The sequence below is a fragment of the Malaclemys terrapin genome, chromosome 5 (assembly GCF_027887155.1).
Source record: "Malaclemys terrapin pileata isolate rMalTer1 chromosome 5, rMalTer1.hap1, whole genome shotgun sequence".
Lineage (NCBI taxonomy): Eukaryota > Metazoa > Chordata > Testudines > Emydidae > Malaclemys > Malaclemys terrapin.
The window spans coordinates 9522117-9666295 of record NC_071509.1 but is presented as its reverse complement, the minus strand read 5'-3'; positions in this window follow the sequence as shown (position 1 = coordinate 9666295).

Sequence of the window (144179 nt, the reverse complement as noted above, 5' to 3'; positions counted from 1 at the left end):
AGGGCTAATTTATTTCACACATGGCTTGTTCATAGATCCTTCCCCTAGTATGCTAATAGGACTGCATGGTAACCTTGAGTGCTACTTCTGTTATTAAATCATAAGGAAATATGAGTACAAGGAGGACCATTGTTGCTTATGGAGAGGTGTCCTTCTTTCCAGTAGAACATAAAAGGCCACAATAATCAGGACATATTTCAAAGGCAGGTTGTGACTGGCTGCTGTGTGGATAGGTGGTAACTTTCTTCACCTTTGGCCAAGAGTTTAGCAAATAGACATAGTTACAGACCCCTTGGTTTTCTCCTAGTGCCTTCCAGAGGCAGAGGAAGGAGGCTGGACCAGGCATGGCTTAATGGGTTTAGCGATGCATGTGCTCTTTGTATACCTGGTAGCCATGGGAGGTAGTGCATAATAAAGTTCCTAATAGAGCTGTGAGGTTCCACGCATCATCTGGGTATATCTCACTTAATCAATTCCCTGCCAGTGCAGGAGCGTAGGGCGTCGGTGTACTTTGGTCCCTCCTGTTTTCTGCCTGTGGCACACAATAGCTTAATATCCTGTGGGCTGTAATACTTTAGCCTAATTCTGGTTGTTGGTTTGGTGTGCGGGTGCTGGGTGGTGATGGTGACCTGTGCTCTTCACGGGTTCAGATTAGATCTGGTGGTCTCTCTGGCCTTAAACTCTATAAATCATACCGCTGCCAAGTCAGGGCCAGTGGAGAATGGTCACAGAATTAAGCCCATGATGGTACCAAAAGAGATCTTTCTAGATTCTGATCAGCAGTTGTTTCCCTACATAAAACCAAGTGACATCACTTGAAAATTCAGTGTCTTGGCCCAATTGTACTCAGAGATTTGCATCACAACACAAACAATCAGGCTGCTGTTACAATTGCTCACCCAGAGTTCGTTATTGTCTGTCACTGGAATATTTTCTTTAAATCCAATTGCATTTTGGCTTCCTCCATTTTGTCAGCTTCTGGTTGCGTGCAGCCCTCAAAGCTAAGTCAGAGGTAATTAAATGTAGTGTTTGTAATGTATTGGCTGCCTCCATGTCCCACCTCAAACTAGAGAGATTAGTGTTATTGGACAGCTGTTGTTTTCATATGTGTTTACCTAAGTGCAGAAGGAATAGTGATTTGTAATGTAGATTTTACAAAAAAAAAAGAGCTTCAGTTTTAAAACGAATGGCATGAATCCATTTACAAAATTAGATTACACCTAGCAGGCTGCAGAGAAGCAAACCGCATGCTGTTTCATGATGAGGTTTACATGCCTGGTGTAATACATCTTTTAGGTCACCATTCCAGTCATGTTAATTGCCATGAACAATTTTGGTTGTCAGATTGGATCAAATGTGTGATTCCATAGGAATTTCATTACAATGTTTCATTTATGAACGTCCTCAAGCATAAGGAAGCATTATTGTTCTTTATGAAATAAATATGATCAGTTGCTGCTAGGCTGTGTAAACTGGGAAGTGAGAAAGGGCAGCAGACATGCTTTTCCAGCATCATTGGAGGGCTAGACCTAAAGTTGAGGCAATCCATAGTAACACTTCCCCTTGGTTATTTTTACAGGTTCAGTTAAACCTTGTTGTTATAGGTTGGCTAGAACATCACCTGTCATTCAGGATGAACATGAAGAAGTGACTGAAATAACAGTAGCCTCCAAGTCCAAAACACGGTCACATGGCTCTGCCCAGACATTTGAATGACCTGGTGGAGGAATCCTCTGGGTATTTGACCAGAGGAGGGTGGGTGGAAAAGAGAAGCAGGAGACAGCACACTGAAAGAGACGGACACAGCCTAGAGTGGGACTTTGAGAGAAGTCTAGAGAGGGGGCGGTTGGGTCTGGTGCTGACTAAAGAGGCTGTAAGTGAAGACATCCCCTGTTGTTTGTGTAATGCCAACAGACCCCGGTGCTCAGGATCAAACCTGGGACCTCTGGTGCTTAATGCAGGAACCTCTACTTTATGAGCTAAAAGCACATCTCTCTTAGCCAAGGCTATAGCAGACCCATCAATCTCTAGCTGCCACTAGAGGGGGACAAAGTGTCACACCAAGCAGGCCTGGGTTACATTTGGTTCCTACGTTATACCTTCCTAGATTGATGGAATCAGCTATTTTCTTCATTGCAATTTATTTTCCTAAGTGGAACAACCCAACACCACCTTGAACTTGGCTACCCACTTGGGTTGAAAGGGGTAACGTTGTTTCTGTAGTGCTGGGCACTTGAGACAACAAATAGAAACATAGTCTCTATCACAAAGAGCTGGAAAAAGCCCCAATCATGAAGCTGGATCTGCAGGGGTGCACCCTTATGCCTGTGTGGAGTCCTGTGGAAACCAGTGGAGCTATGCATGGGAACAAGAGTCCACCTTTATGACTCCAAAGGCAGGACTGGGGCATAATTTTAGATGTGACTTTAAGTGAGGGTAACAAAACTGTACATGGGGACAGAGTGGGGGTCACATAAATAAGTGTCTCTGGCTTCATACTAATTAACGAATAAAAATGCACTAAATTGTAGCAGTGTGACTCTCTAGCTTAAACTAAATAGTTGATTAAGAAGCCACAATATTATCACAGTGTCTAGAGGCTCTAACTGAGATCAGGTCTACATTGTGCTATGCATTGTGTCTACACATAGTAAAAGACAGTCTCTGCCTCCAAGAGCCTAAAGTGTAAATCAAATTCCGTATTAGAAGAATTACCCAAACAGGTAAAAGGGGAGATTTGTGGAGACACTACTGGGAGTCAGGAATCCAGTGCCCTTGAACCTCCATGACCTCTAATCAGACCTGTAGTGTTATCAGATTGTTTATTGAAAACATGTGATCATTAATCAGGATGAATTGTTTCTTAGGATATATATAATGGTACTTATTTTCTGAGCACTTGGCAAACAACTTATTTCAAAGGCTGGTGAAGTATTGGGAACACTCCACTTTTCAGGGCATGAGCCTTTTCAGCTCACAGGGGGAAAGTAAAGCATGGAGATGTGATTTTTATGAACAATTGTATTTGTGCACGAGGTGTCAAAACAATGCCACACATTTTATTTCTGTAACTATCAAACCTGAGTAACAGACTCTAGTTACTCGATTGTTAAATTGTTGCCTTATGCGTGGCTGGGATAGTCTGTACATAGTGATGTTTCTCTATGTAATTTGTCTCATCAGTGCTCAGTCATGCTTCTTCTATTTGGTGAAATGGCTCCTTGCCTTATTAGGACTTGCAACCAAATGATTTTTTCCCCTTTCTCAGAAAAAAATACTTAGCTCTGCAGTGAGAATTTAGTCATAAATGAAATAAGCGCTGCATAATGTCTCACATAGTTCCGAACATCTCAAAGACCTTAAAAGATGACGTGTGGCTCTTGGTTGATACTTTAGACCAGGGGTCGGCAACGTTCGGCACGCGGCTCGCCAGGGTAAGCACCCTAGCGGGCCGGGCCAGTTTATTTACCTGCTGACATGGCAGGTTCAGCCGATCGTGGCCCCCACTGGCCACAGTTCGCTGTCCCGGTCCAATGGGGGCGGCGGGAAGCGGTGCGGACCGAGGGATCTGCTGGCCGCGGCTTCCCGCCGCCCCCATTGGCCCGGGACGGCAAACCGTGGCCAGTGGGGCGGCCGCGATCGGCCGAACCTGCCGCGTCAGCAGGTAAATAAACTGGCCCGGCCCGCCAGGGTGTTTACCCTGGCGAGCCGCGTGCCGAACGTTGCCGACCCCTGATTTAGACACCTGCACTCCATTCTCTGTATGGTTTTAGGCACTTTGGACCAGATTCTGCTCTTTATTATGAATTACGCCACATTTACACCATTATGTGTCTTCAATGGAGTTATTCCAAATCAACATGGAGGTAACTTAAAGCAGAATCTGGCTCTTGTATCCGAATCATAATTTGTTACATGTTTAGCATCATGACTCAGTTTTTCAGACAAACCTGTTGTGCCCTTTATGGGTGTAGAAATTCTTGTTGTTGTTACTCTTTAGAGCTAAGTGGTTAGCCAATATTTGGAACCTTGTGGGTTGTTTTCATTAGGAGGAAAAATCAGTGATGGGGTCAGGTATTTTGTAGATGCGACCTTGTTTATTTACAAAGAATATACACAAAGCCCTGTTTCCCTGACCAGAGTAAAAATCAAACAGGAGACCGTTTCCTTGCTCAATATTTCAAAGCCTAATTTCCAGCCAGCACTTCACCCCAAAAGCTTTCTTTGCTTTCTCTGTGGATCATAAGAACATAAGAATGGCTATACTGGCTCAGACCAAAGGTCCATCTAGCCCAGTATCCTGTCTACCGACAGTGGCCAATGCCAGGGTGCCCCTGAGAGAGTAAACCTAACAGGTAATGATCAATTGATCTCTCTCCTGCCATCCATCTCCACCCTCTGACAAACAGAGGATAGGGGCACCATTCCTTACCCATCCTGGCTAATAACCATTAATGGACTTAACCTCCATGAATTGATCTAGTTCTCTTTTAAATTCTGTTAAAGTCCTAGCCTTCACAACCTCCTGAGGCAAGGTGTTCCACAAGTTGACTGTGCGCTGTGTGAAGAAGAACTTCCTTTTATTTGTTTTAAACTTGCTGCCCATTAATTTCATTTGGTGGCCCCTAGTTCTTGTATTATGGGAAAAAGTAAATAACTTTTCCTTTTCTACTTTCTCCACATCACTCATGATTTTATATACCTCTATCATATCCCCCCTTAGTCTCCTCTTTTCCAAGCTGAAAAGTCCTAGCCTCTTTAATCTCTCCTCATATAGGACCTGTTCCAAACCTCTAATCATTTTAGTTGCCCGTCTCTGAACTTTTCTAGTGCCAGTATATCTTTTTTGAGATGAGGAGACCACATCTGTACGCAGTATTCATACTACATATGAGTACTACATGTGTTTCTTTGGCTGTCCTGTGCTGTGGCTGCATCTGCGCACACACGCATGCACACACAATACCCAGCCCTCTGTTTGCTTTCAGCCGCCAGAGACACTTGTCCACTCATACAGCTCAGCTACTCACTCACCGGCCTTGCATGTGGCCTGCGTTGGGGGATGGCTCCTATCGTTTCAGCTTTCTCCAAAGAAAGCTTAATTGCTTCTTTTATTTCATAGAATCATAGATTCATAGAATATCAGGGTTGGAAGGGACCTCAAGAGGTCATCTAGTCCAACCCCCTGCTCAAAGCAGGACCATCCCCAACTAAATCATCCCAGCCAGGGCTTTGTCAAGCCGGGCCTTAAAAACCTCCAAGGAAGGAGACTCCACCACCTCCCTAGGTAACACATTCCAGTGTTTCACCACCCTCCTAGTGAAATAGTTTTTCCTAATATCCAACCTGGACCTCCCCCACTGCAACTTGAGACCATTGCTCCTTGTTCTGTCATCTGCCACCACTGAGAACAGCCGAGCTCCATCCTCTTTGGAACCCCCCTTCAGGTAGTTGAAGGCTGCTATCAAATCCCCCCTCATTCTTCTCTTCTGGAGACTAAACAATCCCAGTTCCCTCAGCCTCTCCTCATAAGTCATGTGCTCCAGACCCCTAATCATTTTTGTTGCCCTCCGCTGGACTCTTTCCAATTTTTCCACATCCTTCTTGTAGTGTGGGGCCCAAAACTGGACACAGTATTCCAGATGAGGCCTCACCAATGTCGAATAAAGGGGAATGATCACGTCCCTCGATCTGCTGGCAATTATCCTGAATGATGACTGTCCATTATGCTCACCAGCTTCAATGAGGATTCATCCAACCCCCCCAACTCCCCAGCTTCATATTATATTTAAAAATGACACTGCGGTAAAAGAATATATGACTTTCCACCTTTATCTTACAATGTGGCTTACCAGGCATCGCAATGTATAACTCTTCGGTGAGAGGTGAGAAAGGGAAAAGAACGGAAAAACAGCCACTTTTTTAAAAACACTTTATCAAGTCTCTGAAAGCAGGAAATAAAACCACAGAGCAGCTGCATTCTTTAATGTACTCCTAGATGGATAAAGGCATTGGACTTTTATTCCCTGGGGAAATAGTGCATAATGGCCCTGATCCATTGCCTTCAGTGGGCTTTGGCAGTCTTTCTGACAACCTCAATGAGCTTTGAATCTGGCTCCGGGGAAGCCAGCACCAGTGCAAAGAGAAAAATCAAAGCATCCAAGATGCAAGCAATTCAATGGGGCCATGGTTTAAGTACTGGAAATCAGGCCATAAGTGTCACAGCTGGATGCTGAGAACTCTGGAAAATTTCCTGGTGTCTAAACAAGCTCTTTTGCAAATCTGGCTCCAGTTGTGGTCAGTGAGCACTTGTAAATCTAGTTTCATGTAAAATGGCACCTTCTTACAGAGAAAGCTGTCCCTGAGGTAGGGACAATCTACCCCAGTGGAGAACATCACTGGGGGACTGACAACTGCCTTTGCAACTTTTCATTTCTTAGAGAAGAGTGCACACATTTTTATTACCACGACTAATGCGTGCAATGGTGCGTCTCCTTCAGAGCTGTTTCTCAACAGCACAGTCTCCTTCAAGGCAAGTGCAGTCTCTGGTGAAGCTCCTTTTCTGTAGTGTACTGAGCTGAGCCCTGGAGTGATGGAGTGGTAAATCAAGACAGTGTTGTCACCAACATATATTCCCACACACAGAATACCGAGTTTCCTTGGAGTAATCATCACATTATGAAAATATCCTAATAATTCACCATCTTAATCCTTACTGAGATTGTAAGCTCTTCGGGGGCAGAGGCTGTCTGTGCAGCACCTAGGACAGTGGGGTGCTGGCTCCTAGGTTCTGTGGCAATGCAAATAGTAATAAATACCATCAAGCACATGAGACTCAGTAATACAGACACGTTCAGTGTGGAATTTGAATGGCAATGTCAAAATGGTGAATCAGGCCCATAGTGCTGTAGCAATCAGGGTCAGACACCCCACAGGGAGACCAGAAGCTTAAACCACAAAATGAGCCATTGAACCATACTGTATGATTGTACTATTAAAGCGTATGGAGTAAGGTCTTTTATGAAACCTTGTGACTGTCTGAACTCAGTCCTAAGATATGTATATAGAGTGTGGTTATGAATCTCTATATTTATGTATGTAGAAAACTGTGCTCATAGCCTGTACTATGATTTCAGCCACACCTAAGAGCAGGGAGGATCACTTCTCAAGACAGGTGTTCAAACAGAACCGTCTCAAAGTAACAACCCATGGCCCAATATTGTCTCTTCCTAACTGGGCAATTAGAGTTAATGGAAAGACACAAAGGCCTGGTCTACACTAGAATAATAGGTCAATTTAACTACATCAGTTAGAGGTTTGAAATATCCACACCCCTGAGTGATGCAGCCATGCTGATCTAAGTCCCCACATAAACAGTGCTAGGTGAATGTAAGAATTCTTCCATCAACCTAACATTGCCTCTTGGGGAGGTGCATTACCTATACTGCCAGGAGAAACTCTGTTGTCTGTCGGCATTGGTTGTGTCTACACTAAAGTGTTATAGTGGTGCAGCTGTGCCACTGTAGCATTTTAAGTGTAGACAAACCCCGAGATACCCTGACTCTCAAGTTAAGAGATTTGTACACAAGAAACAGGAGTCACCATGGATGGGGACAGGGAGGGAACAGAGGGAAAAGTCTTTTACAAGCAGGCTCATGTATGAGGTTTTTTTAATCCAGAAACTGAGGGACAGTCACTTGGCAGGTGCAATCCGTGAAACGCTGGTTCCCCCGGTGGCTAGGGGGTATGCTTGGAAACTGTTTGAAGGCAATAGGTAACTTGAATTAAAAAAGGGATTTTATCTAATGTGGAAGTTTAAAACCTGAACTTGCGTCTTTGTGCTTATTTTCTGTGTAACTAGTATATGTTGCCCTCCCTCACAGGTTCACCTTCCTATCTGTGGCTTTTTTAATTAAATGAACCTTTTATTTGTATTTACCCCAAGCTGTTTGCTGTTGTGGAGTATGGATGCCAAAGTAAGCTGGTGTCGGGGAGGGACTCGTTTCACCCCTTTGGGGTGATGAACCAGAGGGGAAAAGTAAGAGTGGGTGGTAAGTACGAACTCAGGAAGGATGAATTTAGGGAGACTCAGGCATAGAAGGGCTGTTGGTGTCACACTGCAGGCTGGTGGAAGCCAGGGTGAAACCTTGTGCTGGCCGGAAGACTACTGGGGTCAGGGGTCTCTGAACCAAAGCTGCACAGCACAAAGGAACCCAAGGTTGCAGGATAGAACTCCTTATTGATCCGGGTAATTCCCCCAAAATGGCACAAGTGGCTGAAACATTCAGCTATTTTTAAAAGTAAATACTTATGGGGGGCATTCAGACTTATTTCATGCAGTTTCACCAACTATTTTGTAAAGTAGTATTGCCAATCCCTAGCATCCAAATATGAGCCAGACACCCCCAAATCATCAAATGGGCTTTAAAAATTATGGGGGTTTTAGACATAAAAAAATGTGGATGCTTTTAATTGGCTTTCTAGTTTCTGAGCCTGCAGTGATCATGTTTCCCAGCTCTTCTGCAACCATGCAGGCTAGAATATATGTATTTAAAGAGAGCTCAGATTGCAATGTAAGAAAAGCGCCAAATATGGCTCTCACTTACTGTGAGAATTGGAAATGCTCATGAAGTAATATACATTGGTTGTAACTTAATATGTTGCTCTAGGTAATTCAGTCTCCTGTAGCATATACATTTTACAGGAGTGCCAAAAATCATGAGTCAGGTATCTAAATCATGAGATTGTCTTAAAAACATGAGATTTAAAAGCCAAACACACATTTTGGCTCTTTGTCTTTGCCTGGTTTCTGACTCTTTAGGTCAAATTTGGGTCACATTTTCAAGTTTTTGTCTACAACTATATGGGATAGAAATTTATTCGTTCTTTTTTAGTTTGTTTTTGGATGAAAGTTCACATTCTGGTCCATACAACAGTATAGTATGTGCAAATAACAGATTTTTTTTTTCTGGTGTGCTGGCAATCCCCCCCCCCCTTTTTTTTTAATTGGTTTGGGTTGGATTGAAAACAAAATCTTTCTAAATTTTCAGCAAATCAAAAATGTTAAAAAAAAAACTAATGTATTTTTGACCCGAAAGGATTTTTTTGATTTTCCAAAATAAACATTTTGGTTTGATTTTGACCCTTTTAAAACATTTTTTTTTAAAATAAGGGAAAATTTTAAACTGAAAAGTTGTGTTTAGAAAATACCAACACAATGTTTTGATTTGTCAATTTTATTTTAGCTTTAGGTTTTTTCCCCCCGATCCAAACAATTCAGCAAAACCAACATGAATTTGCAAAAAAGGTTTTGGGGTGGTCGAATCTGCGTTTTTTCCAAAAAGTTGCACAGGAAGAATTTTGCCCAGCAGTATACAGATTATGATCAGCTCTGCCCTGACTTGGTGTGGGACCAAAAAAAAGCCTAAATGTTATAATCTATTCTAGAAACTACTTGCATTTTGTTAACGTTGATAGGTAGTGGACACCGCGTTCAGTGTAAGTACAACATCTCTTTAAATTATAAATCTAGTAACTGCTGAGATGAAAATTCCACCCTTTATTGAACCAGATTCTTAAATAATTGTGAATATAAAAGAGAGGCTGAGACACGCAGTTGTCAGCCAACCAGATGTAATATGGAGTTGTTTGTGTGCTGTTTTCCTGATTCACTTAAGTTTAGTGTAACTCTACATTTAAATGCATAATTCTACCTCTAGAGGGCTCTCATGACTAAAAGACAGTTACTTTACTGTCAAGTATCAGGGGGTAGCCGTGTTAGTCTGTATCTACAAAAACAACAAAGAGTCTGGTGGCACCTTAAAGACTAACAGATTTATTTGGGCATAAGCTTTCGTGAGTAAAAACCTCACTTCTTCGGATGCATCCGAAGAAGTGAGGTTTTTACTCACGAAAGCTTATGCCCAAATAAATCTGTTAGTCTTTAAGGTGCCACCAGACTCTTTGTTGTTTTTGTAGTTACTTTACTGTTGCTTTACTAAGCAAAAGCGTTGAGGTTTCATAGGAGAGTTTTCCTGGCAAATCTATTAATCACTTTATCCGAAAAGTAACCATCTGGGTTGTGTGTGTGTGTGTTGACAAGACATGAGGTGTGAGATTCCCAAGAACAAATGGATATAAACTGGATATTAGGAAGTTTAGACTTGAAATTAGATGAAGGTTTCTAACCATTAGAGGAGTGAAGTTCTGGAACAGCCTTCCAAGGGGAGTAGTGTGGGCAAAAGACATATCTGGCTTCAAGACTAAACTTGATAAGTTTATGGAGGGGATGGTATGATGGAATAGCCTAATTTTGGCAATTAATTTATCATTGATTATTAGCTGGTAAATATGCCCAATGGTCTGTGATGGGATGTTAGATGGGGTGGGATCTGAGTTACTACAGAGAATTCTTTCCTGGGTGCTGACTGGTGAGTCTTGCCCACATGCTCAGGGTTTAACTGATCGCCATATTTGGGGTTGGGAAGGAATTTTCCTCCAGGGCAGATTGGCAGAGGCCCTGGGAGTTTTTCGCCTTTCTCTGCAGCGTGAGGCACGGGTCACTTGCTGGAGCATTCTCTGCACCTTAAGGTCTTTAAACCACGATTTGAGGACTTCAGTAGCTCAGACATAGGTCAGGGGTTTGTTACAGGAGTGGGTGGGTGAGATTCTGTGGCCTGCGTTGTGCAGGAGGTCAGACTAGATTATCCTAATGGTCCCTTCTGACCTTAAAGTCCAAGAGTTTCAAACAGAGCTTGACAAATCTTTGAGGGTTTGCTATGAAAAAAATCTTGGGCTGGGGGAGACTTTTATGAAACAACAAACATGGGTTTTGAATATATTTTGCAAATATGGTGATAATTTGATGAGTTGCATTAACTGATCACCTCTGATAATCTTAAAAATAACTACAAATTATAAAATATAGAGGCAATATTTTAGGACAATGTATTTTAGGACAAGGTAGTCTTGCCTTCATTCTGATACCCCTGATGCTACAATGGGCATATATACAAATATGAAATCTATTAAAATATCATTAAGGATGTAGAGGTTTTCAGAAATAAAATACTGTTAAGTACATGGAAAAACAAAACTCCAGATAAAGAACTAATAGTAAGATTTTTCAGTAGCAGCTAAGTCATTCAGACTTATGTTTCTAAGGGATTGTGTACACACACAAATTGTACCGCTTTAACTATGTTGTTATGGGCTGAGTGAAACACTCACCCATTTCCATGATGTAACAGTTGCCTTTCACTCAGGATAAATGTAAGAAACAATTTGGACCTCAAACTAAAGTACATGTCACTGTCCAACCAAGGCACATGAGTCTGCTCAAGAAATAGAACTAGGTGGGTGGAGGATTTTCATGGGGTATTGTTTGGTGGATGTGTGGGTGTGAGAGAAGAGGTGGAAACATCGGGAATCAGGAGGAAGACTGCAAGCAAACAGCAGACACCAGCTAAACAAGTACTGAGAATGTGATCCTGAGAAAAGCCTTGAGACAGTTTTTTGGCTGAGTACTGTCTGACAGTTTCTTTGCCCCCAGTTCCAAGCATAGCTTCTGTTGTTCGATTCCTCTTCCTATGTTCAGAGAAACAGGACTTCACACTCCATCAATTTCTCCTCCTAACAGAAACAACAGATAACCCTTTTGGTCAAAGTTTGGGGCTCTGACATTGGTATATGTAAAGCAATATGACCTCCTTAGTGTGGATGCAGTTATATCAGTATATACTGGTATAACTATTCCTGTATGGGAAGCAGAATACGTTGTACCACTATAAGGCACCGTTATACCACTATAGCTGCATCTACAGAAGTGTTGTACTCCTATAACAATACTAGTTAAAATTCAGATAAAAAATAGTTACAGTAGTACAAAAACTGTGTGAAACAGGCCTCCATCATGAAAGTGCATTTGAAAATTACCTCCTGGAGGAAGAGATCCAGAGTGAAAGAAACCTCAGAGTGTTTGATATGAGATAAATGGTGAAGGCCCAACTTGCACATAGTCATTAAGGGTACTTAGGAGAGTTTTTGAATACTCAGTATTTTTACAGATAAAAGAGGAGAACTTGCTCTGATTTTCTCTTTGGGGCCCTGCTAATTTTAGTGGCTTTTGGTGCATCAGTGTTATTTCAATAGAATATCATTTGCCTCTGGCCAATTTAAATGCCATATTTCCTTCTTTTTTTTTTAAATCCCCACTAACATCTTCCGAACTATATATGTGGATTTTGAAGCCTAAATTTCTGCTATTTTGTCCAAAGTTTTCAACCTGAATGCCCAAGGTTAGGCTCCCAAGTCTACATTTATATTATCTATATCATATCTCTAATATGATTTAATATGCTGTATTATATCTATATAGCTGCTGCATTGTATCTATAATTAAACCCTTGAACCTAGCAGTTCCCTGATTAGGGAAAATCTTGTGTAGAATTAAGAACACTTTAGATTAAAGGATTTTCAAGTGAGCAATTATATGCAAATAATTATAACGCTAGCGAAGACATAATGTTCTGCTCTCAGCAGCTGCCAAAAAGCAAAGCCCTGGCATCAACACAGAACTAGTTGTTGCTCTTTTCATATAATTAAAACTTCTGAAAAATAAAAGCCTGCAACAACACAGCGCTCCTTGCATCTTAATGGCAATTCTGTTTCTTTAAGGAAGAGGTGTTGAGAAAACGGTAGCAGCAAACCGCAAACTCCTCAATTTTGATTTCTAGAACAAGAAAGAAAACATCAAGTCCAGCCATGCAACTTTGAATTCAGGGGTGGCTCTAGCTTTTTTGCCGCCCCAAGCACGGCAGGCAGGCTGCCTTCGGCGGCATGCCTACGGGAGGTCCCCAGTCCCACGGATTCAGCGGCTTGCTTGCTGGGGGGTCTGCCGGTCCCACCGCTTCAGCATACCCGCCACCGAATTGCCGCCGAATCCGCGGACCTCCCGCAGGCATGCCGCCGAAGGCTGCCTGACTGCTGCCCTCGCAGGGACCAGCAGGGCGCCCCCCGTGGCTTGCTGCCCCAGGCATGCGCTTGGAGCGTTGGTACCTGGAGCCGCCGCTGCTTTGAATCAATTACAAGGCCTGGCCCGCTCAGAAACCTGGATGAGAATATGGTCAGAAACACCACAGAATGGCCAAAAGTTCATTTGGACTGGTGTCACAAAAACCCCAAACCTGTAAAATAAAAATAAACAATTGTATTCTATAGTTGAATTTGGGTTTTATGAAAGGAGAGCCTGGGAACAAACATCAGATTGCAGAGGAGTAAGACTATCCCCTTGGAACAAAGGCCCATCTTGTTTTTTAGACACTTGAGATAAAAATACTCAAAAGTGCCTTAACTTTTGAAAACTTTACCTTGAGTTATTAATGTAACAAGCACAGTGTATTATGTAACAGTAGTAAAGAATCACTTTCTTCTAGTACGGAACAAGGGACTTCAATTAAAATCAAGAAAACCATATTATCCCCAAAGGTACTCTCCTCTCTCTCTAAATCCTGTTACAGAATCTAGCCTTTCCTAGCCCACACCCTGCCTAGCTTCCCGCTGCAGTTTTAAAGAAAGAGCTTGCAGTATAAATATCTAGCACTTAAAAGAATGCGAAAGTTGGAAAGTCAGACACTCGGAAGGTAGGAAATGCCTCTGCACCCTTAATTCAGAATATGCATTCTGATACAGTCTTTAATCACATTTTTCCATAGGACATCGGCCTCATTCAGTGCACAAGGTGGATTTTTTTGGATGTAAAAACTAAAATTTTCATCCTGTGGAATGTCATGGACCACCCCCCCGTGGGTAATGAGCAGACTTGAAATCTTTAGATCCAGAGCACAGTTCTCTATCCATTGAGAGAACGGAGTAACTGCCAGCTGTCGCAGGCTGTTATCACCTATGTGGACCTGCCACTAGAGAGGGATAGACACATTTTGCCAGTGGGTTTCACAGCTATTTGCTAGAAAACAGAGCAATGGTGAGATTTGGGAATACGGTTAGCACCTCCAAGATGCTAAATATGTGATCACTGCCCTCTCTGGCCAGCCTGACCCCCCCCCCTCTTCCTCTGTCAGGTTCCCCTGACTCCAGGCCAGACTGATCTTCCTCTTCCCCTTCCCCTCTCCTTTACCCTGCCCCCAGCCCCACACACCAGCCTGACACACCTGGCCCATAAGCCTGACACCCACTCCCTCTGAAGATCCTCAGCTCCCAATGGAATCCTGCTACCCTATCATCCTCTCCCAAGAGCCCCCGCCCACTGCACCTCAGTCCTTGCTTCTTTACTCCTCCCTGCCGGTGAGCCTTGGATCCATCTGTCCCACTTCTCAGTCCCCAGTGATGAGAAGAGTGGGAGCCATGGTTTTTCGGCCTACAGAGCAGGACCCAACTGCCATCTGGCAGGGCTCCCAGAAGCCATGGGACCTGGGCATGGTACTTACGAGATTGCTGTATGGTCACACGTGTGCAACTCACAAGAGAGGGGGAAAAGGCACATTTTCACCAGCAACTGCCAAGGCCGTAGAAAAACCAGCCAGGCCAGTTAAAAGCTGGCCAAGGAACAACACTACTTGGGAATAATGGGTTCCGATCCAGGCTCCAGAAGGGAGTGTTCTCTAGTGGTTGCAGGCCCTCTACCACATCTCCCAGCCTCTCCATGTCCCATTCTGCTCCTGACCCTATCCCCACACTGCTGCTCCCCCCTGCCTCCTGCCCCTCGTGCCTATCCCCACCAGTCATCTGTCCCCCCAACCTGTCTCCTCCTCACATTCTGCTCTGGTCTTCCTGCTTTGAATCTCATTCTCCTCCCACATCTTCACCCCTCCGCATTTCCACCAGGCTGCAGCATCCTTGTGCGTCACACTGTCCGATTGCCACTCACTTCTGCTGCCTGGTACCATCCAGAGTGGCCACTGGCAGCCAGAGGGAGAAATTGCAGGGAACATCTTGCTCAGCTCCTGGAGCCCCAGCCTAGACCATGCTCCGTCACTATGTGGGGAGGCCATGTGTAGTCTGGTCCCACACAGGAGCTGTGTGGGGAATGGAGCTTGCATGGTGCAGATCAATTCTCCAAAGGATTCAACTCCCAAATACTAACAAGTCTCTGCTGAGCATGGGTGAACTGAGGATTTTTTTTGGAGGCTCATAACTTGTCCAAACAGGGGGTGGATTTTCCTGGTAACAGCAAGAGGCACACAAGATTACCCCCTGCCAAATTTCAACTCCCTGCTGCAGAGCATGGAGGTATAAGGGCTTCTCAATGAAACGGCTGTAAGATTTTCTTTTTTTAACATAGGCAAAACAGCATATTTTCTCCCAACTTCATTCTTGGAAACAGCTGAACCATTTTAGCTGAAATTTTCCACACACAATCAGCCAGAGGCAGACACCCAGCATTGGAAATCTCAGCGCAAACAGTTTAAGTTTGGCAAAGTTACAAGCAATTCAGAACAGGGTCTTATCATGGAATGCGTCAAGAAAGGTAACCAGTGCTGGTCTCACTTTCTGGTTTCAATCAGGTGGGTCTCCATTGGCTGCAGAGGAGCTGCTCCTGGTCTACACTAGTCTAATCCAGATTAGCCTGACTGTAAAGTGCCATGCTCATGTCTGGAGCTGTATGCATTAGTATTACTATGATAAAATGGATAGGACATGTCCAAACTATCTTCATTCCATACAACCTGCCTCAGAAAAATCCTCCATACCTTTTGGCCCAGAACCATCTCAAACCAAGATCTATTGACACAGTGCAGCCAAGAGGAGATGAGCACCAACATTGCTAGGAGGCGCTGGAGATGGATTGGCCATGTGCTTTGGATGAAAACTGATTCCATCACCAAAGAGTCAATAAGATGGACACCTGAAGGCAAATGAAAACGAGGCCACCCAAAAACAACATGGCAAAGAGCTGTGGAAGCCGAGCTGAAAAAAGCTGGGGTGCAGCTGGGGAACCATTGAAAGACTTGCCAGAAACAGACAGGAGTGGAGGAACTTCATCGCTGCCCTAAACGCCAGAGGCGTAATGGGAACATGATGATGATGAACAGATGAAATTCTTTTCCTCCTGCCTCCCCTACTTCAGAACATTTGGAGGACATTTCTGCACCAAGTGCTGGTAGAATCCACATTACCTGGGATTTAAGAAAATAATGGATCATTATTGGGCCCCTATGCTATCTCAGAGGATAAACGGCTTTAGATACAGAATCAGGAGGATTCTCTTTCTCACAAACAAGATAGAGCTGACAACCACATTCAGATAGAGCGAAGGGTTTTCTCCCTTGACACATATTGGTTGGGATGCTAGGAGTTCTCCTGTTAGCTTACTGAGCTGGGATCCTCCATAAAGATAAGGGCTCGCAGGTTTGGCCTGACAAGTAGAGAAGAGGAACAGACCCTGGTCTGGGTGGGGAGGGTAGCCCAGGGCTAGACTGGTGTGAAGGGTTACCAGAAAGAGCTCATGGCAAAGTCAAGCATAGAGTTAATTACAGCCAGCTGCGATGTTCAATGTGCAGAATATCTCTTTAAAGGTTGCAGAAACAGATCTCTCCCATGGGGCTCCCTGCAGCTGCCTCAGCTCCGTCAAAGCCCACGGCTGTCTTGACCCACATGGTCTGCAGGTCACAGAACAGTTAAGAGATCTTTTCTCATTCCAGAAGAAATAGTCACTGACAAGGGGCTACAGCTAGCCAGCCCTGAATCCCCAGCGTCTGGAATGTCAAGCCTCCTATTTTCAGCTTACAGGGGCATAGGTTCTAAGGAAAGGCAGAATAGGGAAGAGCAAGGGTCTTGTGGGTAAGGCACCAGAGTGGGAAGCAGGAGAGTGGGGTTCTTTGCTGTGCCACAGATTCCCTGCGTGACCACGGGCAAGTCATTTAATCTCTCTGTGACTCAGTTCCTCATCTGTAAAATAGGAATACTAATCCTTCCTTTGTCTGTTTACATTATAAGCCATATGGGGCAGGGACTCTTATTATGGGTATGTGTAGAACCTAGTACAATAGGACCTTGATCTTGGTTAAGATTCCTAGGCACTACTATCATACAAATAATGTTTGATAAGAAAATACTACAATGAAAAAAACCACATATTAATATCATCTTATATATTTCCCTTGGAACCATTTCCTCTCCTTTTATATGCACTTGCTCTTGCAAATTCCCTTTATAAAATGTTATAGGGAAGTTTGGGGAACTAATGAACACAAATCATATTGCAAACTAAAGTTCCCAATACAATAGCCCGGGTAGCTTTGTCAGGGAAATGAAACACACAGGTTAAATCAATCAGCTGTGAATTTCAGCCACTAGAATGAAAAATGAGTCCCTGGACCGCTTTCTGATGCCAGTCAACCTTCTGGTTTGGTCTGAAGCTCTCTCAAAGTGCATCCTTTAATTTAGTGTTATTACCCCTTAAAGAGCCAGTGTAAAGCATGATAGCTCCAGTGATTGCAGCATAATCTCTGTCAATCTACACCACCTGAGGATTTGGCCCAAGGACTGTGCTTTTGAAGAGCAAACCTCTCAGATTTCAAACCGCCAGTGGAAATTAATTTTAAACTGTTTTTACAATCCCTTGCAATGCACAGCCTTCCAGGTTTATATGGACTCTTTTTAAAAACTGTCCTTGCCTTTGGGACCTGCTTTTAATTAACATTGTTCTCTAGTCCCACATCAAAGAGCTGGAGGGAGACAATGAATAAATACCCCAGCTATCAGATCCATGAGTTTATTCATCCTGCCCAAGTGCAGTACAGTTCAGTCCTTTTTTCCTTTACCCCCTTAGATTGCTCCAGCCCTACTCAACCATCTGCTCTCTCCCTCCATTTTCTCTAGCACAATGCTGCCCTTCCTTCCTCCTGAATCCACAAGTACAAATCTCCAGTCAACTGCCCCTTTCTAGAGCAGACATTTCCCTCTCCAGATCTTGTTACTCTACTGCATCATGGCTTCCAGCCAGCTATCTCCTTGATCCCTACCTTGGATTAGAATTGTAGATATGAGCTCCTTCTCTAGCTGGGTCTTTGGATTTCTATTTTTACATTTCCAAATTCTTGACTCCAGGTTAATATAATTTAAACCTCTTCCCTCTGTCCCCTAGGTGCCTGACTTCCTGTTTGGTAACATATTTAATGTGGGAAACTAGCAACAAGAATTCCTGAGTTCTGTTCTAAACTCTGCCACTAACTTCCTCGGTGATCTTGAGCAAGTCACTGAAGTGCTGCGTGCCTCAGTTTACCCACAAGTAAAACTGGGACAATAATTATTGGAGGTGCTGGGGTTCAAGTGTAAAGGGAGGGGGGGACAGTCCCAGCAATATCCAGCCATCACACCCCCAGTTGCCATCCTCATCTCCCAAAACCTACCATATTCTTTAGAGATGAGGTTTAAGGATCTAAGGGGAAAAAAATTTACCCACTATTGCGCTGAAAAAAAATGAATGAATTCATGTTTAAAGAGTTTATGATATTTTTAGTAATTTTTTCCTCATTTGCAATTCTCCAAAAGCCAAATTCTGCACTGACTAATGCTCTCATGCATTCTGACCGCCTTTAGTGCGTGAGTCAATACAGAATGAGCTCTAAGAGGACTATTATAGCCAGCATGCCAGCAGTAATGTTGTCAACTCTCACAATTTTATTGTGAAAGTCTTGTGATTCTTGAGTTTTTACTCAGCGCTCCAGCAACCGCAAACTGTTGGGGAAATGAAACTCTCAGCTTTTATTTCAAAAATAAGGTTCTAGCTCTCAAGGGTGCAGAGAAAAGCTTGAAAAACTGAGTGCATCATAAAGGCTAAATAAAAAGCGACTAAAAGGAGCCTGTGGCAGGGCAATGACTCACTGGCACAGCACCTCCTGCTGGTCATCCTGGGAATTAGCTCTTCCAGCCCAGAGCACCCTCTGCAGGCCGGTGTCTCACTTGCCACTTGCCCCCCATGTCCCTCCCAGACCTGGTGCCCTTTGCCCAGGGGTTCTGCTCACCACAGTACCCCCTCACTCTGGGTCTCCCCTCCCAGGGTAACCCCCAACCCCCTAGCCCCACCTTGCCTCAGTGACTACTGACAGTCTCCATTTAGCCCCTGCTCACTGACTCATAGACTCATAGACTCATAGACATTAAGGTCAGAAGGGACCATTATGATCATCTGGTCTGACCCCCTGTATGCTGCAGGCCGCAAGACCCTTCCCTGGACTCTACCGTTGAAGTCCCCAATCCTGTGTTTTAGTGACTTCAATCGGCTGAGACCCTCCTGCTAGTGATCCCTGCCCCATGCTGCGGAGGAAGGCGAAAAACCTCCAGAGGCTCAGCCAATCTACCCTGGAGGAAAATTCCTTCCCGACCCCAAATATGGCGATCAGTAATACCCCGAGCATATAGGCAAGAGTCTCTAGCCTGACCCTTGTTGGCCATTATGCTGTTCATGTACCATTGCTTGGTTTTCCTTGGCTACTATGTTTTATCATTAAACCATTCCCTCCATAAACTTATCCAACTTAATCTTAAAACCAGACAGGTCCGTCGCCCCCACCGTTTCCCTCGGAAGGCCGTTCCAATATTTCACCCCTCTGATGGTCAGAAACCTTCGTCTAATTTCAAGCCTAAACTTCCCCCCGGCCAGTTTGTATCCATTCGTTCTCGTGTCCACATTAGTACTAAACTGGAATAATTCCTCTCCCTCCCTTGTATTAACCCCTCTGATATATTTAAAGATAGCAATCATATCCCCCCTCAGCCTTCGCTTTGTCAGACTAAACAACCCAAGCTCCTCTAATCTCTTTTCATACGACAGGTTTTCCATTCCTCTGATCATCTTAGTCGCCCTTCTCTGCACCCGTTCCAGTTTGAGTTCATCTTTTTTAAACATTGGAGACCAGAACTGCACACAGTACTCCAAATGAGGTCTCACCAGCGCCTTATACAACGGAAGCAGGACCTCCCTATCTCTACTAGATATACCTCGCCTAATACATCCCAAGACCGCATTGGCTTTTTTCACCGCCACGTCACATTGCCGACTCATAGTCATCCTGCGGTCCACAAGGACCCCTAGGTCCTTCTCCTCTTCCGTTACTTCTAACCAATGCGTCCCCATCTTGTAACTAAAATTGTTATTATTCTTCCCCAAGTGCATCACCTTACACTTTTTACTATTAAATTTCATCCTATTTCTGATACTCCAGTTCACAAGCTCATTCAAGTCTCCCTGCAGAGTATCCCTATCCTCCTCCGAGTTTGCAACTCCTCCCACCTTCGTATCATCCGCAAACTTTATCAGCCCACTCTTGCAATCGGTCCCGAGGTCAGTTATAAATAGATTAAATAAGATGGGTCCCAAAACCGAACCTTGAGGCACTCCACTAGTAACCTCCCTCCAACCCGACAATTCACCCTTTAATACGACCCGCTGCATTCTCCCCATTAACCAATTCCCTATCCACCTCTGGATTTTCATATCGATCCCCATGTTTTTCATTTTAACCAATAGTTCCTCATGGGGTACTGTATCAAATGCTTTACTGAAATCCAGGTATATTAGGTCCACCGCATTTCCCTTATCTAATAAGTCCGTTACTTTCTCAAAGAAGGAGATCAGATTCGTTTGGCACGATCTGCCCTTCGTAAAACCATGCTGTAATTTATCGCATTTGCCATTAACTTCAAGGTCCTCAACTAGTTTCTCTTTCAGAATCTTCTCCAGCACCTTGCACACTACTGATGTTAAACTAACAGGCCTATAGTTACCCGGGTCACTTTTTTTCCCTTTCTTGAAAATAGGAACCACATTGGCTATTCTCCAGTCTAACGGGACTACCCCCGAGTTTACAGATTCATTAAATATAGTCGCTAATGGGCCTGCTATTTCCCGCGCCAATTCCTTCAATATTCTCAGATGAAGATCGTCCGGTCCACCCAACTTAGTCCCATTAAGGCGTTCTAGTTTTGTTTCTACCTCGGATGCGGTAATCCCCCATCCCGTATGCCCCTCTGTAACGGTGCTAGTATCCCTAATACCTTCATTGGCCTCATTAAACACCGATGCAAAATATTCATTGAGATATTGCGCCATGCCTAGATTATCTTTAATCTCCTCTCCGGCTATAGTCTTCAGCGGTCCCACTTCTTCTTTCTTTGCTTTCTTCCTATTTATATGGCTGTAAAACCTCTTACTATTACTTTTAATTCCCCTCGCTAAGTCCAACTCTTCCCGGCCTTTGGCCTTTCTCACTCTATCTCTACATTCTCTGACTTCACTAAGGTAAGTTTCCTTACTGATCCCTCCCCTCTTCCACTCTTTGTACGCTTTCTGTTTTTTCCTAATCGCCCCTTTCAGCCGGTCGCTCATCCAGCTCGGTCTAAGTCTCTTGCTTAGTAATCTTTTTCCCTTTTTGGGGATACAGGCCTCTGACAGCTCTTGCATCTTTAACTTAAAGTAATCCCAGGCTTCTTCTGCCTTTAGGTCCCTTAATACGTTTGCCCAATCCACTTCCCTTACCAGTCCCCTTAATTTGTTAAAATTGGCCTTTTTAAAATTATAAACCCTAGTCTTTGACTTAATTCTGGTACTCTTTCCATTTAGTTTAAAGCGAATTAGCTCATGATCACTGGAGCCCAAGTTGTCCCCCACTACCACTTCCTCAACAAGGTCCTCACTACTTACCAGAATCAAATCTAAAATGGCCTCCCCCCTCGTCGGCTCAGCTACCACTTGATAAAGGAATTGATCCGCAAGCACATCTAGGAACATCTGAGCCCTATTATTGCTACTAGCGTTTGTTCCCCAATCTATATCCGGGAAGTTAAAGTCCCCCATAATTACACAGTTTCTATTAGTATTTACCTCCCTTAATACATTAAACAATTCCTTATCCATATCCTGGGTCGATCCCGGCGGTCTATAGCACACCCCAAGCACTATCCCCGGAGAGGCTCTAGTAGTACTTTTACCCAGCTTGAGTATCGCCCAGACGGACTCCGTGTTATCTATTCCATCCACTATTATTTCTTTACAGCTTATTTCACTATTGACATACAATGCCACCCCCCCACCTTTACCTTTATCCCGGTCTTTCCTAAACAGCGCATACCCCTCCATACCTGCGTTCCAGTCGTGACTGCCATTCCACCACGTTTCAGTTATTCCTACGATATCCGGTTTCAATTCTCGGACCAAGAGCTCCAATTCCTCCATTTTATTACCTAGGCTTCTCGCATTGGTGTACAAACAGCCTAATGTATGTCGTTTAGCCTGTCTCCCATTACTAGCACTGTATGTTGCGGTCCTCTTTGTGTTCGTCCCCCCTGTCCCTCCTATGTCCAATCTCATCTCCCCGGCTATGTCTCCTCTTATTACACTCAGCTTTTCAATACCGGAAACTGGCGTGGAGATTAACTGTGCATCTCCCAACCATCTCCCCAAACTTCCTAGTTTAAAGCTCTTTTGATAAGATGAGCCAGCCTCCCTCCCAGAAGTCTATTTCCTTCCCTACTCAGGTGAAGCCCATCCCGCAAGAACAGGTGTCTGTCCCCGAAAGCCTCCCAGTGGCCATACATCCCAAAGCCCTCCTTATAGCACCACTCCCTTAGCCAACTATTTATCCTCACGATCCTATCAGCCCTTTGCTGCCCTTCCCTCGGAACAGGCAGAATCCCACTAAAGATAACCTGAGCCTCTATCTCCTTGAGAGTCTTCCCCAGCCTGGCATAATCTCCCTTGATTCTCTCTAACGAGAACCTAGCCGTGTCATTCGTTCCTACATGAAGGATTATCAAGGGGTTCTTACCTGCTCCTTTTAGGATCCTTTTCAACCGCAGGTCCACATCGCGTATCTTTGCACCCGGTAGACAGCACACCCTTCTGTTCTCCGGGTCCGCCCTGGTCACTGGCCTGTCCAATCTCCTCAGTAAAGAGTCTCCAATTACATACACCTGCCGTCGCCTGGCAACAGTGCGATCTAGTAATCTAGTCTCCCATCCCTCTAGTCCTGACCTGTGTCTGCTCCTATCTTCCCTTATGCTCCCCCTTATGCCTTCCTGTATCCTCTGGTGGCCCATAATTGGTGCTGTCTCCATCAACTCCTCCCCCCTCTCTCTCGGACTGGGGCAGATGCAGTCTGTAAACCACTCATCATCCGCAAGGGGGGTTGGACCAGCTGCCTCCCTGTCTATATCTGGGCTGCCCCTCTGCAGCCCTAGTATCCTTTTGTGAGTCCTTAGCTTAGCCTGCAGCTTTGCTAGGTTAGAGCTCCCCAGCTCCCTCTGCCCTTCTCCAGCACTGCTCCACCCTAGGTACCCTTCTCAGTGTCCCAGGCAGCCGGGTCCTTCTCCCTCAGAAGCTAGAGAGAGAGTCTGTCCACTTCTGGCCCACAGCCCTCTTATAAGAGCCAGCTGGGTCCTGATTAAACTGGTTGCTTTCCCAATCAGCCTAGCTTTTCTCAGCCACAGCCCTCTCCAGCTAGTGTAAGTCTATTTTGCTCTGTTAGCTTGTAAATGTCCAGCGATCTACATTCATTTCTTCCAGCTCTTTGTCTTGCTTGGGTAACAGAGTAGCTCCTCCTGAGGGTTATCACTGCTGCCTAGAGGGGCTTGCTGAAGAGACATGCCATTTGCTGGAATAGCATGAAAGAAAACAGCCACCGCCTTGTGCTCTGTGCTGAAAGCAAGTGCCCTCTGTTCTGTCAAGGGCAGTGTCTCGACCTTTCCTCCTACCAGCATCAAAAAGTGGCTCTTAAGCCTGGGGAGAGGAGACGCATGCAAGCAGGCATAAATGCCAGATCTGCAATGTCTACACAGCCATTTTTGGTGTGCGAGTGTAACCCAGGCCTGCTTGGCATGGCACTTTGTCCCCCTCCCGAGGCAGCTAGACCAGTTAGAAATTGATTGAGCCTGCTACAGCATTGGCTAAAAGGGATGTGTCTTTTAGCTCATACAGTAGAGACTCCAGCGTTAAGTTCCAGAGGTCCCAGGTTTGATCCCAGCCACCACCGACTGGGGTCTGTAGGCGTTACGCTAGCACAAGCTCTGAAAGCACAAATCTGGACCTGGGCTGCAAGGCTTGCTCCTGAATGCAGAGTGGTCAATATCCTAAGACAACTGCATCTAAAAAAGGGTATATTATTCCATGTGCATAACAATGGAATGCCCTTGTCTGATGGCTGATATAATTAAGGAAACTAGCTGTTGCTCTTCATTCAAGTGGCCTCCGATGCTGAAGTGAAGGATGATTGTGACGGCTCTGGAAGTCTGAGGTGCTAGGCTGTGCCAGGGAGTATTCCCTATAGACTCAGAGCTTAAAACAGTGATTGGATTCTACCCAGAGCTAGTCATCTTAAGAAACATGTGGGACCCGGTGGTTGGGTCCACATACAACAGACTAGTGACAGTACAGAGGGAGTGACAGGTTTAATGGGGGAAAATACCTACCTGCTTCTCAAGGGTGTTATGGGCATAGGTGCTGGGGGTGCTGCAGCACCCACTGACTTGAAGTGGTTTCCATTACAGGGTTTGCACTTTGGTTCAATGGCTCTCAGCACCCCCACTATACAAATTGTTCCAGCCCCCCTGGTTATGGGACTTGACTCAATAGACCATTTTCAAGAGTGTCCTTTAATGGTAATTGCCTGTTTCATAGATTTTAAAACCAGAATATGATCCTCCAATCTGACTCTCTGAATACCCCAGGCCATAACATTTAACCAAGTGATTCCGGCATCAAGCCTATCTGTGGTAGACGAGCCAGAGTGTATTCTTTAAAAAGATATCCAGTCTTGATTTAAAGACTTCAGGTGACAGAGAATCCACCATATCCCTTGGTAAGTTGTTCCAATGATTAAGTATCGTTACTGTAAAAAAAAAAAAAAAAAAAACTCCTTATTTGTAGTCTGAATTTGTCTAGCTTCAGCTTCCAGACGTTGAATCTTGCTCTGCCTTTGTCTGCTAGATTAAAGAGCCCTCTGCTATCAGCTGGTGCTCAGTTTGAACTCCTTGAGCTTGAATTTCAGAGCTGTTGAGTACCGGCAACCCCGTCCGAGGTGAATGGATCTGCAGATGGAAAAAAATGACCCAGAGCGTGTCAGGTCCCAGAAGCGAGGCCTCCATAATTAGTGGACGCTTTTGCTGAAAAAGCTGAGAGATCCTCTAATGGAAGTGCAAAGTATTGTTTGCCTTATGTTTTTCAATGGCACGGCATGAATTATTCACTGGTTTGAAAAAAAGAAAATTCTCATTGATGCATTGCAGGAATCAGCATAGGGTTGCAAAATCCAATCTGAGGAAAACTTCTGGCATGAACAGCTGGTTGTTGAGTCTGGAGAAGGTTTGATCTTACCCATATTCATATACATTCCTAAAGGACAACACCTTTTAATAGTGTCGTAAGGTTGCTAAGTAACCATAGCGAATCACTTGCAAGACCCAAACACTTTAAAGGAAAGACGTGAAGTTAAGGCCATGATAAATCTTACACGTCCTGCAGCATAAACAAATACATTATTCTTAAGTGCAAAAAATAATGCATATTTAATTACAAAAACAACTTTAGCTCTAACCCATTTTATGACCTTGAATATAGTATATTAATATTATCACTTAAAGAATGCTGTTATTAATGGGCAATAGGGTATGCGGGTTGTGTGGCTTTTTTGAAATACATGTAATTGTTGTTGAGAATAATGTTAGACAGGTGAAGAGCTAGTTTTCTTTTAATATAGCAGGTTCACAGGTTGGTAAAGAGATGTCACTATCAGACATTTGAAGGTGTAGTAACAGGCCACTCATTCTGAGATACAAGTGTCCATAGGAGTACACCGGCTTAGCTAAACTGGTATGAATTATATTGGTATAGCTATGTCAGTAAATTTCCCTGTGTAGACAGGCCCTAACTATAGGATGCCTGAAGACAAGAGCTTTGCATCTTTACAAAGGATAATTAAATATGTCACCCTGACCACAAAAACCACTTGACAATTGTTGTCCAAACTTAGCAGAAATATTCCTCTTCGCCTTCAAAATAAATCTGGCAATTTTCCAGCCAAACCATTTTCCAAAACCAGTTGGAGCGGAGGCTGAAGCTGGACATTCTAATAGAAGCTGTTTACAACTTTAACTGTGGAGAGGCTAATGCAAGATTTTTCAGACCAAAAGATCACCACAGTCCCCAATTCAGGAAACCACTTCGGGATGTATTTAAGTCCATCCCTATTCCGGACAGTACTTAAACACATCCTGAGTAGAAATGCTTTCCTCAGTTCTGATTGTGGTACAAAATGTCTATATATGAATCTATTCACAGACACAGCTGGGGTGAAACATCAGGAAATGTGTAAAAAAGACACGTCGACATTGCATAGCATATCAGGAAGTGGACGGTACAATTTCCAAATGCAACTTCATGGGAAGCTTAGGCAGAATATAATTGGAGTTTAGCCAGGACGTTGTAGTTAAAACCTCTGTTCTTTGGAACATGTACTAACATCTTTAATGACCGCAGGTGCGGTATTCACCATCTGTTCATTCCATCTCATCCATAGGCAGAATCTTCTGCAGCCAGCTGCTCTCTAACACCAGGTTTGGATACTAGTTTAATAGTGACTCAGAAAGAGAAACACAACCAGCCATTCACCACCAACATTTCTGCTAGTTCTTGAATTTTCCCTGCAGGTCTCCCATCCAAGTGCCAACTTCAGTAGACAAGCAGACCCCACAAGCCGTTCCAAAACAAATTGGTGATGTTAAGTGGAATGTGCACATCCCCTCCAAGGAATTAAAGCCACATGGGTGAAGCAGACCCATGTATGGGAGAGAACTGTTCTGTTTCCATCAAGCTTTTTATCATTCCTCTAAACACAAGCACAGAAAGGGAAGAAGAGAAGCAGTAGGTCAAGTTATCCCAGCTCTCAATTCAAAGAAAGGATCTTTCATTTAATAGAAAGAAACCAGGAAATTTATTCTAACAAATATAGAGAATTTTGCAGGTTACACCAGTATACTGAAAGCACACATGCTCCCTCAGAGTCCCAATTAGCTGTGGGCTCTCTTGGCTTCTAGTTTAATCCCTTCAGAGACAATGTGGCAGGTAAGCAAGGAACACAGGCTTAGCAAAGGATTTTCTAAACCACCGTCACTTTACTCTTCAAAACCACTAGAGTTACATATCTTTGCAAAATAACAGAAGTCCTGAGATTTCTCAGCATTTTAGGCTAGGCTGAGTCCCTCCTTCCTCTCTAGACTCTCCTGATTACATGTGGTGATGGTCTGTCCTGCTCCTCAGAAAAGCACCCCTTCTTATATAAAATCTCTCTCTTTTTACTGTTTGCTCATGCTGAGAACTTGCAGTTCTATTAGCCATGCTGGTGCCCCTGTATAGAAAACCAGTTGTTCCATGGGGTTGGGCCAGCACCCGAGAGACAATCAAAGTTGATGGCCCTAGATTGCTCTAGTGTGGTTTCTCATGGATAGACCTTCAAGGAGGCATCAAGCACCTTTCCTGGGCATGGTCACTGTCTGGAATACATCACCCATAGACTTACATTTGACAAGGTTAGACATGTGTTCAGCACATAGCACAATATGGTAGTTGCAATAAAAAATGTAGTTCACAATTTGGTACAGACTTTTCCTACTCTGTCAACATACCAATGGAAAAGTGAGACAGTGTATTCAGGAAACTCTTAAGTTCTCACAGACCCATGAATAGAACCCAGAACTCCTAACTCCTACTCCTGTGTTTTATCCATAAGGCCATATTTGCAAAAACAGAGTTAAAATAATGTGAAAGCTGGACAAAAACTGATAGGTAAGGGCATTCTGAGTTTAGGATGTCACTCTGCCTACCTCCCCACTAGCTGTGCCTAAATTTTGCATGCATAACAAGCACTGTTCTGAGGTTATTGCAATAATACCTAAAAGCAGCAGAAGCTTAATTTGGAATGTCCTGGACTTGGATTTTCAGATGACATCTAGGTATAGCCTACTGCCATTTAAAAGGAAATCATATCTACATATAGTGGGAAATTAAATCGACTGATACTTTCTTTTTCATTGACCCCGTTCCCTCCCTATCCACAGATGGTTGTGTAACACATTGGTCAAGTGTGTGTTGTGTCCCCTTCATTCCCTGAGCTATAGAGGATGGAAGTTTGACTTCCCTGAGCTTGAAAGCCTGGCTCTTTAACTTGAGCTGTAGTAGCTCATGGTTGTAGTGCTGGAGGTCCCCCCAGTCAATCCCTTGTGTGTCAGCCAAGATGGTGGTTGTCACAGTTCACCAGCTTAGCAGTGTGTCAAAATCTAAGGAGACTGTGTCCCAGGAACTCAGCAAACGGTGATTCTCCTAAGTGTTTGCATTGGTCTAATAAATACTTGTATACCAGCCTTGTCTGTGTCACATGTCACCACAGGGACAAGGATAGCATAAGAACCTGAAGGGAATAGCAATGGCTGGGCTATTCAGCATGGTATAAGTATTAGATGAACATAGTGGAAGGACTTTTCGCTATTAATGTTGGCATAAAAATGTAAAGAGGAACACACTTCCTGAAATGACTGGGGTAATAGGTGCCTTTGTGAGATTTTAGATAAAATGAAGTTAATCCGTATAAAATACAAACAAAAGTAGCTGGCATGTCTTGGCCTGTTTCTTTTCTCTGTGTCTAGATAGCCGCTGCCCTGTGTGGACATAGATTTATGAGTGGTGATGATTACACGATCAGAGATATTAGAGAAGAACAAACTACTAGCTTCCTGTGCTCATCTGCCTTGGAAAGTAGGGTAGCTCCAATCTGAATATATATCATTTCTGAAGTGTTATTTGTAGTACCATAGCACCTAGGAGCCCCAGCCATAAACCAGGACCCCACTGCACTAGGGGCTGTAGAAGCACAGAACAAATAGATAGTCCTGCTTCAGAACAGCTTACAATTTAAGACCTGGTCTATACTTAACAGTCAGGTGAACATGGCTACCTCACTCAGGAATGTGAAAAGTCCACTCCCCTGACCAATATAGCTATGCCAACCTAATCCCCCCCCCACACACACACACACCCCTTTCAGTGTAGACGCAAGTAGGTATATGAAAGAGTGCTTCCATCAACTTAGCTACTTGTCCTCTGGGGAGGTGGTGTTCCCACAGTGATCGAAAAACCCCTTCCATTGGTATAGGCTGCATCTACCCTATGGGTTTATGCCGGTATAGCCTCTGCAGTGTAGACATAGTCAAACTGTAACACAAGAGACAACAGGTGGATCCAGACCGACTGAGGAGTACAGGGAAACAAAGAGAATAGAGTAGAGAGCGTCCTTTGGCAGAGTTTCACTGTAGCAAACTTCAGTATGACTCTCTGTGGACATAAAGGGATTCTGTCAAGTACTTTAAGACCTCAGATTTAGGTTCTGGTTTTGTAATGTGAATAGAAGTGTAAGTAAGATTTGAAGCTTCTGTCCCAAGGAAAGGCTTCTGGACAAGACTGTATTAACATGAACACACCTACTTTGCCTAGGTATTCAGCAGACAGAGCAGTGTTGCCCAAGTGATCAATTGTGGCTGGCATTGGTTACAAATCACTTTAGTATTGAATGCAGGGGTAATGCAATGTTGTTATCTTTATTGTATGAGCAGAACTGTATTGAGCCTGTCCTGATTGAGGGAGCCCCTCATTAAGCTGGAGCTTCAGATGCCAGATCCCAGTGGGGCGAGAGGGGGTGGGGACAGGTGTTCCTGCCTGGAGGTGTGGGATCTTCCTAAGAGTCCTAAGCACCATTTAACCTGCCTCTCTCCACTGTTTAAAAATAGAGCTAATTAGAGTCTTTTGTTTTGTTAAGTGATCACTAGAGCCGAAATCACTAATAATCCTGTCTCAGTGCTGCTTAGATCTGCTGTGGGACAGCGTTTCTGCAGAAGAGACAGCCCAGCGTGCAGTAGCAGTCAGGTTCCCCCACTGAGAGCTGAAATCGCTGAGAGCTGGGTGGAACCTCAAGAGACCGACTCGCAGAGGTCACAGTAGAGAGGCAGAGGGCAGCAGAAAGTCACGGCACAGGGCCATCAGTGACAGAACAGATGATGGCATGGTGGAGTGAATGGTGCCCCGATGAATAATAGTAGGGGAGTGAATGATGATGCCGTGGCAGCAGCAGGCAACAATGCAGAGCGAATGGCGGCAGTTGTGAACCAGTTGTGACAGCAACAGTGAAGGCATTGCTCCACGGGAATTCGTGTGAACACACCTCTGAACTCTGTGGTGTCTTTGCTGACACACGACTTGCAAAAAGGGAGGGAAGAAACCCAGCTGCAATTATTCCATCTACCCCGAGGGTAAACTACTATTGAGAGAATGGAGCAAACTATAACTGATTCCAGGAGTGCTGCACCAAATCACAGTAGATCCTTCACAAAATCAAGTAACACAACTAGTGCTACCAAAAGAGTAGCCTGGCCATGATGCACGATGACTTTGAACATTTAAGAATGGAGAGCACCTTGGAACTTATTCGTAGTCGATTCTGTTGACCCCAGATGATTGAGGATGTTTGCAGGAAATGTGAGACGTGGTCAGTTTTTTCAAAGGAAAACTCTGTCCACTAGAGCTGCGTATCTGAAGAATATCACCAGCAGCAAACCTTTGGAGCTGGTATGTCTTGACTTCTTGTCTTTAGAAGTGGACAGAGAGAATTTTGGGACCATTTTAGTAGTGACTGACCGCTTTACACGGTATGCGCAGGCATAGTCCATGTGTGACCAGAAGGTGACCACAATCGTTCGAGTGTTGTGGGAGAAATATTTTTCAGTGTATGGCTTCCCAGCTCAGATACACTCTGACCAGGGATGGAACTTTTAGAGTCCACATAGAACCTGCTGGGGCAAACTAAAAGGTATCCAGTACTCATTAACATAGGCCTGAGACTATATCAGTATGCACTAGGGAACTTTTAGTTCATGTCCGCAGGGCAACACAGGGCTATTAGAGTGTTCTGCAGTTCACACCCCTGTAGACTGGTCTGCGGCACTGAGTAGAAAACCCATAGTAATGTTAAGGCATATTGAGAGGGTGAAGACCCTGTTAACTACTGTATATTAGCCAGACTCATCCCCTCTTTGATCATGAGCAGCACCTTAGGCCCTGATCTTGCAAGTACTCATGTGACTATGGCCATGTTTACATTTACCGGGGATCCACGCTGCTGCGATTGATGCAGCGGGGATCGATTTAGCGGATCTGAAGAAGACCCGCTAAATCAACCGCAGAGCGCTCTCTGGTCAACTCGGCACTCTACCAGAACAAAAAGAGTAAGGTAAGTGGACGGGAGAGCATCCCCCGTCAATGCAGCACAATGTACACACCGTAGTAAGTCGACCTCAGCAACGTAGCATAACTTAGGTCAATCTACCCTGGAAGTGTACACAAGATATGGAGAACTTCTCTCACAGAAGTAGTCCCATTGAGTTTACTGGGGCTAATCCTGTATACGTGTTGGAAGGTGAGGACAAGCAGATGTGACAGTAGAGCTAACATGCCAATGAAAGGGTGTAATTATTGCAGGCACAGCTGGGGGAGGAGACATGATGAGAATACTCAACAAGGAATAGCTGCTATATATTGACTATTTAAAACTCCCTCTTTTTCCCCGTTCCAGAGACACAATTACCGAAGCCTGCATCAGAGTTTTGGCAGCGAGGACAGAGATGAAGGTGTGCATTTAAGAGATGTTGTAGGGGGACGATCTGCACTGGATTCAAACAGTACCTTCCACTGTAATGCAGGCAGGAATTCAGAGCAGTGCAAAGATTTGCTAATGATGGCTTTCATGATTTTATAACAAGCTGTTATCATATGTAAGTGCTTGGCTGACAGACTCCAATTTATCAGTCTAACAAAGCAAATGCTGCGTCATATGCTTGCCCAGAATTCTGAGGCTCGGTATGCAAATCAACAGTCCTCCAGACAAGAAACATTTGTCTTAAGTTGCAGCCAAATGCCTGATAATGGGTTTGCTGAGCGTTATAGCCATATAACTTGCTGCCTCCCATTTGTAATGTATTTCTCCTCAGTGGCAGATTTGCCTGGTAGTGCAGATATCTCCTTTGTTAATAAAAACAAATGCTCTTAAAAATGCTGCACCTTAGACTTGAACGTCAATAACCAGGAAAGAACTGAATATTATTATTTTATTTTACCATCAGTTAATGCTACAGTGCTTCAGATGAAAATCTTACCTTGGAATACACTGTTTTCTACCCAGATCTCACAGCCAGCTCCTCTGGTTGATATAATTCCAGAGTCTGAGTCTGAGTTACTTTGTTCTTATGGTTGGGGGTAGGGACAGAGAGGAGGTGGTGGCAAAGGTATCTTGAAACTTCCTTTGTGCTCCTCACATTCTAAGGTCATGCAGGGGGCTATCCAGTCCACCATGTAAACGACAGCAAGTTCTGGGGTGCTCTAACTTAAACGCTGGTCCTCAGGACTTCCTATCTTATGAGCTCGGGGAAGCAGAGAATACCTGTAGCATGGTGTATTCTGGCTTACATGGGGGCTGAGAGCAGAACCCCTATACCAAAACTACATGAGCTGGGGAGGCCCCTGCACACTGGTATTCTGAGGGGGTCATTTCTGAGCATTTAAGACCCCTTTCACTCCCAGAATAATGCAAAAGGGGTTTAGTTGAACTGAGAATGAGGCCCCCTGAACTTCAGGAAACATCCAACTCTCAGGCCAAAGTATTCACGAGCAGCCACTGCTTTAGGGCCCCCACTATTTCTGAACATCCACTTTTCCCATTGGCTTGAGTTGGGGTTGTGGGCACTCACCACCCTGACACCGAGAAGAGTCTTGCCATTGACTTCAGGGGCATGGGATTGGGTCCTAAATTATGACACAAGGTACAAGGCAGTGGGGAATCACATTCATGTTATTTGGCATGAACTGCGGTCTGTGCTCAGGAGAGGCTCTGGTATGACCTATGAAGGGTATTTCAAGTCTGGACTCAGATGCATTGGCAGGGTTTAAGGAAAGCTTGCCCTGTGTGGTCCTGTAGAACGCTGGATTTAGTCACTGCCCTATTGCTTGTCAGTTTTGGGTGACATGAAAATCGAATCCAAGTGTTTGAAACACACACATACACACCAAGATCCAAGCACTTTTCATTTAGACACAACACACTCTTTTGGGCACTAGCATGATCCATTAAGATAAAAGCATTGTCTTCCTCCAAAAAATAAAATAAAATATGGAAGTCACATGCAGTAAATCTCATACCAGTCTTCAGCTTGGAGAGCTGGTATCCACTCAGATAGTCATGTCCCACTAATCTAAATGTGATGAAGGAGAGTTTGCTGTAGGCAGCTTTTCTCCCACTCCAAGGGGGAACTGGCAAGAGCAGAAGAGTAGGAAGTGGGTGATGTGCTCTGTAGGACAGAAAATAAATCATGAAGAGTTACTAGATGGCTCTGCTCTATGAATCACCCTGGGAAATTAGAGACCGAGTGTCAGCAGTGTATGGGCAGGGACCTTCAGACCTGTACATCTCAAACTCCTAAGCACCAAAGATTGATTCCTCCTGCCAGTGCAGGCTGTGGCAGGATCTTCTGTGGGTGGGAGGAAGCTGCAACAATTCCAGGTGTCTGTGAACCCTCATTCATTAAGAAGTCTGCAAACCCAAAAGTGGGTAGAGCTGACCTAGGAGGGGATGTGGGAGGCTTTGTGGGTTCAATGCACTCCCCTAGGAATTCTCCACTGCAGAGCAGCTTGCTTCCACTCACGCCAGCAGTCGAGACTCCTGAAGTGGTGGCTTCCTTCGGTGCTTTTTCAGTTTTCCTGCCATCTGGCTGCTTCCTATAGCCTTTCCCACCCTCTTTGCTGCTCTTGTATCCCAAGAAGGAGGAGCCAACGTATCGTACTTCCAGGTTTGGCTGAGTGGAAAGTGCAGCTTGGGGTAAGAGCATTTACAAGTTCCCCACCCATAGCTAGGGAAGCCCCTGAATGGTGGAGCTCACATAAGCCAGAAGAGAAACATTAAGGTCTCTGATGTCAGGGAGATCATCCCACCACGCCCCCTGTGGTCAAGCATGGTACTGCAGGTGAGCGTCTGCTTCAGTTTCCCCTCACCCAGGGTATGAACAGGTCCATGATGGCCATTCTAGTATCACAAAGGGATCATTCTATATCTGACCTATCAGGCATCATCATCTTAACACTTTCCAAAGATGAGCCTGGGAGCTTAAATTCATCCCTTTGCTAGATACTAAAAATCAGGTCTTAATAAAGACACTGGCTTTATGGCTTATTACAATGATCTGTAACCCACTAATGAGCCCCCCCCCAGGTCTCTCCCCCCCTTCCTTTCCTCCCTATGACTGGAGGGGTGTTCATGGGCCATTTCATCTTGAATTGCCCCTTAGAACATGTGTTAGGCAGTAGCTATGTAGGCAAGAGAACATCTCTCACCAACATAGCGCAGTTCACACCAGCACTTCTGTCAGTGTCACTTATGTTGCTCAGGGGGGGTGTTTTTCACAACCGAGTAACATAAGTTATACCGACAAAAAGCCAAGTGTAGACATAGGCAAAGTTTTCCAGAGTGAAAACTGGTTTCTCTCAACAACAGATGTTGATCCAATAGAAGATATTACCTCCCCCACCTTGTCTCTTTAATATCCTAGGACGGACACAGCTACAACACCACCGCTTATCTCCTTAGCAGAGCCTGTCCCAGGTAGGCTGGGTGCCTGATCTCTCAGGGGCTAGCTCTAGGGAGTGACTACCCCCTCTAGATGGGGTGAAATATGTCAGCATTATCTATAGCAGCAAACCATAGAGCTGAGAATCCACACACTTTAAGGCCCCAGAATGAGCTACAGACCAGTAGCTGCTGCATTCTCTCTGTTGTGGATGGAGATCTTATTTGCTTGTTTAAGCAAAGCTGCCTTTGCTAAAGCTGTAATGGTCTCAGCTTGGAGCATGTTCTGGGAATCAGTGAGTAGATGGGAAGGCGTTGATGTTCAGTGTACAGCAAAGGGACCATCCCTGGTCATTAATACCTAAGAACTGCCCTGGGCCAAGACAATTATTGTTGTTAAAAGCTGAATAAAATGGGAGGCGGGGGCGTTAGCTGTCGACTCACCGCAGTGAAGACACTGTGGTGAGAAGATCTAAGTACGTCGACTTCAGCTATGTGAATAACGTAGCTGAAGTTGCGTAACTTAGATCGATCCCCCCGCCTCCTCCCCCAGTGTAGACCAGACCTGAGAGCTCTACATCTGCTCTATTTGCCTGTTCTTCTCCAACTGAGCAGGGCTCTTCCTTTTAAGTCCCTCTCTGCTCCAGGTGTCAATTTGGGCTATGTGAGCCCTCAGCTGGCCATCAATCCCTTCCAGCCTTGCATGGAGGCTTCTGTGTCCCCATTACACCTACTTATAAATTTATCAAGCTCCATCTTAAAACTAATTAGTTGTTTGCCCAAACAACTCCCATGGGGAGGCTGTTCCAGAACCTCATGCCTCTGATGGTTAGAAACCTTCTTCTAAGTCTTCCCCAACCATTGCCACAAAACTCTGCGTTGTCATGATGTTCAGTAAAATGACAACCGTGAAGTCTTATGCAGCCACAGAGTGGTTGCATTTCGCTCAGAAGTTATCGTTGCTAGTGGTTTTCAAATCAATCATAAGAACTGTGAATTTTTAAATCCAGTGTTAGATGTACTGCCACTGGCACAAACACTAAACTGAGCAAGATCTCTGGATAATGCCAAAATCCTTGAGTAATTATTCTGAAGCACTTTTTCCTTCTGTAATGCTATTTTGCTAACAGGTTACGTAGCTGAAGGATGTTGTAAATATTTGCAGAACTGTAAGAGAAAGTATTTTGCTGTAGGGTTCAGAGCTCCTTGACTCAGACCCCGAGTGGTTTGTTTCTCCTTGTTCTTTGCAAATGAAGAGTATTAATAAAGTATGCATGAAATGGGAACATGCTGGGACTGGGGGTGTTACGTGATGGCTGTTTTCTTTCCATCATTCATGGAAAAAACATTACTTACAACTGCCATTTCCACACAGTTCAAATACCCAATCAACGTTGTGTTGAAATGGCTACTCTGAAATGGCTACTCTGAGTCAAATACTGAGAGAACAAAAGTTCAAATGATATAACCTAACCTGCATAGTTCCTCTTAAGGTCTGTGGACTACCTAAGGTCTCAGTGCTGGTTCCCATCCTTCTCTTTCTTGTGGCCACCTATCACACATATTAATAACCACTATGTGTCCCCTATGTATGGAATGCATTTCCCATCCTGGTTTGCATGGTCATCGCTACAGCCTATTAAAACTCACCTTCCCAATGAGAGCCTCAATGAGAGTACCGTGTGTGTGTATTATAGATGGGGCCGGTAGCGCTGCCTATTAATAAGTTTGCCCAAGACAACCCTTTAAATGACCCATTAACATTGGGGCTGACACTTTACCTACAAGGATGAATGAGTGCTTGACTTTGCAATTTTAATAATGGTCCCACCGCTAGGATTCCAGCTCCTTGTTCCAGTCTCCCCCTACCTGGCTCTTTGTCCCATTCTCTTTGCCCAAACAGTCACTGTTCTCCTGACTTGCCAGCTCCTTATCAGATGTGTCTTTTCTCCCTTATTCCCTCCACACTGTTTTCTAGTCCCATCTCCTTATTCAGATAGGCCCAGTCTTCCCCATCCCCCCAGCTCTTTGTCCAACCTCAAGTTTCCTCCTACAGCCAAATGGCTCCCAGTCCAGTATCCCCACAAGCTCCCAGGCCCAATTTCTCCTTCTCCTCTAGTCCCAGTCTCTTTATCCCAGAAGTCTGCTCCTTTCCTTCCCCCACCCGGTCCATCTCTTGTCTTCGCTGCATTCAAGTCAAGCAGCAGTATGGAGGCACCAGCAGGGTTTTTTCGGGAGGCAGTGCGTAATTTGTAATGAAAGAAGTGCTAGGGCTCAAGCAAATTTTTAACTTTCATAACTGACGCAGCAAGCCCAGAGGTGACGGGGCTATGAACCGCCGAGCTTAGTGGTGCCAGGGCTCAGCCCTGACACAAATTAAGCATGGGGGATGGGGGTCATTGACACCACAAGAGAAACAGGCTCCAGGCTCTCAGTTCTGGTGCCCAGCCCAGAATAACTCAGAGATGCCATTACAGGGAAAGTCTAGCTTCACTCTTGTAGACCTGGATCCAGGAAGCAGGTTCAGTCACTCGGTGGGGATGACACCCACATGGTCCAGGCATACGCAGGAGCTGCAAGGGGACGAAGCATGCTTGGGAGGATGGAATCTTTACAGATTTTAACTGCTAAAAGGTACAACCTCCACTGCACTATTTCAAAGTCTTATAATTTGGCCAAATTTGAGCAGTTTTACATGCTGCATTCTTTAGGGGCTCTTGACCCTCACAGGGCTGAGGTTTCATGTAGGAGCAACCCAGCAGGGGACAGCCCAGGTTGGCAGCCATCTCTAGAGTCTCACCTGTCCCACTGCGCTTCCTGCTTTTTCTCCAGTCCGCAGAGTTACATGAGAACACGGGATTCCTTGTGCACTGCCCTTTGCCAACCTAACACAGCAGAACTGCAACCCTCACTGAATCTAACTGAGTATCTAACACGCTAACTGGATCTAAAACAACAAAGCTGGAAGGGGAAAGGTGGGTTAATATAGCACTCGTATTTGCTTCACATCTGGTCAGCACGGAGGTTGTCCTTTTAAGTCCTTCAGAGAGAGTTTATCCTTCTTTGTAGGTAAAACCACCTGTTGCTCCTCTGTGACGGATAGGACCCCTAATCCCTCCCCAGGGTATTCAAGAGTTCGTTGTAAGCAGTTGGTGGGTGGGGAGGCAGAAACGCAAACGTCAAGGCTGTGTGTTACAAAGCACAGAATCTCCAGCGTGTTTCTGGCAGTCACTGCTTTGTTTGTCACTCCATTAAGGCGGCGTCTTCTCCCGTTTCCCTTCCTTCCCCCCACCTGCTTAGGTGAGAGGTGATGGTGAGTAAGAGCTGACAAACCTGCCTGGATCTCTGTCATGCGGGGGGAGAGGGGGGGACACAAATCCCTAATGAGGATGCTTTGCACTTCACTCACGCATTGCTTTAAAATTGGATTATGGTTTAACAAAACATATGCCTATTACACTGCTGCACCAGGAGGATATAGGATCGCACAGAAAATTACCAGGGCCTGGTGAGTGACACCGCTGTAGCATCTGAACCACCTCAGAGCTAAACAGAGGGGGGAAAGGGTGGGAGGGAATTATGAATTGAGCTATAGCAAGAGACAGAGGAAAAGCTTTATTAAGGCAGCCAGTGATTCAGTGGAAAGAGCTCTGGCCTCAGAGACCTGGACTCTATTCCCGGCTCTGCCACTGACTCATTGTGTGACTTTGGAGCAATCCGAGCCACTCTCTGTAAAAAATGGGAAGAATGGGGCTTATCACTGTGAGACCTACGGATGAAAGAAGTGACCTTCTGAACGAACAATGGCTCCTAATTCCTATTGAAAGTCAACTCCCATTTGTGCCTTTGCCGTCTCCCCCCATGGCACTTTTGTTGAATAGACCTGCTCTGTCTGTCTCTCTCAACTGTCGCATCTGCCAATTTCATTGGCTATGGTTGGAATCATCCCAGTCCTGGTCCCACTTCTGGTAGACCTGGGTTAGGCTGTGTGAAAGGAAGGAGAGCGGCTTCTTTGTCAATGTCTTCCTTGAACAACTTGGTATGTATGGCGCCCTGTAGAGTCTGTGTCCACACACTCTGAAAGGCAGGCTGGGATGGAACGGAGAACCAACAGTTCTCTATGGCATCATCCTCTGGCCCAATGTACGCCTGATTAGAAATACAGTGGGGATTATGAATGCTGCTTTCCACAGCAGACGCACCCACGAAGTGCCCTCTGCAGCTGCTCATGTCTGGATGCTGCCAGACAAAGGAAGGTCCAAGGGGAGCAGTGGGGGCAAAAGACATATCTGGCTTCAAGATTAAGCTTGATAAGTTTATGGAGGGGATGGTATGATGGGATAGCCTAATTTTGGCAATTAGTTGATTTTTGACTATTAGCGGTAATATGCCCAATGGCCTGTGATGGGATGTTAGATGGGGTGGGATCTGAGTTACTACAGAGAATTCTTTCCTGGGTGCTGGCTGGTGAGTCTTGCCCACATGCTCAGGGTTTAGCTGATTGCCATATTTGGGGTCGGGAAGGAATTTTCCTCCAGGGCAGATTGGCAGAGGCCCTGGGTGTTTTTCGCCTTCCTCTGCAGCGTGGGGCACGGGTCACTTGCTGGAGGATTCTCTGCACCTTGAAGTCTTTAAACCACAATTTGAGGCCTTCAATAGCTCAGACATAGGCTAGGGGTTTAATACAGGAGTGGGTGGGTGAGATTCTGTGGCCTGCGTTGTGCAGGAGGTCAGACTAGACCAGCGTCGGCAACCTTTCAGAAGTGGTGTGCCGAGTCTTCATTTATTCACTCTAATTTAAGGTTTCGCGTCCCAGTAATACATTTTAATATTTTTAGAAGATCTCTTTCCATAAGTCTATAATATATAACTAAACTATTGTTGTATGTAAAGTAAATAAGGTTTTTTAAATGTTTAAGAAGTTTTATTTAAAATTAAATTAAAATGCAGAGCCCCTCGGACCGGTAGCCAGGACCCGGGCAGTGTGAGTGCCACTGAAAATCACAGAATCATAGAATATCAGGGTTGGAAGGGACCTCAAGAGGTCATCTAGTCCAATCCCCTGCTCAAAGCAGCTCACGTGCCGCCTTTGGCACGCGTGCCATAGGTTGCCTACCCCTGGACTAGAAGATCATAATTGTCCCTTCTGACCTTAAAGTCTATGATTCTATGTGTGAGGGGAACAGTGTAGCAAATATGGGTCATGCCTGCAAATTCCAGGGCTCTGGGGTGCACTCCTTTCTTATGAAGCCTCCCAAGCCCTATGGCTTTGAAAAATGGACTTGTAGGAAACGGCATGTTTAGCTTGCTAGTTAGATTGGTAGCTCTGAAGCCAGATTCTCCTCTTTCTTTACACTGATGTAAATCAGGAGAAACTCCATGTCCGACAATGAGACATGGCTGTAAAACTGGATTAAGTGAGCCCAGAATCAGACTCTTGATGGGTGAGGTTTGCAGGGTGCAGCATACTGCTTCTTCCAGAAGGTACACTGGGCACCTCCTAGTTTCCCAGACCCCTGCATGCATCTTATGAGATCACCTTGGGAGGGGATGATTTGGCTCACACGGACGGTTTTATTCCTTTTGGACCATGAAGCCATAACTCAGACTGATGCAACGTGGTTCTTCGTTCTATTCGAGTGGCTACACATTGCACAAAGTTTTGAGTTTGCAACCACCTGCAAGCCAAGGATGATAGTCTCTAGCTCAAGCAATAGCGTCTCGTGCTTTTAGATTCAGAGCTCATGGATTCAGTCCCTGCAGCAGTCCCAACCTGGGATGTTATAACACAGATGTGGGAGAGGGAGCTAGGCATGATTCTGCCTCAAGCACCATCAATCAAATTGTCAGCTAAATTCTACGTTGTAATAAACAAAATACAGCTTGTTTCCCAAGCAAAGTTCCCCCTGGCAGCTCCCTCTTGTGCTCAATTTCCTGTCTTCATACAAACCCAGCCTGCCCTGACAAGCTGGGCGTTATCTTCAGTTAGGCTTTATCCATCCGTGCCTCTGCTCCAGGGGTAGCCTATGCAGCTAATTGGTCCTTTTTAACCTACTCAGCCCATGTACGCGGTAGAAAACCCACCCCAGGGCCTTAGTTGGCATTTGCACTGAATAAGATAATAGTGCCTCCTCTCAACGGGTGCAAACCCCAGTTTGGCCTTGCCTATCCTTAGGGGTCAGCCTGGGACACATATACACAGATTGCAGGGGTCTGAGGTCCGAGTCAGGGGTATCGTAAATGTATACAAGGCTTTACCTGTGCCTTCTGGCTGGCCCCAGGATGAGGAAGCCACAAACATGGCCCAGAGGCACTCTTGCTATCTCTGCTCCACCCCCGTGCGTCCCACAGCTTGGCCAGAGCACAGTTACCTAGTTCAATGTTTGTTCTTAAAAGGAAGGCAAAATGTCATGGCATAGCTTGCTTCTTGCTCCACGGGGAGACCTGTAAACCAGCAGCCAACTAGGGAGTGCCTCAGCCTTATTACTACTGCACCTCTGCTAGCCATGGTACCTGCGCAGAGATATTTTGCTACTATTCAGGGCATGGGCACAGTGCAGTCACTCCTGAGTGAAATGCAGATATGACATGGGAGTGCTGGGCTTCAGGGAGAGTAATGAATATTAACCAGAAAGGCTGTTCAAACCTTGCTTCCCGAAACAGCGGGCTGTGAAGACTGAGATATGAAAGAAAGATTCAGAGATTTCAAGGGACCATTGTGATCTCCTGTGTAACATAGGCCATAGAACTTCTCCAAAATAACTCCTAGGACCTGATGCTGCCTAGTGAATGGTAAAAGTCAAGAGTGGCTGAGAATACAGCCATGTGGTGATGGGAGAGAAGCCTCAGGCTATGTCTACAATACTGCGGTAAGTCGACCTATGCTATGCAACTCCAGCTACATGAATAACGTAGCTGGAGTCAACGTACCTGAGGTCTAATTACCACGGGGTCTACACTGCGGGGGGTCAATGGGAGAAATTCTCTCGTCGACTTACCTTACTCTTCTCGTTGGGGGTAGAGTACAGGGGTCGACTGGAGAGAGATCTGCTGTTGATTTAGCAGGTCTTCACTAGACCCGCTAAATCAACCGCCAGTAGATCGATCTCAGAGCGTGGATCCCAGTTGCAGTGTAGACACAGCCTTAGTCAACAGGAAATAACTCACTTGTGGGGATTAGATGGGACTGGGTGGCATGAGAGATTTGGGTAATCTTTCAGTTTGCAGGCAAATGCGCATTAGAAGTTTTAAGGAGTTTTTCAACTTCAGCAAGAGACTTTGTGACTAAGAACCATCTTCCAGTGGGATTTTAAAACTGGGGTCATAGTGGCCCTTACATCACTGCCATTCGCTCCAGAGGCCCAATGACTTTGCTTGCTGTTTTTCTTTCTAATGGGAGGCAATTAAAGCTATAGAGAAACAGAAGATGTGGTTGAAACTTGCTTCCCAGTAGAGCTGTTTAATGGCTGTTGCTGAACTTCCTATGGCAGAAACTGAGTTATATATCTTACCACTCCCACCTGCCATCTCCTTCAAATACAGACCCATTCCACAAATGCCTGATGGCTCCCCTGCCGGCTCTTAATCCCCAGGCATCTACGGAGTAAAGGTTAAAGACAGCGTGATAGGCTCTCGCCCACTCACTGCAGAGTACAGCAAAGGCACTTCTAATCATCAAGAAAATCACTGTGCTTGTTCCTGGCCAGGTTATATTGATCTGTAGTTACTGTGCAATGCATTGTGGGGGTCTGATCCCAAGCCCATTGAAATCAATGGAAAAACTCCCATTGGCTTCAATAGGCTTTGGATCAGGCCCTATATCCGGTGGCAGTCCTTGTGTATCTGAATAGTTGCTGTGAATCTGAAAATCAGAGGGTACAGGGAAGGGTCAGTTTGTCTCGAAGGAACAGGTGCCCCCAGGAACTTCCTCTGCATTTTAAATATGTGACCAATGAGAATGGTTAAATTCATTTACATCTTCTGTGCCTTCCTTCTTCCCTCTTATAATTAGCCACTGACTTACCAAAAGGCCCTATAGAATGTAATAAACGTTGCCAACCATTGTATAGACATTTTAAACGACCCTATAGAAATGTATTGCATTTGTATGTATCATAATTCTAAAGATGATGCTAATAGTTCTTTCCTAGTTTTCATACTCTATCAAATCCCATAGGCTCACAGAGCAGTTTCTGTGGAACCTTATTTCATTTCCATAAGACCTTATTGGTTTATAGATTCACCGATTACATGACCAGACGGGACCACTGTGATCATCCAGTCTGACCTCCTGCATAACGCAGGTCATAGAACTTCCCTGAATTAATTCCTGTTTGACCCAGAGAATATCTTTTAGAATAAAATCCAATCTTGATTTAAAAGTTCCCAGTGACAAAAAATCCACCATGGCCTTGGTAAACTGTAACAATGGTTAATTACCCTCAAGGTTAAAAATGTGTGCCTCATTTTCAGTCTGAATTTGCCTAAGTTCAACTTCGACCCACTGGATCTTGATACACCTTTGTCTGTTGATCAAAGAGGCTATTACAAAATGTTTATTCCTCAGATAAGTACTTATGACCTTCCCTCAAGTCACGCCTTAACCTTCTCTTTGTTAGGTGAAATAGATTGGCCTCCTTGAGTCTCTATGAGGCACCTTTTCTAATGCTTTTATCATGCCCATGGCTCTTCTCTGAGCTCTCCAACTGATCCACATCTTTCTTGAATTGAAAACTGGACACAGTATTCCAATCAGCGGTCACACCAGTGCCAAATACAGAGGTAAAATTGGCAGCGTCCCGGTAGCGTCTGTTTTCCAAGACCAAGAAGCTGTCATTTTTGCATGACAAGGAATTCTGAGCGCATATGTTCAACTACTGCTGCACAATGGACTACATGGGTGGCTTTTATTTATTCATCATGTGTTTGATTTGCTCATGAGATTTTACAAACATGCCCTGATTGACTGTGCTCCACATCTTTCATTTTTCTAATATTTCCCCCCCACACATCACTAGGAAGTGCTGCATCCCTTTGTGCTTGGGCACTGCAATAAAATGAACACTCTCCTTGCCCCATTGTATGTATTCTCTGGTAATATCGGAGTGCCAGGACACACACGGTTAGATAGTCACGGTGATGAACACCAACTACCAGGCCAAAGAAATACAATTCAGGCACGTAAGCCTCTTGTCCCGCTCCTGTGTAAAGATTTACATGTGCAAGAGGTTTTCACAGGGGTGCAAATCTGCAGTGGCAGCAGTGGATAGGGCACTGGATCAGGGACTTTATTCCTGATTCTCCCACTGACTTGCTGGATGACCTTCCTGTGGGTTTGTTTCCCTCCAACCATTTATCTGTTTATATTGTAAGGTCTTTGGGGGAAAAACTCTCTCTCAGAAAGTGTTTGTGGAGTGGGGTCCTGAGCTCAATTGGCACCTCTAGTTATTGTAATATAAACAACAACAACAACTACAATTATAACTGCATGATCGAATCAGCGCCTTGGAAAAAATGGAAAGAGTAGAGTTTGCACTAAAACTGACGGTGGTGATGTTTCAGTGCTTCCCCACATTGTGGACCAGGAGCAAGGGGTACAACAGAGCTGCTACACGTCCCCAGTCCACGCTCTGCGATGGAGAATGGCTGGTGGAGGGACTTTTCCAATGCAAATGAAATAGTCGCAGAAACTTGGTGTGGGCAAGTGCCATTCCCTTGTAGCAATTCTTGACAGTTGAATCCCATGAATAAGAATTTAAATTGCCTCGAAACTAAGAGTACAGCTGGGATAGCTTTGATTTATACAACGGTAAAAGTGCAAATCTCCCTGGATATACGAGTTCTGGACGGTATTTAAAAACGCAAATTCTATAGCAAGTCAATGACAGCTCATGACCAATGGTGCCAAAAGCAAGGAAAAGATCTAAAAGCATCAGCATGAACACCTGATTGCCACATATCTCTGATTGCCAAGACATCTCTAGAGCAGTGGTTCTCAACCTATTTACCATTGTGGGCTGCATCCACACAATATACATACTACCTGTCTGGCCCTGAGGATGTCATGTGAGCTGCAGCTCTGTGCTGATTGGTCTGCAAGCGGCCCAATGGCCGCGGGTTGAGAACCACTGCTCTAGAGGTTTGAATTACTAGAAGAATTGTCCTTACAAGTCTTATGTAGGAAAAATACCCCATAGAAATACAATTAACCTTCTTTAATCTTGCAGAGGAATAAGCACACTTAAAATGTAGCAATCTACCACCACTCTGGATCTAAGGAACTGGGGGGTTCAAACACACACACTGTATGTATATGGGATGGCGGGAGAGGGAATCTTCTTATACAGAATGTCCCAGCAAGCATGGACAGCACGCAAAAAGAAGCAGTCAAAACTAGCTGTCCTTCTGATTTACAGCTGGTGGACATTATCCTTAGCTAGTTTGGGGGGGAGGGATAGCTCAGTGGTTTGAGCATTGGCCTGCTAAACTCAGGGTTGTGAGTTCAATCCTTGAGGGGACCACTTAGGGATCTGGGGCAAAATCAGTACTTGGTCCTGCTAGTGACGGCAGGGGGCTGGATTTGATGACTTTTCAAGGTCCCTTCCAGTTCTAGGAGATGGGATATCTCCATTAATTTATAATAAGCATCATGGGCAAAACCTTTGGCAAGTTTATATTGAGCTTCAAAGTCTGTGGGGACTTGGTATGATAAAAGCAATAGACTGAATGGCACTTATCAAACGTATTGTCAACAGGTGCATTGCCAGCTTCCTTCCCCAGCTCACTTAGCCAGTGCACCACAGATGATAATGCTCTGCACTCACATATCACTTTTTCATACCAATATTTCAATATGCTTAGGTTAGCGCCTGCCTGTAGTATAAATTGTAAGCACGTTGTAACCAACTCAGATGACACCCATATAACTGGGAGCCCTGATTGTTATATTCAAAGTGAAGATGGCAGAATTCAGTTCTTGGCATTCCAGCTTTCTAGGTGGCATGTCATTAGAGATATTGAAGGACTATACTTTGTATTCTCACTTTCATGTAGAGAATGACACATTTCTTCCAGAAGAGAAGAGTTGAGCCATCCCATCTTGCTTGCTTAGATCTTGGATCACTTCCTTAGATCACTGGCTTTATCTGCCAAGATCTTAAGAGGCACATATAAAAGTGCAGCACACATATGGTCTGCCACTGTTTCACTGTATTAGTGTCCAGAAACCCCAATGAAGATTGGAGTCCCATTGTACCGGGCACTACATAAGTATAAAATAAAGGCCAGTCCTTACGCCTAAGAGCTTCACATCTAAATCGACCCAAGTCATGATGGATATTGTGTGTAGAATATAATGAGAGGGATATTGAGGGGATAGACACAAGAGGACAGTAGTGGACACACACTATATGCAGGACCCCTCCCATTGGCACAGTAACAATTTATGCTAAAGACTGAAGACTTTGTGCATCCTTTGGGTTTTAATAATTGGGTTTTCTTTTAAAAAAGAACTGGCTATATTTCGTGATGGCCCTGTTTCTGAGATTACTAAACCTGACTTTGGCAGGGAAAAATGTCAATCAAATATTAAATAGGGTTTATTACAAGCTGAATATTTGTTTGTGTATGTATAGTCTTCTTGTAATTGCAAATTAATGATGTGGTTCAATATAAATTTCCTCTTGTATAACATTTACATGCAATTTAAAAAATCTCTTCAGGCAAGACTTGTGATTAGTGTTTGAAACATTAATAGCATTATAACCAGACATGTTTTCTCCCCAGTGTAGTAAACACATGGCATTAAGTAATATTTTAAATTGATTTAAGATGAGTAGAGCTTGGTTACTTTGGGATTTGAGTACAAAATGAAACCACGGACTCCCTGGGAAATGGAATTTGACTGAATGAGTGCAAGAAAAGACTGCCGACACATTTTGCACTGATTCATAGTTCATGTAATTCCAGACCTGTGGTAAGTAACTTTCCCTCCCATTTTTAAAATTACTGTGAAAGTCCCACATTAAGAACTAACTTTGCTGACTGATACTTTCTTATACAGATTGCTTGACATGTTTACCTCCAAACTACTTCCAGTAAAATTTCTAATGTACATGGCCCTCACTCTAATCTCATTTCACTAAATCAAGATCAGTTCCATTGAAGTCAATAGAATTAAACCAGTATAAGATAGGTGTGAGGGGATATTAGGAATGACAATATACAAAAACCTGTAGGAGAACACTTCAATCTCCCTGGACACACAATAGCAGATTTAAAGGTAGCCATCCTGCCGCAAAAAAACTTCAGGACCAGACTTCAAAGAGAAACTGCTGAGCTTCAGTTCATCTGCAAATTTGACACCATCAGCTCAGGATTAAACAAAGACTGTGAATGGCTAGCCAACTACAAAAGCAGTTTCTCCTCCCTTGGAGCTCACACTTCAACTTGTAGAAGAGGGTCTCATCCCCCCTGATTGAACTAACCTTGTTATCTCTAGCCTGACTCACTCTTGCTTGCATATTTATACCTACCTCAGGAAATTTCCGCTACATGCATCTGATGAAGTGGGTATTCACCCACGAAAGCTCATGCTCCAATACGTCTGTTAGTCTACAAAGTGTGTCAGGACTCTTTGCTGAAGTTATACTCAGTATACAGATACTGGCTCACTGATTTCCCCTGGGAAAGTAACCTGCAAAGCCCTAGAATTTCTGCTGTGCTAGAAGGCAATTTTGGTGTCAGAATGGAATGCTGGTGTGAGAAGTAGGATAGGGTTTCCAAGGTGAGAAATTGTGAGCTGGTATTCCTGTGAAACCAAAGTGAAACAAATAACTGGTGCTTGCAGAAATCAAAGCTTGCAGGAGGCACTAAGAGCTAGCTAGAAGGATTTGCTTTTTAGAATGACATATCCAGGAGCCAGAGCCAAAATAAAAACATTACTGCTTTCAAAGGCCATTAGCTTACTTTGAGAAGTGATGGCCTTCATTATTTGTTACTAGTGATATCCACTCATCAAATTAAGTAAAGATGGAAAAGAAAAAATCCATAGGAAAAGCTTTCTAATCTGTGGACCCAAAGAAGGGATATTAAGCAGAAATTTACAAGCTAGAAAGCCAATTTTTGAAGCTACCCCATGCACTCACCTGCTATGGAGTTAGTATTATTAATAATAAAATAAGTCTAACAATAATAATGACACCTTTATTTAATGCTCTTTATCCATGGCTCTCCAAGTGCTTTACAAAGGACAACAGTTTTATAGTAGAACAGACAATTGACTTTTTTGTTCGGAGGTCGAACTGAAAAATCCAAACGCATTTCTGAGTTGAACAAAACATTTTGGTTTGACCCAATATGATTTTTTTTTCCAATTTAAAAAAACAAATCTAGCTAAAGTTCAAAATGAAACATTGTTTCAAAACAAAAAGGCCAGCCTTTTGTTTAGAAAAAGTGTTGAAATTAACCATTTTGACTTTTTCAAAAAACAAAACTTTTTTTCAGCTGAAACTATTTGCCAAATTTGACCTGAAATTGTGAACACTTTTGGGCTACCTGAAAGTGCATTTTTCAGTGAATAAACTATTCATCTGAACATTTTCCTGCAGCTATAATCAGTATCATTAACCCCACTTCAGATTCTAAAAACTGCCCCCAAAGCAACTTTTATAAGCAGCCTTTTTGAGCCTGCTTTTTATTCCTGGTGCTTTTTCCTTTGTCCTATTACCAGTGCTTGTATTTCACTGAGGGCAGCCTTGCAAAATTCAATTGGCCCACAAAAAGAATGAGGAGTCCTTGTGGCACCTTAGAGACTAACAAATTTATTTGAGCATAAGCTTTCGTGGGCTACAGCCCACTTCTTCGGATGCAAATTGGCCCATAGTGAATAATATTTTTTAAATGCATGAAAATAATTTCTCTCTCTCTCTCTTTTAATCACGCACCATGGCAATGGATGGATGACCACTTGGTGTCTGGACTGGTAGAATTTCATGACAAGTTTAGAAGGCTCTTTTAGGGTCTTCCTTGTAATTTTGGTTACAGTGGGGCACGATACGGGCAGCCCTTGTGGCCTGCTGGGGTACTGCAGATGTGCCTCGCTTTAATTTCCCTTGGTAAAACAGCAGTTGACTTGATTTGTCCACCCAATGCAAGAAGAAGCAAACACATTTGTAAACAAAATATGTCCCTTTTAATCAGGTTTCCAGGACAGGAATCATTGTAACAAACAGTTCATCAGGACCCTGGTTCAGGGCTCCCAAACTTACAGTCCACACCCACATCTCTGAATCAGTGTAGGCTTGTCTCCTGGTGCCTGAGAGAGCAGCTGCCACCCATTAGAGCCTACCTGGCTTCTTCTTCTACTCTCTTTCTCGGCTTTCTGTTCCTGTTTATATGGCTCAGCCCCAGGGCAGGGCCTCCTTGATTATCTCCAGGTGCTAGGCTCCATCCCGTCCTTTAAAGTAGTAGTACACTTTGTTCCCATGCACTGCTTTACAATCTCCACATAAAGTTGGGTAGAAAGCACGTTGTTGTGGTATTAATGGACTAACCGGAAGAAGGAAATGCTGAGAGTCTTGAGCATCTCTTCACATGAGAATCCTGTATTCTAGCAGTTTCCGGAGACTAGAATAGTTCATGTTAATACCCAGCCTTGCAGGTATTTATGTGAACCAAAGCTCCACATTTTGAGCCCAATCCTGCAATATGCTGAGCCTTCTGGCCCCAAACTAGCAAAGCATGTGAGGTCATGGGAATACATGTGAAATACAGCCCAGTGAATAACTATTTTTTTTCAGGTCCATTAAAAAAGATTAGTTTAGGTCAAGCCAAATCTAAAATTTCAGAATTTATCGGTGAATCAAAGCAGCTCATTTGAGGTCCCTGCTAGAGTGGAAATCCGAACCTGTGTTTTCTATCTCCAAGGTGAGTGCTTTAACCACTGGGCTAAAGATCAGACTGAGTAGGAGGGCACATTGAAGCAACGCCCCTCCCGCTGCCTGTTTTGTGAAGGGCCAAAACTATTTGCCCAAAATCATAAACAGCTTTGGATCAACTGAAACTGTATTTTTCATCAATAAACTATTGGTCAATAGAAGTTTGCCCAGCTTTAATTCCACATGCATAGATGCAGGTTGTAGTTTGATTTCAATACGGTAACCATGCAAAGCAATAAGAGCGTTTATCTGTGTGAGAAACAATCCCAAATAATGCCGGGTTAGAGGCCTGCAAAAATAGTAGCATCCTAAACCTACAATTAAGGGCTAGATTATGGGCAGCAGGCACAGCATTCATTGGAGGTTGGAGTGAAGTAGCTAGGGAGTCATTCCCAGAGCATCACCCCTTAGAAGGCAGCAAACTTCACTCCACTCCTAGACAGCCAATCCTGCTGGCCAGTATGGGACAGGACACGGGACTACAATCTGGCCCTATATTAGCGCTTTGCAGTGCCAGCCAATGTCCTTGGTTCGCAAAAGTATGTTTGAAAATCTAGCTGCCTAAAGCAGTCGTAGCTTCCAGGAGACAAAAAAAGTCTTTGCTATTGAAGGTAAATAAAGTAGAAGTGGAAAATCATTGTGAGCCTGTTTTGAAAAATGACTGCCTTAATTATATTTGAGCTTAATCCTAAATTTATTTTGTTCTTCTATAAAGTAAGCTTTAATGCTCTGAAGTTAATGCACCATGACAAACTGTGCATTTAGTTTTGGACAGCATTACATTAGAGAGAGACAGTTAAGTGAGAAAGATATTCAATAGCCCGACTCTGTTCTCAGCTCTTTCATCCTTAATTACATGTCTTTGGGATGACAAAATACCACACTAATCACTCTAGTTATTTCAAATGGAATGGGAAAGTTAAACAGTTGAAAGAGAGGAAGTAATTTTTTAAGGCTGATCACAAAGAAAGGATCGTGGTCTTGTGGTTAAAGCTAAGGTCTGGGCTTCGCTACAGACCTATATCGGTATAATGACATCGCTCAGGTGTGTGCAAAATCCATACCCATGAGCAATGTAGTTATGCTTCCCTAATCTACCATGCAGACAGTGCTATGTCCGCGGGAGAGCTTCTCCCATCGACACAGCTATCTCCTCTCTCCTGTCGGCTCAGAGCATCTTCATTAAAGTGCAACTGCATGGGTGCAGTGTTGTAAGTGTAGATTTTCCCTAAGACTTATATTTTGGAGAAGTATCTAGTGTTAGCTGTGTTACAATTGCATTTAAAAGGTCCTGTCTGTGACCAGGGCCCCATTATGTTAGGTGCTGTACAGACACAGAGTAAGCGACAGTACCTGCCCATGAGAAGTTCTATTTTATTCTGTACTATATCGGTTTTTACTGCACTCATCACCATAGTATCTGAGCACCTTCTAGTAGTTCATAAAGCAACACGACTACACTTCTGTCACAAGAGATTTGTTCTCTCATCCTCTCCCTAGGGGCAGAAATGTGTCCAGTGGAGTGTTTTGTTTTTGTAGGGTGGTTTTAGTTTGGCTATACACGTGACTGTGTATTTATGTTAGAAAAGGCAAGGTTAAAAAAAATATGTCCTGTGCTTGGAGGGAAGGTGGTGAGGCTTTTGATACCTTTAGTTCCTAGAATAGTACATTCCACAGACTGAAGAAAGGTCTCTCTGCTGCACAGATGAACTTTAACCATATTGTAGAGAGTCCCATTGTGCCAGAGGAGTGGAGTTGTTGACCAGCTGGTGTCTGTGCCAGAGCTTTAGTTGATTTTTAGATATCCTGGGCCCAGGCTACGGGGCACTTTAAAGACAAGGACTGAGAACTTGAACTTCATTGAATAGGCTATGGGAAGTCAGCACAGAGCAGAGGACAGGTTTGATGTGCTTGTGGTAACCAGTGTTTTTATGGAGATGCACTGCAGCATTCTGTATTGGTTGGTGTTTCCAAATCTGGGAAGGCTTCAAGCCAAGATATATCACATTATAGCATCACAGAACCATAGGGTTAGAAGGAACCACCAAGGTCACCTGATCTACACCCCCCCCCCCAGCGGTGATGCAGGATTTGCTGGTTCTAAACCATCCATGACAGATGGCTGTCCAGCCTCTTTTAGAAAAACTCCCGTGAAGGAGATTCCACCCCTTCCCAAGGCAGTCTGTTCCATCGTCCTGCTGTTCTTACAGTTAGGAAGTTTTCCTACTGTGCTGTAATTTGAACTCATTGTCTCTTGTCCTGCCCTCTGTGGCAAAAGAGAACAACTTTTCTCCATCTTTTTTATGGCAGCCTTTTAAGTATTTGAAGACCGTTATCATGTCTACTCTCCATCTCCTCTTTTCCAAACTAAACATGCCCAGTTCCTTCAGCCTTTGCTCATATGGCTTGCATTCCATCCCTTTGATCATCTTTGTCACTCATCTCTGGATCCTTTCCAGTTTCTCTACATCCTTTCTATACATTGGTGACCAAAACTGGACACAGTACTCCAGCTAACCAGCACCAAGTAGAGAGGTACTATCACTTCCTGTGACTTGCATGCTATGCTTCTATCAATGCACCCCAAAATTGAATTTGCTTTTTTTGAAACAGCATCGCATTGCTGACTCACATTGAGGTTGTGATCCATCACAACTCCTGTATCTTTCTCAGCAGTGCTGCTGCCAAGGGTGATCCCCTAGGCTGTATTTGTGCATTTGGTTTTTCTTCCCTATGTGTTGCACCTCACATTTCAGAGTAGCAGCCGTGTTAGTCTGTATCCACAAGCTGAATTTCATTTTGTTGTCTATAGCCCAGTTTGCCAATTTATCAAGATCCCTCTGGATTTTAGCTCTATCCTCCAGAGTTTTTGTAACCCCCTGCAGCTTTGAGTCATCTGCAGATCTGATCAGTTTGCTCTCTATTCCTACAATGGGGTTATTAATAAAGATGTTAAATAACACCAGACCCAGAGAAGGGATTCCCATGGAACCCCACTTGAGACCTTCCTCCAATCTGACATCATTCCATTAAGTTACTCTTTGTTTTCAGTTGTGTAACCAATTATGTATCCACTTAATGGTAGTTCCACCGAGCCTGCGTTTCTGCAGCTTACTTATGAGAATGTCACGTGGGACTTGTCAAAAGCCTTGCTAAAGTCCAGGTATATTATATCCATTGCATTCTGCATATCCACAGACAAGTAACCTTTCTTCAGTAATACCATTCCTGGGGGCCAGTTTACTAGAAATTATGGTGCAAAATAGTCCATAACAAAAGTCCCCAAACCTAATCCCTTTACCACCCCCTGTACCTATACTCCTTAAAATACCACATCCTCTAGTTTACTGACATAACACAGACCATGCTCCAGCATCTTCCATCACACTGGGGCTCTTCTTCGCTCCTTTTACCAGGACAGTCACCCTAGTCCTTCCAAAGGAAGTGCAATCCACCTCTTCCCACTGCCTCTCTGCTGGGAATTCATTCTTCCCAGGGAGGCATGCTGTGCTCCCCTGGTCCTCAGATCAACAAATAAGGACCCTTCCCATTCTTCCCCTGGCTGTAGCTCCCCAGCACAGAGACATCAGTGAGTAAGCCTCCTTCACTGCTCCCCTGATTTCAGCCCTCTCCAGCCCTCAGCTCCGGCTCTCTGGCTTAGATTCATCAGACTCCTTCCTCTGCTGCTTTCTGGCCTTCAGCCTGCTACAGTCCTTCGGCCCTACCTTGGGGAGGTCAGCCAGCAAACCCCTCTGCTGCTCTCCTGCTTTCCCCCCTGAAAACACCTTCTGCTTCCTCCAGGGATGTCCTCCAGTCACTGGTCTCTAGCAGCTATCAATCTGTTGACACTTCTGCAGCCCTCTCCTGCCCCCTTTCCTCACTTCCAGGCAGTTCTGACTCCCTGGGTCTCTCTCCTTTCAGGACCAGGTGCCCTCTTATAAGGCTAATTGGGAGGTAGCTGATGAGTTCCAGGTGCATAGGACCCTGCTCTCTCTTAAAGGCCCAGTGCCACCCTGTGACACTCAGGTTCAGCTTCAACCAGCTGGTCTTCATCCATGACCTTATCATCTCCAAGTATGAGGCCATCGTGGTAGTAGTGGTGAGCCTGCTAAGAAGTGGGAGGTAATTAGCTGTGACTGATGTATCCCGGCTAGGTTCCTTCAGCATCAGCTGGACTCTTGTGTGTTCAAATGAGGGAGGGAAGTTTCTCTGAGTGAATTGTTGGCCATATCGGTCAGGAGTGGCACCAGTTGTTCATGAGTCTCTTTCATAAGCCAGGAAGGACATAAATGGTATTCATGTCTTGGGTTGAGATTCTTTTGGGGACGTCAAGAACTTCTTGATGAGTGAATGTACTGAACTCTGGGAAGGCAGGTGAGCTGTTCGTTGGTGGGTGGCGGTGAAGAGGATCCAAGTTGTTTGAGAAGGCTTCCCAAATGTGCACAATCTTTTCAGTGAAATAGGCTGAGAGCTCTTCACAGAGCTTGGTGATTGGCTCTGATGCAGATTGTAGGGATTTGGGATTGATGGAGCAATTTACCACCTTGGGTAGCTCTTTGGGGAGAGATTGAAGTAGAGGCTGATCGTAAAGTTCTCTGGGCCTGTAATTCAACCTCAGCATAGGCTCTGAGAAATGTGTTATATTTCATCCTGTCTGTATCAAACTTTGTTTTCCACTATCACCACTTGAGTTTCCACCCCTCTTTCTTCTTCCGGGGCAGGGTATCAGAAAACCAAGAAGATCTATGTCGGGCAGTGGGGATAGAGGGGCCATTGGGGCAATGGTCGAGGCTAGAGTAGAATGATAGTGATTCACCAGGTCCTTGATTCCTCATCCTGTGGATGGAGTGAGGCTGTCCTTTAGCAGGCGTTTGGGTCTGTTGGAGTCCATGAATCTTCATGGTCAAATCAGAAACATTGGTCTTTCTTGTTGCCTAGGAGCTGGACCGACCACTGCCTTAATGAGGTGATGGTCCATCCCAGGCAGTGACTGGATCATCAATCTTAATATGGAGACCAAAGATTGGATTCAGGGTGTGACTGGCTGCGTGGATTGGACCAGGGATGACCTGTGAAAGTCTTAGGTAGGCAAATGAAGGGATAAGTTTGGGGGCATTTGCTTTTGCAGCCTTATCGATACGTATGTTGTCATCCTGGGAGATTTCAAGTCCGGGGTATTTCATCACCACTGCCAAAAAGATAACAAGGAACTGTTTTATGAAACCTTTAATCTGTGGTGGTCTGTAAATGAGTATACAACCAATTAGAGAGACAGGGTGAGTGAGGTGATATCTTTTATTGGACCGACTTCAGTTGGTGAGAGAGACAAGCTTTCAAGCTTACATAGAAACCTGAAGAAGAGCTCTGTGTAAGCTTGAAAGCTTGTCCATCACCAATAGAAGTTGGTCCAATAAAAGATATTTCCTCACCCACCTTTTCTCTCTAATATCCTGGGACCTCACAACAACACTGAAAACATAACATCTATGTTAACTTTGCCTTTGCAGTAGGGTGACCAGATGTCCCGCTTTTAAAGGGACAGCCCTGTTTTGGGGGACTTTTTCTTATATAGGTGCCTATTACCTGCCACACCCTGTCCCATTTTTTCACAGTTGCTATCTGATCACCCTACTTTGGAGGCTAAATGTTCTAAATATATAAGAAACAAACAGTGGGAGGAAGCAATAGTTGTTATCCTTAATTGACCTATGGTTAAAGTGAAGGACAGAGAGATTAAGAGAATTTCCCAGGGTCACCCAGAGAGCCTGTGGCAGAACCAAGAATTAACCCCAGATCTCCTGGGTTCCAGTCCAATGCCTTCATCACAAGACTATTCTTCTCCAGTGCTTCAATTTGTCTAATAGATTAAGCTCAGGGCTCTATTCTTTGCAATTTTCAGTCTTAACTGTGTTTATCATCTACTAAATGATTGTTTTTGTGGTGATTTTCTATCCTATGCCAAATAAACTTTGTTTTTATTAAAATTACTGGAATTGGTTGGGAAGACTAGAGATTTAGGGACAACCAGTTTGGCACCCCAGAGAGCTGCAAACTGGCCTCTGTTCTTAAGGAAGCAAGCTTGAGTTAATGAGGTTCTACATCCTGTGAATGGCTAAACATCCTGCTCCACAAAATAGGCTCAAAAGAGGCAGGCCAGATCAGAGTGGGAAAGGAGAGAAAGAAATAGCTGAGGGGAGCGGAGCTTGGATATGCTTCTGTTAACACTGCCGAGGTCAAAGAGATCAAATCTTCATACCATTATGAGTCAGACTTGAGCTGAAGGGTCTGTTTGAGAGGAGGGCATGACCTTTACAGAGAAACAAGACTGAAATGAAACAGCAGGAACCATACAACTCGTGTTGGTTGAGCTAGTGCTTGGGTGCTACCCCCCCGCCCCCCGGCAGCACACAACTCCTACAGCACTGCCACAATGGAGATCCATCTGCCTGACTGGGTTCTCACATTAGCACCAAATGATGCAGCATCTGTGCCACCAACTGAGATCTGAGTGTTAAATGGTGTTCTACCAGCAGAGGTCAGGGGATGGGTATTTCTTCAGGGCAAGGAGTGCCAGTTACATGCCAACTAATGTGCTTTGATGCAAATTAGCTCTCAGTTCCGCATTGCTCACTGCAGAGGGTGCTATTTGTCTACTTTCTTAGTGCACATGAAGTGGGTGCAAACAGAGTTTTTGGTTGAATAGTACGAAATTACTAATGCAGCTTCTTTAATAAGATTGAAATGGGCTTTTTGCAATTAAAATACAAAGACTCACACAGATCATCCCCATGACAAGTTACATCTTTTATTTAAAACCACTTTTGTAGTTTAACTAATGATATTCTAAGCACCATGGGCCGGGTCCACTCCCAACTCATTTACTTCAAGAGAGTTGCACCAGAGGCGAATGGACCCAATCCTGCAATCCTTGGACTCAGTACTGCAGTCACACAGCCTGTTTTGCCTTTTGCTTACACCAGTGTCAATCCTGAGTCACTTCACTGGAGTCAGTGGAATTACACAACTATAAAAACAGCACAAAAGGGAGGAGAATCAGGCCCATTATTTGGGCAAAACTCTCAGCAGAGTCAGGACTAGTTAGGATTTCAGTAGGCATTCTGCCTTCAGGAAGAGGTCCCATATGAATAATAGGAGCAAACTGGACCTCCAGGCCTGTCTAGACTGAAGGTTATATCTTTGTTGTATTTAATAGGTGTACACAATGCACCCTGGCCCAGATTTTCCAAGGTATTTAGTAAACTGGTTGAAAAATGGAATTTTCATCCCATCAGAAATTCTGAAAGTTTGAAATTTTGTTTCCTTTGGAGTTGGGGCTAAATATTGAAATCTATGCATTTATATATATATATATATATATATATATATATATTGTTTTGAATGTGTCATTAATTATACTATATGATACAATATCCTTAAGCTAAATTCCAGGATTGTCATGCTGTATGCCACTCTGCAGGCTAGAGAGTCTGTTGAGTCAGTGTGAAGCGATAGAAACAGCTACAAGCCGGGTTGAGAGCTCTTTTTCTTCAAAATATCACCAGATTCAATCACTACTGGGATTTGCAGTCAGTTACTTTCAATTTTAATCATACCCATGCAGTGTGCCGTTACAGTAAGGCACGTATCTATGCCATGCCAAGAGCCCAAGGCCATTGTGATATCAGAAGTAACAAAACCAATCAGCCGCCTTACTCCACAGCTAATTTTCATGCAACAGTTTCGCTGGTTGTGTGAGGAAGACTGCACAGAGGGTGGATTACTTGGCTAAACTGCCACATCCATGTGACAGCCCAGGCTTTCAGCTACTAGTATATAATACATAATGTATAATATAAAAAGGTAAAAGACAAAATGAAACTTTTTGACCTTATTGAAACACATTTTGATAATTCCCTGCAAACGTGTTGATGAAATTGATACCTTCCCAGGATACTGTTCGGTTAGAAAATATTTGACCAGCTCTAGCTTTTAGACATCTAACGCTGCAGGTAGACACCTAGTAGAGTTTTCAAAAGCACCTGTAAGCAGGTTAGGTGCCTAACTCCCACTGATTTCAAATTCGAGGTTGAAACTGCGGGGAATGAGACTGTTTAAATCCAGAGCAGAGGAATTATACAACCCCATGTGACAGAGGGGAGACCTAGAGATATGAGGATGTGTGGGAAAAATATTTCTTCAACTTATTAGGAAGCATCAAAATCTTATTTAAAAGTGATGTGAAAAAACTGTGTCTGATCCTGAGAGAAAGGAGAGAGACAGCATTGCATTATGAAGCAACCTGGTAGGTACCAGATCAGTAAGGGACAGTAATTATATACAGATACAGGGGGTCAGACCCCAGACACAATGTGGGGGGTTCTATAGAATCATAGAAGATTAGGGTTGGAAGAGACCTCAAGAGATCATCTAGTCCAATCCCCTGCTCAAAGCAGGGCCAACCCCAACTAAATCATCCCAGCCAGGGCTTTGTCAAGCCGGGCCTTAAAAACCTCTAAAGATGGAGATCCACCACCTCCCTAGGTAACCCATTCCAGTGCTTCTATCCTCTTCCCCTGACAGTTATCTGAAGGATCTTGTTTTTCCTTACATTTTGGCAGCCCCCGTATAGCTTGTCATGCCAACAAAATCTAACTGAATGGAATTGAAATGAAAATGGATTCATTTGATGCAGCAGAAGTAGATGCCAAGGTGAGGTGAACACCCCCATCACTTTACACAAGTTTATTCACTCACTCCAGCTTAATTGATTATTATTCTTTCGGGGAGCTGGTTTATCTCAATAGATGGCACTTCACAGGGGAGAAGGGAGGGGGAGTTGGCATTGTATGAATGGGCTGAAGATTCGCTGCAATTCGGTAACAATGATAGGAGCTGACTCATCCATAGCCATTCTCTATCAATGAGATACACACTCCTTAAGGAAGCAACAGAGGGTCCTGTGGCACATTTAAGACTAACAGAAGTATTAGGAGCATAAGCTTTCATGGGTAATAACCTCACTTCTTCAGATGCACTCCTTAAGGAAGATTCCACTACTTTTTGTTCCTGAGTATGGAACATTGTAAAGCATACTGTTGCCAGGAGTAAGTGCTATTCAAAGAAATCTACTTGTATACGGTGAGGACAGCCTAGAAGGATTAGGTCACAATGGAAGATGTTGAGAAATAAATCTGAAAATAGCCTTTAACGCTAATGGCTACTATGACAAGATGGAGGAACAGGTCCTAGCAGTGAGTAGTTCTGAACGTTGTTGTTGTGACGTTGTGCAGTCTATATGGTTTTATAAAAACTTGATAATAAGTCAATATAATGTAACTGAGCTGGTTTTAGAGAAAATACGGTAATAAGTGAATGTAACGTAACTGGGATATGCTTCATGCAAAAGGTCTCTTGTAAGGTATCATTACAAAGCTTATAATCTACTGAGTATGATCATCTGATTTGTATAAATGTACCACTCTTGTATCTAAAACTAGAAATATAAAATGTAACTCTGAGGGCCTATTGTAATTGTGTAAAGTGTGGACCATTAATGATGGTTTGGAATCTTGATGACTCCCATTGTCTGCAGATGGCTGTATTTACCTGTGAGTCTTCCTGTATATGTGTGTGCTGGCAAGTGAGTAATGAAGTCTTGCAGTGACATGTGATCATGTCACCTGAACTGGAATCCATCTTTAACCTGGTGCTTTTCCAGTGAGGGGGGGTGGAAACCCAGAGAGACAAAGAGTTCCCGCCTTATGCAAAAGATATATAAAGGGGGGAAGAGAAGAGAGAGGGGGAGAAGCCATCATGAAGAATCCCCTAGCTACCACCTGAGCTGCAACAAGAGCTGTACCAGGGGAAAGAATTGTGCCCAGGCCTGGAAGGTGTCCAGTCTGAGAAAAACTTACTGAAGCATCTCTGAGGGTGAGATTATCTGTATTTAGTTTGATTAGGCATAGATTTGCGCATTTTATTTTATTTTGCTTGTGACTTACTTTGTTCTGTCTGTTACTACTTTGAACCACTTAAATCCTACTGTCCGTATTTAATAAAATCACTTTCTATTTAGTAATTTACTCAGAGTATGTATTAATACCTGGGGGAGCAAACAGCTGTGCATATCTCTCTATCAGTGTTATAGAGGGCGAACAATTTATGAGTTTGCCCTGCATAAGCTTTATGCAGGGTAAAACGGATTTATTTGGGTTTAGACCCCATTGGGAGTTGGGCATCTGAGTGCTAAAGACAAGCACGCTACTGCGAGCTGTTTTCAGGTAAACTTGCAGCTTTGGGACAAGTGATTCAGACCCTGGGTCTGTGTCTGGAGCCAGACGGGAGTGTCTGGCTCAGCAAGACAGGGTGCTGGAGTCCTGAGCTGGCAGGGAAAACAGAAGCAGGGGTAGTCTTTGTACATTGGGTGGCAGCTCCCAAGGGGGTTTCTGTGATCTAACCCGTCACAGTGGCGTAGTCGAGCAGGATCTGTGCACAGCTGATTGCTTTGAGATACTGGTAGTGATTTTAAGTGAGTTTTAAGTGTGGTGGCTGGAGAACAGACAAAGTGGTTACTGGTTTGTTATTTTCTGTTTGCTTATTTCGGGAAAGGGAAGTAGGGACAGAAAAGGAAGCAAAATAAGTAAGAATGAAGATCAAAAGAAGCTAAAACTACACAAGTTGCAAATTGCCCAGAAAGACTGAACAATGGGCATTGGGAATGTCTCTGTTAACTAAGAAGCCCCTGAGCTGAGTGCATCTCCGTTTCAGTGAACTGCAGATGGATGTGGCCCAACCTCTGTCTGTGCTGAAGCTGACTGGAGTGTCTAATTTAGCAAGACAGGAGTGGAGGGGTGCCTGTTCTGGCAGGAGGGTGTTCTCTGTGGTATCCCAGCTCATCGAGTGATGGTCTCAAGGGAAGACAAATGGAAATTGATGTACAATTTGCCTGGGAAAGGATTGACCTGGAAAAAGGAAAGGCTGCCCACCAGCCTGGACTTAAGAGACAAAGCAAGTAAAACCCAGAAGCATGACCTGGCTGTAATGGAGTGAAAGAGGTGCACAGAGACATGTATCCTGGAGCTGGAAGTTGGGGTCCTGGTGACTGCTGTGGTGGGAACAAACCCCAAGGACTCTAGCTGGAAGCAAACCCAACCTGAGTGAAAGGGGGGGGGGATTTGGCTGGCTAGCGAAAGGTCCCTCATAGCTGGAAGCTGTGAGCCTACAGCTGGGTCAGGGTCTCTTTCCCTTTTGGGGGACACAGGAGTGTCTGCCCCATAGGGGAGCCCAAAAATGAATTTTAGGTATACTGCCTCCGCCATGGTCAGTGTCCAAGTCTCTGGCAGTAAGTTCAGGAGGAGGGTGTGACGTTGTGCAGTCTATATGGTTTTATAAAAACTTGATAATAAGTCAATATAATGTAACTGAGCTGGTTTTAGAGAAAATACGGTAATAAGTGAATGTAACGTAACTGGGATATGCTTCATGCAAAAGGTCTCTTGTAAGGTATCATTACAAAGCTTATAATCTACTGAGTATGATCATCTGATTTGTATAAATGTACCACTCTTGTATCTAAAACTAGAAATATAAAATGTAACTCTGAGGGCCTATTGTAATTGTGTAAAGTGTGGACCATTAATGATGGTTTGGAATCTTGATGACTCCCATTGTCTGCAGATGGCTGTATTTACCTGTGAGTCTTCCTGTATATGTGTGTGCTGGCAAGTGAGTAATGAAGTCTTGCAGTGACATGTGATCATGTCACCTGAACTGGAATCCATCTTTAACCTGGTGCTTTTCCAGTGAGGGGGGGTGGAAACCCAGAGAGACAAAGAGTTCCCGCCTTATGCAAAAGATATATAAAGGGGGGAAGAGAAGAGAGAGGGGGAGAAGCCATCATGAAGAATCCCCTAGCTACCACCTGAGCTGCAACAAGAGCTGTACCAGGGGAAAGAATTGTGCCCAGGCCTGGAAGGTGTCCAGTCTGAGAAAAACTTACTGAAGCATCTCTGAGGGTGAGATTATCTGTATTTAGTTTGATTAGGCATAGATTTGCGCATTTTATTTTATTTTGCTTGTGACTTACTTTGTTCTGTCTGTTACTACTTTGAACCACTTAAATCCTACTGTCCGTATTTAATAAAATCACTTTCTATTTAGTAATTTACTCAGAGTATGTATTAATACCTGGGGGAGCAAACAGCTGTGCATATCTCTCTATCAGTGTTATAGAGGGCGAACAATTTATGAGTTTGCCCTGCATAAGCTTTATGCAGGGTAAAACGGATTTATTTGGGTTTAGACCCCATTGGGAGTTGGGCATCTGAGTGCTAAAGACAAGCACGCTACTGCGAGCTGTTTTCAGGTAAACTTGCAGCTTTGGGACAAGTGATTCAGACCCTGGGTCTGTGTCTGGAGCCAGACGGGAGTGTCTGGCTCAGCAAGACAGGGTGCTGGAGTCCTGAGCTGGCAGGGAAAACAGAAGCAGGGGTAGTCTTTGCACATTGGGTGGCAGCTCCCAAGGGGGTTTCTGTGATCCAACCCGTCACAGTTGTCCCTGATCTTTGAATGCCCTACCAAGAGAAGTTTGGCTTCTGATTAGATGGATCTGAGACTAGGGTAGGTAAGGAAGGGACTTGACTAAGGAATTTAGGATTATGAAGAGTGTAGCAAACCAAACACCAAAAGAATTCAGTTTTCTGGTGAAACATCAAGCATTTCTGAGAAAAGCACTCCCCATGAAAATTTCTTTTTAGTCAAAAACCCACTTTTCTTCCAGAAAAAAAAGTGTTGATGGAAAATTCCCAACCAACTTCAGTCACCTTTAAAGAAATCAGGAGAAATATTCTACGTACATGAGAGGGTTTTTAAAGGATGAAACTGATGTGTGTGGTAGATTATCCCACATCTACCTGCTTTGAAGTTTTTAAACCTTCCGCTAAAGCTTCTGGTATTGGATATGCCAGAGTCAGGATACTGACTTGGGTCTGATCCAGTGTGAGGCTTCCTATGTTATGTAACTGTTATGGAACAGTCAGCATTGGTTTGTCAAGAACAAATCATGTCAAACCAGCCTGATAGCTTTCTTTGACAGGGTAACAAGTCTTGTGAATAAGGGGGAAGTGGTAGGCATGGTATATCTTGACTTTAGTAAAGCTTTAGATACTGTGTCACATGACCTTCTCATAAACAAACTAGGGAAATGCAACCTACATGGAGCTACTATAAGGTGGATGCAAAACTGGTTGGAAAACTGTTCCCAGAGAGTAGTTATCAGTGGTTCAGAGACATGCTTGAAGGACATAATGAGTGGGGTCCTGCAGGGATCAGTTCTGGATCCGGTTCTGTTCAATATCTTCATCAGTGATTTAGATAATAGGATAGAGAGCTGGGAGGGGTTGCAAGTGCTCTGGAGAATAGGATTAAAATTCAAAATGATCTAGACGGACTGGAGAAATGGTCTGAAGTAAATAGGATGAAATTTAATAAGGACAAATGCAAAGTACTCCATTTAGGAAGGGACAGTCAGTTGCACACATACAAATGGGAAAGGACTACCTAGGAAGGAGTACTGCAGAAAGGGATCTTGGGGTCATAATGGACCACAAGCTAAATATGAGTCAACAGTGTAACATTGTTGCAAAAAAAGTGAACATCCTTCCGGGATGTATTAGCAGGAATGTTGTAAGAAAGACATGAGAAGTACTTCCTGCTCTACTCTGCTGATTAAGCCTCAGCTGAAGTACTGTGTCCAGTTCTGAGCACCACATTTCAGGAAGGATGTGGACAAATTAGAGAAAGTCCAGAGAAGAGCAACAAAAATGATTAAAGGTCTAGAAAACATGACCTATGAGGGAAGATTGAAAAAATTGGGTTTGTTGAGTCTGAAAAAGAGAAGACTGAGAGGGGACATGATAACAGTTTTCAAGTATGTAAAAGGTTGTTACAAGGAGGAGGAGGGAGAAAATTTGTTTTTCTTAACCTCTGAGGATAGAACAAGAAGCTATGGGCTTAAATTGCAGCAAGGGAGGTTTAGGTTGCACATTAGGAAAAACTTCCTAACTGTCAGGCTGGTTAAGCACTGGAATAAATTGCCTACAGAGGTTGTGGAATTTCCATCATTGGGGATTTTTAAGAGCATTTTAGACAAATACGGTCAAGAATGGTCTAGATAATACTTAGTCCTGCCATGGGTTCAGGGGACTGGACTACATGACCTCTCGAGGTCTCTTCCAGTCCTATGATTCTGTGTGTTACAAACTGGCCCAGCACTCCACTGTATGGTCACCAGTTTGGTGCGAGTGGACCCAGTTGCTGGGTCCCACATGCTTCCAAACCAGCTGGGTCTGAGAAGAGTCTAATCACTATTTCTAGCACCCAGACTCTTGTCTGATGCCCTTCCTTGGGACATGGAACTCCACCATCCAGCCACCCTAGATCTTGGCACCAGTGTCTCAGACCGCCAGAGCCTTCCTCATTCACTTGCATATGCTCTCCCAGAGTTGTACCTAGGTTGTGGGCTCTCAGGGCTTCTAGCTTACCCCCTTTAGAGACAATGTGGCAGGAAAGTAGGGAACATAGACTTAGTAAAGGAATTTCTCAACATCTGTGACTTTACTCCTAAAGCATTTGAAAGCTGCAGACCTTTGAACATAACAAAAGTCTTTAGATGCATCCTCTCCAGCCTGAACTCACCCCTTCTGTGAGCCCATCTTTCACCAGCATGTCAGTCTGGGACGTGCCCTGCCTGCCCTCTCTCTCCTGCAAGGCCTTCTTCTACGTGGTGATGGTCCATCTCCCTTCAGAGAGGAGCCTTGCTCTTAAATAGTGCCTCCATATCTATGCAATGTGTTCACACTGAGAAGTTCCTGATCCTCTCAAACTCCTTTGAGGACCCCTACATAGAAAAAACATTGTTTCATAGGTAGGCCAGTGGATAAGAGATAATCAAAGTCAAAGATAATCAAAGCTTGCAGCCTTTGTGGTTCTCAGTGATAATCCTTCAATGAGATGTCAAACACCTTTCCCAGCCTCTTCAGCTGTCCAGAGTGCAGCACAATAGGCTGCAGTGAGTCCAGACTTGTGCAAAGCACTCATGTTTCCACACATACTGCAAAATAGAACTCATAATTTGACACAGGCGTATCCCACTCTGTCACACTATGGGTATATCCACATTGCCCTTTTAACTGCCTGGATTGGGCTCACCTGCTCTGACACCTGGGCCCTGGGCCAGGTCTTCTCATAGGGACCAGCTACCCTGTGACAACTTGATAGTAAATGTATGCAGGGTCAGACGCTAGGAATGCCAGACCATGATATCTGTTCCTATGAAAAAGGAAGGCAGCAGGTGAAGAATGCCTTTCATCTTCCCTAATTAATTTTCCATTGCTAATTGGCATGCGTCTAATAAAAGTGACATCATGAATCTTTGGAAGACTCCTCATTTCAGATAAACTTAGATTAAACCCCGTTTGGTAAGTACCATGTTATCTGGGGAGCAGCTGTTAGACACCCACTGATTCAAATGGACTTTGGTGTAATTCAGCATACAGTGGGGGGAAGGATAGCTCAGTGGTTTGAGCATTGGCCTGCTAAACCCAGGGTTGTGAGCTCAATCCTTGAGGGGGCCACTTAAGGATCTGGGGCAAAAATCAATACTTGGTCCTGCTAGTGAAGGCAGGGGGCTGGACTTGATAACCTTTCAAGGTCCCTTCCGGCTCTATGAGATAGGTATATACATCATTTCTGTTTTCCTAAAAATGTGAATGAGGAGTGTCAGGCAGGACCATGTTTGATTTTGGTGACTATGACCAGGGGTCCCAGGGAGCTGCACTGAGGTTACTCAGTTAGGGTCAACTGCAAAGAATGGGGTAGACAATCCCCAAAACTGGTGGATATTCCAATACTTAGATTTACCAAAACAACTTCTATAAAACCTTACTGGTTACCCAGAAGCCAACAACACAGTTCCCTTAAAGCAACCCAGCCTCAGGCCTCCACCCAGACAACCAAGTCAAATATGATGAGGATTGATTAAAATCTTATTCATCATAAAAGAAAGTTCTACCAACCCCAAAGGATTGCAACCATTACCTCCCAGGTGAATGACTATTTTCGATCTTACCCAAATACATGCTTACAGCCAATCTTTATTAACTAAACTAAAATTTATTAAAAAAGAAAAGAGAGAGAGAGAGAGTATTGGTTAAAAGATCAGTATACATACAGACATGAGTACAGTTCTGGGATCAGATTCAGAGTAGAGATGTTGAGCTTTGTAGTTGCAAAGTGTTCTTTCAGAATTAGTTCATAGTTTATAGTCCAATGTCCATATTCAGGGTGATCCAGATGGGACTCTGGAGATCTCAGTCAAAGGACTTAAGCTTCCCCTGCATGAAGCATCAAGCAGATCTGAGATAAAAAGGATCAGGACCCAAGACATCTTTATACAATTCCAGACTTCTCTTGGCAGCATGGAGTACTTAGGTGAACAATCGGCAATCATCGAGGCTTTGAAGTAGATCTATTTCGTAAGCATCTCTGGTAATTAACTACATGGATTAACATAAGGTAATCTATCCATTAAGCTGTTTATCACAAACTTTAAAGAGACATAGACAATGACATTATTTCACTCAAGAATTCATCTAAATGTTAATATTCCCTTTTGATCTCTGAATCAATAGCTATAGTGACAGGAACTGTCTGTTTACATGGCTAACATCTAACAAGATATAAGTAAACACATACATTTAGTATCACCTCCAATTCTCTAACAATACAGGTTCGCCTTTCAAAGTTCTAGCCTATCTAAAATGGAATGGCCCTAATTACCATTTCCATACTTTTCTAACATGTCTCTAAAGGTTGACTCTAGGCCATTTATCCTGCAGGATGCTTAACCCTTTCTGGCCATGCATCACATTTTGTATAAGATCCGTTGCAATTATATAACAGTGGTAGCAACAATGATTTGCATGGTCATGCTCTAATCAGATAATGTCACAGTGGCATATGGTCCTAACAAATAATCCCCATGGAAAGTAACAGATAAGTCACCATCTTCTGTCTTCCTCAGGGTTCTTTCTTTGAAGTCCTTACGCAGTCCTTGCTCAGGCAAACTTCCACTGAAGTCTGTTAGAGGTCTGCATGAGTAAAGATGTCAAGATCTGGTGTGGATCAGTGGTAGAAAACCAATAAAATAAAAGCACATGGAGCAAGTGTATCTTTCTTTTATGGCACTTTGCATGTAGAGTTGCCTGCGGCACTTTTGAATACGATCGGTCCTGACTTCTTCTCTCCTTAAAGGGACACAGTCAAATATGTCTTTACAATTGTCATTTGCTGAAATCACTGTTGTTTGTCCCATCCTCAAAATGTCAATGAGTTTTTGTCCTTTTCCCTTGGCAGACACTGATGCTTTCCTCCTGTGTTTCCAATGGAATTAAAAATTCCCCTGAATTTGTGTGTGTTGTGTAGGATTCACTTACTCTCTTATACATGCAAGAGTATTAATGATTATATCTGCACAAGATTGGAATACAGGGTTTGCATGCACCTAGTGTACTTCAATGGAGGATCTTAATGCACTTTCCACATGGGATTACCTGTGTGGTTTAGGTAAGGGGGCAAGGGTGCTCCAAATGGTAATTATCTCAAATTTAAATGAAGTTAAATAGGGTTAAAACACTCCAGCTCTGAGATCTGTGATCAATCTCTATTGGAAAAGACTCTGAGAAAATATTCTAATCATATCTTTGGAGAATTAAAATAAAATACTGATCATTGTCAGCATTGCAATGGTTCTATTTTCCACAAAGGGCTGGTCCACACTAATCCCCCAGTTCGAACTAAGATACGCAACTTCAGCTACGTGAATAACATAGCTGAAGTCGAAGTATCTTAGTTCGAACTTAAAGGTACTTACCGCGGGTCCAGATGCGGCAGGCAGGTTCCCCCATCGACTCCGCATACTCCTCTCGCGGAGCAGGAGTACCGGCATCGACGGCGAGCACTTCTGGGATCGATTTATCGCGTCTAGACAAGACGCGATAAATCGATCCCAGAAGATCGATTGCTTGCCGTCGAACCAGCAGGTAAGTATAGACGTACCCAAAGAAACTTGTCTTTCTATATAATTTCTTCCATGCATTACTACTTACTGACTCACCAACACCAGACTCTCCAGAATCCTGGGACTTGCTTAGACACGTCTTTTCTAAAGGCAAAAATCTCCCATTGATTTAAATAGAAACAAAATTTGGCCATAAGTATTAATCCCGCTCATCTCTGCTCAGCTTGGGAGATCTGATAAGCTCATGCATTAGCTGGCCAAACCTCATTCAGTACACTACACACTCCAGATTTCAGTGATAAGGACAGCGTGTTATGCCAATGTAACTCTGATGCCATATTCCTATGTAATTGAATTATATGCAAATAGGCAGTATCACAAAATGATCAGTGTCCCTCATTCCATTGCATAATTAAGTAATTCAGTTAAAAGGACACTTGGATAAGCAAAGGATCTTTTCATGAACATTAAGGAACAAGGCCTTATTTTAGATGAGGTTTGGATAATCAAGGTGGATGGAATAAATGGCAGAAATCTCATTTCAGCAGCATCCAAACTAGAAAACAGGCCTGTTCCAACTGTGAGTATTGGGTACAGATCCCAATAATGAAACTACGACACCTGAAATTCAAATGAGTTCACATTTGAGGCTTCAGTCTGCAGTTCTTTTTCAAACTGTTTTTATTTGCATCCATCTACATGTTAAACAGCATCATGTAGCACGTAGCAGTTACAAAAAGAATAATTGCACAGATATATTTACAGTCCACAAACATAGGTTCAGAAAGACACGTATACCATTGAATGGTTCAAGTTTTCATAACATTAGTATCTTTGAATACGTATGTGGCTCCCATTACCATGGCGTCGGAGGACCTCACAGTCTTTAATGTATTTATCCTTTCAACGCCCCTGTGAGGCAGGGCAGTGCTATTACCCCTCTTGTACAATTGGGGAACTGAGGCACAGAGAGGTACCAGAGCAAGGATTTAAACCCACATCTCAGGCTAGTTGCCTCACCACTGCACCATCACAATGAAATAATACACTCAGGTTCAAAATAGATAAATCACTGGGCAACTCCATAGGCAGCACATTAAGAATCCTGACAGTAGGTGACACACAAGGCAGAATAGCTGGTGGGTCAGTTGAATTCTTTAAGGAAGTGATTAATAACACCTACTAAGAATAAAGAATCACATTTGTTTATAAACATTGCCCACTGTGGACTTCATGTAGATAGTTAAGATCATGTTGCCAACCTTCCTCAGCCATGACTGATTAGAGATTAATGCCTCAACCCTCTCAACTTGGGGTAGAGCTTCCGATGTGTTAAGGGCTGTTATAAAGATGACAGTGATCAATTGTTCTCCATGTCCATTGAAGGTAGTACCAGAAGTAATGGGCTTAATTTGCAGCAAGGGAGATTTAAGTTAGATATTAGGAAAAGCTTTCTAACTATAAGGGTAGTTAAACTCTAGAATAGGTTTTTCTGGGAGGTTGTGGAGTCCCCATCATTGGAAGCTTTTAAAAACAAGATGGACAAAAACCTGTCAGGGATGGTCTAGGTTAACTTGGTCCTACCACAAGGGACTGGACTTGATGACCTCTCAAGATCCCTTCCAGCCTGACATTTGTATAATTCTAAGTAACAGAACCATGACAGAACTCATTTGGTTTCTGACCAGCACTGGCATTCTCTAATGGGATTCTTCTTAGCATTAGCTTGTTATTTTAAACTGAATGCAGAAAATACCTTGTTTGCAGGCACGTGGAAAAATAATTTGTTTCTCCTTACATCATTTGAAACTGGCATGGTCTCACCTTGGAAGATATCTTTGCTGTATACCTCTATCTTTTGTACTGTAAAATGTTGTTGATCTTAGTGCATAAAACCAGACAATATGATGTACCATGTAGATCGGGATCAAGACATTACAATGGCAGAGATGTTTGGTGAAATGTCTACCTGAAATAATAGCAGGCTCACTTTAAAGAACACCAAAACTCACTGTAAGTTTCTTTGTAGCAAAATGTAGGGCAATCAGACTGTCTTGACAGTGGACCAGAAACTATATAGGAGTGTGATATGAAGAAGTAAGATTGATAAAATATCCTGTGTGACTCTTCCTGGCATTAAAGATCTGTCAAAGTTATGGTTCTAAAACAAGAATACTATAGATAACTTAATAACCGAACACCTGAAAAAAAGGAAAAATATTTAAATGGCATTGCAGCAGTTAGGCAAAGATAATCTAATCAGATATCTGCTAATAAAATGAACGCATTGGTACACGGATGCTTTAAAGGAAGCAAAAATAAAAAAGGGGTGGGGAAGGCTTTGAAAGAACTAAGTGGAAATGGAAATGTTGTTTTGACCTCATCATGCCATTGCACTAATTATTGTTTATTTCCTTATGGCATTGAGAGCAGAAGATTTACTAGGCAAAATACAGTTTTATAAATGCTGTTATCTGAAAAAAACATTAATTCACTTAATTGTGGTTTGCTATTTGTTGCTGTTGGTCTGAGTTCATTGTAAGGCCCCAAATTCAAAACTACATATGTATGCACGAGTCTTTACGGCTCACTTAAGGTAATTTGTTACAGAGCACTTAGGGTGACCAGACATCCCGACTTTATCGGGACCATCCTGACCGATCTTTGGTCGAGACACATTTTGTCCCGATATCCACCGGCAGCACTGTGTTTTTTTGTTTTGTTTTTCTCTGCCGGCGGGCACTCCCCCTTCCCCCATGTGTCCCGATATTTTCTTCCCTTCATCTGGTCACCCTAAGAGCATTAAACTGTAGAGATCCCAATGATTTCATTGCTGATTTTTACATACGAACGGCGAGGAGACCCAGAAGTGGGCTGCTACATGAAAGAAACATTGCATTGAATGACGGATTTAGAAATTTCATTCTCCGTGGATTATTGAATTAATTCTGATGGAATAAATGGCCCAAAGGGTCAAAGGTGTTAACATGATCCTGTCACTGTACAATATTAAACAGTTGTAAATAAGGTTTGGGGGTTGATATACAGAGACCGCAGCCTGCTCAGTGCCATGGCAAACACACCATTAAATATCCTTTTACCCTTTTATTAAAGACCCAGAAAAAGCATTTGAAATGTAAAATATTAAATCATGCTTTTATTTTAACTATATCCCTTGTTTCCTTTCCCTTCAGCTGGAGAGGGTTTTTAAAAGGACAGTCTTTGCAATGATATTAAAAATGGTAATTATTGTCCTTTGTGGGGGAAAAAGAGAAGAAGTTAGTTGAAAGGGGCTAGAGCTGTTGCTGAAGTCGAGTCCTGTTTCCTGAAAGACAAAACAAGAGAAACACACAAAAGGGTAGAGAAAACAATAGCAAAGATAGAAAATGCAACTTCTGACTCTTGTGTTGACTTTCACTTGCAACTTCACTGCTGGAGAAACACAGGAGCAGCGCACAATCTTATTAGCTGCTCTGAGACTGGGCAAACTTGTACCAGCATCCAGCAGTTTAGGGCATTGCTTTTAACTGCCTCTTTCCGGTCACAGGCTTAGAGCCGTGTTGCAAAATACACGGTCTTGGCCAGCGAAACCAGACACTTATTAAACATAAGGCAAAAGGAGAGATATAGAAAAGAAAAGGAATAAGTTTGTGGGCAGGAAAGAAGGAAAAGAACACACAAATAGTGGAGAGATTACAAAGTCTCACATCCCAGGTGGTGTTTGGGATTTAGCCAGAACCAGTGGAAGTAACGGTGTTATCTGGGCACCTCCCACTGGCCTGGTCTGGTCAGAATATCTCTCGGGATCAGAATTATGAAGGTCCAGTGATGTTATGGCATATCTGGGGGTCCCAGGAGCCTGTGAGTGTGGCAGCCATGATGATAAAGCTTGCTGGCCAACAGCTTCTTCTGCTAATGATCTCCGACAAGCATTTACTTTTGAAGAAGGGAATGATGAGTGGAATAGCCCATATCTCATTATTTTGTCCACCAATAAAGCCTCATTTCCTACACAAGAACTTTGGTTTACTGGTTTCCAGTCCCACACTTCTCTTGGTTACCTGGCATGATCTGAACAGAGTCCTTGACTTATAGCAATAGGCCTTTTTGTTTGTACTAATTCAGTTTCTCTGGCTCCCTTTTTCACCTTTTCCCATCAACATTTTTTGTTCTAGGTTAGTGTGAAGCTTTATGACTTTTCACTTACTTCTCACAGTGACCTTACAATTAGGATAAATTTATAGGCCCAATTATTATAATAGGATGCTGGTGAGATGTATAATCCTCTATCAGAATGGGGGGGACATATACATAAATATACCCATTGGACAACATTTTCCTGAAACATCCCATTCTGTGTTGATCCTGCTGGAATATGGTTAACAATGTTCTACTGACTTATGGAGGTAGGTGACTTATTAGCCATCAGGGATATAAGAGAAGTGGGAGTGGCTTTTTGAGGAGACGGGATCTAGAATGCAGACTGAACAATTCTGAGTAAGGAAACCTAGGACCGGCCAAAGCTAAGGAGAATGTCTGTGTTGAACTTCATGATATCTTATTATAGTAACAGCTGTGTTATCTGGCCCTGTATCAACCGGAAAGCTATATAAACCGGCATTTCTAATCTTCATAGAAAATCCAGTTGGCCATGGACGGCAGGTACCTCCCCAAACAGCCAGGCGTAGCCCCGCCCATGCCCCACCCCCAGCCCCCTCTCCTGCTTCCCGCCTGCTCTGCATGTGGTAGTGTGGCAGCCCTGCCTTTGGCTGGGGCCGCGCCACCTGCCCTCCCAGCACTCCGGAGCTGAGGAAGGCTAGCCTGGGTTGGGGGCTGGTGGCCACAGTGAGGAGGGGCTTCGGGCAGAAAGGCCTGTGGCCACAGTGTGGGGGGGGGTGCAGAAAGGGTGGGGCCTGGGGAGGAAGAGCTAGGGCTCGGGACTAGCCTCTCCCAGCCTGCAGTTCACGCACCACCTATGGATCCGTGTTGCTCCCTGGAAGCAGCGACATGTCCCTGCTGCTCGTAGGTGGCGGAACAGCCATGAGGGGTTTGGAGTGCAGGAGAGGATGAGGGGTTTGGGTGTGGGGCACGGACTCTGGAAGGGAGTTTGGGTGTGGGAGTGGGCTCGGGGCAGGGAGTTGGGATGCGGGAGGGGGTGCGGGATGCCGGATCCAGGGGGCGCTCACCTCAGGCGGCTCCCTGCAAGCGATGACCTGTCCCAGCTCCTCCTAGGCCGATGTGCAGCCAGGCAATTCTGTGTGCTGCCTCCACTCACAGGCGCCGCCCCTGCAGCTGCCATTGCCAGTGGTTTCTGGCCAATGGAAGCTGCAGAGCCAGCGCTTGGGGAAGGGCGGGGGAAGTGTGCAGAGCCACCTGCCGCCCCTCCATCTAAGAGCAACAGGGAGAGGTTGCCATTTGTGGGGAGCTGCCTGAGGTGAGTGCCCCCCAGATTCGGCACTCTGTAACCCCTCCTGCACCCCAGCTCCCTGCTCCGAGCCCTCTCCCACACTCAAACTCCATCCCAGAGCCCACACCCCCACCTCCTCCCACGCCCCAACCCCTAGCCCCACACCCCTTCCCATACCCAAACTCCCTCCCCCTTAGTTAACCAGCATTTTTCACTTACCGGCATCCTCCATTCTCCCAACATGCTGGATAAAAAAAAAAGCTTTGGCTGTATTATTTTCTTCACTAATAAAGCTAAACCTTTGCAATGAGGGGTGTTTGGATTTTATATACTATTTGGAAGTTGTCTGTTAACCAGGTTGGGAAAGATGTATACTCACCATTACTTTACACAAACAGAACAGAACACTCTTCATCCCACAGTAATTTTTTGTCTATACTATCTACATATTTAACACTAAACTGGACATGGAGGGAGGAATATGATACTGTAGGGAACAATCCTGGATTGGCTGGGGGATGCATTAGATTATGCTAATACTTCTTTTCCATCTCCAGTTTCTATGATTTGACACTTATGAAGAATAATAAAGAAAAACAACAACTGTGTGTTCATTTGTGCACAGTTCTGTAAAATAATAAGCCACACTGGGCCTTTGATAGCTCTATTACCAAATGAAAGGGATCTTCAAAGGATCCACAATCAATCAAAAAAGTTTCAAAATATCTACTAGTGAAGGCACAGCCAGTAATAATTTGAACTAGAGTTCTTGAAAGAAGGACCTAAAGGATCTGAAAAAAAACATTATCATTCATTATTTATCATATGCCAACAACATGATGGACACAGTACAAGAGGGAAAAATAAGACCAGACCCTAACCTGAAGAGCACACAGTCTAAAGGCAAGACCTTCCACCCATTGAAATCAATGTGAATGTTGCCATTGATTTCCATGGGATTAGGACCCAGGTTTAAGGTGAGATACAGATCAGAAAAGGCACAATGGAAGAGCCAGAGAAGAGCACAAGGTTAGATGGTGTAATCTGCGGGGACATGGGCAGCCTACCTAGTGAGTGGAGTGAACCTTGTCAGGTGGTTGTGGTGGCAGTTCAGAGCAGTGGTGAGCATAGATCCAGGAGCCAGGTAGATCCAGAAGTCAGTGAGGGGAAAGCTGGAATAAGAGTTGAGGAGCCAAGCCAAGGGTCAGAAGCAGAGTCAGGATCGGGACACCAAGCCCAAGGGTAAGTCAAAGTCAGAGTTGAGAAAATCCAAAGATTAGATCTAGAGTCGGGATTGGGGGCAGAGCAGGGGGACAAAGACTAGCCTGGATGGGACAGAGGTGGTGGCTGGAACAAGGGCTGGAGGCAGGAGCAGGGCTAGCGCAGGTGTGGGCATAGAATGCATTGAGCAGCTGGTGTGCTGCTACAAGGCTTGAGTAGCAGGCTGAAGACTCGCCTGCTCAATCAGGATGCATGGCCATTTGGAGAAAGCTCTCTGGGTTTAGCTGAGCTTGATGGGTTGACTAGTGACCAAGCTGGGAGCCAACTGTGCACCTGACAGATAACGTGTTTGTTGCTATTGTTTTTGTCAGGGTTTCCTGACCTTATTTAGTGACTAACAATAAGATTTTTTGCTATAAACTAGGGATATATCAGGTGGAAGTGAAAGAGGAGAAAGACCTGGATGTATTGGTTGATCACAGGATGACTATGAGATGCCAGTGAGATGCAGCCGTGGAAAGGACGAATGAAGTCCTAGGATGCATCAGGTGAGGTATTTCCAGTAGAGACAGGGACACGTTAGTACCATTGGACAAGGGACTGGTGAGATCTCGTCTGAAATACTGTATATAATTTTGGTCTCCCATGTTTAAGAAAAATTAATTCAAACTGGAACAGGTGCAGAGAAGGGGTACTAGGATGAACCAAAGAATGGAAAACCTACCTTATGAAAAGAGAGTTAAGTAGCTTGGATTGTTTAGTCTAACCAAAAGAAGGCTGAGGGGAGATATGATTGTTCTCTATAAATACACCAGAAGGATAAATATTAGGGAGGGAGAAGAGTTATTTAATTTAAGCACCAATGTGGACACAAGAACAAATGGATATAAACTGGCCACCAATAAGTTTAGACTTGAAATCAGACAAAGGAGGAGCGAATTTCTGGAATAGACTTCCAAGGGGAGCAGTGGAGGCAAAAAACCTAACTGGCTTCAAGACTGGGCTTGATACGTTTATGGAGGGAATGGCATAATTAGGTTGCCTACAATGTGCATGTAGTCAATCTCCGATTGCCAGTAGCAAAAATCCCCAACGGCCGGTGATATGACACTAGATAGGGAGGGCTCTGTGTTACTACAGAGAATTATTTCCCAGGTGTCTGGCTAGTTGGTTTGTGCACATGCTGAGGGTCTAACTGATCACCATATTTGGGGTTGGGAAGGAATTCCACTCTCCCCCCTCTCCACCCCGCCCCGGGTCACATTGACAGAGACCCTGGGATTTTTTGCCTTCCTTTGCAGCATGGGGCCCAGGTCACTTCCAGGTTTAAACTAGTGTAAACTGTAGATTCTCTGTAACTTGAAGTCTTTAAACCATGATTTGAGGACTTCAGTAACTCAGCCAGAGGTTAAGGGTCTATTATGGGAGTTCTGTGAGGTTCGGTGGCCTGCAAGATACAGGAGGCCAGACTAGATGATCACGATGATCAGCTTCTGACTTTAAAGTCTATGAATCTTAGACTTAGACTGTCAGCTCTTTTGGGGCAGTAGGCCTAACTTCAGTACCATGCAAATTGGTTGAAACTATAGTAAAGAACAGAATTATCAGATACATACATGAACACAATTTGTTTGGGAAGAGTCAACACCGCTTTTGTGAAGGGAAATCAGGCCTCATTAATCTATTAGAATTCTTTGAGGGGGGTCAATAAATATGTGGACAAGGGTCATCCAATGGATGTAGTGTACTTGGACTTAGAATCATAGAAGATTAGGGTTGGAAGAGACCTCAGGAGGTCATCTAGTCCAACCCACTGCTCAAGGCAGGACCAATATGGGATAAGATGGAAGGCCCTGTCATAGATCTGTAATTGGTTAAAAGACAGGAAACAAAGGGTAGGAATAAATGGTCAGTTTTCAGAATGGAGAGAGGTAAATAGCATTGTCCCCACGGATCTGTCCTGGGACCAGTGACATTCAACATATTCATAAATTATCTGGGAAAGGGGGTAAACAGTGAGGTGGCAAGATTTTCAGAAGATACAGAATTACTCAAGATAGTTAAGTCCACAGCAGAATGCGAAGAATTACGAAAGGATCTTACAAAACTGGGTGACTGAGCAACAAAATAGCAGATGAAATTCAGTGTTGATAAATGCAAAGTAATGCACATTGGGAAATATAATTCCAACTATACCTACAAAAAGATGAGTCTAAATTAGCTGTTACCATTCAAGAAAGAGATCTTGGAGTCATTCTTGGTGTTCTCTGAAAATATCCGTTCAGTGTGCAGCAGGAGTCAAAAAAGCGAACAGAAGGTTGGGAACCATTAGAAAAGGGATAGATAATAAGATAGTATTCAAGTTGTTGGCGTATTATGGATTTATAGTGGCTATGTGATATTTTCTAAGTGCAGCTCTAATCACCCCATCTTAAAATAGATATTAGAATTGGAATAGATACGGACAAGGGCAACAAAAATGATTAAGGGTATGGAATAGCTTCCATATGATGAAAGAGTAAAAAGACTGGGACTTTTTGGCATGGCAGAGAGATGACTAAGGGGGGATATGATAGAGGTCTAAGAAATCATGACTGGTGTGGAGAAAGTGAATAAGGAAATGTTATTGACTCCTTTACATAACAAAGGAAGCAGGGGTCACCCAATGAAATTAATGAGCAGCAGGCTTAAAACAAACAAAAGAAAGTACTTCTTCACACAATGCATAATCAACCTGTGAAACCCATTGCCACGAGATGTTATGAAGACCAAAAATATAACAGGGTTCTAAAAAGAATTAGATAAGTTCCTGGAGGATATATCCATCAATGGCTATTAGCAAAGATGGACAGGGATGCAACCCAAGTTCCCTCTAAGCTGCACGGCTGCACGGCCATGCAGCAGGCTATCAAGGGTCGCGCAGGCATGCAGCCACAGGGGCCTGAACTGGAGAGGTGCCTCTCCCCTGGCCCCGGCCCTAACCCCAGAGCTGTTGTGGCTGGGGAGAAGCGCCTCTCCCCCGGTCCTGGGCTGCTGCAGCAAGAGAGAGTTGGAGGGAATCCTCTCTCCCCACAGCAGCCCCTGGGCAGCCTGCACCCCAAACCCTTCATCCCTGGCCCCATCCCAGCACCTGCACCTCTAGCCAGAGCCCTCACTCCCCCCATACCCCTTCCTTCTGCCCTGAGCCCCCTCCCACAGCCCGAATCCCTCAGCCCCATCCCCACCATACATCACCTCCATATTGGTGCACATAACAAAATTCATTCCATACATGGATGTAAAAAATTAGAGGGAACATTGGATGCAACCCATGCTCTGGGTGTCCCTAGCCTCTGACTGCCAGAAGCTGGGAGTGGGTGGCTGGGGATGGATCACTCAATGATTGCCTGTTCTGTTCATTCCCTCTAAAGCGTCTGGCATTGGCCAATGTTGGAAGACAGGATACTGGGGTAGATGGACCATTGGTCTGACCCAATGTAGCGGTTCTTATGTTTGTACATCACCTCGCACGTTGGGATCCTGGTCCATGACTGGACCTCCTAGCACTACTGCTATACAAATAATAAATGATAATAATATCAGTATCTTGGCCAGTGATGCTTATTCAGCTTCCATTGAAGTTAATGGAAAGAATCCTATTGACTTCCTTGGGTGTTGGATCAGGCCCCTACTGCTCATTAGTAAAGTTGCATTACGTTTTATCTCCCACCTTTGAGATCTTTTCCCATTTATTGCATCATTTGTCACCTTGTTGTCATACTACCTGACTGAGTTCATCTAAACACTTGCTTGTTAGTAGGCTATGAATAGCTTTTACTTATACTTCCTGTCAGATTTAATTGCAAGCTTCACTGTCCCTCCTCCACATGCGCCTCTGCTGATCTATAGGCAATGTATTGCAGAGAGGAATCTGGGCCATACGATTGTGCTGATGATGAGCTCATCTTTCTTGTTGTAAGACTTTGGTTTTAGACACACGTATGCAGGTGCTCGTGATGACTGCCTCATCCCTCTGTAGCACTGGCAGTGGAAGAATAAGAATTGATAAATACCAATAAATTGTGAAGGGTCTGATGCTGAAAGATGCCAAGCTCCCTCTTTGAACTTAACTTCAGCACCTGGCAAGACCTGGCCCAAGTAATTCACATTTTACATGTATGCCGATGGATTTAAGCCTGGCAGATTGCAGTCTAATTAAAGTAAACATCCTGTAATGTGCTAAAAGCTTTTTGGCAGGTGCTGAGTGCCTTCTAGTTCCCACCTCTCTGGATCAGGAATCAGATTGTACCACACATTGAAGTCCCATTGCAATTCACTGCACGTCCCCCATTGAAGTCAATGAAACTGCTTATGGGAGTAAAGGTGACACATGTGAATGGATTACTTGTGTGAGTAAGAGTCGCAGGATCAGGCCCCAGGCCCTTAAAGTAAAAGTTTAACTTTTTCAAGATATATAAATGATGCACTTGGAGGGGAAATTTGAATGACCATAAAGTGCAAGGAGTGGTTCTACAGAATCTGTGGATCATCGTTTGTATGAAAATGCTTAATACAGATTTGTAGCACTGGACGTAGCCTTTTCAGAAAGGGCCCGTGTCTGCCTCTGTACCTGTACAGCACCTAGCACAATGGGTTCTTGATCCTGATCAGAATCTCTTGGTGCTACCGTATAAGTAATAAATAACCTGGGAGATGGGACGCTAGATGCAGCTGCAGTGCATTAGTGCTGTAGGTAGTCCACTGTGCATATTTATATCCTTGGCTTGGGTTTGCTACAACTAGGTGGGTGGGGATATCCTGGGGGCTATTCCACCCCTTTGCAGAACTACCTGATGGTTTGAAAGAATCCGGAATGATGTTAGTCCCTGCTAAGGAGCCTGCCAAGGCGAACGAGGTTACAGGCGCAAGACAATAGATGAACCTAGCAGTTCGTGGTTTCCATGCACATTTTTAGGAAAAATTACGATAGCAGATCTCTACTATTTACTTAGCTTTATCTTGTTCCTTTGAAGTGGGCTCAATGCTTAGCAGTCACAACACACTACAGGCCATCTCAAGAAATCTTCCTCTTTTAGAGCTGCATTATTGGAGTCTGTTATTAGACGTAACGACCTCTTCCAGTGGGATAATCAAGTTGTTTTCTCCCTTGTGTTTTTGGACATGCTGAATTCAGAAGTTTTACCTTACAATAACAATAGAGAATAAAAAGCAGGCGCAAGACACTTTAAAGTAAAAACTTACTTACGGTTTTAGACTTCAAGATTTCATCGTCAGCCAGTTAGCCTGCATTGGTGTTTACATTTAAAAAAAAAAATAGCAGAAATATATTAATTCGTTCTTTTTTGAACAAATGTAAAATAATTAAGTGCAAAGGAAACTAAGGGCCTGATCCTGCAACCTGAATGGTGCTGAATACGCTCTATTCCAATTTGACTTTGAAGATTGGGCCCACAGGCAAGAAGGAATCTCTTTTTAGAACTTTTAGGCCAGATCCTCAGCTGGTACAAATCAGCATAGCCCTATTGATTTCAGTGGACTTATCTTTCTGAGGTACTTATATGGCTCTCATTACTGTATTATTTGAGCAGCTCATTATTATCCCATTTCACAGAATGGGGCAAACTGAGGCAACAGATGGGGAACTGAGGGCCAAAGTCACACAGGAAGTCTGGCAGAGCGACTTGAACTGAGATCTCCCTCATCCTAGGCTTGTAGCCTCAGCACAGGATGATCGTTCTTCTCTAATCCAATTTACACCAGCTCAGGATCCGACCCATTATCTGTAGGTTCTATTGTTTCAGCATATGATTCATGCTGCCTGTACCGCAAATATTTAATTATCATCTTCCCCATTAAGCCACCCTCCTCTCCTTCCTTTGGTGTGTAATTCAATAGCCACGCTGGACATGTTTATTTAAATGGAACCATGAGTCTTGTATAGCCTCAGAAGTCAGGTTCTTTGCGCTGCTCAGGCCTGATCTTACACTTCCTGTGAGGTACTTCCTGTGAGGTACTCAGCATCCTCAACTCCCATTGTCTTCAGTGTGAGCCAAGGGTGCCCAGCACATAACAGGATCAAACCCTTGAATTCTCAAAGTGAAGATATAAGTGCACACGGCTAGCGTTAAAAAGGGGGAAACACCTAGATATCAATATCAATTGCTGTGCAACTAAAGCGAATGAGAATTTTAATTATCTTGCAATTTTGTCAGCTGTTTGTTGAGTTTCCTGACAAACAACCTCCACCAGGAGTCAAGGCACAACGTTCACAGTTATTTTTGACTGCTGGGATCACAGCTGGTTGAAACATTTTCAAATAGTTCTCTGTCAGTAAACGCTGTCCTGTCAAAATTGAAGCATTTTGTGAGAATGTGCTGATTTTGACGCAATTTTTGACAGAAAACATTTCTTTTAATTTTGTAATCTTGTACCTTTTAATTAATTTTAATATTATATACCATATTTAACATTCTAGATTGCAGCATCTATTTGTTATTATAATGTTTAAACATTATCTAAACAAAAGTTTTCATATGGTCATTTTGTTGTTTCCAAAATAAAATATTTTGGAATTTTTATTCTATAGTAACTTTTGAAATTTCAACTCATATCGGCTTTAAAACAATAAAAGAAAAAGATGTGCTAAATACAGAGCCAGCAGAATTATTAATCACACTATTATTGAGATGTTTTTGCCTGATCTTTTTGATTTGGTTTGGGTTTTTACAAAGCCAGAATCGGTGGCTGTTTGGCTCCAGATCCCCAAAGCGTCATTGTTTTGACCCCATCTGGTTGAAGACAATTACTCAACCCTTAAAATCACCATAGAGACAATAGATATTACAGTGAATCAATTCTGCTGAGCCATGTTCAGAAACTGGAATGGAGATAGAAGTGCTTATTTTTGCATTGTGTAGAGCAAAAAGAACAGGAGTACTTGTGGCACCTTAGAGACTAACAAATTTATTAGATCATAAGCTTTCATGGGCTACAACCCACTTCTTAGGACGCATATAGAGTGAAACATATATTGAGGAGATATATATACACACATACAGAGAGCATGAACAGGTGGGAGTTGTCTTACCAACTCTGAGAGGCCAATTAAGTAGGAGAAAAAAAACTTTTGAAGTGATAATCAAGATAGCCCAGTACAGACAGTTTGATAAGAAGTGTAAGAATACTTACAAGGGGAGATAGATTCAATGTTTGTAATGGCTCAGCCATTCCCAGTCCTTATTCAATCCTGAGTTAATTGTCTAGTTTGTATATCCATTCCAGCTCAGCAGTCTCTCGTTGGAGTCTGTTTTTGAAGTTTTTCTGTTGTAAGATAGCCACCCGCAGGTCTGTCATAGAATGGCCAGACAGGTTAAAGTGTTCTCCCACTGGCTTTTGAGTATTATGATTCCTGATGTCAGATTTGTGTCCATTAATTCTTTTGTGTAGAGACTGTCTGGTTTGGCCAATGTACATGGCAGAGGGGCATTGCTGGCACATGATGGCATAGATCACATTGGTAGATGTGCAGGTGAACAAGCCCCTGATGGTATGGCTGATGTGATTAGGCCCTATGATGATGTCACTTGAATAGATATGTGGACAGAGTTGGCATCGGGCTTTGTTACAAGGATAGGTTCCTGGGTCAGTGTTTTTGTTCAGTGATGTGTGGTTACTGGTGAGTATTTGCTTTAGGTTGGGGGGTTGTCTGTAAGCAAGGATAGGTCTGTCTCCCAAGAACTGTGAGAGTAAAGGATCATCTTTCAGGATAGGTTGTAGATCTCTGATGATGCGCTGGAGAGGTTTTAGTTGGGGGCTGAAGGTGACAGCTAGTGGTGTTCTGTTATTTTCTTTGTTGGGCCTGTCTTGTAGGAGGTGACTTCTGGGTACTCGTCTGGCTCTGTCAATCTGTTTTTTCACTTCAGCAGGTGGGTATTGTAGTTTTAAGAATGCTTGATAGAGATCTTGGAGGTGCTTGTCTCTATCTGAGGGATTAGAGCAAATGTGGTTATATCTTAGAGCTTGGCTGTAGACAATGGATCGTGTGGTGTGTCCTGGATGGAAGCTGGAGGCATGTAGGTAAGTGTAGCGGTCAGTAGGTTTCCGGTATAGGGTGGTATTTATGTGACCATCGCTTATTTGCACAGTAGTGTCCAGGAAATGGACCGCTTGTGTGGATTGATCTAGGCTGAGGTTGATGGTGGGATGGAAATTATTGAAATCATGGTGGAATTCCTCAAGGGCTTCTTTTCCATGGGTCCAGATGATGAAGATGTCATCAATGTAGTGCAAGTAGAGTAGGGGCGTTAGGGGACGAGAGCTAAGGAAGCGTTGTTCTAAGTCAGCCATAAAAATGTTGGCATACTGTGGGGCCATGCGGGTACCCATAGCAGTGCCGCTGACTTGAAAGTATATATTGTCCCCAAATGTGAAATAGTTGTGGGTGAGGACAAAGTCACAGAGTTCAGCCACCAGGTTAGCTGTGACATTATCGGGGATACTGTTCCTGATAGCTTGTAGTCCATCTTTGTGTGGAATATTGGTGTAGAGGGCTTCTACATCCATAGTGGCCAGGATGGTGTTTTCTGGAAGATCACCGATGGATTGTAGTTTCCTCAGGAAGTCAGTGGTGTCTCGAAGATAGCTAGGAGTGCTGGTAGCGTAGAGTCTGAGGAGAGTAAAGAGTACACTGTTGCTACATTGCACAGTAATTCACGAGCTCTCTGCAACCTCACCCCATTTCTCATATGCGCACAAGTTAAGAAAGAATGTGGAGTATGGGCATATCTGAGGAGATATGGCTTTACATGTGGTTCTTTCTTATCATACGAATGAGATGCCTTACTATGCATTCCCTTTGTGGGCCTCAGCTCCGGCTACTAGAATAGGCAGGAGTTAATTCATTAGACACGCAGTAGGATTTTACCTATCTAAATTCCCTCTGAAGTATTAATCAGATTAGTGTTTTTCTTCACTTCTTAGAACGCCATGCTGCATTCCTTACTCAAGAAAATTCCATGGAAGTCAACAGGCAAATGTCAATCTCACACAGACATGGAGTCCTAGGGATTCATCTGCAATTCCAGTGTCCATCTAAGAAGCTGGAGTTTCTCATAAAGCAGTTCACCCGCCTATTTTTCCAACGGCAGCCAATACCAGATTCTCAGACATTACAACTGGGTGAAATATGAAATTTCACCTACTGGGAATGTTGATATTTTTCAACATTTGTTTTCTTCCCAAATCAGGATGAAAAGCTGAAATATCAAAATACTTCATTGTAAGAAATATTCTGAAAAATCTCGATTTGGAAATGTCATTGCTTTGTTTTGAGTCAGTTCGACAATAAATTGCATTTTCCTATTGTGGAGCATTGTCTCATGGGAATTGTAATTTGGGAGAACGAAACCCCCCACTCTCCACTATAGGCCAATCTTTCTGGCCAGACTACATCTCCCATGATACAGCCACAGTCATGTGACTCCCATGGAAAATTGTTTTTTCCCCCTAAAACTGAAGTTTTCCCACAAATAATTTCAGTTTTCTGGATACTGCATTTTCCATCAGAAATCCAGTCTGATGGAAAAATCCCAACAGCTCGATCAGACAGTGCGACTGTTCTGTCAGTCGTCATTCAACATGTCTTACTATGTAAGTGCTGTAGTGTGACTTTAGTGCAGCGGCAGATAAGCAGCTGCTGGAGCTCCCATTACTTCTGGAAGAGCATGGTACGCAGATGCATTTCAACGTACTGTGTGGAATGCATACATGACAGCCACCATCCTACCCAACACACCATGGATTGAACCAAGGATCTTCGGAGAAAAAGCATGAGGTCATGCAGCTTGAGCTAAAGATCTCTAGCCAGCGCTGTAAGAGACTCATACCAGGAACACATCCTCGCCAGCGGGTTACATGAAGTCAGAAGGGGGGTTGTCCAACGAAGTTTCCTGCTAGAATTGTGCATTGGTGCCAGTGGTGAGGCTCTCAATGAAAGATGCACCTGGTCATGTTTCTCTACCATAGTCAGTACTGTGGTGTTGCAGAAATGGTGCAGATATTCAGGCAAGATGGCAAAACCATACTAAGTAGTTGTGTTAGCTACCTTTTATTTGCCTGGTTACATCTACTATTTTTTATTACAAACTCAATTTAGAAATTTACCTACTGGCTCAAAAATGAATGGCCTTAACAGAACCTTTCGCAGAGGGACCCACAATAACAACAGGAGTGATGTACACCTAACCCCATGATCACCCTTATATCACACAGTATGCAAAGTGTCCCAAGTCAAACATTAAATATACCTCTGGCCCTGTCTAACTCTGGTGCTAGTCTGAGCTCTCTCTTTATAGACTGGAAATCACAAATAAACAGAACAATTTCTATGTCTACAGCATTTTTGTGGCATCTCTCAGCATCTTACACTACATGACATTTCCCAACCCACATTTCTGTTGTGAGCTAAGTGGCAAAGATATTGTAGGTGTTTAGTTTGCTGCTTAAAAAGGCTGAGTGATGCAGACAGCGGGAGACAATAAAAGAGTCCCAAAGGCTGCAAAGAAGTAGTGATAGAATAATAGAATCATAGAAGATTAGGGTTGGAGGAGATTTCAGGAGGTCATCTAGTCCAATCCCCTGCTCAAAGCAGGACCAGCCCCAACTAAATCATCCCAGCCAGGGCATTGTCAAGCCAGGCCTTAAAAACATCTAAGGATGGAGATTCCACCACCTCCCTAGGCAACCCATCCTAGTGCTTCACTACCCTCTTATTGAAATTGTTTTCCTAATATCCAACCTAGACCTCCCCCACTGCAACTTGAGACCATTGCTCCTTGTTCTGTCATGTCATCCTCCACCACTGAGAACAGCCTAGCTCCATCCTCTTTGGAACCCCCCTTCAGGTAGCTGAAGGCTGCTATCAAATTCCCCCTCACTCTTCTTTTCTGCAGACTAAATAAGCCCAGTTCCCTCAGTCTCTCCTCGTAAGTCATTTGCCCCAGCCCCTTAATCATTTTCATTGCCCTCTGATGGACTCTCTCCAATTTTTCCATATCCTTTCTGTAGTTGGGGGCCCAAAATTGGACACAATACTCCAGAAATTTAAGGGCACCTTAAAATGTAATGAAGTTCAGATGAACAACCAAGTTTGAACACTCATCCGAAGATTATCTGAGCCTATAATGGCATGCATAAATTGTATCTGTTATGACTTGATTTGGATACTGCACCTTTAAATGAACACAAGTCCCCATCTTTGATATTGAGTTAGCTGCCATCTTGTGTGGAAATATAGCCTGCATCAAAAAAAAAAAAACCATAAACACACACTGTGCTCTGTATTGGTGATTTTACTGCTCTTTCTTTCAAAGGTGATTCTTGTTTCATGTACCACATTCTGGGTGTCTAAAACAAACCTGATCCTGCATTAAGAGAACAATTTTCAGGTATGTTCCAACTCCAGCTATCATTCTAGCCTTGTACACACAGACTGACTTTTGGCAGGTTATTGGGTAGAAATGAATGGGGTCACTAAAGCGTTCTATTCCACCTTCCTGCAGTAGCACATAAGGTCAGAATGTGCTTTTCCCCTTAACATTTAAGGGCCTGGGCCTATAGCCCTTATCGTGTTGGTGAGCAATGATACATACATGTGTAGCCTAATTTTAATTAGTGCTCACTATTGTGAGCAAGATATGCACAAGATCAGTGCTCTCAAATATGTATAGAAGCTTATACTTCTAATTGGACCAATTTTCTGCGCTCCCATTGAACTAAACCTTGTAATTTGGGACATTCTAATATTATAGGACACTAAATTCACACAACTCCTCCTAACCAAAAGAAAATTATATTGTCTTTCACTGTCACCTGGTGCCTTGAATTCCTCTCTTAGAAAAATTATTCCAGTGCCTAAATGTATGCCTAGAATTTTTTCTAGCATATATTTCTTTAGTTTCAGTTCATTGATTTTCCTTTCTTTAAGCTTATTCTTTTAAATGTCTTTAGTCTCAGCTCATTGTTCCTTGTGATACTATTCTACCGTGCCTAAACTAATCCCTCACCCTCTTTTATGTTAACTATGAAGCTTTGCACTAGGCCTTAAACATGGAGTGTTGAAAGTTACTTTGGCATCTAAACTGGCTTGTAGCTTTGTGCCAAAGAACAGACGTTTACTTTGTTTAGGAGGGTGTTTCTTTTTTGGGTTATATGTGGAAGCTTTTTGTATGGTGTGTGTAGAGGAACCCCCCATCCAAACACACACACAATTTTCTTTAAAGGAAATGTATAATTAACCTGATTTGGTCATATTCCCCTGTAATAGAAAATAAAAAGGGGTTGCAAATTGAGTGCGTTTTGACAGTTATTTACTCCACAGTGATCTATATTCCTCATGCCTCATCTTTCATGAGCAGCTCTTTGAGCTGCTCATGACTGTTGTCATCCTGTGTTAAGGTTCCAAATGACACCTACTGTTGCAGATGCCTTCGATCAATGCATGGTGCCCTTAACACAGAGCAGCTGCCAGCACACTGTTTATGGACATCAGTGGATGATCCTCTTGTTTACTGCGCTGCAAATCTCATAACAATGCTCTGCCCCCTCCCTATCTCCAAATGTGGAAGAGTCAAGATAAAGGCAACTTGACAAAGGAAAAAAAAAAAAAAAGAAATCACGATTTCCTTCCCTCCCTATGTGCTATTAGCACTGATCAGTTTGTCAATTGACTTAATCTAAAAGGCCAGGAACCAATCCTGCATCCCTCATGCTAGGCAAGATTCTGTCACCATGACACACTATCACACATTAATTTCAATGGGACGACTCATGGAGCAAAGTGCTACTTGATGTGAATCACAGTGCTAGAATCTGACTCAGAATAAGGTCTACATATTTGGGCTCCTTTTCACTAGTTCATACTGAGGGATAACTCATTTGGGACTACTTTCAAAGGGGACATTTAATCAAAAACACATCTGGTGGGGTTGCAAGAGAACTGGCAAACTGTTAGAAGGTCAGAGATCTTATGAACAGAACATCATGGGAGAATGAGGCTGAACTGGGTTCATAACCATAACCATAACACAGCTTTCATCTCTAATTCCTATTTAATTTGTCCCCTCTGAATATACTGCATAGTTCTGTAGGCCTCCAGGGCTTTGGTCAACATGGTGGCTGATTTGTTGTTAGCGATGGATACTTCCCAGCCAGAAATGAATATGATATGAGGTCTCTCAACTCCCTTGGGAAAAGGGAGTATAAAGTTTTTTAGTGATAAAGAACAACTTCTCCCTGCTTTCCCAAGTTGAACTGAAAACTGAAGCACAACCTTTGCTTGATAATAATCATCCTAAATTCCAGTATGCCTGACATTTAAGACATGACTGGCCCTCCTTGACTGACAGATTATTGCATAGTGGCATCCTTCCCCTTTGGCAAAGATCACAAAAGAGGAGCAGTATTTGGCATTCACTTGAAACAAACCAGCCCTATTTCAAAAGGCAGGTCTTAGGCAATAGCTGCATCTCAGAGAGAGGTCAATAGAGATCATGAGAAAGGCCATTCATGAAGCTGGAGCAAGAATTTGCTCCATCCAGAAGGTCAAAGTTTGGAAGCAAGGATGGCATCAGAGACTGACTCAGCAGCCACCACATAAGAGGGAGTTGAAGAAGACAAGGAAATGCAACCTTTGTTCACACTGCAGGAAGAAGAGGGTAATCTAGACTGTAACTAATCTCTGTTCCCATCACAAAGAGCAGGAAATTTATGCCCGCACACAGGAGTAGCACTAGCACATTCATTCCTTTGATCGTTTAGCAGAGCAGAAGGGCAACAGAGGGCCAAATTCTGAGGTGATATAAGGTGGTGTAAATCAGGTGGCCTTACGCTGAGACTCACACCCTTAAACTCTTTAAAACTCCCTTAGTCTTGCTTCCACCCATGCCCAACATGTAATGAAGTCGAGGATGGTATACATTACATGCAGAGTAGTTGGACGACGAGAATTTAGGTAGTGTGAGGCACCTTCCCACCTCTTCCCATTAGCTGCTTTCCCTCCTACACTGCTCTCCTCTGGCCCCTCATGATGAGAATTATTTATTACCTTGCCCTCAGGTTCAGTGGAACAAAGTGAGATGGCTGCGAGTCAAATTAAGTAAACTGATGTAAGGCTGAGGCAGTCTAAGGGTATGTCTGCACTGGGGACTCTACATGTGTCCAGGCCATAATCCCCCAATTGCTCACTCTCAAACTCTTGAGGCATGTGTGTAGATAAATTTCTGATAATTTTTATATGACTTTACATTGTGCCTCTTTATATAACCTTGTGGTGGGTCTACCCACGAATGACCTCTGTTTTCATGGGACTTTGTATTAAAGCCTCATTTAGAAACTTTGCATTGCCCTTGGTATAATATTATTGACCCTAAGGATAGAATAAGATAGAAGAAAAAATTCTTTTTGCTAGCAGTAGAACAAGAGCTCTCCCCCCCACACTCTTAATCAATTGCCCTGTTGAATGAATGAGGTGTGGATGAGCAAGGCATGGAAGGCAGCACCTCCAAACAGCCTCAACTGTTGGAGAGGGGCTGGGAGCCAGACCCAAGGACAATAAAACGTGTCAAGTGGGCTCATTAAAGACAAGCAAACATACCGAAAGCCTTGGGGGTTAGAAGCAAGCACCTTCTTTTGGAAACACCCTCTTTGCAGCATTGGAACAACACTCAAAAGAAAGCAGCACAAAGAACCAATGGACACAAACACAGAGTTTAAATCTGGTCTAAATTTGCATAAGAGGAAAGCTGCTATAAATGTGAGGTGTCTTGCAGAGGACCCCGGGTCTCGTCTTGTCAACATGGGAGCATCAATCCGGATCGGCAGAAGCCCGGCTCCACCCCTTCCCCCATCTAACTCACCTGGCCAGTGAAGTTAAGGGGAGCAACTAATTGGTAACAACAAGACGGAGTGTGTTTGTGTGTGTGTGTGTGAGTGTAAGTGTAATATATTATATGCATATAATACAGTGTTAATGAATACATATATTACTAATAAATGTGGCGTTTTGTCTTATTCCCCCTAAAAAGATCCTGTGCAGTACTTTAAGTACAACATGTGTCTCAAGTCTCCTGAATGGTGTGAGTAAGTACACATGTTACTACACAGCCCTATACCTGGCCCACTTTGCAATGTGAATGGAGGTAACAGATGGATACCAGGTTTCAAATTTCAATAGTCCTCCACGCCCATTCCCACAATGCACTGTACCCTTACACAAGCTATAAAAGGTCCTTTCCCCCCTCTTTACAGTGGTGGTGATAGTAGTATGCTGCAGCACTGACCACTTCTCACCAGTGTAGAAACGTTCTGCTGCACTTTGTAGAAAGTTCACTACTGCAGGTGAAAATGGCAACAGTCCAAGATCAGGACAGAGCATACCAGAGTTGTGATAAAGTCTGGGCACAGTACAGCATCCTGCCTGATTTTGACCAGAGCAGCAGAAACATCCACCTGTACTGTGACATTGCAAAGACGCTGATGGAGTTGGGCATTCACTGGACTGCTGTGCAGTGAGGCAATGGATGAAGAACCTGGGGTGCCTGTACAGGAAGGCCCATGACTCCAACAGTCTGTTCAGGTGGACTTGTGGACACAAGGAACTGGACCATGTGCTCGCAAGGGCCCCTAACACTGAGCCTGCCACGGCTCATGATATCCTGCTGGACCGAGCCAGGCTCACAATGATTATATATGACATAGCATGTTATATATATGTTAGACTAGATGACCTCCGGAGGTCTCTTCCAACCCTAATCTTCTATGATTCTATGACCACACAATAAATGAACAATAAGCTAACATAATTGGCTACACAAGGAAGAAGAGGCAGCTGGAAACATCTGGAAGGAGAGGAAGAGATGTAACTGGAGGTCCAGGTTGCAGAAATCCTTCATGAGAAGAGGGCCTGGTGCAGGCACATAGGCAGGGCTTCCAGGGACAGAAGGGCAGGTTCATGGTTCATATCTCTTTTTGGGTGAAAGCTTTCCAACCTAGCGCAGAATTTGGTTGATTTCGGATCTCATTTTCTCCCATTCCTGGAAGGCAATCTAGTAAATGTTTTATTCTGCATGGATTTCAGTTGGTCCTTAAGGTTCACTTGGAGCACTCACCAAACCCTGCAGGTTGGGGTATAGTGGGGGACCTGGCCCACCTTCTCCACCAGGTCCTGGCCCAGGGCACTGTGAGATGCAGCTTCAACTGAGTCTTCTGCACAGAAAATCCAAGCCGCTGCCCTGGGGCACATACTACTTATACTCTCCTTCAGCTTGAGGGATTGTCCCCTACAGTCCAAACAATCAGGAGTTGAACCGTGTTCAAATGAGCAGAACCCTGCAAGACCTTCTGGCTCTCAAAAAAGGGGTGGGGAGGATAAGGCAGTGCCTGTGGGGCTCACCAGAACTGTAGTCCTATGTCAAGTTCAACCTTCTATGTGGTTTTCAAGAGAAGGGCCTGTCTTCCTCCAGCCTATTCCCTCTTCCCCCCTTGCCTGGGGTTCTGAGCTAATTTTAACTTGCTCCTCCAGCAGGTCCATGCTTTGCAGGCCCAGAGAGGTGGGGCTACTGGGCACAGTATTGTCCTTTAACCCTTTTGCGCCCAGTGTGGAGTTTGTGTACCCCATCACACAGATACTATTTCAGGAATGTTTGTTATGGGAACAACACATAAGAACACTAAACTGGTCAGACCAATCATCCATCTAGTTCACTATCCTCTTTTCTGAGAGTGGACAGGACCAGATACTTCAGAAGGAATGAACAGAACAGAACAATTTTGAGGATCCATCCCCTGTAATCCAATCTGGCAGCTGGAGGCTTAGGAACACCCAGAACATGGGTTGTGTCCCTGACCGTCTTGGCCAAGAGCCATTGATGGACCTTTCCTCCACAAATTTATCTAATTCTTTTTTTAAAATCCATTTATAGTTTTGGCCTTCACAACATCCCCTGGCAATGAGTTCTACAGATTGTGTGTTGAGTGAAGAAGTACTTCTTTTAGTTTGTTTAAACCTCTGCCTTTTAATTTCAAAAGGTGACCCCTAGTTCATGTGTCATGTGAAAGGATAAATATCACTTCCTTATTCACTTTCTCCACACCAGGCTGATTTTATAGACCTCTATCAAATCCCCCCTTTAGTTGGCTCTTTTCTAAGATGAACAGTCCCAGGCTTTTTAATCTCTCTTTGCAGGGAAGCTGGTCCATGCTCCCCATCATTTGCCCTTCTCTTCATCTTTTCCAATTCTAATATACATATATTAGATAAAGCCACCAGAATGGCACATAGTGTTCAAGGTGTGGACATATCATTTACATAGTGGCAATATAATATTTTGTTTTATTATCTATCCCTTCTCTAACATTCTGTTAGCTTTTTTTGACTGCTGCTGCACATTGAGCAGATGTTTTCAGAAAATTATTCACAAAGACTCCAAGATCTTTCTTGAGTGGTAACAGATCATTTGGAATCCATCGTTCTGTATGTATAGTTGGGAGTATTTTTTTCAATGAACATTACTTTGCATTTATCAACATTGAAATTTATCTCCCATTTTGTTACCCAGTTTTCTGAGATCCCTTTGCAACTCTTTGCAGGCAGCTTTGGGCTTAACGTGGGTAGATCAATGTGTTAATCACCTCAAACTTCTTCAGCTACAACCCCAACAGTGGACTTTCCAACTTCAACGTGGTTTCTAGTGGAGTTGTAGTAGTCTGGTATAGCCAGCTTCCATGGTACAATAGCAACTTACTTCACAACCAGTAGGCTTCCATGAATTGACTGTTCTGATGGTGGACACACTGGGGCTATGTTACCATTTGGTATTTTTGTCCCATTAAGGCTGTTCTACTTTTTGGGGACATCGAGGTGTTGGAGGCTCTCATCCGACAAGGTAACATAAAAGATTTATTAACTAGTCTGGGCCCTAATCCTGTAAATGCTAGTGTACATGCTTAATTTTACAAATAAAGTCAACGGGACTACTCATATGTGTATGTTGTTTGCAGCTTGTGTTTGACTTAATATGACTTTTAGGAAAAAAATAACCCCACATTTCGGGGAATAAGAAGTGGAAGGGTATTCTCACAACAGAAATTCTCACAATTTCCTTTCATTTTTACTGTCATTTGCTTGAATGAATAAAATAAGTTACTCCTTTAAAATATATTTTCATACTGAAAAGTATGTAACTAGAACTTTTGTTGTCTCCGACTCAAGGAATATTTTCAATACACCACTGAACTACACTGACCCACAGGAACCCTCCTACCAACACTACAAGAAGAAGAACTCTGCGTGGACTCCTCCTGACGGTCGAAATGACAGACTGGACCTCTACAAAGAGTGCTTCCGCAGACGTGCACAGGCTGAAATTGTGGACAAACAACATCACTTGTCCCATAACCTCAGCCATATTGAACGCAATGCCATCCACAGCCTCAGAAACAACTCTGACATTATCATCAAAGGGGCTGACAAAGGAGGTGCTGTAGTCATAATGAACAGGTCGGATTATGAACAGGAGGCTGCCAGGCAACTCTCCAAGACCACATTCTACAGGCCACTATCCTCTGATCCCACTGAGGAATACCAAAAGAAACTACACCATCTGCTCAAGAAATTCCCAGCTACAGTATGGGAACAAATCTACATGGACACACCCCCAGAACCCCGACCAGGGGTATTCTATCTGCTACCCAAGATCCATAAACCTGGAAACCCTGGACGCCCCATCATCTCAGGCATTGGCACTCTTACAGCAGGATTATCTGGCTATTTGGACTCTCTCCTCAGACCCTACACTACCAGCACTCCCAGCTATCTTTGAGACACCACCGACTTCCTGAGGAAACTACAATGCATTGGTGATCTTCCTGAAAACACCATCCTGGCCACCATGGATGTAGAAGCACTTTACACCAATATTCCACATGAGGATGGACTACAAGCTGTCAGGAACAGTATCCCTGATGAGGCCATAGCATGCCTGGTGGCTGAGCTTTGTGACTTTGTCCTCACCCACAACCACTTCAGATTTGGGGACAACTTATACCTTCAAGTCAGTGGCACTGCTATGGGTACCCGCATGGCCCCACAGTATGCCAACATTTATATGGCTGACTTAGAACAACGCTTCCTCAGCTCTCATACCCTAGTGCCCCTCCTCTACTTGTGCTACATTGATGACATCTTCATCATATGGACCCACGGAAAGGAGGCCCTTGAAGAATTCCACCTGGACTTCAACAATTTCCACCCCACCATCAACCTCAGCCTGGACCACTCCACACAAGAGATCCACTTCCTGGACACTACAGTGCAAATAAGTGATGGTCACATAAATACCACCCTATACTGGAAACCTACTGACCGCTATACGTACCTACATGCCTCCAGCTTCCATCCAAGACACATCACACCATCCATTGTCTACAGCCAAGCCCTAAGATACAACCGAATTTGCTCCAACCCCTCAGACAGAGACAAACACCTACAAGATCTTTATCAAGCATTCTTAAAACTACAATACCCACCTGGGGAAGTGAGGAAACAGATTGACAGAGCAAGATGGGTACCCAGAAATCACCTATTACAGGACAGGCCCAACAAAGACAATAACAGAACACCACTGGCCATCACATACAGCCCCCAGCTAAAACCTCTCCAGCACATTATCCACGATCTACAACTTATCCTGGAAAATGATCCCTCACTCTCGCAGACTTTGGGAGGCAGGTCAGTCCTCGCTTACAAACAACCCTCCAACCTGAAGCAAATACTCACCAGCAACTACACACCACACCACAGAAACACCAACCCAGGAACCAATCCCTGTAGCAAACCTCGTTGCCTACTCTGTCCCCATATCTACTCTGGCGACACCATCAGAGGACCCAACCACATCAGCCACACCATCAAGGGCTCATTCACCTGCACATCTGCTAATGTTATATATGCCATTATGTGCCAGCAATGCCCCTCTGCCATGTACATTGGCCAAACCGGACAGTCCCTCCGCAAAAGAATAAATGGACACAAATCGGACATCAGGAATGGTAACATACAAAAGCCAGTAAGTGAACACTTCAATCTCCCTGGTCATTCTATTACAGATTTAAAAGTCACTATCATTGAACCAAAAAACTTCAGAAACAGACTTCAAAGAGAAACAGCAGAACTAAAATTCATTTGCAAATTTAACACCATTAATCTGGGCTTGAATAGGGACTGGGAGTGGCTGGCTCATTACAGAAGCAGCTTTTCCTCTCCTGGAATTGACACCTCCTCATCTATTACTGGGAGTGGACTACAACCACCCTGATTGAATTGGCCCTGTCAACACTGTTTCTCCACTTGCGAAGTAACTCCCTGCTCTCCATGTGTCAGTATATAATGCCTGCATCTGTAGATTTCACTCTATGCATCTGAAGAAGTGAGGTTTTTACCCACGAAAGTTTATGCCCAAATAAATCTGTTAGTCTTTAAGGTGCCACCAGACTCCTTGTTATCATTTGAAATAGTCTTCATGACCTAATTTCTTGCATAAACATCTGAGGCAACATCTGTTGATTTACTTTAGAATTTATTTCTCCAGCTAATCCCTCATCTTGGATCTTCCCATTCCAATTCCCACTTTATTAGTTTACAGATAACTTGTAGAAGAGTGTTACTGGATTTCACATTATTTTCCCCACACCAATCTTTGTACATTTATCCTTGGCTTTTTTGTTCTCATGATGAAACTGACTGTGCTTCTCTGCACCTGCGCATTCCACTTCTCCTGTCTGCTCTTCTCATACCTGTTATCCCCTCTCTGTTCTCCTGTTTTGCTTTTCAAACTCTTGGAAACTTGCTGTGATCATCACACTTCTGTATATACCAGCCAAAGGGATGGTGGTGGTAGAAATTTAACAACAGTTACCAAAAGACAGAAGAGGAGACTTATCAGCTCGAGCTAGCAAAGAGGCCACTGGACCGTGTGTCCCCAGAACCCCATTGGACTGGGGGTTCTAGCAGACACAGCTCTATATAGACTCTCTAATGTTTACAAAAAGTGATTCTGACATTCTGATGAATCAGAACATTATGGAGATAAAAATTTGAAGCAAGAGCCTGCTCTGAAAAGTGGCTCTGTAGACGTGGCACCTTAGGGTTCAGTGTTTATTGTCTCTCACTGATAACAAACATGCTCAGTTAAAAAAAACCACAGGATATTATTCTTCCCCTAATTGTCAGCCCTTCAGATTCAATCTGAGATGTGAAACAGTGCTGGATACTGAATGTGGGGAAAGTGCACCTAGTGTAGAGGGACTTCACTGCTGTCAGTGAAGAGTGAACTCTCTTTTAGCATAGGTTGCAGAGACTTGTGTTTTGGAGCTGAAAGCAATGATCACATCCTTCCATAATCCTTCCACATCCTTCCATTGCTTCATTTCTGTGCCATGGCCTGCTCTGAACCCTAACTTGGAGGGGCCAGATTATTGGTAGTGGCAGAGTTGCCAACGCTCATGATTTTATAGTGAATTTCGCAATGTTTGGGGGAGCGGGTTAAGCCTCGGATCTTGGAGACCTGTTATTTTGTGAAAATCTCAGCTTTCATTTTTAAAATAGAGAGTGAGTTTCTTGCCCTCATGGCTGCAGGGAAAAGGTTGGAAATATAACACCTAGAAGCCCAAAAATCAGAAGAACCCACCAAAATGATTGTTTAAAATCTCATTATTTTTAAGCCTCTATCATGACATTTTAGTGTCTGAGTCATGGTTTTTGAACAAGTGAGGTTGCCAAGGTGGTTTGATGCAGTTGAAGTAATGTTGCCTCTTTTCCTATTCTTAATAGACAAACTCTCCAGTGTCTATCTAGCTAAGTCACCTATCTGGCCTTGTTACCATAGGGTCTGAGCACCTCACAATCTTCAGGGTATTTAACCACACAGGTATATTTATAGGGCAATGCGGATATCCCCATTGTATGAAATCAAAGCACTAGAACAGGTTACCTAGGGAGGTTGTGGAATCCCTGTCAATTGAAGTTTTTAGAAACAGGTTAGACAAGCATTTGTCAGGGATGATCTAGGTTTACTTAATCCTGTGTCAGTGAGAGCTGATGGATTAGATGATCTCTTGCGGTCCCTGCCAACCCTACATTTTTATGATACAATGATAACTAAACTGTTTGTACAGCACCTAGCATAATGGGGGCCTGATCTCATTTTGGGTCACCAGGCACTACCGTAATACAAATAAAATTAAAAAATCACTAGTTATGATTTTACCTACAAGTGGGAGGTTTGAGATGGTGGTTTTCACAGAAACCTGACCATGATTTTAAGCTAAGCGATGCTGCGGTAGCTGAAATTGCTGCTCTTGTACAATAAAATCCAGTTAGCTAGCTTCTTAGAATAGTTTTGTCCAACTTGGGTGACATCAAGAGACAGTATTGTGACTACTCCAAGTTGTATTTTTACCAGGTAGGTAAGGTGATCACCCCAGGAATACAGTCTCCTCAAGCACCAGCTCTGATGGTGTTTTCAATGTGCAGCTGTAATGTGGAAGGATTAGCAGCAGTCCCTCCCCCTCTGGCTCAGTGGGAGGCCACTCTGCCTCACTTTGTCTCTGGGGTTCTGCCCCCTGTCATGGATTAGAGCTCTGGCTCTTAGGCAGGACCAACAAACAGTGTTGAGGCTCAGGCCCTTAGTCAGGGCAGAGCAAACAAACAATCTGACGTTCTGGTTCTGGTAGACAGAGGACAAACACAGGCCTCTTGGCCTAAGGTGCCGAGGCTGCCACCCCAGGGATACAGTTGGCAGCAGGGGGCGGGGGGGTACGGGCCCGCCCTACTCCACCAGGTCCCAGCCCAGGACTCTAACAGCGTTGAAGTGTTCCGCCACTGCGTCAGTAGGGATCCACCTGAAACACGCTGCCATATAGTCAGGCAACAACCCAACCGGACTAAAGTCTGGTTTCCTTGGCCCACTGTGCACTCCACAGACCTACTCCATCTTCTCAGAATATGCAGCAAGCAGCAGACCTGGCAGTTCTTCACCGGGGTCAGTCTCCTTCACGTGCAGGGTGTGGCACAGTGCGGGTTCAGCTCCAGGGCTCTGCAGCACCCTGGAGACATCTGAACCATTCCCTGGCTCAGACTCAGCTGGGTTAGAGGCTCTGCCTTTCGTATTTTCTGTCCCACCCCTTGGCTTCCAGGGGAGGGGTGAGCCCAGCCTGAGGCCTTCCACCAGGGATCAAAGAGGACTTCTCCCTCTCCAGCTCAGTGGGAAACCACTCTGCCTCACTACAGCAACCCAAAGTGATTAACCAGGCCTCCTCACATGTGAAAAATTAGAGCATTTGTGAAAAAATGCAAACCACACAGGAGGGAATACTTAGAGATATTACATATATAATTATAAAATATTGGGGAGAGAGTGACCAATTCCCATCAGGAGTGACCCAAGATGGATAGAAGAACATCCTGCAAATGTATGATAATTGCAAATATCCAATAAACAGTACTGGACCACCTGGTGGCATCTCTCAGCCGGTTCTGGTGGGGTAGCTGGTGGCATAGCTACCTCTATAAAAATGGCACATAGCCCTACGATATGGATGTCAAGATGAATAATGGCCACCATAAAATAACTCTTGTACAGGTGGGATTTGATAGCCTCAGTAGGCAACTTAACTAGGAGAAGGGAAACTCTGATTTCAAACCAAGGGTGTCAGATCCGAACAGCTGACCTCTAACGCTTGTCCAACAGATATGTTCATGTGAACCAACATCCATGTCAAGTGTACCCCAGAGGGCTAGGGCATTCCCTGAGAGTGGCGCACAAAAGCCTTGCCTGACAGTTGCAATTGGGCAAGGGACTCTACAATTAAAGAAGCCAGAGTATGCTGAGATACGCAAGTTGGACCATAGCAACACTGACCGGAAGAAGCTTGGAACTGTGAAAGGTCTTAAAGAGGCAAAGAATAAATGTGGCATGTGTGTAAGAGACTAAAAGGAAAGTTTGTAAAGTTAAGATGATGGTGGGAGGGTTACAAAATCTACTGTTCAGGGAGTTCAACCTCCTGAGGTGCTGTTGGAGTCATTCTGGAAGAAATCATGCAGAGGCACGTGACAGAGATTACGAGAAGTTTGGACTAACTGATGAGGTATGTGGTAACTTGTGACTGTTGGCCATTCCCTTTGTTCATAGCCTTCAGAGAGAAAGAAAAGCACTGGCTTGTTTAGGCAGTGCGGCTTGCTGGGAATATCACAGGATAGGCAGGGACTTGTGGGGCCTGGAAAAGCTTGGAGAGAGAGAAAGTTATAGGTTTCTCTACTCAAGAGATGTGGCAGCTGAGGTGTCAGGAGCCTAGAGCAGGTGCCCTTGGTAAACCAGGGGGGGGTGGGATACAGGTGTAGTTGCCCTGAACTGTGGCATCTATGATCAATGGTTGCTGATAATGGTGTCCTCCTGAGTGATGCCTGCCATTGTACTAAAGCTGCAAATGGTGCTAGCTGACTCCAGTTCTCTGTGATAAAAAGATGCCAATTAAGTTAAATGGTAGAATGTATAAAACTGTAATTTGGTCCATCCTAATACACCGATTATATATATATATATCTCTACCCCGATATAACGCGACCCAATATAACATGAATTCAGATATAATGTGGTAAAGCGGCGCTCCGAGGGGGGTGGGGCTGCGCACTCTGGCGGATCAAAGCAAGTTCAATATAACGCGGTTTCACCTATAACACAGTAAGATTTTTTGGCTCCCAAGGACAGCTTTATATTGGGGTAGAGGTGTATATTGCACATAGACTTAGCCAGATACAAGAAAATAACTCAGTATGCTCTCTGCTACAGGAATTAAGATGTTGAGATTGTCAAATGGTTGGACGCTCTATGACAGGAAGTGAAACCAGGTTGTGAGGGGCCTAATGTGGGTTGACCCAACTGAAGAGGCAGCAAGGCATCCTTTAAAAATAGGAAGTCTAATCCTAGTGAAAGTATAATAAAGCAGCCCAAGACACAATTGAATAACAACTAGCTAACAGCAATTTTTTTAAAAATACATCAGAAGCAGGAAGCCTGCCAAACAGTCGGTGGATGATCAAAGTGTTAAAGAAGCATTCAAGAAAGACAAGGCCATTGCAGAGAAAGTAAATGAATTCTTTGCATTGGTCTTCACTGCAGAGGATGTGAGGGAGATCCCCACATCAGAGCTATTCTTTGTAGGTGACAAATCTGTGGAACAGTCCCAAACTGAGGTCTCAATAAAGGAGGATGTGACGGGTTGGATCACAGAAACCCCCTTGGGAGCTGCCACCCGATGTGCAAAGACTACCCCTGCTTCTGTTTTTCCTGCCAGCTCAGGACTCCAGCACCCTGTCTTGCTGAGCCAGACACTCCCGTCTGGCTCCAGACACAGACCCAGGGTCTGAATCACTTGTCCCAAAGCTGCAAGTTTACCTGAAAACAGCTCGCAGTAGCGTGCTTGTCTTTAGCACTCAGATGCCCAACTCCCAATGGGGTCTAAACCCAGATAAATCCGTTTTACCCTGCATAAAGTTTATGCAGGGCAAATTCATAAATTGTTCGCCCTCTATAACACTGATAGAGAGATATGCACAGTTGTTTGCTCCCCCAGGTATTAATACATACTCTGAGTGAATTACTAAATAGAAAGTGATTTTATTAAATACAGACAGTAGGATTTAAGTGGTTCAAAGTAGTAACAGACAGAACAAAGTAAGTCACAAGCAAAATAAAATAAAATGCGCAAATCTATGCCTAATCAAACTGAAGACAGATAATCTCACCCCCAGAGATGCTTCAGTAAGTTTTTCTCAGACTGGACACCTTCCAGGCCTGGGCACAATTCTTTCCCCTGGTGCAGCTCTTGTTGCAGCTCAGGTGGTAGCTAGGGGATTCTTCATGATGGCTTCTCTCCCTCTCTCTTCTCTTCCCCCCTTTATATATCTTTTGCATAAGGCGGGAACTCTTTGTCTCTCTGGGTTTCCACCCCCCCTCACTGGAAAAGCACCAGGTTAAAGATGGATTCCAGTTCAGGTGACATGATCACATGTCACTGCAAGACTTCATTACTCACTTGCCAGCACACACATATACAGGAAGACTCACAGGTAAATACAGCCATCTGCAGACAATGGGAGTCATCAAGATTCCAAACCATCATTAATGGTCCACACTTTACACAATTACAATAGGCCCTCAGAGTTACATATTATATTTTTAGTTTTAGATACAAGAGTGGTACATTTATACAAATCAGATGATCATACTCAGTAGATTATAAGCTTTGTAATGATACCTTACAAGAGACCTTTTGCATGAAGCATATCCCAGTTACGTTACATTCACTTATTACCGTATTTTCTCTAAAACCAGCTCAGTTACATTATATTGACTTATTATTAAGTTTTTATAAAACCATATAGACTGCACAACGTCACAGAGGATTTTGGTACAAATTGATAAATTAAATAGTTATAAGTCACCAGGTCCAGATGGTATTCACCCAAGAGTTCTGAAGGAACTCAAATATGAAATTGCAGAACTACTAACTGTGGTATATAACCTATCACTTACATCAGCCTCTGTACCGGGTGACTGGAAGATAGCTAATGTCATTCTTATTTTTTAAAAAGGCTCTAGAGATGACCCAAGCAATTACAGGCTGTAAAGCATAACTTTAGTACCAGACAAATTGGTTGAAATTATACTAAGAAACAAAATTATCAGATAGCAGAGGGGTAGCCGTGTTAGTCTGGATCTGTAAAAAGCGACAAAGAGTCCTGTGGCATCTTATAGACTAACAGAAGTATTGGAGCATAAGCTTTCATGGGTGAATACCGACTTCGTCAGAGCCATAGATAAACACAATATTTTGGGGAAGAGTCAATATAGCTTTTGTAATGGGAAATCATGTTTCACCAACCTATTAGAATTCTTTGAGGGAGTCAACAAGCATATGGACAAGTGTGTTCCATTAGATATAGAATTCATGGACTTTCAGAAAGCCCTTGACAAGGTCCCTAACCAAAAGCTCTTAAGCAAAGTAAGCACTCCCGAAATAACAAGGAAGACCCTCTCACGGACCAGTAGCTGGTTAAAAGATAGGAAACAAAGTGTAGGAATAATTGGTCAGTTTTCACAGTCTAGAGAGGTAAATAGCAGTGTTCCCCAAGGATCTGTACTGGGACCATTGCTGTTCAACATATTCATATATTATCATAAATGATCTGGTAAAAGGGGTAAACAGTGAAGTAGCAAAGTTTGCACATGATACAAAATTACTCAAAATAGTTAAGTTCAAAGCTGACTTTGAAAAGTTACAAAGGGATCTCACTAAACTGGGTGACTGGATAACAAACTAACTGATGAAATTCAATGTTAATAAATGCAAAGTAATGCACATTGGAAAAAATAATCCCAACTATACATAGAAACTGATGGGTTCCAAATTAGCTATTACCTCTCAAAGATCATGGATTCATCATAGATACTCCTCTGAAAATATCCACGCAATGTGCAGCAGCAGTCAAAAAAGCTAACAGAATATTAGGATCAGGAAAGGAATAATAAGACAAAAAAAATCATAATGCTGCTATAGAAATTCATGGTACGCCCACATCTTGAATACTGTGTGCAGTTCTGGTTGCCCCATCTCAAAAAAGTGTATTAGAATTGGAAGAGGTGCAGAGAAGGGCAACAAAAATGATTAGGGGTGTGACATTCTATACCCCAAAGCACCCCTATTTACCATGGTGATGTAATTATATGTTTTGTACAAAGTATGCCTTGTGAAGTATCTAAAGGTCTTGATCTGCTAAACATTAATATCTCATTGGATTGTATGTGCTATCATTGTATGTGAAGTTATGAAATCTTGATATGTGTAAGTGCCTAAAGTATGATGTGAGGCTGGAAACACCCCAAACCCAGCCTTTTAGGTATAACAGTGGAGTATCCAGACAGTGTTAATTGCTGTCATCAACTCCCATCCAGGGAAGAATCCAGTAACACAGGAACTCTGTATAAGGAAGTTTCCTCAGAGAGAGCATGGAAACACTGGGGAATGTTTGGCCAATTCCCACGTCACAAGCATAGACTTTCCAGCAAACTGGAAGAACTTATTAAAGATGGGGAGTGATATTATGACTTGTCTTCACTCCCCCACAACTCAACACCTGAAAAAACTTCTGGAAGACAAAGGACTTTGAATGGGGGAGGAGAACCCAAACTGCAAAGCAGATGCAGCTTGTGCCTCAAGAACCTGTAAGCCTGTTTGTATCATCAGTCAGGGTGAGATATTGCTGATTGAAATCCTATTTAGTTTATATACATCTTAGTTCACAATTTTGTTTGATTTCCTAGGTAACCTGCTTTGATCTGTTTAATACCACTTATAATCACTTCAAATCTATCTTTCCAAAGTTAATAAACTTGGTTTATGTTTTATCTCAACCAGTGTGTTTTTGAGTGAAGAGTTAGGGCATTTTAGCTCTGTAAACAAAGGTTGTTGCATTTTTTCCCCACATCAAGGGGGGAGCAGACTAATTTAATGAGCTCACACCGTACAGACCCCTGTGCAGTGCAAGACAATATAATTCTGGGTTTATACTGAAGTAGGGGTGTAACACTGAGGAGTTGGGAAATTGGCTGGGGCCTCCATTGTTAGTCCATGAGTGGCTTAGGTAAAGTACTCAGGTAGTTCAGTTGGGTGTGTGGCGCCACCTGCTGTCGTGATAGGTGATAATAGGGCACAGAGGAGGCTGGCTTTGTGTCACTAGCAGAGCAGGGGGAGAGGCCAACCCAGCAGGGGGCACAGCGGTTCCAACAGCTTCCAGGCTTCACCCTGGGGGTACATCCATTCACAAGGGGTATGCAAAATCTTCCATGTGTGGAGAAATTAAAAAGACTGGGACTGTTCATCTTAGAAGATAGATAACTAAGGGATAACTGTTATGCTGTCTTCCCAGGTGCCAGCTCAGGACAGGGCTGCAGGCTAATTTACTCACATGCTAATAGAAATCAAATGAGTGTCAAAAGGTATTGTAGTCTAATCAGGCCAGTTCTCTTGTGTATTAGTTTAGTTCAAAGGAAATGTTAATGGTATTATCTTCACTTATCTATAACCTGTTGATTGCTGTCGCATTACATTATGTATATCCCTGTAACTAGTTAACCCTAGATCAAAAGTGTGTGCTAGTATTAAGATGAGAATGTACTTGATGTGTAAACTTCATGAAAACTCATGAAGAATTGTTGGTTTCTATTACATTATCTTTTACATTGTGTATATCCCTGTAGTGAAATTACCCATCCAATGCGATTGGATGCTTGGAAATGTAAATGAAGAAGACTGCTAACTTTAAAGCCAAGGCCACTGTGTTTGACACTGGAAATTCACAGACTCATTCTGCATTTCTTATCCATAGTCATCAAAGGAAAGGCCCACGTGGGTGAAAACACTGTTCAGATTGTGTTCTGTGAGCAGAAACTAGAAATATTGATTCAAAGGAATGACCCTTATCTCTGGAATGTTTGGATTCTAACAAGGTGGAAGAAGATGGAGATCCCCAGAGTTATTCTGGGTAACCCTGACAAACTTTGAAGAAACTGGCAGATTACTACATCTCTGCTATCATTTGGATTTACAAACTTTGACTCACCTGTTAATGTATTTTAACTGCTTTAACCTCTCAATTGCTCTCCTTTCCTTAGATAATTAATCTTTAGTTAGTTTACTAGAGAATTAACTGCCAGGGTTATCTTTGGTGTGAGATCCAAAATACCAAATTGATCTGGGGTAAGTGACTGATCCTTTGGGATTGGAAGTAACCTAATGTGATGTGATTTTTCGTTTATATATAATCTTGTGTCACAAAGTCCAGTGTGTCGGGTGGCAAGATAGGCTAGAGAGCCTAAAAGGACTGTCTGTGACTCCATAGTAAGACTAATATAGTGACCCAGGAGTTCACATTTGTTACTGGCTTGATGAAATCTAATTATAGAATATACCACCAGTTTGGGGTATCTGCCCTATTTTCTGATAGCCTAACCTCAGATTGGCACTCACAATTGTTAACCACTCCAGACAGCATGACAGGGGATATGATAGAGGTCTATAAAATTGTGAATGGTGTGGAGAAAGTGAATAAGGAAGTGTTATTTACCCCTTCACATAACACAAGAAATAGGGGTCACCTGATGAAATTAATAGGCAACAGGTTTGAAACAAACAAAAGGAAGTACTTCTTCACACAATGCACAGTCAACCGGTGGAAGTCATTGCTGTGCAATGTTGTGAAGACCAAAAGTATAACTGAGTTCAAAAGAGAATTAGATATGTTCACAGACAATAGGTCCATCAGTGGCTACTCGCCAAGATAGTGAAGGATACAACCACTGCACTGGATGCCCCTAAACTTCCATCATCCAGAAGCATCTGGTACTGATCACTTGAAGAGAGAGGATACTGGGCTAGACGGTCCATTCATCTGACTCAGTATGGCCACGCTTATATAGCTACATGGATATAGGCATATCCAGAGGGTACCTAAGAATTATATTGTTAGGATGGCTCTTGCATTGTTTGTGGATGGAAGTGACCAAGGAGGAGGCACATGTACCAGACATCAGCGGACCTTAGAAAGACCAATTCACACAGCCAGATGTACAATCATGAGTTTAGGAAGAAGGCTACAAAAGTCATTGACCTCGAACAGGGAAGTGGCAATGACAGGAACAACAACTAAAAACAGAGTATTTACACCAGAAACCCATAAGAGTTTCACATTCATTCAAATCAGAAAACAGACACATACCATGTGACTTATGTGTCCAATTGAAACTAACCAACACAGCTGAATTTTGGAATTGGAATACTCCTGATATTCTGGAATGAGTGTGCAGGCAGTTTATCATCCACTGTTCATGGTCTGAAAAAGAGGTGACATTTCTCTGCTAATTTTTGCTGTAAACTGGGTCCAGAATTCATTGCATGCACCTGATCTGGGGAAATCTTGGACTGCTCAAAATTTGAATGCAGAGGCTAACCCATTGGACACTGGCAGCCCTGCTGAGAACCCAATATGTCATTCTTCCATTCAAAGATAACAAAATATTGGAGGCCCATTGGGAGTTGGAGACCAGAATTAGTATTTCTACCCACTATAACCTAAATCATTTCAGTGGTTCTGATTTGGTTCACAATGATTCTTTTTTTTTTAAATTGAATGGCTCACTCATTCCTGATTATTAATTAGTCTATTGAAATGGCTAAGATTCCAAAGGCTCCAATCATATTTGTGTATTCTTAATTCAAAGATTCATAGAGTTTAAAGCCAGAAAGGACCATTAAATAATCTAGTCTGACCTGTTGTGTAACACAGACTATAAAATCACACTCAATTATCCCAGCAGTGAGTTCAATAAGTGTATTTAACTACAGCATATCTTCCAAAAAGATCTATAATGTCCCTTTGCCGTTTGTCACAATGGTTAATCACCCTCATTCTTAAAAAATTGTGACTAATTTCTAATTTGAATGTTTCTGGCTTTAACTTCCAGCTACTGGTTCTTTTGATGCCTTTACCCAGTAGAGTAAACAGCCCTTTAGTATCCAGTATTTTCTTCCTATGAAGATATTTTACACTGTAATCAAGTCATCTTTGAATCTTCTTTGTGATTTTTTCAGTGTCTCACTGTCAGGCCCATGAATCATTTCTGTGGGTTTTTTTCTGCATCCTCTCTAATTTTTCAAGATCATCCAACCCAGCAAAACTGCATATAATTGCTGAACTGTAAAGTGAAGTAACACAAAGAAAGTGTATCTATGGTACCTTATTTTTATCGCAGTTAAGAAAGTTCTAGGCCATTTATAGAGGATTTTATATAACAGATTTGTGTGGGTTCATTTCCTTTGTGACACAAATGTTGTTACTTGCAGAAACAGACTTACCACTGGAAAAGTCTGCTGATCTATCAGTCAGCCATGAGACTCCAGATAAAACAGGAAATATATATATATTTTTTAAAATGCAGCTTCCCAGTCTACAAGATAGAATCAAATCCTAAAGACTCAAAACCGCTCAGTAGAAGAATTTACCAAGGTTCATGGTGGATTCTCCATCATTGACAATTTTTAAATCAAGGCTAGATGGTTTCTAAAAGATATGGTCTAGGAATTATTTTGGGGAAGTTCTAGGACCTCTGTTATATAGGAGGTCAGACTAAACAATTGTAATGGTTTTTCTGGCCTTAGAATCTATAAGTATGTTATTAAAAATGCAAAATTTCACAGATTCCATAAACACTGGGCATATAGACTGCACATGCTAAAAAGAAAAGTAACACAGAAAATAAAAGGTACAGTGGCATCCAAAATGACATCCAAAATAAAAACAGAGATTATAGGCTGGTTTCAGACCAGGATTTAAGTTGTGACTCACAATGGAAGTTCCAGGGAATCTCTCATGAGAACACAAACTAATATTTACTCCTTTCCCTGAAGAATTTACAATCTAAGTAAATCAAGATGTGACAGTATGTGCAGATCTTTTAGAGCCCCTAGATGAAGCTTTAGGGCTATAACACACAGTGGCTGAGCAAGGGAGTGAGTTAAATCTCAGCAAGGGTCATGAGCAAAATTCTGCTTTCTTTTACCCGGATGTAAGTGGAACACCCCCCACATGGTTTCTCTGTGTTGTACAAAACTGCACAAGAGATACAGGAATTAACATAATACAGGAATGTAGCGGGTGTGACAATAGGAGTGAACTCCTTTCTGCTCATTAGATCGCCTGGCATTTCCAATCCACATTACCTCTTCCAACTACTGGGCATATATTTCCTCTTTTGCAGTGTTGTTGAAGTTTACGTAACAAGCATCGGGGAAAAAAACAAAACAAAACAAAACACTTAACCCCACCACAGAGAAAGAGTTTTTAAAATACATAAAAAGATCCCAAAATGTATCCAGGCTGGGCACTATCCCAATGGAAAATAAGAAAGTGGACGAAGGACCAGACATTAATAAATCACCTGTGTATAAGGTCCAGTCCTAGGAAAGGCTCCCATTGAGCTTGACTCAGGGGGCTGTACCAGAAAGGAAGGATGGTCATGTGTTAAAGACACAGAACTGAGACTCATGAGGTCTGAGTTCAACTCCTGGCCAAGCTACAAGTTTCCTGTTTGACTGTGGGCCAATCACATATGGCTATATCCTACAAGAAGGACTGAGGCATTGTACTACTGAGCTTAATGCAGGAAACCTGTGATCTAGGCCCTCTTCCAAATCACTAATAAGAGGGGATTTGAAATTCAGTCTTCTATATGAGTGCTGTAACCACTAGTCTATTGGATATAAAGGGCTGTGGGGAGGGAGAATCTCTCTGTTTTTTTCTATGATAGAGAACTGATCTGGCTTAGGCACCTAACTCCAGAAAAGGGTTCACAGCTGTGCCAAACTACCTTTGAGGGTGGGTGTTGGTGCTACCCCTCTCCTCAGTGTTTCCTGTTGGCTATTTTAGGCAGCTCTGCACTCAGCTTGCTGCCGTTGGTGAATCCCTTTTAGGCTCCTGTCAGAAACCAAGATGTGGAAGGTCAGGCCTAGGAGTTGGAGCAGCGGCAGCCAGGCCAAGAATGGGAGCCAGAGGTTGAAGCCAGAGTCAGGAAGCAAGAGCAGGTTCAGACCAAAGCAAGAGTAGGTCTGGGAGGTAGGCTGGAACAAGGGGAGGGCTACAACAGGAGCAGGACACAAGCAGGCAAAGGCCTGTGGAGTGTCTACGTGTTACTATAACACCAATTTTAACTCTCACCTTTCTTTCTTTCTTTCTAGAAATAAACCTTCAGATTTTAGATACTAAAAGGTTGGCATCAGCGTGATTTTTGGGTAAGCTCTCACTTATATATTGACCTGGGTGTGTGGCTGGTCCTTTGGGTGAGAAGAACCTTTTATTTGAGGAGATGGGTTTTAAAGAACCACTCATCTCTAAGGCCTGGTCCACACTAACCCCCCACTTTGGACTAAGGTACGCAAATTCAGCTACGTTAATAACGTAGCTGAATTCGAAGTACCTTAGTCCGAACGTACCGCGGGTCCAGACGCGGCAGGAAGGCTCCCCCGTCGATGCCGCGTACTCCTCTTGCTGAGCTGGAGTACCGGCGTCGACGGCGAGCACTTCTGGGATCGATCCGGGATCGATTTATCGCGTCTAGACAAGACGTGATAAATCGATCCCAGAAGACTGATCGCTTACATCCGGACCAGGAAGTAAGTATAGACGTACCCTAAGTCTAGTGTTTTTGGTGGCAATATAAGGACTGGAATGCCTAAGGACACTGCTGTTATGACTTCTTGTTAGCCAGAATGGTGAAACGGAAGTTTACTTTTGTTGCTGGTTTGGTATAACTCATGGGAGAATAACCTCCAGTTTTGGGGCGTGTCCGCCCTATTTCTCAGCAGTTTGTCCTGAATTTGGTATTCTCAGTTGTGACCCACAAAGGTATGGTTACACCTGGCTTATCTAATTAACAGGTAAACTCTTTGGGGCAGGGTCTGTCGCCTCCTATGCGCATGTACAGTGCCAGCACAGTAATTTTCATAAGCACCAGCTTCACATTAAAAATCTGACTTTTCCCTGCTGATCACTCTCATTTTCAGACCATTCGGCGATCTGGTTCTGATGCTCTAGCACTATGCTATGATTTGGATTTGCAACACAGTAGGGGACCTTTGAACCATTTACAAACTGGCTTTCCTAGATGTGCATTACTCAGTGTTTTAGGTTGAAAACGGATCACCCTGATAAGCTTTTCAGTTTCCTCGGATAACTAAACAGCAGTACCTCCAAATTAGCAGTATTCCCTAAATATTCCCTGGATGTTCTTGTGTTCTCATATTCCATTCAGGGAGTGCAGGAAAGTATAGGAAAAGCTGCATATATAAGGAAACATCATCTCACTTTCTAACACCAGCACTGGCAAGTTTTTAAGGACAATCAACGAAATTGCTTGTGTTCCTTTAATATACTAAACCATTTAGACCATGGGTGACATGGATTACATTGGTTTGCTGCATTGGGTCTTTGCAAAACAAGCCTTTGTTGCTTCAGAATTTATTTCAGATAATTAAATGACACAGCTATTACTACTATAGGAGCCCATAACTTTTTATGTTGTCTCCCAAATGTGTTCTTGCTGTAGGAATCAGTCAGCAGTACTGCATACTGCTGTACGCTAGTCATTGATAAACAGTTTACAGCAGGACCACAGCAAAATAGCAACAAATAAAGCACGGCAAAAATCAGAAGATGAAAGCATGATAACTATATTACTCTGCTGCTCCGTGGGAAGAGGAAAGTACCTCTGACTGCCTCGCTTCAAAGAAATGGGAAGCAGATGGATCTGAGAACAGAAAGTTGCTTAATAGTTCACGAGGAGCCCCGGATGGACACCACAATTCATTAGGGTTTGCAATAGAACGGCCCTTTCAACAATATTGCGAGGACACTCTGTTATCATATGGAGCTTTCCTATCCAAGGCTTTTAAAAGGATTTAGGCCTTGTATGTCTACACTACGGGATTAATCCGAATTTACAGAATTTGAATTTTGGAAACAGATTGTATAAAGTCGAATGTAGGCAGCCACACTAAGCACATTAATTCGGCAGTGTGCGTCCATGTACCGGGGCTAGCGTCGATTTCCGGAGCGTTGCACTGTGGGTAGTTATCCCGTAGCTATCCCATAGTTCCCGCAGTCCCCCCTCCCCCCATTGGAATTCTGAGTTGAGATCCCAGTGCCTGATGGGGCAAAAAACATTGTCGCAGGTGGTTCTGAGTACAGCCTCACCCCTCCTTCCATGAAAGCAATGGCAGACAACCATTTCGCACCTTTTTTTCCTGGGTGAACACTGCAGACTCCATACCACGGCAAGCATGGAGCCCGCTCAGCTCAAGACAGCAGTCATGAACATTGTAAACACCTCGCGCATTATCATGCAGTTTATGCTGAACCAGGACCAGAAAAAAGAGGTAAGGAGGAGGCGGTGACGGCAGCGCAGCGACAAGAGTGATGAAGACATGGACATGGACACAGAATTCTCTCAAACCGCGGGCCCCGGTGCTTTCGAGATCATGTTGTTAATGGGGCAGGTTCTATCCATGGAACACCGATTCTGGGCCCGGGAAACAAGCACAGACTGGTGGGACCGCATAGTGTTGCAGGTGTGGGATGATTCCCAGTGGCTGCGAAACTTTCGCATGCGTAAGGGCACTTTCATGGAACTTTGTGACTTGCTGTCCCCTGCCCTGAAGTACCAGAATACCAAGATGAGAGCAGCCCACACAGAAGTGAGTGGCGATAGCCCTGTGGAAGCTTGCAACGCCAGACAGCTATCGGTCAGTCAGGAATCAATTTGGAGTGGGCAAATCTACTGTGGGGGCTGCTGTGATGCAAGTAGCCAAAGCAATCACTGAGCTGCTGCTACGAAAGATAGTGACTCTGAGAAATGTGCAGGTCATAGTGGATGGCTTTGCTGCAATGGGATTCCCTAACTGTGGTGGCGCGATAGATGGAACCCATATCCCTATCTTGGCACCGGAGCACCAGGGTACCCAGTACATAAACCACAAGGGGTACTTTTCAATGGTGCTGCAAACACTGGTGGATCACAAGGGACGTTTCACTAACATAAACGTGGGCTGGCCGGGAAGGGTTCATGATACTCGTGTCTTCAGGAACACTACTCTGTTTAAACGGCTGCAGCAAGGGACTTACTTCCTGGACCAGAAAATAACCATTGGGGATGTTGAAATGCCAATAGTTATCCTTGGGGACCCAGCCTACCCCTTAATGCCATGGCTCATGAAGCCATACACAGGCAGCCTGGACAGGAGTCAGGAGCTGTTCAACTACAGGCTGAGCAAGTGCAGAATGGCGGTAGAATGTGCATTTGGACATTTAAAAGGTCACTGGCGATCGTTACTGACTCGGTCAGACCTCAGCCAAACCAATATCCCCATTGTTATTATTGCTTGCTGTGTGCTCCACAGTCTCTGTGAAAGTAAGGGGGAGACCTTTATGGCAGGGTGGGAGGCTGAGGCAAATCGCCTGGCTGCTGATTATGCGCAGCCAGACACCAGGGCGATTAGAAGAGCACATCAGGAAGAGCTGCGCATCAGAGAAGCTTTGAAAACCAGTTTCATGTCTGGCCAGGCTACCGTGTGAAATTTCTGTTTGTTTCTCCTTGATGAAAACCCGCCCCCTTTATTGACTCATTCTCTGTAAGGAACCCACCCTCCCCCTTCGATCACAGCTTGCTTTCAAAGGAAATAAAGTCACTATCGTTTAAAAATCATGTATTCTTTATTAATTGATTATAAAAAGAGGGAGAGAACCCGGGTGGGGTTTGGGAGGAGAATCAGCAGGAAGGAAAAGGCCTCTAAAAAAAGGTTAAAAAAATGACAGCCTTTTGCTTGGGCTGTCCACTGGGGTGGAATGGAAGGGTGCATGGAGCCTCCCCTCCGCGTTCTTACACGTCTGGGTGAGGAGGCTATGGAAAATGGTGAGGGGGGAGGGGGGTTATACAGGGGCTGTAGCGCCAGTCTATGATCCTGCTGCCATTCCTGAAGCTCCACCAGACGCCGGAGCATGTCTGTTTGCTCACGCAGCAGCCCCAGCGTTGCATCCTGCCTCCTCTGATCTTCCTGCCGCCACCTCTCATGTCGAGCGTCCCTCCTGTCCTCACGTTGGTCCCTCCTGTCCTCACATTGGTCCCTCCTGTCCTCACGTTCACTGGCTTCTTTCCTATACTTTGAAACCATGTCCTTCCACTCATTCAGATGAGCTCTTTCACTGTGGGTGGATTCCATGATTTCCGCGAACATCTCGTCCTGTGTCCTCTTTTTCTGACGCCTTATCTGAGATAGCCTTCGGGACGGAGGAGGGAGGCTTGAAAAATTTGCAGCTGCTGGAGGGAGGGAAAAAAGGAGAGAATTTTTTAAAAAGATACATTTTACAGAACAATGCTTATACTCTTTCACGTGATCAACACTATTCACATTACATAGCACATGTGATTTCTGTGCAAGGTTGCATTTTGCCTCTTAATATTGAGTGCCTGTGGCTTTGCTGCTAGAGATCACAGACGCAGGTCCGGGCAACAGAATTCAGCTTGCATGCGGCCATGGTAAGCCATTGTCTTTCGGCTTCTGCGCCCTCCTTTCCCACATACCAAGCAAAGCCCGTTGAGTGCTGCGGTTTTCCTGTTAACCTTCAGCAGCAGAAAACAAACTAACCTGCCCCCCATCCAATTCTCTGGATGATCGCTTTATCCCTCCCCCCACCGCATGGCTGGTATCAGGGAAGATCCCTGCAGGAACCAAACTAAACACCTCCCCCCCCACCATGAATTCTCTGGGATGATCGCTTTACCCCTCCCTCCACCGCATGGTTGGTATCAGGGAATATCCCTGCTAGCCAAACGCAAAAAGCTCAGGGCCAATTCCCCCCCGCACCCCCACCCCCCCTGCGCTTGGCTAACTGCAGGGAAGGATTTCTTTTCAGCCATAGGCAAACAGCCCAGTAGGAACGGCCACCTCTGTCCCCTTAATTAAATTCCTATATTTCAACCAGGTTACCAGGAGCGATATCACTCTCCTGAGGATTACACAGTGAGATAAAGAACGGATGTTGCTTGAATGCCAGCAAACACCGGGACCATACGCTGCCAGGCTTTGTCATGCAATGATACCAGATTACTTGCTACTAGCATGGCGTGGTCAAGTGTCCTACCATGGAGGACGGAATAAGGCTGCACTGCCCAGAAACCTTGTGGCAAGGCTTTTGGAGTACCTCCAGGAGAGCTTCATGGAGATGTCCCTGGAGGATTTCCGCTCCATCCCCAGACACGTTAACAGACTTTTCCAGTAGCTGTACTGGCTGCGAATGCATCCCAAGTCCTCAGGGCAAAGTAATCATTAAAAAACGCTTGCTTTTAGAACAAGTTTTATATTTTAAAAGGTAAACTCACCTGAGGTCCCTTCCAGGGGGTCATGGTCTTGGATACTGGCTTGGGAGGGTACTTCAGTCAGGCTGAGAAAAAGATCCTGGCTGTTGGGGAGAACGGAGTGCTGTGTGCTCTCCGCAAGCTCGTCCTCCTCCTCCTCCTCTTCCCCGTCCGCAGAATCCTCAGGTGTGGCTGATGAGATTACTCCCGCCTCGGAATCCATGGTCAGAGGTGGGGTAGTGGTGGCGGCCCCCCCTAGAATTGCATGCAGCTCGGCGTAGAAGCGGCATGTCCGCGGCTCTGACCCAGAGCGACCATTTGCCTCCTTTGTTTTTTGATAGGCTTGTCTGAGCTCCTTGACTTTCACGTGCCACTGATCTGAGGCCCTATTGTGGCCTCTCTCCATCATGCCTTTGGAGATTTTTTCAAAAGTTTTGGCATTTCGTCTTTTCGAACGAAGTTCTGCTAGCACTGAATCTTCTCCCCATATAGCGATCAGATCCAGTACCTCCCGTACGGTCCATGCTGGTGCTCTTTTTCGATTATCGGCCTGCATGGTTACCTGTGCTGATGAGTACTCTGTGATCACATGTGCTCTCTACGCTGGGCAAACAGGAAATAAAATTCAAATGTTCGCAGGGCTTTTCCTGTCTACCTGGCCAGTGCATCCGAGTTCAGATTGCTGTCCAGAGCGGTCACAATGGTGCACTGTAGGATAGCTCCCGGAGGCCAATACCATCGAAGTGCAGCCACACTAACCCTAATTTGAAATGACAATATCGATTTTGGCGCTACTCCGCTTGTCTGGGAGGAGTACAGAAATCGATTTTAAGAGCCCTTTATTTTGAAATAAATGGCTTCGTTGTGTGGATGGGTGCAGGGTTAATTCGATTTAACGCTGCTAAATTCGAATTAAACTCATAGTGTAGACCAGGCCATAAGTTATGCCGCTTTAATTAAACCGCTCTTGCTTGTCCACACTATGCTCCTTGTGTCAGCAGAGCGCATCCACAGTAGAGGCTCTTGCAATGAGAGAGCAATGCACTGTGGGTAGCTATCCCACAGTGCAACTGGCCACAGGGAGCTTTGGGAAGGGTTTACAATGCCGCATGGGGGCAGGAGCAGCGTCATGTGCTGCAAGTTTCTCAATCCCATCCTTCCATGGGCATCTTATTAGATTGCCAGACGCTTTTCAACTGACGTGTATGTGGGGGGGAGGATGTGTGACAGGGAGTGTGTGTGGAGGGGGAGTGTATATGTGAGAGAGACAGTGGGTCTTGGGGAAGTGTGTGTGTTGGGGGAGAGTGTGATGGCATGCTGTCTCTTTAAGTTCAGACAGCAGCCTGAACAACCAACCCTGGGGGAGGGGGAGACCCCCTCCCCATCAACTCCTGGCTCTGCACCGCACAGCAGCCTCTCCTCCCACCCTGCTCCCCTTTCTGCCTTTTGCCTACAAAACTGTATAATGTAGACAAGGCCTTAGATACACCAGTTGGGGTATAACTACACTGTGAAAACTATACCGGCATAGCTAGGTTGCCATAATTATGACACTAACCCCGCAGTGTAGACACAGTCTATATATAGAGAAGGAGTTTTTCCACTGGCATAAGAACTCCACCTCCACGAGCAATGGTAACTAGGTCCATGGAACCATTCTTCTGGTGACATAGCTACATCCATCAGGGGCATACGCGCCGACTCCATGGACGCTCAGGGCCTCAAGCGCACACGGAGAAAAAATAGGAGGTGTTTGGCATCCAAAGGACTAACTGGGGCAGCTGCTGTGGCGGCCCTGGGGTTGGCTGCCAATCAGCTGTTCAGTGGCTGGCCCTGTGTCCCCATCAGCTCTTCAGCGGCTGCACCGCCCATTGGCTGTTGAGCGAGGCTACTCTGTCCTTCAGCTGTTGAGCTGGGCTGGACCGCCACTCACTCCTCTCTGCCCTCAAGGTAGGACGGAACAGAAAGGAGCGAGTAGTGGGGGGGAGGTGCTCAGGGAAGAGGGTGTTGGGGGAGGGAGCGAAGCGGGGGCGGGAAGAGGTGGAAAGGGGGTGCAGCCCCAGGGGCAGAGTAGGGATGGGGCCTTGTGGAGGGGGCAGAGCCAGTGTGGGGCAGTGGGGGGAAGTGTAGGTTGGATATTAGGAAAAACTATTTCACTAGGAGGATGGTGAAGCACCCGAATGGGTTACCTAGGGAGGTGGTGGAATCTCCATCCTCAGAGGTTTTGAAGGCCCGGCTTGACAAAGCCCTGGCTGGGAAGATTTAGTTGTGGTTGGTCCTGCTTTGAGCAGGGGGTTGGACTAGATGACCTCCTGAGGTCCCTTCCAACCCTAATATTCTATGATTCTATGGAAACCAAAAGTCAGCCCCTATGGTCAGGGGTGTGAAAAACCCACACCCCTGACTGCCGTTACTATACCAATTTAACCTCCAGTGTAGATGCAGCTAAGTCATAACAACAACACTCAGGGATGTGAGTTTTTTCACACTCCTGATGACATAACTATGTCAACCTGACGTTTTAAGTGTAGACCAAGTCTTTAGTCAGATCCCCCAAAGCCCCTGTGAGGTGGGTAAGTTTTATTATTTCTATTTTACAGCTAGGAAATTGAGGCAGAGAACTTAAGTGCCTTGTCCAAGATCATGAGTCTTAAGATCATCAGCCCTTAAAGACACAACATTTTTCTTCCAACACCCCCCTCGTTCTGTTTCCAGTAGAATTTGTCAGACAAAATATAAGAGGGACATGAATTAAAATATTTAACAGTTTTTAAAATCCTCTTTTATTGCTTTATTCCATTTCTTTATTCCTTCCTTTCTATCATTCCATCTCTCACTTTCACTCTCTCCTTTTATCTCATGATTTTTTCTTTTCCCTGCTTTTCTTCCACCTGACTTTCTCAACATACCACCTGTGCTGGGTTCCCCCCAAGGTGACACCTGGAACTGGGATACCACTGAGCCCCCCCAACCCCCAGCCTGGGTTCCCTCTCACACTGTGGTGCTGTGACAAGTTGCAAAGCTTTCCAAGCTTAATCTTTCACCAGCATACACACAGGTCGGGACATGTCCAGCTGCAGTTCTTACAGGCTACTGTGATCAGCTCTGCATGGGGAAGCTACAGCTAAGGAACTTCCCTGATGCTCAAGATCAACCCCCCCCCCCCCCGAAGTGTTAACCCAAAATTATAGCGTCTTGCACTGCACAGAGATCTGTACACTGTAAGCTCATGAAATTCACCCCCTCCCTCAATGTGAGAGAGAATATACAACAGTTTTTTGCCCCAAGGTATAACTCCCACAAGCGCTAGTTTGTGATAAAGCAAAAACAAATTTAGTAACTACAAAAGATAGATTTTAAGTGATTATAAATGACAGCAAAGAGATCAAAGCAGGTTACCTGGCAAATAAACAAAAACACAAACTAAACTTAATATACTAAAGAGATTGGATATGAGTAGCAAATTCTCACCCTAAATGATTATTTAAACTGGCTGCAGATATTCTTAAGGGGCAAGCTGCACCTCCAGCTTAAAACCCCCAATATTCCTTTCACAGGCTAGAAATCCCTCTAGCCTGGGTCCAGCACTACTTCCCAGTTCAGTCCTTGTTCCTTAGGTATTTTCAAGAGTATCCTTTGGGCCGTGAGTCAGTGAAGAACCACTATGATGTCACCCCCCTGCCTTAAATAGCTTTTTTTCATATGGCGGGAACCCTTTGTCTCCAAGCTTGGTTCCCATGCCTTTCAGTGGAAAAACACTAGTATTCCAAGATGGAGTCCAGTACCAGGTGATCTGGTCACATGCCCCTGTAAGGTCATAGCAACCATGACTCAGCGTCTGTTTGTAGGGTCCTCAGGAAGGCTCCCCAGGAAGGCCCCCAGTAGGCTATTAGCTTCTTCTAAGACCTATTGTTCTCCCTAATGGCCCTTCCCAGCCAGCCATCTAGACTGATAGTCTTTTGCCTAGTGTGCCTTCCCCAGGTGTAAACACATTTGTAATAGATACATAGACAATGTTCCTAACTTCAGATACCGAAATGTTACATGCATACCAATAGGATAATCCTATTCAGTAAACCATAGCCTTTCCAATGAGATCTCACATGATCTATCTTGCATAAAATACATTATGATTATGCCATAATCATATCATAATAATATTACTGTGAAAAATCTGGAGTGGAGTGTCACACCACCCACACTCCCTCTGCCTCCTCTGTCTCTCTTGACTCCCAATTCCCTGCTCTAACAACTAGATCACACTCCCTCCTTTAATCTGTATATTAAGAAAAAAAAAAGTTTTCCTCCACCTGTGAATTTTAACAAACTGCAGACAGAGACAGAGACTGAACATTTTCTATATATTTTTTTCTCTTTCTCCGTGCCAATATTTGAGGACTTAGTCTGATCCCTAGAGTCACCGATGCTGTATACACAATCTAAACCACTACCATTTTTCAAATACCGGCACTGCCACAGTAAGTCCGTTGTCATAGCACCTGTTACCACATTGGTAAACAAAATGACCCAGTGATGTTCTGTGCTGCCAACTGGAAGGATTTCAGGCTTTATATTTGTGGAGACTGAGTGCATTTTGCCAAGGGTGAGGGAAGTGTTAGAACTTAAAAAGCTCTTTTTGAGGCTTGTACCATCTCAGTCCGTTCTAGTGCCCTGTGGTATTATGGCATTGCTTTGGAGATTACGTATCTGTTTTCCCAGCCTGAAGGTAAATTGCTGGAATAATAAGACAGGGAAGGGATGGGAAATCATGGGTAGAGTGTGCAATGCATGTGTAATGCTGACAGACCCCAGTCGTCAGCAGGCGGGATCGAACCTGGGACCTTTGGAGCTTAATGCATGAGCCTCTACTGCATGAGCTAAAAGCCAACTGCTAGTTAGCTAAGGCTGTAGCAGACTCATTCTTCTTTCTCTAAGTGGTCTCAGTGCCACTAGATGGGACAGACCACCACACCCAGGAGATGTGGAGGTTACACATGGAATAGTTCATCTACCATTCAGAGTATCTAGGAGATAGAACCAATCTGATTGAATAGCAGTGTAACTCCATGCTCCAGAAAGCATCACTGGAGGCAAGATATTCCCGTCAGGGTTAAAGCAGGGAAACAGCTGTTGTTTCAGAGCTCAAAGTTGATTGAAGAGCTGGGCTGTGCTGATAGCGTCTTACTCATTAAAATGCTTTGGATACAGCTGAACCTTCTTTGTTCGGTATTTATTATCATTTCATCTGCTTTGTAATGAGAACTGCCAGCACCATGGACAAGTGGATTAGCTGATGTCTAGTTCCATGGCAGTGTCTGTAATCACCTTTGTATCCTTTGCAGAAAGTTAGTTTGTAACCTCTGGCAGCAATAGACTTACAGTAAGTGATTCATTTACAAGCAGTCCTTGATTCTCACAAACTTGGCCATTATTCTCAATTGTTCCAGCAGTTTATGAGAACAAGTGTCAGCCTGTGGGTCCTTCGCTAAGTAGTCCTTTCAGCTTTTCCACGATTTGTCATGAGTAACTGGTCACCACGGTCATGGGACAGTGGTTCTTCTCCCCAGCTTTTCAAACAGAAGAACAGCAAATAACAAATAGTTATGGACAGTGATTGTTCTTGTTTCCAGACATATGCCTGTCTGCCTGACAATGTGGGTATTTGTATTAAAAACAGCCATTCACTGAACATTCGGGTGAATGAAAGTCAATTTATATGATGGATCATTGTTATGGAATAATAAGTACAAACATGGTTGATCTGAACAGCTGTTGGGAATTCAAGCATTGTTTAACTATGGTAAACACATGCAACAAAGCCACATAAAAACACCCCCTGTCCCAGATTTTTGTATCAAAATAGGAACTCAACCAGGCTTTGTGGGAGGATTCACAACTCTTTTCAGCAACACTAGGGCTGGATTTATGGCTACACACTATCACTCACCTGTGATCTTTGAACTGACTCTGAATCAAACTCCCAAATCCCAAAACCTCTGTTGAAATGTGGATCCAGTTCCAGATCTGGATTCAGACTTTGCAGTTGGGTATATCTACAGTAGAGCACATCAAAACACCATAGCCAACTCCCACTGCACTCTTGTTTTATACTTTAATAGGTAGCAGGTTTAAAACAAACACAAGAAAGTATTTTTTCATGCAACGCACTGTCAACCTCTGGAACTCCTTGCCAGAGGGTGTTGTGAAGGCCAATACTATAATGGGGTTCAAAAGGGAGCTAGATAGATTCATGGAAGATAGGTCCATCAATGGCTATTAGCCAGGATGGACAGGAATGGTGTCCCTAGCCTCTGTTTGCCAGAAGCTGGGATTGGGTGACAGGGCATGGATCACTTGATGATAACCTGTCTGTTCATTCCCCTTGGGGCACCTACCATTGGCCACTGTCAGAGGACAGGATACTGGGCTTGATGGACCTTTGGTCTGACCCAGTATGGCCGTTCTTATGTTCTTATGTTCTTAAACTTAAGCTATGTCTATGCTGAGCAGTTGTGGCGGGGTGTGAATTGCAGAGCACACCAAAGAGTTGGACTCTAACTGCTCTGTGTGGAAGCTCCTGGAACGAACTAAAAGGGACCAGCTAGTTCACATTAAAATAGTCCACTTTCAGACAGGACTGGGGACCTGGTCTACAACAGGGGTTCCTATGTGCCACTGCAGTACAAATAAATAATAATTTCCAATCCAGATTGAAATGTTGCAGTTAGATCTCTCTTTAGTTTCAAATGTGAGTCACTTTGAACTTCTGGTGTGTTTTTCTCCCCCAAACTGGAAGCTTAAAGCACAAATTGGAGGACAGCATGAAACCATAGGGATCAAACCCAAATGAGAGGTTGGACAATGTCCCTGAAAGCAAACTATTGAACTCCACACAACTTTGAATAACAAGACACTAGGGGGAGCATTTGTCCTTTTTCTCCAGTCCTGGAAAAAGCTAAGAACACAGCATGTAAAAATGCCTTGAGGTAGTGAGTTAAATGCTATTCATATGTAATGATATACAATGGAATCTCAAGATGTGCACAAGCCAACCCTGAGTTACCACATGGTTTTATTATGGTAACCCTTGTGTGCCTCACTCATGACAGCACCTACATTGCATTGTTTAGAGCATAAGCTTTCGTGGACTACAGCCCACTTCTTCGGATGCATATAGAATGGAACATATAATGAGGAGATATATATACACACATACAGAGAGCATAAACAGGTGGGAGTTGTCTTACTAACTCTGAGAGGCCAATTAATTAAGAGAAAAAAAAAAAAAAAAAAAAAAAACTTTTGAAGTGATAATCAAGCTAGCCGAGTACAGACAGTGTGATAAGAAGTGTGAGAGTACTTACAAGGGGAGATAGTCAACGTTTGTAATGGCTCAGCCATTCCCAGTCCTTATTCAAACCGGAGTTGATTGTGTCTAGTTTGCATATCAATTCTAGCTCTGCAGTCTCTCTTTGGAGTCTGTTTTTGAAGTTTTTCTGTTGTAATATAGCCACCCGCAGGTCTGTCACTGAATGACCAGACAGGTTAGACCCTCGGATAGAGACAAGCACCTACAAGATCTCTATCAAGCATTCTTAAAACTACAATACCCACCTGCTGAAGTGAAAAAACAGATTGACAGAGCCAGACGAGTACCCAGAAGTCACCTCCTACAAGACAGGCCCAACAAAGAAAATAACAGAACACCACTAGCTGTCACCTTCAGCCCCCAACTAAAACCTCTCCAGCGCATCATCAGAGATCTACAACCTATCCTGAAAGATGATCCTTTACTCTCACAGATCTTGGGAGACAGACCTGTCCTTGCTTACAGACAACCCCCCAACCTAAAGCAAATACTCACCAGCAACCACACATCACTGAACAAAACCACTAACCCAGGAACCTATCCTTGTAACAAACCCCGATGCCAACTCTGTCCACATATCTATTCAAGTGACATCATCATAGGACCTAATCACATCAGCCATACCATCAGGGGCTCGTTCACCTGCACATCTACCAATGTGATCTATGCCATCATGTGCCAGCAATGCCCTTCTGCCATGTACATTGGCCAAACCGGACAGTCTCTACGCAAAAGAATTAATGGACACAAATCTGACATCAGGAATCAAAATACTCAAAAACCAGTGGGAGAACACTTTAACCTGTCTGGTCATTCAGTGACAGACCTGCGGGTGGCTATATTACAACAGAAAAACTTCAAAAACAGACTCCAAAGAGAGACTGCAGAGCTAGAATTGATATGCAAACTAGACACAATCAACTCCGGTTTGAATAAGGACTGGGAATGGCTGAGCCATTACAAACGTTGACTATCTCCCCTTGTAAGTACTCTCACACTTCTTATCACACTGTCTGTACTCGGCTAGCTTGATTATCACTTCAAAAGTTTTTTTTTTTTTTTTTTTTTTTTCTCTTAATTAATTGGCCTCTCAGAGTTAGTAAGACAACTCCCACCTGTTTATGCTCTCTGTATGTGTGTATATATATCTCCTCATTATATGTTCCATTCTATATGCATCCGAAGAAGTGGGCTGTAGTCCACGAAAGCTTATGCTCTAATAAATTTGTTAGTCTCTAAGGTGCCACAAGTACTCCTGTTCTTCTTTTTGCGGATACAGACTAACACGGCTGTTACTCTGAAAATTGCATTGTTTGTCACTCTCACTGCATCACATCACCATTCTAAACAATGTGGGGTGGGAACCACCACTTTTCATAGCCTTCTGCTGTGTGCCTATCACCCTTTTGACCTGTAAAATAATAAATAATAATAATTAATCATGTGAAAACTGGAGGTGTAGCTATCTTAATCAGAACTGCCAGGTTAGCTGAAACGTAGAAATCATTTTTTGACTTTAATTCGACAGGAAGATAATGTGGCAAAGTTGCAAGACCCGTAACTTTCCTAGTTAAAGTAGGCAAATACCGAAGCGAGCACTAAGAATATGATTATATCTATAAAGTGATGTTAACAGGTGATGTTAGCCAAAAAAATTTTAATTTTACCGTGGAGAATGCAATGTCTCCTTTAATTACAACTGAAGGTGAGATTCAGTCCCAGATGCTTATTTTGGCCTGCTGCTCTACTACATGCCAGGAAAATGCTGTATTTTCAGTTCCAAGGAACTGGATGACAAATATTCTAAGTCACCAGTTGACTCCCCCCCACAAATTGTGATCCTGATCTATACACTGTTTACTGGTGAGCTCGTTAAATTGGAAAATCAGAGTAAGAACTGAGGGACCGTCTAGAATGATGTAGATGAAGCTTTTATCTGACACCCAAAAGGAGACCTGACCTGAGGAGCTATTGTCTAAGAGCTGGAGGTTAAAAGGAGATTCCTGAACAAGCAGACACTAGCAATTTAAGAGGCTAATTGATGTAGAAAAGGACATCCCAAATGTTCTTGGAAAGAGTACACAGAAGTTAATCAAATTGATTAAGAGACTCTGGAAAACAAGCTTTGATAAGTGACAACCCTGTGTGGGAGTATCGTGTTATAAAATGAATGATTAACTAGAAGTAAACTAAATTGGATTTGGATGACTTTGAAACATAGAAAGTGACAGGGGGATGGGTTAGTGTGTTATTAGCCTTAATCCTGAAAGGCAGACTAAACAAGAGAAACTATCCAAGATCGTCCTGAAATACCATTATCATCTTGGGTAATGTTAGCCTGTTTAGTTTGGAGAGGAGGGGCAATTCTTATGTCAGGTGATTAGATACAACACTGGTCTGCAGAGAAATGCAGATAACATCTCTTCTTTGGATTATTTGTGCTGGGAGTCACAGAGTTAGTCTGAACTAAAGGCATATATGTGAATTGCCTGCTGAACCCTTTAAAAGAAAATAAATAAAACCCTGCAAAGCTCATTGTAATAATTCAATGTGACATTTAGCTTTCACATGTTCTTGAAAGAGCTTTGGGGCCAATATGTGAAAATATACAAGCTTTCAGGACCATGTAAGATCTCCTATTGCTTCTCACAGGTCTGCAAGTGTATGCACTGTGTAAGAGATAATGCAGTAACTCTGAGTGTCATCTAAGAGCCACTATTCATAGACAACAAAGAGTCTGGTGGCACCTTAAAGACTAACAGATTTATTTGGGCATAAGCTTTCGTGAGTAAAAACCTCACTTCTTCGGATGCATAGAGTGAAAGCATCCGAAGAAGTGAGGTTTTTACTCACGAAAGCTTATGCCCAAATAAATCTGTTAGTCTTTAAGGTGCCACCAGACTCTTTGTTGTTTTTGTAGATACAGACTAACACGGCTACCCCCTGATACTATTCATAGAAGTATCTAGTTAAACATGTGGGAGCACTACCAACTTCAAAAAGCCCTATAATGTGGAGGAAAAGAGAAAGATATGTACCTCTTGCGACAGGTACTGTACAAATACATATGAAGACATGGACCCTGGTCAAAAGTTCTTAAAATTCAAGATGAGAAATAAAACAAAGGACATACAATGGGCACTGAAACAACAAGGAGTCTGGTGGCACCTTCAAGACTAACAGATTTATTTGAGCATAAGCTTTCATGGGTAAAATCCTCACTTCTTCGGATGCATAGAGTGAAAGTTACAGATGCAGGCATTATATACTGACACATGGAGAGCAGGGAGTTACTTCGCAAGTGGAGAACTAGTGTTGACAGGGCCAATTCAATCAGGGTGGATGTAGTCCACTCCCAATAATAGATGAGGAGGTGTCAATTCCAGGAGAGGAAAAGCTGCTTCTGTAATGAGCCAGCCACTCCCAGTCCCTATTCAAGCCCAGATTAATGGTGTTAAATTTGCAAATGAATTTTAGTTCTGCTGTTTCTCTTTGAAGTCTGTTTCTGAAGTTTTTTTGTTCAATGATAGTGACTTTTAAATCTGTAATAGAATGACCAGGGAGATTGAAGTGTTCACTTACTGGCTTTTGTATGTTACCGTTCCTGATGTCCGATTTTTGTAGATACAGACTAACACGGCTACCCCCGGATACTTAATGGGCACTGAGAAAGTCATGATCCTATATAAACTCACAGTGTACGTACACAATCGTGTGAACGTGCAGTTTAATTTCTATAAATGTGTGACGTAAAGTTCCAGCTATCCCCATCTGTCCCTCCTGGAGCAGTTATTAACTGGCTGATTCTTTATAGGTGAATCATGGGGAGAGAGGTGATGGAGGTGGGGATAGTGACCTTACGGGGCACGGGGTGGGGGTGGGGGAGCATTCCTTGCATAAGGCACAGCGTTGAAGAAGCAGGTTGGATTAAAAGACTGTGCTCCCCCGTTGCTCTATCCCTGCAACTCCCCACTGCTTGAAGTAAGGCCACCCCTACAAGACTTTGTGAGGGGTCCACCATCAAGTCTCAAAGCAAACTTGGGCATCTCCCCTGCCCTGTCTTCAGCCCTCACCCACCTGACCAAAGACATGGAGGGAATGAGCTCTGCTAACAGGACCTCCACCGAGGTCCCTTGATGAAAAAAACCAAAGAAACCTCCATTTTATCTACCTCATCTCTATGGGCTCAGACCCCACCCTCCAGAAACAGGCAAAAATAGGCAGAGATTACAAAAAAAATAAACGTACAGAGAAAAAGCAATAGGCAAAAGGGGTAAGAAAGTGTCAGAGTGACAGGTAGGCACAAGGCTAAAGAATTTAATTTTGACCAAAAAAAATGTACTGCATCCCTTGTCCGACAGATTTGGCATTTTTCCTATGTGGATCAGACTGCAGGGTCAAGATACCTGTAAGTTCTTCTTGGATGCTTCTAAAGTGTATGATTGGGACAACGTAAATAAATAATCATGAACAAATATACCTCTATCCTGTTCATTCGATAGGTGCCCAAGTATCAGTGAAACACCTCGAGGCATGTGACTTCATTCATTACACTTCCATTTGCAGTCTTCTTAGCATATGCGCAACATGCCTCAGGTGCCAGGCGCTGACTCCATGGGTGATCCGGGGCTGGCGCGCCTACAGAAAAAAAAATAATGGGTGCTCAGCACCCACCGACTACAGCTGTTCCCCACCCCAATTCATCAACTGATTGGGGGGGTGCTGCTGCCAAACAACTGATAGGAGGTGGCGCAGCCACTGCCGAACAGGTGTTTGGCAGCTCCGGGAGGGACTTGGGGGAGGGCGGAGAGCGGTTGGTGGGCGGGAGCCTCAGGGAGGAGGCGGAATGGGGGCAGGAAGAGGCGGAGCAAAGGTGGGGCCGTGGCGGAAGGGGCGGGGCCTCAGGGCAATGCCGGGGTTGAGCACCCACAGGGAAAAGGAAAAGTTGGTGCCTGTGGCCATGTGACCAGGATTCATCCCTGAATTTGGTCTGCTGGTTGGAGCTTCCCCAGCTCTGGCTGGGTACTGATGGGGAGAGCAGCGTGAACGCAAATCCACGTCCCTGATTTGCAGTCAGTGATGTAATACTCCTGATGTGCCAATAACCCAGGTAGGCGGCAAGAGATACAGGGCTCAGAGCTCAAGCTTGTCTGCAGAACCTGGACTCCAGATTCACTAGTCGCAGGGGTACTTGCACTTTGCCCAGCCAAGGGGCTACACCTGCCAGCCGCCTGAGGGCTGTACCTGCTTTGCATGAAATGAAGTGGATTACAGCTGCCTTTTTTTTTTTTTAGTGGAGGAGGGATAGCTCAGTGGTTTGAGCATTGACCTACTAAACTCTGAGTTCAATCTTTGAGGGGGCCACTTAGGGATCTGGGACAAAAATGAGTATTTAGTCCTGGTAGTGAAGGCAGGGGGCTGGTCCATCCAGTGCTATAAGATAGGGATATCTCCATATATTATATCAGTGCAGAGCTGCAGAAGTCCCAAAAGTTTGCCCTGAAGCACTGAGGTTCCTCTCTGTGCACTCTCAGCCATTCCACTTTTCACCGCCTGAAATGGAAAAATGCACCAAGGAAGCCTGGCAGGGAATTCATGCAACTAACTGAGGGACACAAACCTTCATTCTCAACTCTGCCTCCTTGATGCTGGAAAAAAAAAAAAAATCAAAGTGGCAGCCTAAGGAGAGAAAACACTGACTCTATTCTCCTCCACCTCCTCCTTCTCCCTTGAACATGGCAGGTTTGGGATTAGCCTATAGAAATAGAAAGTTTGCTGCAGCAGAACAAAGGTAAAGAGACGGGGGGGGGGGAACTATTATAAAAACATGCAAATACCATAGACCTGTGAGAGAGAGCAAGAGCATGAGTGCTGGATGCTTCCAAATGTTCCTAGATGGTCCATTAAAAAAAAACCCATCATATAACAGCAGATCACGTTGCTGCAGCACCCTAACATTTGAGGGTTTGCTCTAGCCCAGCATGGCCCCTCTTTGGGATTATTTATTATTTGTTCATTGCAGAGAAGATACTCAGTGTTGTACAATGTGCAGCAGGATGGCAGGGCCTGCTCCAAAGAACTCGCAATCTGAGGCTCTGATCTTGCCATGAGTTTGGCGCGGGCAGATTCTTGCACCCGAATGGAGCCCCATAAACTTTAACACTCCGTCTATGTGATGTTCATTGCAGGATCCGGGCCTAAAAGACACACATATAAAGAATATTATGCAAAAGAAAATTATGACGCCGATGTCCGGCCACAGCCCTCTGTTGCAAATATATAGACCAGATGGGAGTTATAGCTGTAATGAGAGTAGGAACCAAAGTTATTCATAGTGTTGCAGGAGGCAGAATTATGTAGTGAGACTCATCAGCAAGATGCCATAGCACTCAAGCCAGCAACACCTATCTGTACAGTTCTCAGCAACCAGTTAAGTGTTACTTAAAAGTCTCTTTTCTTATGTTATAATAGCAGTTGGCAACAACTACTACATGGTGTCAGAATAAAATTAAATGAAAGAACAGAGAAGAACAAATCTGGAAAAAATATGGACCACCTAAAGCCTCCAGGAAAGTTGGTGTTTGAAGGACGTGCTGCAGAAAACTGGAGAAAGTGGCAGTGAGGATTTGTGCTCTACGGGATTCTGAATGGCAAAGACAAAAAAAGATGAAGAAATAATGCTGTTTGCAGCCATTCATGTGGCAGTGAAGAAGCAAGGGAGGTATTTAACGCCTTTCAATTTGATGATGAAACAGATAAACTAAAAATACAGGTAGGAAAGTATGAATTGAGGCATATTGTGCATTGTGAAGAAATATCACATGTGAAAGGCTCAAGTTCTTTCCAGAAGCCAGACAGATGGGGAAAGTATAGACCCAATATGTGACTGATTTAAAACTGGCAGCACAACCTTGCAAATTTGGAGAATTGTGTGAATCGCTCACTAAAGACCACATCATGTGTGGTATTGCATCAGACTCAGTGCACTCTAGGTGGTTGAAGGGGACTAATTTAACCCTCAAACATGCTGTGGATATATATGCCATGCAGATGAAATGACTGGAAAATAGCTGAAAAGGCTGGGTGAACCAGAAAAATGTGTGCAGCATAAGTCCGCCTTTAGTAAGTGCCCAAACATTCAGTCATGGATTGGAGGATGTCCTGCTGCTAATAAATGCCTGAAATCAAGAGAAGTGGAAAAAAGGTCAGAGGCAAATAAGGGTTGTTATAAATGTGGCCATAGATACGTTGTAAAGAACTGTCCTGCATAAGGGGCAAGAATGACGAATATGTGACAAATGCAATGATTTTGCCCATGTGTGCAACTCCGGAAAGAGAGAGTCCCAGGGCAAACAGGTGACTACTTTCATAGGAGCACAGGAACACTCGCAAGATCTGTTCCTCGGTACTCTGAGGACAAGTAGAATGTGGATTTGCTTGTTAATGACCACAAAACTGAGTTTTAAAATCAATACTGGGGCGCAGAGCAAGGTGATGTCTGTAAAGTTGTCCAGCACTTTAAGGGGCAAACTACTTCACAGCTTGAGTACACAGCTGATAACCTTTTCGGGGGAAAACTGCAAGAATGTGGTAAATGCAACATGGACTGTGAGTACTGGTTAAGGAAGCACTGCAGGAATTTCAGGAGGTGGAATTTGACTCTCCAGCCGTACTGAGCTTACAGACTGTGACAAGTTAAAACTTAGTGAAATGAGTCAATATATATTTAAAGGATAAAAGGTTGTATTTTGAAAGTTTAGGGTGCTCGCCAGGTCAGAACACCAAAGATGATCTCACAACTACCATCTGTAATTCATGCACCTTATAAAGTTCCAGTGGCATTAATGGACAAATTAGGGAAAAAAATTGCACTGTGTGGAAAAGTTGCAAATAAGAAAAGTGCAAGAATCTACCAAATTGGTCAATTCTATAGTAACTAGACAAACCAGGTCAAGATGAAATAAGAATATGCTTGGATACAAGAGATATGACTAAAGTGCTATGAAAGGAACATTTTCAGTTGCTTACAGTAGAAGAAATCACGAGCAAGTTAGTGAAAGCTGCACTTTTCACTGTTTTAGATGCCAGTAGTGGATTTTAGCAAATACATCTGGATGACAAAAGTTCTAGGCTCTCTGTAGTTTCAATGCACCATTTGGTAGATACAAAAAGTCCTGTGGCACCATATAGACTAACAGACGTGTTGGAGCATAAGCTTTTGTGGGTGAAGGTCTCTGTCTGAGAGATTGGAGCAAATGCAGTTGTACCTCAGCACTTGGCTACAACCTCTCAGTGCTCCAACCCCTCAGACAGAGACCAACACCTACAAGATCTTCACCAAGCATTCTCAAAACTGTGATACTTGCATGAGGAAATGAGGAAACAAATCAACAGAGCCAGAAGTGTACCCAGAAGCCTCCTGCTGCAAGACAAGCCCAAGAAAGAAACCAACAGAACTCCACTGGCCATCAACTACAGTCCTCAGCCAAAACCTCTCCAACGCATCATCAGTGATCTACAACCCATCCTGGACGATGATCACTTGCTGTCACAGGCCTTGGGAGGCAGCCCAGTCCTTGCCCACAGACAACCTGCCAACCTTAAGCATATCCTCACCAGCAAGCACACACCACACCATAACAACTCAGGAACCACTCCACACAATGGGATAGCTCAGTGGTTTGAGCATTAGCCTGTTAAACCCAGGGTTCTGAGTTCAATCATTGAGGGGGACGCTTAGGGATCTGGAGCAACAATCAGTACTCGGTCCTGCTAGTGAAGGCAGGGGGCTGGATTCAATGACCTTTCAAGGTCCCTTCCAGTTCTATGAGATGGGTATATCTCCATTTGTTATTGGCTTTTGCGACCAGGGGCTGCTAACAGGGAGTTTCGCAAGGGACTTTGGAAGGGAGCGAGGGTCCCTTGCCAGTTCTATCTGTTTCCTTCTTTTCCCTTTAAAACCTATAAACCAAACTACATTTGAGACTTCTTGCTTTAAACAACCCCTTCATTAACTAGGAGACAATGCAGGCAGAAGCCCAGCTGCAGACTGGGGGCTATCCAGTTTATTGCACTGAGTGCACATGTATGATTACCTGCCCCGTGGGCGGGTGGTGTATGTGTGCATTCGGTGCAAGGAGCTCCTGGCCCTCAGAGACCACGTATGGACTTTGGAGGCCAGGGTAGCGGAACTGGAGGAGCTAAGGGAGGCAGAGAAGTATGTTGATGAGGCTTTCTGGGACACTGTAGAATTGTCCCACCTCCGGTCAGACAGCCCCTGTGCTGCTGAGGAGGATGAAAGGCCCAGGGAAGCAGAGCAGTCAACGGGAGCAGAGGGAAACCTTCCCATAGTTGGGACCCTCCTTCCAGACGGTGCTGGGGTTACCTCTCGCTCTGAGGTTGCCTCTCCGAGGGAGGGAACTCTAGTTGCTAGGAAAAGGCAGGTGTTAGTAATGGGAGAAAGGGGTAAACAGTGAGGTAGCAAAGTTTGCAGATGATACTAAACTGCTCAAGATAGTCTGCTTTGGTCTTAACTGTGATGCACCTCAAAAAGATCACACAAAACTAAGTGATTGGGCAACAAAATGGCAAATGAAATTTAATGTGGATAAATGTAAAGTAATGCACATTGGAAAAAATAACTCCAACTATACATACAATATGATGGGGGCTAATTTAGCTAAAACAAATCAGGAAAAAGATCTTGGACTCATCGTGGCTAGTTCTCTGAAGATGTCCATGCAGTGTGCAAAGGCAGTCAAAAAAGCAAACAGGATGTTAGGGATCATTAAAAAGGGGATAGAGAATAAGACTGAGAATATATTATTGCCCTTATATAAATTGATGGTACACACACATCTCGAATACTGTGTACAGATGTGGTCTCCTCATCTAAAGAAAGATATACTGGCACTAGAAAAGGTTCAGAAAAGGGCAACTAAAATGATGAGAGGTTTGGAACCGGTCCCATAGGAGGAGAGATATGGATATAAAGAGGCTAGGACTCTTCAGCTTGGAAAAGAGGAGACTAAGGGGGGATATGATAGAGGTATATAAAATCATGAGTGATGTGGAGAAAGTGGATAAGGAAAAGTTATTTACTTATTCCCATAATACAAGAACTAGGGGTCACCAAATGAAATTAATAGGCAGCAGGTTTAAAACAAATAAAAGGAATTTCTTCTTCACGCAGCGCACAGTCAACTTGTGGAACTCCTTACCTGAGGAGGTTGTGAAGGCTAGGATTATAAAAGCATTTAAAAGAGAACTGGATAAATTCATGGTGGTTAAGTCCATTAATGGCCACTAGCCCCTGTTTGTCAGAGGATGGAGATGGATGGCAAGAGAGAGATCATTTGATCATTGCCTATTGGTCCACTCCTTCTGGGGCACCTGGCATTGGCCACTGTTGGTAGACAGGATACTGGGCTAGATGGACCTTTCGTCTGACCTGGTACGGCCGTTCTTATGTTCTAACAAACCTCGATGCCAACTCTGCCCACATATCTACACCAGCGACACCATCACAGGACCTAACCAGATCAGCCACAACATCCCTGGTTCATTCATGGACACGTCTACCAATGTAATATACGCCATCATGTGCCAGTAATGCCCCTCTGCTATGTACACTGGCCAAACTGGACAGTCCCTACATAAGAGGATAAATGGACACAAGTCAGATATTGGGAATGGCAATATACAAAAACCTGTAGGAGAACACTTCAACCTCCCTGGACACACAATAGCAGATTTAAAGGTAGCCATCCTGCAGCAAAAAAAATTCAGGACCAGACTTCAAAGAGAAACTACTGAGCTTCAGTTCATTTGCAAATTTGACACCATCAGCTCAGGATTAAACAAAGACTGTGAATGGCTAGCCAACTACAAAAGCAGTTTCTCCTCCCTTGGTATTCACACCTCAACTGCTAGAAGAGGGTCTCATCCTCCCTGATTGAACTAACCTTGTTATCTCTAAATTGATTCTTGCCTGCATATTTATACCTGCCTTTGGAAATTTCCACTACATGCATCAATACGTCTGTTAGTCTATAAGGTGCCACAGGACTGGCACTATGGACTATAAGGGGCAAAGACCCTCAGGTTATCTTTCACCTAAGACAGTAAAGGAACCAAGTATTGTAAACTTTATGGGAGGATTGGTCAGCCATCTTGCTGGAATGTAGAATGGTAAGGAAAGTACCTTGAACAAAGGCTGCAGCTTGTTTTGTTAAGTCTTAGTTTATAGTCACCATTTTAAACTTTTATATTAATCCTATCTCCTTTGGTTAATAAGCTTGTTTTACTTTTAATCTAACCCAACTCAGGGTGGTGTTTGATTTAAAGAGGATGTTGGGGTCATCTTGCTAGGTGTAACCAAGGCTGGTGGAGACTTGAGTATGGCTGTGGCATAACAAGCCAGCTGCTGGGATCAGAATTGCTGAGTCCGGGGTACTTTATACACAGACACTCAGGGCATGCTTTTATGCTGGCTGGGAACATCCAGACAAGATAACTTCCACAGCTGAGAATTTTGAGACACTTAGTTACAGGGCAGGCAGTGACACAACCCCTCACTGGTCTGAATTACACCCCAGAATGTGAAAGACGTCTATAGATTTGATGAGCACTAAAAAGAATTGTGCAGGAGGGGAATGAAAATAATGGAACAAACTGTGTTAACATCCAGCTCAGAAATGCAAGCAATACCAGCCCAGTCTACTGACTCCACTGAATCTCAAGCAGTCAGTTGAAATACAGAAAAAAGTGGGACACTGATACTCCTGTTACCTCCTCTAAAGGCAGAGTGATAAGAAAACCTGCTAGATAGAGAGTAATTGTCCTAGACTCTTTTAGGATTCAGATTAGAATTGTGGATGATAAATTAAGTTGATACTGTTAAGTAAAAAAAAAATGAAATTCAGCTAAATTAGATGTATCTAGTTTAAGAAAAAGAGGGAGATGTAATGATAGCAGGAACTTTGGAATAAGAGCCAAAGCTACCCAAATGGAGAGAATCATTATGTAGTGAGCCTTATCGGCAGAAGCACATTGCTACAGCACTTGGAGCCAGGCAGGCAAGCTAGCAACACCTATCTGCACAGCTCTCAGCAACAAGTCAAGTGTTTACTGTTACTTACAAAGTCTCAAGTATCTTTTCTTACATCATAATTGCAAGTAGGTAACAGCTATTACAATAGTGACAAATATTGCCACTTTCCCATGATGAAACCTTTTGGGTGGAAGTTGATCTGCTGTGGGCATTATATCTGCCAATCTAGTTTTCAGATTCACCAAATACTCACATATTACACTCTCCTTATACGTGCATACTTACTTGCCCTTGAATCAAGAAACATCTACTTTGCAGGAAAAAATAAAACAGAATCACAGAAAATGCTTGACAGCTCATGGATTCACCTCTTCTCAAGGTTCATGGAAACCTACAAGATACTGATGTTAAGAGAGAAGGGTACAATGCAATAAGTTGTTCCAATCATATACCTGGGTGCTAGCAGAGCTGTGGGTTGCCTCTTGTATTACTACACCACTAATTATGTCTGTGTCTGTATATAATCGGTTATCTGAATTGCTGTCATGCTATACGATGACTGCGCGACACTGCTTGCTCACGCTTGGCTAATTTAATCTTCCGTGAATAATCTCTCTTAAGTACCACTTATGTTGTTCTCAATGACTTTAATCTTGCAGACACTTGTTTATACATTTGAACTCACTGACAAGTTTTCATTTTGCCAGAAAGGGATTTACAATATCCTGAAGACTTGCTCATAATATTTATTTCTCACTCAGCCAATCAAAGTATTGTCTTTTATAATGTGTATTAGATGGGGAGGCTCTGAGAGCTATTACTGCATCCCCTTCACCTTTATCTTCTCAATAACTGTGTTAAGCAGCATGCACCTGTTGCATTTTAATATAACTTTCTTTGCTGTGATATCTAGCTCTTTACCAAAGTAAGTGGATCTATGATTAGAAGATACACAAAAGCAGGTAATTTCATGGATACCAAGGCCAAAAAGAAGAAATATGATCACTGAGTCTGACTTAACAGCCATGTAAACATGCTGAGTCTGACTTTACAACCATGTAAGAGAAGCAGTGAGAGATAAAAAGGCATCTTTTAAAAAGTGGAAGTCAAATCCTAGTGAGGTAGATAGAAAGGAGCATAAACACTGCCAAGTTAAGTGTAAAAATGTAATAAGAAAAGCCAAAAAGGAGTTTGAAGAACAGCTACCCAAAAACTCAAAAGGTAATAAAATGTTTTTAAGTACATCAGAAGCAGGAAACCTGCTAAACGACCAGTGGGGCCTGTAAAGGGTCGGACTCACTCCTGCGGCGCCTCCTGCTGGTCTCTCGGGGAATTAGCTCGACCCAGCCTCCGGAGCGCCCTCTGCAGGCCGGTGATCCGCCTTGTCCTCTACTGGGCCCCGTGTCCCTCTCAGGACCCCCGGTGCCCTTGCTCTGGGTGCTGCCCCCTGGCAGTACCCACACATACTAGGTCTCCCCTCCCAGGGGAACCCCTACCCACTAACCCCACCTCACCTCAGTGTAAGACCACTGCCAGTCACCAATTAGCCCCCACTCCCTGGAGCAGACTGCAGTATAGGCCACTCATCACAGGCAAGGGTGGGTTTGGACCTGCTGCCTCAGTCTAGCTGTGGGCTGCCCTCTGCAACCCCCAGTACCCCTTGGCCTTCTCCTAGGCCACAGCCTGGGGCTTTCCAGGCTGGAGCTCCCCAGCCCTGCTCCACTCAGGTACCCTGTCTCTGCTCCCTACAGCGAGGCCCTTCTCTCTCTGAAGGCAGAGAGAGACTGTTGAGCTCCAGGCTCCCAGCCTCTTTATACAGGCCATCTGGGCTCTGATTAGAGTGTGGCCTAGCTGCAGCTACTTCCCCAATCAGCCCAGTAGCTGCTTCTCCCTGCAACAGCCTTCTCCCAGGGCTGTTCCAAACCCCTCAGGGCAGGAGCGGATGTCCACCCCACTACAGGGCCCCTGGATGATCGAGATACAAAAGGAGCACTTAAAGACAATAAAGTCATTGTGGAGAAACTAAATGAATTCTTTGCTTCAGTCTTCACAGCTGAGGATGTTAGGGAGATTCCCAAACCCGAGCCATCCTTTGTAGGTGACAAATCTGAGGAATTGTCACAGATTGAAGTGTCATTAGAGGAGGTTTTGGAATTAATTGATAAACTTAACAGTAACAAGTCACCGGGACCAGATGGCATTCACCCAAAAGTTCTGAAAGAACTCAAATGTGAAATTGCGGAACTATTAACTATGGCTTGTAACCTGTCCTTTAAATCGGCTTCTGTACCCAATGACTGGAAGTTAGCTAATGTAACGCCAATATTTAAAAAGGGCTTTAGAGGTGATCCCGGCAATTACAGACTGGTAAGTCTAACGTCAGTACCGGGCAAATTAGTTGAAACAATAGTAAAGAATAAAATTGTCAGACACATAGAAAAACATAAATTGTTGGGCAAAAATCAACATGGTTTCTGTAAAGGGAAATCATGTCTTACTAATCTATTAGAGTTCTTTGAAAGGGTCAACAAATATGTGGACAAGAGGGATCCAATGGACATAGTGTACTTAGATTTCCAGAAAGCCTTTGACAAGGTCCCTCACTAAAGGCTCTTACGTAAATTAAGTTGTCATGGGATAAGAGGGAAGATCCTTTCATGGATTGAGAACTGGTTAAGAGACAGGGAACAAAAGGTAAATATTCAGAATGGAAAGGGGTAACTAGTGGTTCTCCAAAGGTCAGTCCTAGAACCAATACTGTTCAACTTATTCATAAATGATCTGGAGAAAGGGATAAATAGTGAGGTGGCAAAATTTGCAGATGATACTAAACTGCTCAAGATAGTTAAGACCAAAGCAGACTGTGAAGAACTTCAAAAAAGATCTCATAAAACTAAGTGATTGGGCAACAAAACGGCAAATGAAATTTAATGTGGATAAATGTAAAGTAATGCACATTGGAAAAAATAACCCCAATTATACATACAATATGATGGGGGCTAATTTAGCTACAAATAATCAGGAAAGAGATCATGGATAGTTCTCTGAAGACATCCACGCAGTGTGCAGCGACAGTCAAAAAAGCAAACAAGATGTTAGGAATCATTTAAATAGGGATAGAGAATAAGATGGAGAATATCCTATTACCTTATATAAATCCATGGTATGCCCACATCTTCAATACTATATACAGATATGGTCTCCTCATCTCAAAAAAGATATATTGGCATTAGAAAAGGTTCAGAGAAGGGCAACTAAAATGATTAGGGGTTTGGAAGGGGTCCCATATGAGGAGAGATTAAAGAGGCTAGGACTTTTCATCTTGGAAAAGAGGAGTCTAAGGGGAATATGATAGAGGTATATAAAATCATGAGTGGTGTGAAGAAAGTGAATAAGGAAAAGTTATTTACTTGTTCCCATAATAGAAGAACTTGGGGCCACCAAATGAAATTAATGGACAGCAGGTTTAAAACAAATAAAAGGAAGTTCTTCTTCACACAGCACACAGTCAACGTGTGGCACTCCATGCCTGAGGAGGTTGTGAAGGCTAGGACTATAACAGGGTTTAAAAGAGAACTAGATAAATTCATGGAGGTTAAGTCCATTAATGGCTATTAGCCAGGATGGGTAAGGAATGGTGTCCCTAGCCTCTGTTTGTCAGAGGGTGGAGATGGTGGCAGGCGAGAGATCACTTGATCATTGCCTGTTAGGTTCACTCCCTCTGGGGCACCTAGCATTGGCCACTGTTGGCAGACAGGATACTGGGCTGGATGGACCTTTGGTCTGACACAGTATGGCCGTTCTTATGTTCTTATGACTTCCAAGTCATAAATCTTCACCGAGGACTCCTGCATTCAGCCCAATAGCTTTTGGTTGAACTGGAACATCTTTTATAGAAAGGCATTTTAGTTAGATTTAAAGACTTTGAGTGATGGAATAATTACCACAATTTTGGTAACAAGCTCTTGTATCCCTTCCCCCAGTGATGGGTCATTTACAGAAATAAACCCATGACCAAAGCATGGGCTTCTACCACTTCAGCTAACAGAGTAACTCCCCTAGCTGGTAGCACTACTTAGCTCTAAGCCTCTCTGTGGACCAACCACCAGGAAGAGGAAATGGCACACTTAGATAGTGTTACAATGATGGCCAAGCAGTGACCTGATCCATTTAACTTCTTGTTCATTTCTATCTGTAAATGGATGGGTCAAATCCACTCCCTTAATTTATCTGTCCATCTTAGGCAACTGTTATGTACCTATGACTTCAGTACCTATGCACAACCCTACATTCCCATCTCAAACCAAACCCTACAAGAGTCTCAAAGTCCTAGCAGGGAGAAGATGGTTTTGTTTTCAATCTCCTATCTAACAGAGTCTATGAAATGTAAGGACAGAAGAGCATTCTCTGTAATTTCACACTCCTAGCTATATAAGATGTATCTATTCCCTGACAGAGTCACTTACCCCATTTGAAATGTTGCAAAACTAAGCCAAGCTTCTCTCACACTGAATTCTATCTTGAGGGAATATTATTAGATATGACTATGTCCTGGTGCAATTTTGAGCTGCTTGACACTTGTCAAATTTAATTATGTTTTCCTACACTAGCTCTGCTCAGCTTAAAATGTTATTACTTAGACCAACTGTTCATTTATACTGAAGATATTTAATTTTTTTAAACTCGGCAAGACAAAGTGACGTGACAGTAAATTAAATTTGGATTTCACGATTCTGTGCTTCAGCAGTTATTCATAATGACCGATAAGCCCCATAGAAGCAGTACTATTTGGTTCTTGCAACTTTTTTCTGGGATCTCAAAATGCTTTATACGCATTCAGGGATTAATCCTTGAGACACCCCTGTGAGATGTAGATACACATTATTACATACAGGGAAATCGAGAAATATGTAAGTAAAAGGCCCAATTCTGTGAAGGGCTGCACACCCCTTGGGAAGTAGTGAGTTCTTTCTACCCCCACTGAAATCAACTTCAGAAGATGCCGTGTGAATTAGCAGGAGTTGTAGGTGCTCAGCACCTTGTAGGATGTGATCGGCACCTGTCAAGCCTGGGCCCTGTGTGACGTTCCCAAAAATCACATGGGAAGCTAATAGCAAAACTGGGAATATAGATCAGATCACCTGATTCCCTGTCCTTTGTTTTGGACACAAGATTGTTATTCCCTGCAAGATAATCGAATCCAAAACCAAAGAATTTTTAAACTTTTGCCTCATGTCCTTTTAAATAAAGTGCAATGTAAGATCGTATAAATTAAGGCCAAGATTTTCAAACTTTGAAGCCGAACATTAGGCACTTCAATCAGGATTTAAGTACGTGAATAACTGGCCAGATTTTCAAAGATGCTTCAGAGAGAACTACGGCGTGCTCCACAGCTGTGATGATCAGGCCACCTAGTATAGATGCCTAAATGTGGATTTAGGTGCTTAGCTTTAGGCACCCATGTCTGCAAAGATTGCTGCATGCCTTTGTCAAATCTCTGCATGTCCTTCTGCAGTTTCATAAGGCCCTCCCTACTAAGAGCACCATACGCTGACATTAGGAAGCACTGTTATTTATTTCTACTCTGTCGATAGACTCTCAGTCAGTCTATATTCATCACTGATTCAGCCAACCAACTGTAGAAAGAGAAGAGGGAAGAGTAGATTCACCCCGGCGCACCCCCTCGTGGCTAGGCACAGCATAGCAGCCTCCCTTCACATAGTGGCCCCTGCTGACAGTCACTCTGATCCCTCAGCTGTCTGCCTTTTCTTGTGGCTCCGCCCTTCGACCAGGTCATGTTTAGTCCCATCCCTTCTGGGGTAAACAAAGAACCCAATAAACTGAACTCAGGCAAACATAACGCTTCATCCCTACCTGGTTTTACTCCTCCACACACTCTTCACCCCTTCCCAGATTCTGTGGGGCTGTCCTCCCATTATTGTTCAGTGTTCCCTCCAGGGAAGTCCTACTCCACCAGGTATCAGGGTGTTCCTTCACCCCCTCTTCTGGTGGAGTGGTAGGGAAACCCAGGGCCTACCACTTCACTGGATTCTAGTCCAAGGATTGTAGGATAAAAAAATCACAGTCTGCTCCATCAGACCCCTTGCTGATTCCTCCCTGGACTTCTTCCTACCTTGACTTTCCTCCAGCTCTGCCCTGAACTTACTGGACATCTGCCTCTCTCGAGGCCTTCCTTCACTCTCTAGCAACCAGAGAGAGAGTGCAGAATTCTTCCCCTGTCTTTCTACAGCCCCACCCCATCTGGGCTTCCTCCCTTTATGCTCACCACACAGCTCCTCCCACTAGTGGCCCTCACCTTCAATGTGGCCTGGCAACCAGGTGCCTTAATTGAACTTTCTAGCTCCAGTTAACCCTTTTAGTGCCAATGTGGAATAAATATCCCATCACAGGACCCAAGGGGCTCTTCTGGCAGCCAGGGGACACCAAGGCTCAGGGATGAGAGGGCTGCAACTGCTTTCTTCCCCAAACACCCTTAGTAATACTCAGCAGTCGGATAGGCTCTCTCGATCACATGCTTGTTAACCCTTCTCCCATAATTCTGGCAGATACCCACAACTCAGACCCGTCCACAGCCAACTTGCTTTCATTGACATGCACACTATTCCTCAGACCTCCAATTCCTCCCTGCCCCCGGCTACTCAGACTAGAGATGAGATGCTTCCGTAAAATCCAGGGCATCTCCTACTTCGACCACGTCACTAATGAAGAGGTCCTCAACATCATCACCAATGCATTGCGTCATATGAAGACCTCCTGATGACCATCAAGAAGTGCAAGCTGAAGCGATACAGCCATGCAACAAGATCATCTGGCCTATCCAAGATCATTCTCCAAGGGACAGTACAGGGAAAGAGAAGAAGAGGTCGACAGAAGAAGAGATGGATTGACAACATAGAAGAGTGGACAGAAATGGATTTCGCGAAGACCCGAGCACTGACACACAATTGTCAGGGGTGGAGACAATTGGTTGATTGCTCATCAATGATGGTGCCCCAATGACCAATGCGGTTATGGGAGTGATGATGATGATGATGAGTCTGACTACCGTAGCACACAGAGAACTTCTGCAAAATAATTCCTACAACCCATCTTTTAGAAAAACATACAATCTTGATTTAAAATTTGTCAGTGATGGAGAATCCACCATGATCTTTGGTAAATTGTTCCAATGGTTAATTATTTTCACTGTTAAAAATGTATGCCTTATTTCCAGTGATGTGTTATTAATGTTAAGATTAAACAATACTTTAGTTTAAGAAGGCTGCCTAATCATTGTATTTTCTCTGATCACAAGTTCCTGAAGGTAAGAATTGCATGTACCTGAACCCCGCCAGACTTGTTGGGTAAGCACAGTTAATACACAAGACATTTCAGCCGAGGACCTGGTATAACAGTGGGAGAATTGGGGGATTGAGTCCCAGAATAGGTAAAGACATTAGGCCTGAATCTGAGGGGATGCACTCAGAAAGGTTGGAGCTGCAGATAGCCTTCTAACCATGACACCCACTCTGGCCAATTAAATTAAGGCAAAACGTATTAACCTGTGTCTACACACGGGAAGAGGTTGCAGTTGCTAACCCTGACCTAACCTCAAACCTGTTCCTAATCTACATGTATCCCACGAGGATGTACCTACTGAATGGAGACAGCAATCTTTTGGGCTTCTGTGACAATATCAGGCTTGCAGAAGATTATGTTGCTGTACTACATGCACCACTTTGTTGTGTTTTATTCCCTCCATGCTCTATACTCAGCCTAGGAAAGCAGTGTGCGTTGTTGCTACATTTTCTACTCAAAAGTAAGGTAGTTGCTGAACATTTCAAAGCTACTCCAGCTTCTCTTTCTCTGCTTTCCTCTATATACTTGTAATACAGGACTCCCCCAAATGTTGCCATAATAAAAGCAGAGCATACTTTCAAAAAAAAGAACTAGAAGACATCATGAAATAATCACCCTACAATCTACTGAAGTCAGACCAGTTCTTGCATGGTCTAACCATTCAGAGAAGATAGTGGGTTAAACTTTTTGATTATTTGATAGTTTTGTTTTTTTAAAGTACATATGCCCTTGATCTTGCTGGCTGTATGAGTTAGACATCATTAAGTTATTGACAGCTGGGTGCCGAGGAACAATGAAGCAGGATAACAACAAATAACTGGGGTATAAAAAGGGTGCATGGATGGCTGAATTCTATCATTGTTAAGTTGCCAATCAAAAACCTCATTATTATAGAAGGATAGGCTGTGGCATCTAGAGAAAAGAAACTTTCCTGTCAATCCAAAATGTTCTATGCAGATGTGGTCAACTGACCTATGTATAAAAATGGTTTGATTGACAGTTGCACTCTGTGTAGTAAGAGCAAAATTTCTAACCCTCCCCCCCCCATGTTAATTATAGGTCTTACCAAAAGTCATATTAAAAATATTAACCAAAATGCTGCTGTGTTTAACTAGGGTTTTCTTTCTAATCTTCATTATGGTTCATTAATGCTTGTGCCAGGCTTTTAAGTTCTGTATGATGTGCTACGCATTATTGCTCAACCTTAAAACTACAGCATACTTAAAGCAGCAGAACAATCCCATGATTTTCAGATGGTCAAAACTTTCAGAAGAAAGTTTCCTTTTGGCTAGAAATGCAGCGTGGGGCACAGGTCATTTGCTGGATTGAACTAGCAAACGGTGGATTCTCTGTAACTTGAACTCATTAAATCAAGATTTGATGAACTCAGTAATGCAGCCAGATGTTATGGGCCTACTACAGGAGTGGGTGGGTGAGGTTCTGTGGCCTGGGATGGGCAGAAGGTCAGACTAGATGCTCATGATGGTCCCTTCTCGCCTTAAAGTCTTTGAAACTTTTCCTGCTTGATGTCAAACCCCAAAGTGAGTATTTTGGGGGGAAATGTGAGCCATGTTTCCATTTGGCAAGGACAATCCTTCCATCCCAACACCCATCCCCTCATTCTTCTCCCCCCCACCACACACACACTATTTTCTCATGTTAAAAATACAAAACTCACTTTTTCATGCATAGAGTCCTTTCATGTAATTACCCAGCATGCAGTACATGAAACATGGGGGTACAGCAAAAACAGCTTCTCTCTCCAAGTGTGTGTGTCTGTTAGTATAATCCATAGGGCCAGCCTTTGGCCACAAGAAGTCTTCTCATTCTTCTGATACATGCCCTTATGAACAGTGAGTAATACCTTATTACTTGAGTAATCCCATCTCATTTCAGTGAGAGTGTTCATGGTGTAAGGTACTACACATCCTGAGCAAAAGGATCACAGTTTTGCCCCAAGGCAATTTGAATGGCAAGCATTCCAGTGAGGTCTAGATGTCTGAAAGGGTAATAAAGGTGAAGCTATTTCCTAGCCTCCTCTACTATACTCAGCCAACAGGGGAATTGCCCAGCTCTGGATAGTGTCGTTCTACATTCTCCCTAATGCAGGGCAGTGCCTAACAGGTACATTCTGGCCTCCATTGCATTGTGACCAAGCAATGCTAAGGGGAGTTCCACTTCATGAAAATCACAACCCATTTAAATGAGTCTCCTACTAGTTAGTGATCCTGGGGTAAGAAAAAAGTGCCCTCTGCTTGCTAACATAAAGCCTTCTGTTGTTATGGCAGCACCCAAAGATCCCAATTAAGATCAGGGACCTATTGTACTGGGTGTGTGTGGACACACAAACACAGGAAGAATGAGTCCCTGCTCTGAGGAGCTGGTGGTGTAGTTAAAGGCTAGACACACTACGGGAGTCTGGTAAGTAATAGAAGGGAAGGGGGTAAGGATGGGCAGACAAGGGGACCATAATAAAGTCATAGGGTTACAGATGTTAACACCAGGGAAAGAAGGATGGCCAAGTGGTTACGGCAATAACCGGAGATATGGATTCAATTCCCTGCCCTGCCACAGACATCTTGTATAACCCTGAGGCGAGTCACTTACTCTCTCTGAGCCTCCGGTCCCCCACCATAAAAGTGGCATGATAGCACTGCCCTACCTCACCTGGCTGCGAGAATCTGCCAGGGAAGCTCAGCTAGCCTCCTCCCACTGCATCCATTTGAGTCTGTTTCCTGGAAAATGTTGGGACCTTCCTAAAAATCCTTGGTCAATATCATGGAAGGCGCCAGCCTACAGTGCTGCTGGAAGGGCAAGTGAGGAGCTGTAGCCTACACTCCAGAAACGAGGGTGATGGTGGACCCAGAGGCATCTAGATGGATTAGATGAGCGCCTGTACACACAGAGTCTGAGGACACAGGTTGGGCAGAGGATGGCAGGATGCTTTGCCTTCTCATTGATACTTCTGGTTGGAGAGGGAACCAGTCACCATTGCCCAACCTGCAACTGTGCAGGAACATGGGGGCCCCAACCGGCCAGGAATTGGTGGACGTGTTAGTGTCGCGTTTGCTACTTACTCTCCACAGTCCCACTGTATGGAGCAGGCACTGCTTCGTGCTGACTGAGAGCTCCATGAAAAGAATAATTTGAGCCCCTCAGAGACTCAAGAGTTCTCTTCCCCTTGAGGCTTAGATGGGGTACCCAGCAGATTCCCCTGTTTAACAGGAACTCTTCATCCACTATTCCCTCAATCCTTCCACAAACACACATGCCATCTCCGGCACATTTCCTATTGTCCTCCCCCACCCCCCAGTGCTAACGCCTCCTAAGCCCTCCTGTCTCCCAGTTGAATGGATGGAGCCATTTGGATATGAGGGGGATGTTTGGTAGGAAGAGAAGATCACACCATGAATATTGTGCTTTAACCCAATTAAGGCCTTGGGGGCTCCAAACACATTGCTTTCTTAGGGGGGGCCAGATTTGCTCAACTGTCTCACCTGCCCATCCCTGTGGAATGGCTATAACTGATTTGTTTCCTAGGGCAGGGAGTGAGGGCCATTTTGTTTAGAGAGGAAGGAAGGTCTTGTGGTTATGGATTAGGCTGGGAATCAAGAAACGCGTTCAATTCCTGCCTCTGTCACTAATGTCCAGTGTGACCTCGGGCAAGCCACTTAATCTCTGGGCCTCTGTTTCTCATCTGTAAAATGGGGCTAACTCTTCCTTTGTCTGCCTAGTCTATTTAGATTGGAAGGTTTTTGGGGTGGGGACTTTTTTTTACCATGTGTTTGTACAGCACCTGGCATAACATGGTAAAAATCTCATCTGTGGCCTCCGCCCATTAGCATAACAAAGAATAGATAACTATTTCAAACCCAGGAAGTTCTTTATCTGACAGATATTATCCACTATGGTGCATGCAACAGAGCAGTAGCTTTATAAAACCACTTCCTGTGTTCTCATGTCAATCTGTGGAGCATTTCAGGGCACTGAGGTTCATTATAGATATGGATATTGCATCAGTGGG